The sequence below is a fragment of the Pagrus major genome, chromosome 21, assembly GCF_040436345.1.
Source record: "Pagrus major chromosome 21, Pma_NU_1.0".
Classification (NCBI taxonomy): Eukaryota; Metazoa; Chordata; class Actinopteri; order Spariformes; family Sparidae; genus Pagrus; species Pagrus major.
In genome coordinates this window covers 27,868,485-27,990,380 of record NC_133235.1, presented here as the reverse complement: position 1 = coordinate 27,990,380, position 121,896 = coordinate 27,868,485, and the positions used below count along the sequence as shown (strand labels likewise).

Sequence of the window (121,896 nt, the reverse complement as noted above, 5' to 3'; positions counted from 1 at the left end):
ACCTGCACGCAAAATTTGAAACCACAGTGTGCACTGCCTGTAGTTTTGACAGTCTAAAGTCAAACCTCATCAGCCGTTCAAACGCTGATACCCTCCTCTGAAATGATTAATGACACTCGACTGTTTTCGCATGGAAATGTTTCAAAGAGGGAGTTCTGATAGAGGAGCAAACCATGTTCTGGGAGTGACAACAGTTTATATAAGAGCCTGAAGGAGTCAGAGAGAGACGAGTAGACAAAATGAGCTGACAGAGGAAGGGATGAGGAGGTGAGAGGGCAGAGCGGTGAGGAGGAGGAGGAGGAGGAGGGCTGGTGTGGCTTCAGAGACACAGCTGGAAGTTCATTCGTTCGTCTGTCTGCTGATAGAAACATCACAGCTCGGTCCTCTCTGACTGAAGGCCTGCTATCAGCCCGCTGCAGCCTGTTACGGAAGAGAAGGAGAGGAATAAAACACCCAAAGCCAAAACAGAGAGAGAAAAAGTAAGTCGGGGGGGGTTGTGCAGCTTAAAGTTCATTATGCAGATTGCAGAGTTAAAATGCTTTCATTCTGCAAGCCTGATTTCTCTTGGCCAATGCTGAGCGCAGAGATGATCCATTACAGGTTAGCAACGAGCAGCGAGGCCAGAAGAACCAGATCAACAATGAATCTGTGTAGTTAACCATTTTTCTTTGTCTGCCGTTCTGCTGCCTTTGAATGGGAGCGAAAGTTACAAAAGGCAGCGTGTCGGGTTTATTACAGAACTTTTTTTTCTGCTGGATTTTAAAATGTAAATACCGTGCAGTGAAAATAAACATGCACATGAAGCTCAAGGTCAAACACACCCACACACCCACACATGAACAAACAATAAGCCCTTTATCTTCTCCAGCAGCAGAAACTGTAATCTGAATCACTAATTATAATCGGCGTTTGCTTAAGGCAAACAAAGCGGCGCTGTACTGTATATATATTATGCTAATATAACCTTAAGATAGTACATTTAATTTCTACAGCTGGCGTCTAAGAATTGTTCTGCTTATTAAAAAACAATGTGGATGTGCTGCGTGGGAGAGAAAATACATGAACTGTGAGAGAGGTCGGGGGAAACGGAGGGAAACTTTCTTGAACGGATTAATCAAATTACAGTAGAAAAATAGAAAATTACAGCAAAGAAATATTTCAGCCATTAATGATGATTTACAATTCTAATCAGTATTCTCCACCAGCATGTTTCTATGGATGATTTGCATACGGTTTAATTACGAGGGCAAAAGATATAAATGAGAAAAACATGTTCTTTATATTAATGCATGTATGCTAATTAGCCCATTACAGTCTGGTCCCGCTGACAGGACGCAGCGAGCGGGAACATAAATATTATTCTTTTGCATGTGGAGAAATTTTTAATGGAAATTAGCTTGTTTTTGTGAAGTGTTTATTAATGTTGTCGTCATTCCTACAGGAAACGCATCATTTCAGGATTCAGTCATAGCCATAGTTGATGTTTCTGCTAATATTCAATTTTACATCATTTCGGATCTTTTATATCACCTATGTTTTAGGAGTATATGCACAGGAAAGATTTTGTACTTTAAGCGAGCAGTTACTGTAATATGTGAAGAAATAACATAAAGTTCATGTCAAGAAAGAAACCATCATCACATCAGATGGCAACTCAGGACAATCTGGTATTTTAAAAAAAAGGCCAAATGTGAGCATGATTGAAATGAGCTTTCCATTTTCGGTCAACAACATAAAAAGACACTTCAAAAGGCTGTCAACTGATTTATAGGCAAAACGCGGTTTCCTCTGCGCTTGTGGGTCAGCACAAGTGTGAGCTGGGTGGTGCGCGTCGAGCCAAAAGGCTGCTGATTTGGCGACAACAGTTCAGGGAGATTTCCCGTCGTTTTTGTGGTGACCAACCATAACTGAGTGTTTTTTTTGTGCCCAAACCTAATCAGACCGTAAGCACAGCGTGGTGACGAGAGAGAAACAGAAAATTCAACCTACCAACGTAAAGTAGCAACACAAGTTTTAACCTGTGGTTTTGCAGAAATGTATTTTGGTGATTGGGTTGGCCGTGCAGTGGATGAGCAAGCCATTAAAAAAATGACGAGCTGTTATTTCCACCTTGTATCTTGTATGTTGTGTTTTGCTCGATCGATTAATAGATAGTGATGAACTGGCGACTTGTCCAGGGTGTACCCCACCGCTCGCCCAGTGTCAGCTGGGATGAGCTCCGAAAGTGAACAGTGGATTATTTTAATTTACCAACGCAGTGAAGTGACATCACGTACATGACATAATGTAACCTAGGTGTAAAAAAATGTACGTTGTATGATTTCTTAATTAGGGCTGAGATCTTTAGAGGCGCTTGTAAGTTGATTTTCTTACTTTCAGACGGATTCTGAACTGTTTTCCTGTTTCCAGTCTTTTTGCTAAGCGGACTGGCTGCTTGTGGTAGCTTCACATTTATCCTAAAGACATGAAAGTGGTATCAATATTCTCATCTAAGTCTCTGCAAGAAGGCAAGTAAGCATCCAAAAATGTTGAAATATTCCTTTCTGCCTTCCTGGATCAGTAGCTCGCTGCATCATCCCTTTTATTTTTTCAGATACAGACTATGAATCAGCACCGACAGCACACTCCACGAATCTAAATTAAATTCCCGACCCGAGAGAAGAATCTTTGTCATATTCACGTCCGTCTTCGTCGATCCTAATCAGAGCATTCTGCTGTGACGGCGACGCGTTCATAGGAAACAATGGACTGAATTGATTAGGATCACTTTAAGCTGCTCAGATTCATTTGCACTCGCAGCAGCGACACGACCCAATATTCAGGAGATTGGAAATTTCGTGATTAGAGTCTCCTGTGAAATATAATGTGGGTTTCTAAAGTCAAGACATGAAGCAGACACACAGTGCAGAGGTGTCGAGATTGGATTGAAAAAACAAACAGCGCATTTGAATACAGCATAGAAAAAGATTCATTTTCACACCGTCTGTGTCTTCTACAGATTGTTTACACCGAGCATCATTAACTCCATTATTACCCTCTTGAATCCTGAAAGCTGAAGCCCTCAAAAAAGCTTTTTAATAAGATTTTTTTGCCGAATATAGAATTAATTATACCAGCAACAACTGTTTGTTCTGAACAGTTAATTAAGACTGAGTGGGAGTGGATTCGGTCTCTACGGCTAGCGAGGTGACATATCAAACGATGGATTAAGATCCTTCTGTTTACACACAGACCGTGGATGAACAATTACCCATGAGCCTCTGGGGCCAGGCCGGGGCAATGCAGACAGAGTCGTGGGTGGTCAGTAACAAGCTGCGAGCCAGCGGCCTTCTGGGAAGAGGCGGCCATGACAGTCTGAAGGCTGTGTGAGAACAAACAATCAATGATTAATGGCTGCTGGTGGATTTACAGCAGCGAGGAATATAAAAGAAAATGATATTATAGGAGGTGTAGTATGAGAACAGAAAAATAACAGGTATTATGGGCTCTGAATGGAGCTGCAGAGTCATTTGTTGATCCATATGTTTTGGTATTGGGCTGCAGAGTAATGTGAAGATCTGAGAACAGAAATGACCCAACAAACGGCCGTACAGAGGAGATGTGAGGCTCCTGGGAAATCAACATAATGAAACCTCCTCACCTGAAAACACAGACCGCCGGGCCGCAGAGTGATTGCCTTTCATCCGGCCGTCTGGATCGGATGGAAAAATGCGCCGGAGACGATGTGGACAAACACTGAGGAGGATTTAAGAGGTCAGTAAAAGATCTACAGTGTGTGTTAGACTATAACTGCTCTGCTGCTTCAGGCCTGTCTGAGACTGATCCACTGCGTAGGAGACACTTCTGAATGCTTCTCATGAGAAGCTGTGCGACCAGACGTGCATCCAACAAACCGACCAGCTAATCCTCATCCTTTAAGTCAGGACAACTGATACACATTGTTAAAAAAATATGTCCCGCAGAGCAATATCTACACAATCTGCCATCTTCCATCTGTCTGACCAACTTTAACTCAGCTGCCTGTGGTGGTTGTCTTCTGTTCTGCGGCCACAGATGACGGTAATGAGCCCATTACGTACCAGGAGATTAAGAAAGCAGCATAACTGGAGAAAAGAAAAGACTTTTACACAAAAGCTGAGATTTATGAGCAAAAAGACAAACCACAAGAAAATAAAATAAAACACATCTTCATCAATTTGACAACACAGCTACAAATACAGACAACAGACGTGTTTCCAGAGGACATTAAAAATTGTTGAACACAGTTTAGATGTACTTGTTGTTGCCATGGTTTATGACTCATTGAGTTATTAAAGTCTCAGAAGGAGTGATGTAGAGATCCAAAAGTTGCTGATGGTACTCCACTGTTGTTCTTGTGGCGTCTGTTGACTCTTAGTGGTATCTTGCTGAGGTTTACGACTATGCTTTAGTGGCATATGCTGCTGCTGACCTTTGATATGCTGCTGAGAAACTTAGGAAACTTAACTCTTTCTGGTATCTGAGCTAAAAGGGCCAGCCATACTGCATATTAATGCTATATGGTGAGTAGTCAGGTCAATATGTATTTCTTATTTATCTGAAATAGAAACAAATAATGTTTTTACTTTAAGTAAATATTGATTGCAGAGTGTAATGACTGTAGATTCATTCCCTATAAGCCTCACTTTAACAACCCTATTCTGTCTGCCAGTTCGAGTAAAATGAAGATTTGATTCACTGCACAAAGGAAGCACGCCCGCCGTCATGTAACCAAAAAAAGAAGACGATTTGTTCTGCACAAAAGCTATCGATAGCTACCCCCAGGTAACAAGTGAAGCAATCAGAGAAAGTCTGGAAACTGATGCAAATAAAAAAAGAACCCCATTGATGAGATCAGTAACAAAACCTGACTATTTATTAACACAACCACGTGTTTTACTCTGCCTCCATCATATCATGGAAATCAGGGTTTCGAGGGATAATTGGGATTAAAACAAGTGTTTCTCGTTTTGGCTGTAGCTGTGTTGGCGGGCAGAAAATGAACCAGGAGCTGCGAGAAAGGCTGGAACGCTGCTGGCGTTTGTAATCTGGTTGTCCTGTTGGCGCCAACGATAACACCACTTGGAAACATGAGGGTGGGAAAAAAAACTGTTGTCTGTTTCCACCATATGCTGATCAAACAACAATAACATCACTATAAAATTGGCACATGGTACTAAACAATAATGGCACACTATCAGAATTGCCCGAGGAAAACAAAAAAAAGGCCATCAGCCACTTTTCAATCTTGCCGCTGCTGCACACAGAAATATTTGCTCAGACAAACATCGGTGTTACAGAGCAGGATGATGGGTTTGGGAGCAGACTTAAAACTTAATAAAAATGTTCCAGCAGAGGTTATATTCAAAAGCAAGGCGACACAAGAAATATGATAAAACAATGATGTGAGGCGAATCAGGACAGCCAGCAGCACATAAACTGACTGAGGAGGGTGCTGCCTCAAGGAGCAAATCAAGAGGAACATGGAAGTTTATTTGTGTCGGAGTTTAGTAGCGATTATGTCGGAGTTTAGTAGTGTCTATGTGTTAGTAGATCTTATACACAGGTACTGCAGTAGCTCCTCACACAGGATGAAAAGAGCCAACACACTCTGACTACTGCGAATGGGAATAAACAAGCAAATGATGTTGGAATGAACGTGGATCAGATCTCATTATGACTGCAGGTGTTTTCTTTCAGCCAAGCGTGAATTTATATCCTCTAATTAGCCGTTTGTGTGTGTATGTGTGTGTGATGTGATGTGATGTGATGTGGGGAGATTCCAGCTCTGCGTTAAATACACAACACTTTTCATCAGGCCAGAGAAAGTGGTTCGATGTCGGACGGCTGAATGCGATCATGAGATAATGTACATTCAGATCGATGCTTTCTGCTCCGCTGCGTTCACTGTTTTTTTTATGGATCAGAGGAGTCAGAAATGATGAAAAGGATGAAACATACTGCTGCAGTACGGGATGGGATGACTGCAGCTGCTCTGTACATGCGTGTGTGAACAACACATGGATTTATCTTTTGGTTTCTGAAAACAAATTTGATTTTAAGGTGGCAAGAAATCGATGAACTGGCATCATAACTGACGTGATATGACAGGAAACAAATGTCAACATGGCTGCTGTTTTTTATTTTCATTCATCGGTACGTGCTTTAGGACAACTACTCAACTCAACCCCAACTGCCAGAATGCAGAAAACTGCCTCAGGTATGTGGACATGCAGATATTTTGTAGGTTAGACACGTCGCATGCACCCCAGTCGAAGCATCCCACTGTCACTGCATTTCCAAAACAATACCATGATTTGTTTTAGTCTGGGTCCTGATTGACTGCCCTGACTTCTACAACACACCACAGAAGAAAAGTAACATTTTTAAACTTCAATCAGCCTCAGTAAAGCAACAAGTGTGTCTTTACAATGTCATATACTCAGTATTACAACTACTAGCCTACTAGCAAGCTAGGCTATGTCCATGAGCGCACACCATTAAATTAGCTAAATAAAAGCACCAAAGCTGCCCAAAACTAATTGGCAACGGCCTTGCTCATAGCCAATATAATCACCCAAACCCATGTAAACACTATACACCAGAGCTGGTGAATGCATGTGTCTAGGAGGGGAGATTGGTCATGTGTTGAGGCCAATGAGTTGGCAGGTTGAGGAATATCAGGATCTTGAATGAGAGCAGAGGTCAATAAAACATCAACAACGACTCGATGAAGCTCGTCTCAACCTCCGACAGCAGCATGATTGTTCGTTTCTCCTATGAATAGACAGCGCTGGCAACAGGTGATGCTGGCAGCACTGACTTCCTGTGAGTCTCAGATGTGTGCAGCATGTGGCCAGATTAGCACCGTCTTTCAAGAGGCCCTTCAGCAGCAGGTGTGGCCCCAAACAGCTGCTTTTGTTGCTTAATGGCCCGGGGCCGGCTTCGGTGCTCATGCAGATCTCCCCCGATGAATCAGAGGAAAGGAAACAGCTGAGTGATTTCTGAAAGTCACCGTGCTGCGTCATCTTTCAAGACAAACCCCTCAACCACAGAAACCCACCTGGTATGTTTCTGATGAGGATTTTCTGCTTGTTTGTTTTGTGAAACCTGAGGGGATCTCTGCAGATGTTCCCAATTCTTCTCTACTTTCTAAACCCAATATTCCTGCATTTCTGTTCTTGCACTCATTTTTCTCCTCATATGAAACCGAGCTGTGGAAAACCCTGAGGAGGGTTGAGCTGTGCCAGCTCTTATCAAAACCCCCGAAAACTGGAGCAGAAAACAAGTCAAACCGCAGCAGGCCTGTAGAACAAGGAGACGCAGCGAGGGTTGATGTAACAAGCTGCTTTATTGTGTGGGTGTGTGTTCAGCTGAACCGTGACTGAACATGAAAAGCCCACAGCAAAACCAGGTTGTTGTTTTTCTTCCCAGGTGAGTCTCAGGAGATCCGCCGCACCTTTCAAACAAAACAATCCCGAACAGATGAACGTGGTCGGGAGCAAAGAGCGGCACAAACACGAGTCAAATTAATTTTCAGGCAAAACAAGACAGAATTATGAATTAGTAAGCGATGAAAAACAAGGCAGCATCGAGGAGAACAGTGTTCCTCACACAGTCATTACATGCTAATGAGATTTACAATCCTTATTTATAGTAACAAGGAGAATTAAAGCTCTTACACTTTAAAGGGGCACTCCACCAATTTTTACACGTATAGTTTAGGCTACTTGCTGCAACGAGTACTACTCAGTTAGTGAGAACAGCTGTATCATGTCTTCTGTGCTTCTGGATGAACAGAAATGTGCATTATCAACGGAGAGCGTGGGGTTTGAAAGACGGGATTATTTAAGGAGCAATATGTAAGATATGGCCACAAATGTAGTTTATAACGGATAAAAAGGATGAACTCACGTTAACGACAGATTGTGAAGAAACAACAGTGTTGACGTCATGTCAAAGATGTCTATCTAGGCCTACTGTGTTGTGGAGATGTCTACTGAAGTTAGCATGCTAACCATCTAGTCCCCAGCCTGTCCTCTCACTAAACAGAAAAATACAACTGTACACGTTCTGAATTTAAGTTTCTCTCTTTTAGATCAACACTTGTGATTGGCCCGTCACGAAACAGGATGGAAGATATCCGTCTGAATCTCTTAGGCACCAGGCTCGTCTGAAACATGAGCTTGCAGATCCGCCTGGTTCCCAGGCTAGAATAATGAGGCTCCATTGACCTATTGGCTTTATTTTTCTTTTTCCACATCTGTCAATATGAGCTGTACTCTTCTCAGGATGTACACTCTGTTGTTTACTGTGTCTCAGCAGCGTCAAGCAGAAGACAAATCCTTGCACATTTGTTGTACATGATGATCAAAGTGATTGTGATTGTGGTTCATCATCCAGCTCAGGAGAACAGGAGGCCATTCATCACTCGGCCACTCTGAGGTGTCAGTAGTGAAAAGATCCCAGAGAAAAGTGCCTTTCCCCGATTCACGGAGATTTGTCTCTGTCTCATGCAGTTCAGAGTCTTGTACACTAATAATCCATCACTGTGCTCTGACCTTGGGGCATAAACAGCACCACTGATCTGTTACAGGGATACGTAGTGAGTAATGGCACCGAGCTGTGGATGACCTTTAACACGCGGTCCGACTGGCTCGCTGCCCGCCGTCGATACGGACGAGCTGAAATATGGATCCAGTTGGGATCTGAATATGGATGCGATCACCGCTCTAATTACATTATAAAACCCCCACGAGATGGAGCGGGGACTCAAGTAGACTCACTAAGAGAGGGTTAATGTGGTGGATCGTGGTGCATTCTGCTGGATGCGGTGAACATAATTATGATGATAATCTGATTACATGTGAAAACAGTGTGGGTGGTGCTGTAGATGGTGACGCGTGGATACGAGACGGATGCCTTCATGTTTCCTCCCTGTGTGCTTTAATCGTTCTGACTGTAACTCTCACATGATTAATACGGATCAAATTACAAATCTGAAAATAAAACAGTGTAGGTGGTGATAATTACCAAGCAGGTACAAAAGTGATCCGACGTTAATAGTCTTATTTTTTAGTTTGAGGAATATGTCACTATAATTACATTCATTTACACGCCTTACTGTGAGTTCCTGCTTAACAGGTGTATCCTTCATGCACATCTGACACTGCTGATGTACCCATGCTTTATGATATAATAGTTGCATACTTTTCTGTTATTTCAAATTAAATCAGTTATTCTTTTAAATTAATCTCAGTGTGTTTCTGACTTTTTCCTGGCCCCTAGACATAAAATAACCAAAGACAATGTAAAGTTTGGATATCAGTGGGTGGAAAGTGTTACTAAATGTTCCGTACAAAGAAAATACTCCCATGGCCGGAGCGAACAACGAAACAAATCATTAATAACCCTTTCACAATAGAAAAAAACACTCACACCCTCTTACATGTGGCATTTTTCCTTTAATTTGAATGGGGGCCATTCGCATTCACTCCCAGTGTCAAATGACTCAGCTCCAGCTTTGATCGGCTGATGGAAATAATCAGGCAGACAGTCTAATTTTCGCCCCTTGTCAGGCACGATGCTACGACGCGGGCTGAAGTTAAGGCCTCTGGATTTTCAATATTTTTCAGTCCGTCTCTGTCAAGCGGCACACAAGTCAGCTCTGAGTTTGAAAGAGAGACGGAAGTTAAAGATATTTAAAAAGTCACCACAGTTATATGGTCGGTGACGGTTGTGTGATTGTCATCTGCCTGATCGGTGCTGCGCATGTGCAGCTCTCAACAAAGATGAGAAAGAAGCGAGATGTCTCACTCCTTAGCAACTTCCACTAGCAGCTCTGGACAAAACAATGTCTCTAATTCAGAATGTTATTGATGATCTGCTGCTTTCTGCTGTTTCTTGTTTTAAGGAGGGTCATCCCAAAAAAACTGAAACAAAAACTCAACTCCTTACAGTGGAAAGAGTTTAAAATGCGTTTAAAAAAACCCTGCATATACGCGCTAATTTAGGTGAAAAGTGGTGTAATTATTCAAGTTGTTGCCCAATGGGCTTGTTAATGTTGGTAAATAACCTATTAATTCTATATAATAAAACCTTAATAAGCATCTTGTTATCAGAGGTTTGCTGGAGGAGGATCGACACCAGCTGAAGGGATTTGTCACAAAGTGGCGACTCCATAGGAATGGTCTTAGCTATGATTAATTACTGATCTATGAAGCATTTATACATGTTTATTACTGTTTATAAAGCATTGTAACCTTTTGTTGGCATATTTATTGCTTGATTTTATAAATGTCGGTTTTGTTGTCTGGATGTCACTGTAATCCAAATGTTAAAATGATAGGTGTGGTCGAAATGTTGATATGATATGTATGAAATGTTCAAATTTAACACATCTGTGGTTCACAGAAACTTACAATGCCAACTTTTTATGGCGATGGGGCTGTGTGAAAGATGCTTGACATTAAAGTGAATATAATCTTTTAAAAATTGGCCTCCGGTTTTGGCTCCAACCAGCAGCGAGGGTCTAAAATATTCTAATTTCACCATTTTAATAAAGCAGCCCATAATGTTGGCGTTACTGCAGACAGCGCGCTCAGCCTTTTCTTTGGAGCTTTACACTGAATGATACCAAAGGGACGAGAAGGGAAAAAGATTAACAGCAGTGATTTCAGCTTTCTCTGGACGGAGTATTCAATCACAGCTGTTTGCTTCTTCGCTCTTAACCTTCAGTTTGTCACTTGGTATGTGGAGAAGATTCCTCACTAATATCCACAAACTGACTCCTGAATTTCAATGAGGCAGTCAGGGTTAAGGCAAAGGTCTCATAGTGGGGGATTGGATGCATCTTATTGCTGCGGCCAAACTGTGATTTAGGCTGTTTTCTGGTGTTATTTTCTACTTATTGATTAAACAATTTACCGTCTGGCCTGGTGCAGCATTTACCACGCTTTTTACTTTCCTACAAGTCAAGTCAATTTCGTTTGAACTGCCTTTAATCAAGGCTGCGAGTCTCACAGGGCTTCACAACGCCTACATTATGAAACAATAAATGAAAAGAAAGGAGAGCGATGCTTTCTCAAACCAAAATCTGCCCGGTGGGGAAATTAAAGTGCAGCTGTCAGCTCTATCTCAGCTGGCTGCTCCCTGTGTGAGCAAACAAATAAATACAGAAAAGCTATGTTAGGTTAAATAGATCTGTTTGAGAAAATAAATTATTCATGTTCCTTTTAGAAGGCATTTAACTGGCTTTAGATCATTTCTCCATTCTGGTCGCTGGGTGAATACATTGCCCTTTTTAAAGCATCTGCATGCCTGGGAACACACTAATGATTCCTGCAACGCTTGACCATGATCTACTTCACTCCGCCGAGGGTTTGACGTATAAATCCCATAAAAAATAAAGTGGTTACCTCAGAGATTTGTGGCCACAGTTAGAGAGTTTAGTTCCTGTGCAGCTCAGCTTAATAAATCTGTTTTCTGAGTGTCTTATCAGGCAGCTAAAACACACAACAGATGTCACAGTAATACCGTCTATCGACACCCTGCCAGGCGAGTGTCAAAGCGTCTTTGTTCTCTGCCCGTCACCTGGATTAAAGGTAAATTGAAACCAAATTGATCAATATGTGCGGCTGCTGCTGCTGCTGCTGCTGCTTTGAGTGTCATTTCATATTGACTTCCAAACCCTTTTTAATCTTGTGAAATTAGTGTGCAAAAAAAAAAGAAAAAAGAAAAGAAAAGTTGACGAAGTCGAACAGAGACAGACTGACAATGACTGCAGAACACAGCCGCAAATTGAAAATGGAAAAAGACGAAAAAGAAAAACAGAGACAGTCATTTGAGGGAGAATGAGATGGAGCCCCCCCGCTGAGCAGAAAATAGCTTTACCATCTCTGTGTGTGAGATAACAACAAATAGGCGGCTTCTGTAAATGTCAGCCTGTAGCTGAGTGTAATGGGAGGTGTGCCACGGGGCAAATGAGAGACTTTAGCTGCAGAAAGCCTCATGATATCGACTGTAATGGCACAGCTTAGGTGATCCCTGGAGGAAAATGGAGGCTCCTTACCGGGATGATTATATATGATTGAAAACACGGGCAATTTCCATAACCATCTTAAAAACTTGAAACCGAGTTGGGCACGTTGCATATCGCCTCGACGGAGTCCAAGTCATTTAGGGCGATCATGAGAAAATTGGCATCTGGAGGCATCTCTTCTAAATTACATTACATTATAACAGAGCTGAGGGAGCTGATGCTTTAAATGAACTGAGGCTGCAAACAAGAAATTGGTGTTTCTTGCAGCAGAGCAGCAATTTCTCAAGGCTGGAAGGTTTGCTTCATATAGTTTCGAAGTCTATTTATAATGCTGAACAATTTGCCTTCCTAAAAAAAGGCGTGTTCATGTTATTTTTCAAAATTTCCTTCCATATTTTCAGATGTTAATGCTAATGTTTGACAGAAAACCTGACAACCAAAAACATAACACAGACGTCGAATGAACGCCCAAATGTGCAAAACAAACCTACCGACAGCCCAAGTTTTAAGGTTGAGTTTGACAAATGCATCCTGGCACTCAGTAGAATGAATTCCCTGCCAAGGTCACTGGACTGAATCATAGATACGAGCCACTTGATTTCTTCCCTGAAGAATTATTCCCTGAGAATTTAACAAAAATGTCAATAAAAGGCCCTGTCTTGCAAAAAAACCCCTCCTGGATCCGTCCTTTATGCGGATCCACGACAAAGGTTAATGGCGTCTATTCTGGACTTAGACTCATCCTCCATTCAAGTTTTATGGAAATAAGTTTTTGTGTAAACCTGAAGACAAACCAACCAACCAACAAACAGACATGGGTGAAAACATAACCTCCTCAGCGAGGGGTGAAAGTTAGCTATGAAAGTTTTTGTGGCACGATCACAATCCACACCAGACAAGCAGGTTAAAGGGAAATTCTCAAGGCAATTGCCAGTAACAAGCTCAAAGGCTGGCAACAGAATGTCAGTCCAGACAAACGAATCCAAGAGGTGCATGACAGGTGAGCAGGTCAGGAACAAAAAAAACAGGAAGTGATCGGGTTCAGGTTGAGGTTTGGGGTACAGATGGCTCCAGAAGTCATAAGGCAACACTTGCTAGTTGGATAAATTCCTTCTTGGGATTCATCAGGCTATTAGTTAAACATATCAGAAAGATAAAATCACGGCAGCCCTGTCCTTGAACATCAACAGTCAAGAGGACACCGCTGGTCACACATCTGTCGAACATTTTTCAGGTTAACTTAGTGTGACTCTTTCAAAACTCCAACCGCTTCAGACAGGATAGTTTGCTGGGTATTTCCTAGCTGATAAATCATTGTTTACACATATCCAGTCTCTGACAGCACCAGATGTGTTTCTTTGAGAAGTTATTGTGCGGTCAATCATGACCAGCTGAAGCTGTTGTTGCCTGTCAGAAATGTCTGAATGAGCGGTGTTGAAGACGGTTGTTTGACAGAATTTTTGCTTCATGCAAATCTTGAATTTCTGCAGTCTCTGACCGACTGATTGTTCTGACAGGAAAACAGATCGAAGAGGGTGGACGGCAGATTAAGGAAAAAAAGACAGACAGAGGAAGGTAGAGGCCAATGAAAAGCAAAAGACTGAGAGCTTCTCTGAGTCTGCAAAGAATATTTATCAGATTGCTCTGTAGTCTCACAGCTTCGGTTTAAGAGCACCTTGACTCTCCCAACCTTTCCTTCTTAATAGGAGATAACAGTGGTCTAATCTCTAATGGAAAAAATAGCAGTCCCTGGAGAAACAGAGCTAATCTGTGACGAGAAATAACAGCAGTGGAGGACAACTTTTTAAACATGGCTGCCTGCAGACGACGTGTACTTTTAAAGGATTATCCTCGCACTCGTCATCTTCTCCCCCCCCGAAACATTTCCAGATTCTCCTCCCTGTCTGCCTCCACACAGAGGAGTCAGTGCTCATCCCGATACATATCAGTTATCACGGCCGAGCCACCTTACAGCCTCGCTATCCAATAATAAATTGATTTCCAAAAACATTTTTCAGTTTCCTCTCTGCATGCTCTTATCAGGCAGGTGGAGAGCTGTGAGGAAGAGGAAGAGGGTGCAAGCCTTCCACTATTAATTAAGATCTTTTGTCTCCAAAAAACGCTGCCAGCTTTAAGACCCTCTGATAAGCAGGTAAAGACTTTAAATCTGATACAGCGTGAAGACTTTGGGAGTCGATTCTCTGTTGATTAAATCTTCGGTTTCATGCAGAGGAGGCTCTATAAATAGTTTCTGAACACGCCTCATGTTTACTGATATTTAGGATAGAAACATTTATACAATCCTTTCTTTTGTATCAGCTGCACCTGTATTTGCCTCAAATAATCTGCTGCTATTGTGGTGGAGCTTGTTGTTGCATAAATGACCCATTTTTACATTTCCCTGACGAGCAAAAACAACATATTTTCAGCAGCAAAGCAGGATGTGTGACGTTATACCGTTGCAAAAGTCATTATGGCCCATTCACACAGAAATGGGTTCCTCAGCTCCTGAATTGATTTATTTCAGTGGAAGTTGTAGCTTTAGGGCAGCGCTCTGATGTGCCAGGTGGTTTTGTTGCAGGGAACGAGGTGGAAAAGTGAAAACAGGGTCAGACAGAGAAATGCAAAGGTTCGCCATGGGAGTATTGTAACAGGGAAGGGACAGGGAGACTTTCCACACATTGTCCACCACATTTCATTTCAGAAAAAGTTCTGGTGTACAACAACCTGACTGCAGCGGTACCTGCACAGCGATTTCGTTGTGAATCTTCGTCCTCACCTCCTCTCTTTCCCTGTTTTTCCTGTAATACCCTAAAAAAGAAAAAAAAAATTCTATTAAAATATGTGCAGTCACATCACAGCACTCCCTAATCTCAATAAACAGATATCTGCATATGAATGCAGCGGTTAGAGGGACAGGTTTTTGTATTTGAAGCATTCTGGTTTCTGTTTAACGTCCATCGGTCGTCAGACTGGTACTGACCAATCACGTTTAAGCGGGCGTTGGTTGTATGCACGTAAACAGTCCGTGTAGAGAGCAAGAGCACGTACTGTGTGACTGTAAACTGGTTACTTTTGAAACAATGTGGTTGTAGAGGTCGTCTCTCAACTCCAACTACTTTCTTGCATCTCAAATCTCGGTGCACAGGATGGGAAGTCTTGGCCTGGATATCGTTATCTTGATATCCACTGACTATACCAGAAGCCCCGAGACACTGGCCGTTGCCCCCAGTGGCTAAATCGCCGTCAAATGACAAACCAATGGGCTCTGAGACTGCGACGCTCCTCTGCTCTGCTGGAAAGCTTTGAGTCACATCACTCCCTCCAGATACATTGAGAGGGACCTCTTTGTTTCACTGGGCCATAGTTGAGCTTTTGCAGAGACACACTGCAGATGCACAACTGTGACCGAGACAGCCGAGAAGTGACGAGGCATACAGGAAATCCTGTGTTTTAACTCTCATTCAGGTCATTTCATCTAAACCACTAGAGCAGGTTTCATAACCTCAGCAGGTGATTACTGACTCTACCTAAAGGAGTGGCAATCTACTCACAGACCAACGTCTGGATGTTCAACATGCTTCATAGCATCACGCCGGAAAAAAGGGGAGAAAATCTGTGTGTCTACCTCAGGTGTGACGTTTACATCACATCCAATACATCTGCATGAGTCACCTGAGGTGAATGGATGCTGATGTTGGTGGGTGTAAGCAGGTTTTTTTGTACAGTGTGAAAACTGTAGAAACTGATATTTTACTGGTTAAAAATAACTGACTGGTCCTTTGAGATCTCGTCAGGGATAAAGCTTTCAAGAATGTTAATTGATTGTAATGAGCTGTTCAGTCGAGGCATCTGTGTCAAATGTCTGATCTTCTAAATTAACATGCCCACACACGAAAAGCAATGAAGTGCGTTCATTAGATCTCCAGCTGATGAATGAAAGAGGAGAGGAGAGGAGAGGAGCGATAGTGGACTGACTCGGCTCTCTCCTTCATGCCGTAGGTGGGCTGATAATTAGCAGGACAAACTCATTACTCATCTGTTTGAATTCAAACTCTGCAGCGAGACATATCTCCACAGCAACTCAGATTATAAACCGTAGGTGGGCTGGATAATTACCAGCAGCCTGCTGCGAGAGAGGAGATCTTTTCCCTCCAACAGAGCGGTATGACAAAACATGGAGGGCTTCAAGTCGAAGCGGGGAGAATCTCCACTGTTACTCTGCTGCTGTGTAATGAGACGAGATCCTCTAATGTCTTCATGTCTCCCCTGACAACAGCCGGTAGGAGGTTTTCATGAGCTAAAGTCAGTTTTAGGGAGTTTTGTGACCTTTGACACCGTGCCAGTGATGAGCAGCAGCGTGACGCCCACGCAGGAAACAGAAGCAGCGAGTATTATCTGTCAGATGTTCCATGAACCACATCGATTATCTGACACTGGAGGACTGCGTGTCGTTTAGCATCACTTCTTTTCCCAACAAGTGAGCCTACTGTACTACAGAGCCTCCATTCAAATGTGTAAACATAAAAAATACCATCTTTAATTCAACAGAGCTTTAAATATGACATCTGTGTCAGAAGATATATTTATATATACATTTTTAATCTACTGCAAAGTTCCTTAATACCTTGTTTCTTGAACCAGGCTCAACTTTTGCTTAAACACAATGTGAAGTTGTCCAGCAAAATGTGTGCTGGCCAATCAAATACATGCAATGAACACTCCTGACCCCAGCATGAGCCCAGTATTTCTACTGTTTACCTCACGAGTGTCAAAAAACATTGGCTGCTATGATAATTTCCAAAGTACAATCCACTGTGCAGCGTTTTGGTGTCTGTAACTGCGTTGTTTTAATGCAGGGCTGTTTTCAGTCTGAATCTCTGCAAAACGAAAGAAATTGAAAGAAACACCATTGATGAGTTGAGTTCATTGATAAGCCCCGCCCACTTCCAAACAACCAATCAGACGAGAAGAAAGTCCCTGACGCGAGGCTAATACATGATACAGCATCTTAGTACCAGACACATTAAAAAGTAAGCCGGAGAAAAAGTTTTCAACTAACTCACATAGTTAATGTCCATCAGCTGGCCGCCTGTTTCTAATAAAATCTGCAGCGATGATTGCCGACTAGAAATAAGAAGCCTGCTTCTGTCAGTAAAAACCAATCAGAGCAATTTTCTGCTTGCTTTGTTGTTGAATTTCATCCAAAACTGAGACAAAATTGAATCGATTTAAGCTGCAGAACACAAAATGACTTATCTCGACAGCTTCATTTGTACCTTCCAGTTAGTGGCACATAAAGCATCATTATAAGCTTAGTTTGTTTGTTTATTCTATTTAAAGAGGAGACAATCCACATTAATTAACATGAGTGCCAAAGTCTATAGTGGAGCCAAAGTGCATCTTGGGAGTCATAGTCGACTTTAGGGTTGCAGCTCTGCCATTTAAATATTGCACTCGGCCATATTGTGGTTTTTGATAGTATTTTGATTGTTTTTGGTTCACAGGCTTAAAAATGTTTCACTTTTTAAAATGACCAACCAGAAAACACAGTGGTCGCTATTTATGATCCAGTAGTGGTACCAGTTGTGTCTGAAAACAGCTCGTCCCACTTGCCACCTCAGTGGGCAGCGGCGTTTCCAGCCTTTTCTTTCGAATGTTTTCCTCATCAAGCGGCCCTGTCAGCTCTTCTACCCACAGGTACACAACAGGTGATTATTCCGCCCACCTCCACCTGCGGAGAAACACCAGAGTGTGATTTGATTCGAGCCTCAGCACAGAGACTTTAAAGAAAAAGAGCTGGCAGACAGTGAATTATATTAAGCCTTTCGATGTATTCAATGTTACACAGACGAGAATCATTTCCAACAGTAATATCGCCGCCACAGGACGAATACACACAGGTCTGCTTGTTTTTGTCTGTTCACGGAGGACTATATTAAACAAAACAACCGTGTCAAGAATCAATTTACGTTGTTCGCTCAGTGCCACTGAGAGCTGTAACCCTGAAGACATCACAGTATAAAATATAAAGTCAAATTTAAAAGGGAAATGTAAGCTATTGCATCACCATAATGCAATCACATTACAGTCTGTATGAGGAGGCTTAAAACTCTTCTCGGTCTCAGTGATTGTATTTGTTCGGCTAATCTCATTCCTCCTTCCAACACTCGTGGAAAAAGCGGATCTTAATCTTAATCCTTTAAAATATGATTCAGCGCATTAATATCGAGATGATTACAGAGCCGGCGGTTAATGCTGGGCACTTAAAAAACTGCCTCAGTGTGTTCATTAATTTTTAGCTTCATTCGAAGAGTTGACTGATCTTCCCTTACCGAAGTGATTAAAGTATCAGAGCTCTCTGAATGTATGAAATACCTTCATTTCTATGGATTTAACACTTGTTCATGAACGACACCTGTTGAACGTACGGTGGTGAGTAAGCAGGTGTCACTCAGCAGGAGTTTGATCACTGTATCACCAAATATCAGCAGGCACATGCATTTATAGGTTGTTTTACGGCGGTGTGACGATGGTTGATGGGATGAAGCTGTGCAGATTCACCCACAGCTGAGATACTACAGCACCACTTCCATGCGGATAAATAATTTAAACTTTAGCAGGTCTCTTCGGGGTCAGCTCGATCTATAAGTCACATTAAGAGACAACAATGAAGCCTGTAGCGTTGCAGAGTGAAGCATGGACCCTGCTGAATCCAGATACCTTCATCATCATCCATCCTTTCTCTCCGTCACGACAGTAGATTGATTCTCTTCCTCTTGGCATGTTGACAATTTTAGTGACTTAAACCCTTCAATTATTCACCTCTATTCCTTCTCAGCCGTGTAAACAGCAGCTTTAAAAACGGTAATTACAGCTGCGTGCGGCTGTATCACTGGCTGTTTCGGATGACGGAGGGGCTGAGAGCGGTTGTAGCAGGACGGAGCTGCATGTTGATGAGAGCAGTTGTAGCAGGCAGAGGACTTCTTGAGGTCTCTTCTTGTCTTGTGATGACTCTTGTCTCTTGTGTTGTTGCTCAGACATCACAGATGAGCTCTAAGCGCTCTACCTCGTGAGGCAGCTTGAAGCTTGAGATCACGTGATCATGTACCAATAGAAATATGTAACCTTTTAAAAACTTGGAGGAGGGAATACAAAGTGGTCCTCGCTGACCTTTTTAACACTCATATACAGTTTAAAGGAGCCATTTAAAGTACAGTACTGCATTACCATCTAAAAACCAAGAATGACAGCACAGACTTTTCAAACAGAGGCAGCTCTGCAGCTTCGACCGCGATGTGAATCATAAAAAAACCCAAAGAAATACAAAGAAGTGAGCTACATTAAATCTCCTGAGCTGCCTGAATGCCATCGCAGATGTAATGTGTTGATTCAGCACATCAAAGGGTTTTTTCAAAGGTTACCCTGGAATGATATATTCAAGTTTTTCTGGTGGAAGAAGTGGAGCCGCGTCTCAGTGGTATTTATCATCCTAATCAAACACATTAACTGTACCGTACGCTGCGCTGCCTACAGATGAGACTCAATCTTTCATCGCGTCATTTAAATTCCAGTTGGCAGCAGATTAGTTGATCCTTATGGTGTTGAAGTTTCCTTTGATATCAGCGATGACGCTGAAGATGTCAGTTATCAGCTCGTCTCTGATGGCAACCAATACGGGCCGATTTAAATGAATCGCGCGGGGGATCGTGATCTGAGGCGGTTGAATCATCTCGTGGCGTCTGAGTGTTTAAACAGGCAGAGAGGCTAAGTGGCTCTTCACAGAGAGTCACTTTGATATCCCCTCTCTGCTCCTGGATGCTTCGCAGCTTTACACATTTCCCTCATCTCTGAGTTTTGAATGTTAACAGCCGTCAGAAACGTCAGCGCTGACAGATGTGTATCCTCCCACGACGAGGTTTGTAGGAGCGAATGAAAGATGCAAATGTATGTAAATTGTCCTGGTTGTTGAGGGGGGGACGTCTTTAATGTGTGTCAGCTTAATTGACTAAAGAAATCAAAGAGCTCAGTGGTTTTCAATCCGTCTTCAACAAATGTGGGTTGTGTAGACACATGTCGGCTTTCTGTCCTTCTGACACGTAAATGTAAGAACAAATCGGTTCACAGGCGCAACTTGAGTGTTCTGCTAACATTTATTCATCTGATGATTCATCTGTAAAGAAGAAAAAACCTCCAGCTACAATGAAAAACATGATCCTTTTTTATTTTTCATCAAACAGGATTTTGTAGACAACCAAACAACCAGAATATGTTTAAAATGTGGATATTTTTATGGTATGTCGCTCACACTCAGATCTGTTATTCACCAAAACCACGGTTACATTGAACAAACTATAAACCGAAGCACTGTGAGAGAGAAACTGCACTGTTAGAAACAAATCAGTCTTTGATGGATAAGGCAGCTAATATTCTGTTTTCTCTTCCTGTCAACAAATCCCACGAAAAGATCAAATTCAACAACTTGTTCACATCAGTTTTTTTTTTTTTTTTGAAGATGCAACTATTAAATACAAGCTTCATTTCCAAAGTCCAAAAACGGAGTAAACACTGCAGTTTTTATTTAACCTCCTTTGTTTGAGTTTAAACTTGATGAGGAACGATTTAAAGGCAGTTCTGAGTCAGAAGGAGGCACAAAAATAACACAAAAAAACAATAAATAATACAATACAGTGTGTGAACATATGGTGCTATTAGCAGCCAAGCCAACAAGCTTGCTAAGTGACAGTTACTGTAGTCAAGCAGTTACCGAGCTCATTACCCTGGACAGTGTTTTTCTACCTTTCATAAAAAATGTGTTGAAAGTGATGTTCAATCCGAAGAACAAAAAATACCAGGGATGAGTAAACGGTCCTGTACATAGAAAACAGATAAAAGGTTTTGGGAGATAGTGTGAGTGACTCGTGGCTAGTGGCAGCTAGCCAGGTTGGCTAGTGTTACAGCAGTTTACCAACTAGCCATGTGAGTAGTCCCAGTGACACCAGAATCAAATATTTTGTGAAGATATGTGGATTGATTGATGTGACCAGGCCTTTATCTTTAATTGTGGGATTAACCAAAATGTTAAAATAAGGAAGTTCAAATGTAAAACTGTTGATATTCTTGTTCTGTTGCTGGAAAACGGTTTGGAAAACATTAAAGTTGTCGCTCGAAGTGACACTATACTGGCGCTGAAGGTCAAGCATCTATCTATTGCACTGAATCTTCAGTGGACACGGTGTGAAAAATTCAAATGTTAAACATTTATGTAGTGTCCTCCTGCGGTGCTCAAGGTAGCCTTGTTGAATTCCTCTCAGCAGTCAAGTCCTGCAGTGCACTCAGCTCTGCTGCAGGATGGAGGACGGTCACTACGTCTTCTTCACCACAGAATGAACTCTCTGGATTCAAGGATGTGGCAGAGGGAAACAAAGTGTGGCCTCAGCTGTTTGTGAGGTGGGGAACGAAGGAAACGAAGGGATAAATAATGCACTTTCAAGTTTTAGCAACTTTTGTCATTAAAATCCCATCTGTGCTTTGGGGTCTTGCAGAGAGACGGCGGTGTGTGTGTTTGATAAACAGCTGCTGTCGATCCTCTTTCTGCTTCTCATCCTCCCTCCGTCAGCAGCGCTCTTTACACATGAGCTAAATTAACACATGGGGGAGGATTCGTTTCATTTTCAAGTGTTAATATCAGGCTGCTTTCGTTACATCCGCGTCTGCTTTACACTGCCTCTCGGATTATCTTCCCGTCTCGTTCTGATCATCTCTCTGCTTTTCATCGAGCTACAATCCACCTGTCAGACCGAAGCAGATTAGCATTTCAAAAAACACATTAACTGTCTCTGCGTGCAGTGGGCGAGGTGACAGACAGCCACAGTGTTATATAGTGTGTGCTGCTGTCAGTGTTAAAAGCTTTACTGTTCAGAGACATTTAGAGAGCTGGGAGAGGACGCTCCCAGCAGGCGGCATTCAGCGGGGAGGAGAAAACTTTTAGAACAACCTGTACAAGCCTTCATTGAAAAACTTGCAAAGTACAGAACTAAACTAGACACGTTCAATGCTCACGGATATACTTTTACTCCCTCCTGTTGTGCTTTGACGTCACGATGGAAAGAAGTGAAGAAAGAAAAGAAAAACATAAGAGGAAGAAAATAAAGCAGAAAAATGAATCCTTCCTGTATGAAAAGTCTCCAAGTCTCTTGACCAGCTTGCAGGGTACCATCTCTCAAACAGCACCAGTGTGATCATGGCGATGTGCGTGATTGGAGTGAGGCTGTGTTGACTTTGAAGACGCCACTTGTTAACACCAGAGTTCTGTGGTGGCACAAAGATGCTGGAAGGAAATCACTCATGAAAATTCATGATGCCGACTGGAGTTAGAAATCATCAAACAACGTACTGGTGTCTGGAGGATGTGTTCAGGCTGCAAGGGCTCTGACAAGTGCACAAGCTCACGCAGGTTTCCCCTGCAGGAGGCTCTGAGGCTCTACAGCGTCTTAAGAGTTCATACTTCTACTCCAAAGCACACTGCAAAGCCCCGACGCCAGAATAAAATGTTGGCATTGCAAGTGTTTATAAACCACGGATACCTTAATTTCATTTGCATCATGTCAATACGTCTATCATATCCTGTTGGGTGAGGGTTGGTGATGGCGTGACAGCGAGGTGAGACGGTTGCCAAGTAACAGACCGCGCTTCAAGACAAAGTTTCAACGTTTGTAAGGGTGAAACTAATAAATATTGTTAATGAGAGACCACGAGATGGCGAGAGACCACTGTTTGAGATGGCAAGAGACCGCTGTTCGAGATGGTGTGAGACCACTGTTCGAGATGGCGAAAGACCACTGTTTGAGATGGCCAGAGACCACTGTTCGAGATGGCAAGAGACCACTTTTGAGATGGCCAGAGACCACTGTTTGAGATGGCGAGAGACCACTGTTTGAGATGGTGTGAGACCACTGTTTGAGAGACCACTGTTCAAGATGGCGAAAGACCACTGTTTGAGATGGCGAGAGACCGCTGTTTGAGATGGCGTGAGACCGCTGTTTGAGATGGTGTGAGACCACTGTTTGAGAGACCACTGTTCAAGATGGCGAAAGACCACTGTTTGAGATGGCGTGAGACCGCTGTTTGAGATGGCGTGAGACCGCTGTTCAAGATGATGTGAGACCACTGTTCCAGATGGCAAGAGACCACTGTTCGAGATGGCCAGAGACCACTGTTCAAGATGATGTGAGACCATTGTTCTAGATGGCCAGAGACCACTGTTCGAGATGGCCAGAGACCACTGTTCTAGATGGCGAGAGACCACTGTTCTAGATGGCTTTCAACATTTGTAGGATTGAAACTACTGGATATTTTTAATGAGAGACCATTATTCTAGATGGTCTTTCAGCATTTCTAAGTACAATGTTTTTAACGAGAGACAGCTCTTCTGGATGGTGTTTCAACATCTGTAAGTGTGAAATCAATTGATATTCTTATAAAGAGACCAGTTTGTGGTAGCAAGAGACCACTGTTCTCAATGGCATTTCAACATTTGTAAGCTTAAACCCCCAGATATTGTTAATGAAAAGACCAATGTTCAGCATGGCATTTTTATTATTTTTAGGTGCAAAACTGAAACGAGACGTGTCAGGTTTGTGGCAACAGAACCAGGTAAGTGAACAACTGATGTTTTCCTAACCCTAACCAGAACATGAGCACAGCGTTGTCACAACATAAAATTGAAAATTGAACCTGTGTTAAGTTTCAACACATCTGTGGTTTGCAGAAATGTACATTGCCAACATTTATTCTGGCGACTGGGTTGCACTGCACATAACAAAAAGGCATTACAAATGAACACACCACCAACACAAACTCCTACAGAAGTACTCTTCCTGAGGGCCTAATTACAGGTCAAATATTTCCACTTCCACTGAAGCAAACATCCATTCATTATCCTCACAGAAAAGTGCATCAGACTGTAGTCACGATTCCAATCTCCCTGAATCACTGAAATGAAGTGTGTTTGAATACGTTAAATTAACCCACAAAAGCAAAAATTAGTTTCCCTCAAGAGCATTTGCAACCTTTCAATACAGCAGAGCAACATTAATTCGAGATTGCTGCAGACATTACTTCCACATTTACATTTTTGAATATGTACAGTTTCTGAAACAATATCAACATCTCGTAAGTCCAGCACTGTTGCCTGGTTGCATCAGTATATACACTATATACAGTAAAAGACAAAACTGTGTGAATTGTTCTGTTTTTGCTTTCCATATTCTGTAGAGCCACAGCCTCCAGCGAAGTCTCTGAGTGGCTCTGAGTGCAGTGTAAAGTCCTGAGGCCTGACAGGACGCCCCCCTGTCTGCACCCTCCGCTCCAAAAACCCACCAGTTCATCAGGACGTAGGATCTCCGGTTAAATGAAATACTCCTTTGGGTTTTCACTGGAGGCGTTCTGGGGGTCGGCCTGGTTGTTGAAAGGAAAATCCGGACTGTCGTCCTGATCGACTCCCTTCACTTCCTGGTTTCGGTACGTCTCTTTTCTCCGGTAGAGGAATCTGGCAGTTATCGCCAGGCCAGTCACGATCACAAAGATCACCACTGCTATGAGACCTGCAGAGTGGAGGACATTTACGGAAATATATTTGATTTCTTATCGTGAGTTTGATGAGAAGATTGATACTGGAGGCAGTGGGAAGGGCTATCCAAGATGCATTAAGAAGCCTAGGAAGCAGACTTTCCCATCTCTTAATCAAAATGCAGTTTGTATAAGGTGGCTAGCTTTCCAGCTAACAAGACACTACATGTAAACAAGATCATTTTGGAGATTTGGAAAGGTGTATTTCTACTGCTGAGCTAGCCTTCCCCCTGCTTGAAGTCTTTGTGCTAAGCTAGGCTTAACATGTTCTGCACCAATGTATCTACTAAATGCAGAGATATATACCACTGTAAAATATATTTACAGCCTTTCTTTAAGATGGTAATAAGTTGATACCACTGGATAGAATAGATTAATTGCACCTTTTTCACTTTGCATGGTTTAGCTATCACTAATCACACACTCATAACAGAGAACTGCTTTCCAAGTTCACATCATATATTTTAGATTTTTTAACGTGAAAATGTTAAAAAGTGTTTTAACTTACCATAGTCTAGAAAAAACATTTCTTTGTTGACATTAGTACCGTATGGCAAGTAATAAGACCTGATACTCATATCAATATTTGCTTCCCATTTACTTCCATTCTATATTTGAGCCAAGGGAAAATAATAATACAATAATTTGCTTCCAGTGGCAAACCAAATTTCCTTTTTCGCTTTGCTTGGAGTTTTATCTTTTGGTGAACGCAGCCACAACCAGTAGCAAACAAGTGTGTGGTTGACCTCACTTGGCTGTTATTGGCTGCAGTTTTCTTAGTAAGCCAAGACAGAGGAGACTTTGATTGCTGTGTGTCTAACAAGCTGGTATTGTATGGTATTGCGCATGAAAACTACAAAATGAAATGAAGTAAACCGTATGGCTGTTAGGAAGGTGGGAAAACAATCCTACAAAATAAGACCTTTGAACGTAGTTAGTAATGTAAAGTTTTACCAACTTACTGAAGTGGACGTTCAAACCTGTCCGACATCCAGCTGAGCAGAGTCCATATTGTAACTCAGCTGTGACAGTTTTATATTTGTTCATCTCTCTGAGTCCTGAACAGTCTCGCTGCATGCTGGCTGACACGCTGAGTAAATCTATCACGGTGGACTTTAGTCAGAGAGCTTTGTGAAACTACTGTGAAGTCGAAACATGATTTCTGTCCATCTCTGCCTCCTCTGGGTATTCGAGCTCTTTCACTCTGCAGGCTGGTTGTTCTACTAATCTAACTTCAACAGACAGCGAGAAGAGATTCGCACATTTGGACTCAGCTGGACTCTTCTGTTCGGCACATTTCATTATCCGGAGAAAAAGTTTTGACTAATTGGAATTCCGAAATCCAGCTGAAATCAATTTCATACTATATTACTTTTAGTTTGTATTTGAAGAGAAGTTTCTACATCAGTGGAGGTTTATGAGTTCAGAGACTTAATGGACACAGAAAGACTTTTGACTCTCTCTTTTTTTTTTGCTCGTGGCAATCAATCGTCATTTTTAATCAATGTGTCTGGAGCAGAGGAGTAAAAATTTCGCAAAAACTTTGAACTTTTGATGGAACACCTTCGCTGGATTTCCGCCGAATATCTTTTTCATCAATAAAATATTGAGCGTGATCTCTGACTCCGAATCCAACATAATGATAAAAAAAAAAGGTGGAACAGCTTCCAGTGCAGTGAAAGATGGTGAAACAGTTCAGTACCTCCAATCAGAGCCGAGTCAGTCCTGATGGCATTGACTAAAGGCTGACCTGAACCCACTGAGCCAGACTGGTCTACAACAGAGAAAAGAGAAAAAGCCAGGAGTGAAAGTTAGGAGGATGAAAAACGAAAAACCCCAAAGGGCACCGAGAATGAGAAGATGAGATGTCGAGAAGAGTAACGGAAAAGAAGAAATGATGTGGAGAAAAAAAAGGTCAGAATAGAAAGGAGAGAGAGAGACAAGGAGAGAAATTCAGAAACAACATCAGAGTATCATCATTCACAGCAGACGGGAAATACAGCAGCAGCTCTCCAAAGGACTCTATTAAAGCTGCATGAAGCTGAATTAAAACAAGACAGGAGGAAAAGAAATGCTGCTGGAAACGCCTCTCTGTGGTCCAAATTAATTATCTCATCAAGCACACTGTCATGAGTCCCCTCAACAAGGTGTGAACACTTAATGAGCCTCTTGTACAGTTTGAAACAGCAGCTGCAGATGGGACAGACACATGCAGAAACAAAGGAAATGTACAGATTTCTATGCATGCATCAACGTTTAATTCTTGTATTTATTTTGTCAGTCAGTATGAAGATGAATATAACAAGACAGCGAGGTTTGACTTTACTTGGCTGTAGCAGAGAACAGCAGAATGACTGCAGTTGACTTTAAATATCACTTTTTTAAAAAAGAAACATTGATTGCTCTGTTGCGATCAAGCCTTTAAAAATAATGTGTGTGATAATTCTGTTCTGTTACTTCTCCTTAATTCAATCTAGCCTAATCCAATATAAAATAAAACATATTAAAATCCGCTAGATCTGGATTTGGAGTTGGATTAGATACCAGCCACGCAGATTTTTCTCATCAAGAGCCATCCAACACCCTATCTCATCATTTTAAAATGAGAAAAAGGTTCCTGGATCCATTCCTTTGTCTAGATCCGCACCAAAAGTCAGTGAGGTCTATTCTGAGCCGAGATCCATCTACATCCAAGTTTTGTAAATATCCGTTCAGTAGTTTTTGTGTAATTCCTACTGGCAAACCAACCAACAAACGCACACGGGCCCAAACACAACCTCCCTGCTGGAGGTAATAAGCAGCTGTTTGTTTCCCATACCAATTTAAAAGGTGATAATATGTCAATGTTGTGTTCACAGCTTGTTTCTGCTGCCCCCAAGTGGCCAAAAAAAAACTTTATTTGTGGTGATTTTGATGATCATGAACATCCACCATGTAAGAATGACAAGAAACTGTAAAAAAAAAACCAAAGTTGAGGTAATAAGAACCTCTTGTAGCTGATATAGTTGTGAAAGTTACCTAATAAATGTCTAATTAGCTCAATTCACGGTGTGTGCTGCCTCGGGGCAGTTGCCTGCTTTACCTGGTTGGTAATCCGGCCTTGTTTATGACCATGAAGGTAAAAAAAAAAACATCTGACTAGCGCAGACGGCAGTTCAATAAACTGGCAACCAACACAAACATCAGCAAAAATTAAAAATGAATATATAAGAAAGGTCAGCAGGGAGAGAGTCTGCTCGTTGAACCAGTCAGCGTGGAAGAAACCCAGAAAAACAGTAAATCCTAAAATAATATTTTTTTCACCACTTTCCCCAGTGCACTCAAACCTCACCTGCCCACAGCCAAAAGATCAATTCAAAATTTCTTTCAAGCTGTCAACTCAATACAAACGTATAAACTCAACACCTCCTCTCACACTGTAACCTTTAAACCATCAGTACATTAACTCTCACAAGACTTCAACTGTTTGTCAAGTAAAACTTTAAACCCACACGCTGACTTCTCCCTCTCCTACCTGACAGGTGGTGTGTGTTCTCCGCTGCGTAGGGATTGGCTGAGGCCGAGGAGCCGCAGCTGGACTGAAGTAAAGGTCCGGTGATGATGACGGGGCTGGTGTCCGGGTGGAGCAGAGCAGCTTTCAGAGGGCTGATGGAGTTAAAGCTGACCACCGACAGACAGCCGGTGAAACCCAGAGACGCCAATCTGGCCAAGTCTGGATCCAAATCATCAGAGTCTGGAGGAAGAAGAAGAAGAAGAAGAAGAAGAAGAAGAAGAAGAAGAAGAAGAAGAAGAAGAAGAAGAAGAAGAAGAAGAAGAAGAAGGAGGAGGAGGAGGCTTTGAGTAATGCAGCAGGAATAACATGAAGAATGCAGCGCTGCTTTTGTCGTGCAATGTTTTAAAATGGGTCTGATTATAAAAACCAGAGAGTTTTCCCACAATGCAATCCTGCTCTTCAGACTTCTTTCCTCTCCCTTATCAGCTGTACAGCTGGATCAATCAAGATAAAAGATAAGTTCAAGAAAAAATTCAGATGGAAAGTCGGATGAAGTTTTCTGGAGCTTCACGGCAAAAAACAGCATTGCAGCATTCTCCTGAACAACTGAGGTAAGTAAGGACTTAAAATGCAATAAAACAGCTGTTCTGGCGTAATCGAAGTCTCTGGAAGCCCAGAGATCCAAAATCAATATGAAAAAGATGTTATTTACACCCTTCTCAAAGCCGAAATCTTCCCTTTTGCTGCTCAATCTAAATATGTTGGCGCGCACCAACATACAGTATTTAGAAATGAACGCAGAGTCCTGACAGAAGGCCACATCTGTATCTAACCTTGACCATAAATGAGCCTTAACGAATGAACTAACTGGAAGCTTTAAGTGTTACAGAAAGAAACCTTTATGTCCCTGCACTAGTGACTGAACTTTTAACCTTTCTTTAAGAGGCTGTTCTCTCTCACCCAATAAACATCACGACTCACACTGACAGCTTCATTGACTCCGCTTCACATTCCCCTGTTATCACAGTGGGACAATAGCGGCTGCACATTGACTCTAATGATCATCGCGCACGCTCAATGCAGCAGACAGACTGTCAATGACTCAGCTTCCCGTCCGCATCCATCACTCCTCGAGACAGATGCGCACTCTCACCTCTATCTGTTCACTTTATTGACTCGAGTCCCATCAGCTCATCCTTCACCTCCACTCGTTCACGGCCGTGTAAACAGCAGCTGCGAGCGCTGACATCACCGCTGTAAACAGCTGCATCAATAACCGAGAGGTGACTGTGGTTTTTACCACAACACATCTGCATGTTGATGAGAGCGGCAGGAAACATTACAGCCGCCTGTAAGCTCCTCTCAGCCGAAACACTCGTTACTCCATCACCTCCCCCTCCTCCTCCGTCTCTCTGTATTCCTTCCGGGTCCATTAGTTAGGCTGATGGATGACAGGGTTGGCAGGAAAACGACAGAAAATCCACTTTCCTGCTGCTTTTCTGATCCTGATCTGACTCTCTGCCTCCTCTGGTTTGACAGAGGGGAGGACCGGTCACATCCTGACATGACGGGGTTAAAACACACTGAGCCCAGTTACACCACACTGCAGCTTTACAGCCACAAAGGCAAAGAGATGGTAAGAGGAGTTGTCTTAGTTACTCTCTGAGATATGTGGTATGCATGGTTTGCTATGACTTTAACAGATGTTGGGTGTTTTAGGCAGAAACCAGTGTCCGACACGGTGAAAAGAAGCTGCCAATGACAACTTTGTTGTCAGTATAGAAGATTTTTTCATAATGTAATGGCCCAAACTGTGAGTGACTATATTTTCCAGCATGAACAGGGTAGAAATCTCAGGAAATGAAGAAATGAAAAATAAATCTTCTGAAATCTTATAAAACATACACAAATTATTCAGTTTTTGTTCATGCATTATATTACAGTCTTTTTCATAAGCGTTAGTGAACGGGTTACAAGGCCCTTATAAGTCCTTATAAGACGCTTATAGAGGGAAACAAGTCTCGTTCAAGGATCTTACAAGAGGTGAGTTGTTGCAGGAAGACGACAGTGAAAATTGCACGACAAAGAACTATTTCCAAAATCATGTCTGAATAATTAACTGATTTTGACAATCTAGATGAGGCAAAGACTGAAACTGAGACTTCTCCTTGAACGATACGTGTTTAATCAAAGCTCTCTCTCAGTAGAAATCCTCTCTGTAATCTTGTCAGACAACAACCTCAGCCTGTCAGTGGCAAAAACAAGCACTTTGAGTGGATGTAACTTTGACTGGCGGGGCTGCTCCAGAGATTACGTTGCTGTGAGTGTTACGACTTCGAAGTCCACTGTTACAGACACACACACTTTTCTTTCACTACACTTGGTTATTAGTGTGTTCTGGTGAAGAGTCAAGTTGAATTAAACAAAGCAAAATACAAAAACACTCACAGACATCATACGCAGAACAATTGTAGATATATTTTGTATTTGTGCAGAATCCTTCATTTTATTCTGATCATTATCTGGCGACACCCGATGCATGCCTCTAATGAAAGCTGAACCAGACAGCAGACTCAAGTTTCACTTTTAATAATCAGTTTGTTTCCTTTTAAACTGACAGAGCGGTTTCTACGTCTGTCTTATCAGAGAGCTGTGACTGCGGCCTGAAGCCTCTCAGCCCCTCGTGTTATTAACAGCTTACATCTCAAGGAGAACATGAATAAGTCATGACGGAGCCAATTACTGTCTCATCCCGAAATCTGTTACAGGTCCTTCTCCAGGAGCTCAGTCAGGATGTGGTTTCAGCCCTCCCAGAGGTGACGCTTCTTCTTACAGGATTAAAAACTGTGCAGGTGCGTCAGAGTAAAGCTCAGTTCTGGTTTAACTTTACCCTGCGCTGACTTACTGAAGCTAAACACATCTTTACTGACTGAGGCTTCTGGAAGCTGTCTAACATGTTTCTTGGCTTTTATCTCTCCTTGTTATGATGGAAAGTGAAAGGTGCAACACGCAATATTTACAACATCTGATCAATTATGCATCACGCTCTGCAAGATTTGTTTTGACAGCTTACTGGAACCAGAACAGCTGGAAGTTCAGGAAGCAAACAAGCTGATTTTGAGCTGATTTTCTGGATTTATTTCAATTAAAACTTGAGAATAATATTATTTTATAGGGTTTTTATAATCCTCACTTTCATTAAACATTTAACGAGGCAGACGCACTAAATAGTGGACTGCCATAAAAACTTTTGTCACAAGTAGATAATTAACTCTCACGTCTCATGTAAGTCCCAAGTCATTTTTTCTTGGGCAAGTCAAGTCAAATGTTGTCTCAAGTCAGGTCCAGTCCTCTCCCGAAGATTTGTTAGTCTTACCTGCAGTTTTCTATCTTTAGAAAGAGAAAAGACGAGGTATCAGTACCTGTCTTATAATGATATTATTGGCCAATTCATGTATTATAACTAATAATCAGTGAAATTTTATTGAGATTATTGACTTCTTAATTTCTAAAAATGTACTTGTTAACTTAATAAAATTACTTGCTGGTATGAGTGTAAGTCCCATTAGCAGTAACGCACTGTAGCTACCATGTTAGTTGGCTAACTTTACAATCAAGAAGCTTTACTCATCAAAACAATGATACTCTGAATTTGATCCAGATATTTCATCTTGTCTTTGTCTCATCCAGTTTGGATTAGAGACAGAAGTTGAATGATATTTCCATAATATTTGCAGCTACATTAATATCTCTAACTGTTCCTACGCTGTGTGACAGATGAGTCCAAACATCTGAGAGCTGTTATTCAAATGAACGCTCTCTAGATAAAAAGGCCTCGTCTCTGAGCTCGCTGCCTCCTCACTTACCGTGCACTTTGCCCAACACCAGCGACTTGATGGCGTTGAATTCTCCATCAGATGTCAGATTGAACTCTTCTCTGGCGTTTTGGTCGATCTGGAGGAGAAGAATTATTACTAAGTTACTTTCAAAATTGTGTTTTCCATCGTGAAAATGAAGCATTGTACTTTGGAGAACCCTTCCAGTGGATATCTTCAATGCAAAGATGAAATCTTGAAGAAAAAAAACTCATGGAGAGTCCAAGACGGTAAGGTTTCTACCTGTGAGGAGCGCAAATGTGCTCCAGAAACTTTAGGATTTATCTTTTAGGTGCCAGAACACACAGTTTTATGTAACTCTGTTGTAAATAGTTGTGGAGATATCTTTCTCCAGACTGAACTGAACCTCGTGCCTTTGTGTTAAACTGATAAGATGCGATGCACCTTATATTTCAACGCAGCCTCGCTACACAGTGAATCAGGAGGCTGCACCTGTTCGAGATGAGGTCACCTTGTATTTCAGAGTGTTGATAATTATACAGACATTCAGGCTGCTGGCTCCTGGTTAGATGAAGTTCACCTCATATATCATCTGTGGCTGTTGTTAACAAGATAAGACATTCAGTAGATCCAGATACGATTAAGATGCTTCATATTTCATCTGGCGCTGCTTTAATGTGGAGTTTGTCCCTGCCGGCCTGCCGTAGCTGCATCCAGGACAGCTGCTGCTGGTGGCTGAATTTAGAGTAAAGTGCTGACTGAGGCTTTATTTTATAGAGGAATATCACAATACTATACGCAGAGGGAGTAGATGGGACTGCCTGTGTATGTCATCGTGTTTGCCCTTGGGATAAGTGCCTTCTTTGGCAAACATGGAAAAAGGATCATATCTGCAACACTTGCACAATACTCTTCGTGTGAACTTGTGTGTGTGAGTCAAAAGAAAGCGGACATGAAGCCCAAAAACATGGCAACACTATAAGTCCGCCTACTTAGCCTCAATAAGTGCTTTAAAGACTTTAATAAACAGTTTATAACACAATATAATGTACTTGTAAGCAAGCATAACAGTTTTAACTTTAGTTAAGTTGTTATAATACAAAAGATGTGTTCATGGCAGATTTTTTAATTGCTTTCAAAAAATGTAGATTAATAAATACATAAAAATGTTCTCAACCCTGCACCTGTATAAGTAATTCAGAGCGGTTACAGTTACTGTGTGCGAGTCGCAGGCTGTTCTGCAGCTGGTGTAAACAGATGTGTTGATTAAACTGAGGCGTCCTGGTTCAGTCCTACAGGAACAAGGTAAGTGTAGCGCTCCCCTCGGTAGTCATGGTGATGAGGGCAGGGCTTTTGGGTTCTTTATCAACTATTTTTTAACCCTGATTAGCTCAGTTTTAATGTTAGTTTTGAATCTCCCTTTTTTGTTTTAAAGTACACACGAACTGTTTTTAACTTACTTATAAATTCACCTTTAACCTCTGTTTTTAATAAAGATTTTAAACCCCTCAGGTCTCTGTGTATTAAAGGTAAGTAAATGAAATACACCACACAAGGTTTTAAGAAAATAAGTTCTCAATTATTTACTTATGCAATGATTAAGGCAATATAACAATAAAATAAAAATATAAATGTTCTTTCTGTCTTTAAACCTTCACAATAAATTCCCCTTTTTAAGGTAAAAACTCTGAATTGTCCCTTTTTTTCACAAGAAACACAACAAAGGAATTATACCTCTTTTGCAAGAAATGTAATAACTGAAATAACCCTTTTTCTTCTTTTCAGGTAAACACAGTAAATAAAAATATCCTTTGTTTTGTTATAGTAAAACACTGTAGCACAAATATTCACAGATATCAATAAACTTTTTAACCCAAAATGATCAATGCAAAACCTTCAATTCACTCAAATTCACTGAAATGTAATATGTGGGCCCACACACCTGATAACTAAAGCCGGCACTTATTACTTTATTTCAAATAAACCTGGGTACCCCTTTAGTGCATCGGTGCAGGCCTGGATGTAGCTTGGGATCGTGGAAACCTTACACACACGGGCTGGTGGTTGGAGAAGAGGTGAGTTGAGGAGAAGATCCGTCCGGAGGAAACGAAGACCCGTCACTGCCGATGTCGCGGTGTTCGCTCGTCGTCTGCAGCTCCACGCTCTTTTCCCCACAGTCACTGCTTAAGAGGTAGCTTGCTGCTAACTAGCACAGTCACTGTGAGCTAACTAGCCGCTGCATTAGCTTCTAGCTTCACGTCGTCCTCACGGTTTGAGTAATCCACTCACACACACAGAAAAGTCACCACTGAGTCCTCTGGAGAGTCCGTGTTGAACGCCTCCACGACTTGGTCACTAAACGTCTGTACAACAGTCTCTTTTCGTTACTGTTCTTCCTACATGCTCCGCGTCTTCTTCCCGCTCGCTCCGCCGCTCTCTCTCGGTCTTTTTTCTCCCTCTTTACCTGTCCGTACTGAAACCACCTCAGAGGTTACGTTCCGGCCCATCTCAATTAACCCCATAAATGCTGGTACATATTACGTTTACAGATACATTATACTTCAAATAAAACAATAAACACATAATATATACTTTTAACTGCTTTAACACTTTTATAGCATTTTAATGAATTTCAACCTTTTTAATCACACTATTTATATGCTTGGAAGAAATTATATTACTTAATATTTTTAACCGGGTTACACCCTCCCCCTTCTAAATGTCTTTGATGTCCTCATCAAACCATAATGAACTTTTTTATTTATGTTAACCGTTAACTAGTGGAAAGGGTGCATGACCTTGTTTGAATTAACTCTTGCCAATCTTAATGACAACTCCTCTATGTACAATAGTGAGAGGCTGATCTTTAGCTCTACCAGGCTCATCATAAGTTAACCTAATGACTGGTTTCACTTTTCTTTTTGGACGGTTTTCAGGTTTGCTACTCACTTTTGTCTTAGTGACTGTCTCTGGGTGCTTATCGTGGCAAGGGTTATCAGACTCTGGATCACTTTCTTCTTCAGAATCTTGATCTCCCTCCTCTTCTCTCACACTGTCGTTTTCCTCCTCCACACTTTCTTCCTCTGACAAGCTGTCCTCAGCAGGATTTCCATCTGACTGTTGAGAAGAATCAGCATCATCTTGGATGAGGTTTGACTGTCCAGCAGTTTCTCTTTCTTTTTCCAGGATTTCTTTCAGGTAAGTACTGTAGGGTTTTTCAGGTCCATAATACTCCACATCTGAAGAGGAATCCATGCTCTCTTCCATCTCTTGAAGAACTTCCTGTATTCCAGGTAAGACTTTCTTCGATTTCTTTTGTGTCTCAGCTCTTGTTCTTGCTTTTGTTTTGGCTGGTGACTTGTTCTCAGCATCCACTGTCGGCATTCTTACCAACTGTCCAATTGGAAGGAGATGATCACGATGGAGAGTTTTGACTCCTCCTCCTCCATCTTCCGGTTTCACTTTGTACACTGGAAGGTTGGGCATCTTTCCTAGAACCACGTAAGGGATAGAATTCCAACGACTCTCCAGTTTATGTTTTCCTTTCAGTCCCAAGTTCCTCAGTAACACTCTGTCACCGATATCCAGGGTTTGAAATCCAACTCTTTTGTCATAGGATCTTTTGTTCCTCTGATGTGTCTTGTAGGCTGTGTCGGAAGCAAGCTTGTAGGCCCTGTGCAAGTCGTCTTTCAGCTTGGCTACATAGCGAGAATGGCAACCATCAGCTTCGCCATCAGGAGAGGTTCCAAAGCACAAGTCTATGGGAAGTCTTGCACTGAAGTTTCTCCCACGGACACGCACTCGTCCAAAAGACTTGATAGTTTCCAGTGTTGCTTCAACTGCACTGATCTCTACTTCTTCTGGGACGATGGTCATGAGGGCATGTGTCTCATCCAAACCCTCACCACGGCACCAGCGTTTTAACTCTGACACTAGTTCTGTTCTTTCCATGTTAATGCTGTTTGTAAGTTAGGTTAGCACTTTAATTAGTTACTTTGCCTTTAACGCTTTAACTTCTTTTTTTTTTTTTTTTACTTTTTTAACTGAGAAATCCAAAACAATCCCAGCGGTGCCTCCATTTTATGTAGCGCTCCCCTCGGTAGTCATGGTGATGAGGGCAGGGCTTTTGGGTTCTTTATCAACTATTTTTTAACCCTGATTAGCTCAGTTTTAATGTTAGTTTTGAATCTCCCTTTTTTGTTTTAAAGTACACACGAACTGTTTTTAACTTACTTATAAATTCACCTTTAACCTCTGTTTTTAATAAAGATTTTAAACCCCTCAGGTCTCTGTGTATTAAAGGTAAGTAAATGAAATACACCACACAAGGTTTTAAGAAAATAAGTTCTCAATTATTTACTTATGCAATGATTAAGGCAATATAACAATAAAATAAAAATATAAATGTTCTTTCTGTCTTTAAACCTTCACAATAAATTCCCCTTTTTAAGGTAAAAACTCTGAATTGTCCCTTTTTTTCACAAGAAACACAACAAAGGAATTATACCTCTTTTGCAAGAAATGTAATAACTGAAATAACCCTTTTTCTTCTTTTCAGGTAAACACAGTAAATAAAAATATCCTTTGTTTTGTTATAGTAAAACACTGTAGCACAAATATTCACAGATATCAATAAACTTTTTAACCCAAAATGATCAATGCAAAACCTTCAATTCACTCAAATTCACTGAAATGTAATATGTGGGCCCACACACCTGATAACTAAAGCCGGCACTTATTACTTTATTTCAAATAAACCTGGGTACCCCTTTAGTGCATCGGTGCAGGCCTGGATGTAGCTTGGGATCGTGGAAACCTTACACACACGGGCTGGTGGTTGGAGAAGAGGTGAGTTGAGGAGAAGATCCGTCCGGAGGAAACGAAGACCCGTCACTGCCGATGTCGCGGTGTTCGCTCGTCGTCTGCAGCTCCACGCTCTTTTCCCCACAGTCACTGCTTAAGAGGTAGCTTGCTGCTAACTAGCACAGTCACTGTGAGCTAACTAGCCGCTGCATTAGCTTCTAGCTTCACGTCGTCCTCACGGTTTGAGTAATCCACTCACACACACAGAAAAGTCACCACTGAGTCCTCTGGAGAGTCCGTGTTGAACGCCTCCACGACTTGGTCACTAAACGTCTGTACAACAGTCTCTTTTCGTTACTGTTCTTCCTACATGCTCCGCGTCTTCTTCCCGCTCGCTCCGCCGCTCTCTCTCGGTCTTTTTTCTCCCTCTTTACCTGTCCGTACTGAAACCACCTCAGAGGTTACGTTCCGGCCCATCTCAATTAACCCCATAAATGCTGGTACATATTACGTTTACAGATACATTATACTTCAAATAAAACAATAAACACATAATATATACTTTTAACTGCTTTAACACTTTTATAGCATTTTAATGAATTTCAACCTTTTTAATCACACTATTTATATGCTTGGAAGAAATTATATTACTTAATATTTTTAACCGGGTTACATAAGTTAGATCCGTTTTCACGCCAACAGAACACATTTCTTATCTAAAAAAAGGCAAACAAGCTGAAAAATCTCTACAGTCCAGCCTAGAGGGGCTATGTAAAGAATGTAAGGTGCATTGTAGTGCATCAAGTAATGTTTGTGAAGTGATTAATTGACTCGCAACGTGAAACAGATGCTTGCAGTGCTAAAACTTCTGAGGATAAATATGCAACTCTGCAATCAACACCCGGAGTCACACTGGATTCTGATCCGGAGCTGTTTGGTGGTCGGAGGAGAGCTCACCGTAATCGTTTTTCTAACTTTTGGGAAGCCGATTTATATCTCAACCCATTTGCAGCACCGTCGATACTACGATTCACAACAGGTAAATAAAGCAGAGCCTCCATTTTTAATCCAGCGGACGTAAACAAGCATCCGCCTCATCTGCAGACTGTTTACATCCATCTTTAAATGAAGAACCTAGTCACAGTAATGTAATGTGTCAATAAGATAACACAATAAACTTTTATCCAGTGTTACTTATAAACTTACATCTACTTACTTACATCTCACCAGGCTGTAGCCTAATTTATATGTATTTGTTCAGCTTTAATCAGAAGGAGACAAAACACAGGGGCCAGCAACTGAAGATGAAACATAAAGTTGAATATTTAAAACATATATGGATCAAAGACATAAAGATATGATTATATTCTGGCTGTTTGGGACGAATAAACACAAAAGATCCTGTGGTCAAACCTGCATGAGTTAACTAAAGGCAAAAATGAGCCTTCTGTTGCTGTTTTTCTGCATTGGTGGAGACCAAACCAAAGCAAAAAGGAGAGTAAATACTGGATTACAGTTGTAACCAAAGAGATTCCCATGTTGCTCCGTGTCTGGTGGATGTGGATGTATTGGAAACTAAGGTTTTAGTTATACGTGATGAGGTGATGAGGTGGTTTTACCTGCACGGACACAGAGTCCGACAGTCTCCTGATGGCGACGGTGTGCAGCTGTCCGTTGGCCAGGCTCCTCACTCTGCTTCTCAACACTTCAGCGTCTCTGCCGCCGTCCAGCTTGTATCTCACCTCCAGCATGTCTGCACATAAAAACACACATCAAAGACTCAGGGTTACATCTCAGATCTCACAAAAAAGGAAAACTTGTCAGAGCTTCAGAGAGAGATTTACGTTTGAAACATCATTATCTCAAGGTTTTTTCTTTTTCCTGGAAATGGCCTCGTCATGTCGTGTTATCTTCACTGACGGCGTAAACACACTTAATCCTTCAAAGATAAATCTGAACACTTTTGAGAAGTGGTTGTTCTTTTAATTAAGACTTCTATATTAAGAGGATAAAAGATAATTCCCTACCAACAACAGAACTAATCTTATTAAATGTAATTAATTCTAGTATTCAGAACATTAAGAGCAGATTCAACAAAAAAAGGGCCAAGAGACAGTTTGTTCTTTACAATATATTAGTTATATTAGTGCAAATAAACATGATATATTAAATATCAAAGCCTTACAACTACAACTGACTGCCTGTCTTCTCTCAGAGGAAATGTGAAGGAATAATAAGTTATTGTAGGAGGACCTCCGGCCGCCTCCTGCTGCTCCGATAACAAATGTATTCGTTAAAAGACGCCTTAAGTAGAGAGGTTTTGTTTGGCTGAGGAGGCGTGACTGCAGTCGAGGGTAAAAAAGAAATGAGCCATCTGAGGGAAAATAAGAGAAAGCTCTCAGGGATTTAATTGGACACTTCAGCATAAGTGCATTTACCTGACGACTCCACGGTCAGCATGAAAACCTTAATGCCCTGCTGTCCATCAGCTTTCTCTGACTCATTAACAGCAGGAAATCCATTTACACCTAATCTAGCTGCAAAGTGCCGATTTTACTCAACTCCTGCATGCTGAAAATGTTATTTTATATTCACAGTGCCTCCTACTACTCTTAAAAGCCAAATATTCACAACATAATTATTTCATACAAAAGTTGATAAAACACATCAGCAAGTTTTCTTCTGTTTTATTCAGCAGCACACCGACCTGCCGCCCATTAGCAGCCCACCGAACTTTACTTCCCCATCAGGTCTCAGTGATAAGACCAGCGAAGACTATTTTTTTTCCAGCCTGAGACAAAACATAATAGCCGGCCAGGCTGGACGGATTAAAAGGCAACAGAGGCTGACGGGGTGAAACCAGAGAGAGGAAAGATCTGACAGATCCTGATAGATCTGGTAAAGCTGCAGAGCACAGCGGAGGAGGAGGAGGAGGAGGAGGAGGAGAGAGGAGGAAGGAGAGGAGGAGAGGTCGATATCAGGAGAAGATGACAGGGATGACTGAGAGGATGAGAGCAGGACGGGAGGAGAGGCACGATGAGAGGCCGGGAGGAGGAAAAAGTAATTGAAAAAGGATGAAGGGAGGCGAAAAGAAAACTCTATTGAATTGACTTGTAATCTGAACAAAAAATGAGAAAAAGAGGAAATGATGCAAAGCCAAAGGGGAGTAATTAGAGATGAGAACAAGAAAATACGAGATTTGAGGAACATTGTATTAAAAGTGAAGAAAGAAGCAAGAAACTTTCAAGTTTGAATAATCCAAGTAAATGAAACCCACAAAGAAGAACAAAAAAAGAGGAAGAGGGAGAATTAAATCAAAATAAGATACTCCACCTCGAGCTTGAGCTACAGCCGAACAAAAACAACCTCCTTCAAAATAAAAGCCTCCTCACCGTGCTTGTTGATGAGCAGGGCCAGGTGCTCTCTGTAGTAGGAGCTGACGTAGAACAGCACAGCCGGACTCTGGTTGGTCCTGAAGCTGAGGGAGACGTTCTCTCCTCTCAGCGTCGTGTCCGAGTAGATGGAGGACGGCAGAGCGCTGCTGTTCCTGCTCAGCTCGTACGGCTCCTTGAAGGTGTAGCTGACGGAGGTCCCCGACTTGAAGCTGGCCGACACCTCTGGAGGAACGGGGAGAGTTAAAAGAATACATGTCTGATTTGTTGCCGATGTATACAAGGAAGGCGGGGATTGCTGACTGCAAAACGGGCAGGAAGTCACCTAAAACAAACATCACTTTAAATATTTTTTCTGCTTTCCACAAGGTGCTGAACTCTACTGTACTAATGATTTATTTCTTGGTGATGGTATAATACATATATTTAGACCATCTATAACAGAGTTTCCAAACTTTAATTAACTTCCAGGGGAGGCTTTCGTGTGTGTGTGATGAGCTGGCAAGAGAACACAAAGCTCTTCTCAAAATATCTGCAGAAGGTTGAAACTAATTACAGAAACTGGTCTCTACATCTACAGTATTTGATCCTCGCTTTCATTTTCCGACAGCTCGAGCGTCATTGTGACTCACAAAAACATTAAAAACAAACTCTTGCCGCGCAGCACGACGGGGCAGATGAGTAAGTTCAGTAGATGTCACTATTACTGTAGGTGTGAGGAGGATTAAGAGGACTCGCTTACACTAGTTAACTCATGAAAAGCATGAAGGTCGATGTGATGATGCATTATTACTCAGTAAACAGAGAAGAATGGACTAAAATAGACTCCAGCTCATCAAACGGACACTATTTGCAATAACCTTTGACGTCATACGAGTGCAGGAAAAGCGGTACAAAGTTCTCCGAGCTAATATAGATCCTGGAACAGCAGATAAACACCCACACCATCATTACTCACATTCTCATCTGTACTGTATTTGTATTACAATGTGAGCTTGAGGGAATTCATCCCATTATAACTGCCTGCATGACCTGAAAGAGTCATCAGAAGTCATCCTGACTGAGACAGAAGTTCAAGACTCTGCTCAGGAAAAAAGTTATTTTCTTCTAAAGGAACTAGAAGCTGACACAAGACATCAAAACAGCTTTAACCTTGGCTGCTCAGATGTATGTGCAAACTAATGCCGAGCAGACGGAGGGGATGGAGACATCAAGCTACGCTGTGCAGCGGCTTAGAAAGTGATGGACAGGCTTCTGTCAGGGTGATCAAGGCAGGTGGCACAACTGAAGGCAACCTAGAGGCAAACAATTTGAATATCAAATACAGTACTTTAACATCTTTAGGCATTAAAAAGTCACTTTCACTGAACAAAGTTTTTACTTTAGCCTTCTTGAACCACTTCTGCACCAGAATCACCTTCTTTGCCGTCTATATTTAACATAATATTTCTACATATCTGCATATTTCTGGCAAAATTAGGCTCAGTACACGTAACTTCTCAATCAATCTTCTCAAGACGATGTTGATCATCAAGTCAGTGCATGATGCAGCCGCTCACTCAGAATCCAGACTAGGGCTGTCAGTTTTTCACTACACAATTATCGTTATCGTTGGTGTCTTTTCTGGCAAAGGGATGACCCTCAAAATACAAGTGGAAGGTGGAGAGAGACTCTGTAACCATAACTGTACAGAAAGCGCACAAAAATAACATTTAATCTCAATTACTCGTGTAAAGGCAATTGATTGAAAGAGTTTATTACTGAGGAAACCTTCACATTTTTAGCCTCTCTACATTTTTGGCATTAAGGCACATTTACCGTTTGGTTCTGTCCCGCTGCTTTAGGCAAAACAAGCGCCGATAAACCGACGTAACATGCTTGTGTAACAGAGTTTGTACAGTATGTTATTCTACTTGCCACAATTGCCATATTTTGATATTGATGTATCTGTGTGGCTCTGTTGGCTCAAGGATGCCCTCTCTTAGAGATAGTACACAAATGTCACTGGCAGGATGGAAATTTTGCCATTTAATGAGAGACATGTCAGAGGTGAGTTGTTGAGTGCAGCAGTATGTACAGTCTTGTATGAACATATGTACACTGTTGTTTATGGAAACGTTAATGAGAAGAGTGGGGTTAGTCACGAACTTCACCAGCTGCGAGAAAACTCTGCTTATGTGTGTTTTTATACGTGTGTTACCTGTATTGCAGAAGACTCCAGTGTATGCCGACAGGCCGCAGTCACAGTGGAAGCCGTTGACTCTCTCCACACAGCGGCCCCGGTTCTGGCAGAACGAGCCGTAGCTGCTGCAGTGACCCGGGCAGCCGGGTCTGACGCCGGGCGTGATCCTCGCCCTCTCCTCCAGGTCCAGGGTGACGCCGTTCAGCTGCAGAGAGCGAATGCAGCCCCTGAAGCCCTTCTGCCTGGACGCTGTGCCTCCTGCAAATGTCAGAAATAAAAAAAAAAAAAGTCTGACACCAGCATTAAATTTACATTTGAGATATCAGTAGATGTAAGAGCCACCAGAACAAAGAGGTGACAAATATTCCTGTCTTCATAGAAGGATTGCCTGCAACACACCAGCGCACCCTGTCCTCCTTGTCCCAGCCTTTCACTTATTCCTTTGTGTGTCGACCAGTCTGTATGTTTTCTTTCGCTCCAGTTGTTCATTTCTCCTCCTCCTGTCATCTACAGTGAATCCACATGTCGCCTCTGCTCCCCCACGAGCTTCTGACTGTCAACGCTCTTCTAATAAAATGACACAACGATGAAACGGCAATGAGGCAACAAGCTGGAGGTGGAAAACTGAATCGGGGGCATAACTTTCATCAGCTGTCTGTCTAATGCCAGGCTGCTCACTGGCAGCGACGGGGAGGTATTCAGATCCATGAGTAAAAGTTTACTCCATTAGATTTAAAAAGTCCTGCACTGAAAAGTTTTTATTTAGGTAAAAGAGCCGTAACCTCTCCATCTACCCCCAGATCAACCATAGGTGGACCGCTGTCAGGGTGTCAGGGTGTCAGGGTGTCAGGGTCCATCCCAGACGCCATCATGTCTGAACCATTTTTATGGAGCATTTCTATTTTAATCGGCACAGTTTTCAAGGCCTTTAAAAGGTAATAGCCACTCAAGAAACTCACAGACCAATTACATCAACCACTCAAATCTGTGTATTGTGCATTGATAGATACAGACAAGAAACAAGAGGAGAGACAACAGTCGGATTCTGCAAACCACAGGTACGTCCGAGGTTGACATTTGTACCAGACGTGGCAGATCACGTTCACGATATGTGTTAAATAGCGGACTTTCACATCAGGAGATGGAGGGACAGGAGGTGGTGTCATTACAAGCTACAAGGTTTGAGTCTGTGGAGGACATTTCCAGCTGACTACACAAGAAGTCGGACCATCTCCAGACGTTTTTGTGGCGACCAAAACAGATATTTTAAGTTAACAATGATGTTTTCTGAACCTTAACCAAGTGGTTTTTATGCCTAAACCTAAACACAGTATAATCACAGTGTTTTGACAAGAGAAACAGAAACTTTGACCTAAACAAACAATGCAACATAAAGAAATGTTCATTATGAACTTATCTACCGTTTTGCAGAAACATACTTAGCTTACATTTACTGAAGTTGATGATGTTAAACATTAAATGTACTGTCGTTTGTATTATTTTTAATTGAGTATACTTAAGAAAGGATTAGCAAATGATCACATTCTGTCTTATTTCTGTTTTACAAAGCGTCTTAACTTTTTATGAAACAAGGTCGTTTGTTCAAAAGGACTTTTAAAAGTATTAAAAAGTAAATGTACTGTACTGAAAATCAAATAGCAAATCCTCACATTTCTGAAGCTGGAAACATGAAAAGTTTTCACATGAAGAATGACATAAAATAATTTTCTGACAATTGATTAATCAACTCACAGCTGTACCTGTTCACACTGTTGGGCAGTTTAACTTACAATAAAACATCGTACTTCAGGAGGTCGTCGTTTGTTTTGTGTGGTTAAATCTTAACTTGTAAAGTAACTAGTTACTTGAGCTGGACTGAAGCAATAAGAACAATATTTCTCTTTGAAATGTAGTCGAGTAGAAAGTGACATAAAAGACTCAAGTAGCTGTCTTTGCACAGCACAGTACTTAGTTACATTCCCCCACCGTTCACTGGGTGAGTATCTGATTGGTTGGCTGTCTGTCTGCCTGGACGCGCTGCATATATTCACTTTAATCTTCAATACTTTAACATTGCACATTCTCTCAGTCACACAAACATGAAAACCTCTCATTTCTACAAAGACCACAGACTGAAACTCTTTTTTTTGTGCTCTGAACACAAACTCGGCAGCTCGGAGTTTGAAGCTTACAACTTCCTATTGTTCAGCAGCAGCTGCAGCTTTTCAGACCAATAAATCACTGAGCTCCAGGCCTCTTCTCTCTCTGCTCTGATTTGACTTGAATGAATTATTTAACCAGCTGAGCAACAAAACAGCATATGCCTTCGACTTATCCACACGCACAACACAATGAAGAGTAATTTTTATGCTTATTAACTCTACTGAAGATTATGCCACACTTAGGTATTAACATTTAGGAAACTTGAAATGAGTATAACAAAGGCGTGTCAAACTGTCCACCTTGGAACGGGTTTTAAATAATCATTCACGGGGGCGACACACTGACTGCCCCCACATGCACACTTATTGTACGACCTTACTTGATTATCACCCTGCTTGCACACATTATGTTAATATCTTTTGTATGTTAATCAGTGTCATAATCGCAGCAAGTGTAACCCAGTTATTACACTTAGTTTTATGCATAATAATTAATTTACGTTATGAAACACCTTTTAAAAGTCAGAAATGGCAGCAATCAGACAGACTAGGAATGTAAAAGTGAACTAATTAACTGTTAAAAGGTGTAATTTGTAAGAAAGGGTCAGAATTTGAAGTTAGCTCCAAAACTTTTTGGGGGCTGTACTCTTTGCTGCAGCATCTAGCTGCAGTTAGCAAGTAGCTTAGTTAGCCGTGCAACCTCGGATGACGAAGGTAGTCACGATGGTCCGTCGTGCTCAGGCCGGCTGAGCTCAGCTGCCTCCCAGCGGACAAGGCTGAGCACCAGACTGGGACTAATCCTTGGCCTCTCTGAGACCCACAGATAACAGTTTGAAGACAGGGTAGATACAGTATGGAGGTGATTTATGATCAGGACTACGACTCTGGGGAGAGTCAGAATATCTTCTGACCAAACCAGAGGTGGCAAGGTAAGACTGTTTTGTTGAGTTTTATTTTGTTTATGTCAAGTTTCAATGTTTTATGGTTAATTAACGAGGCAATTAAGCTCATCTTAGTTCAGTAGAAGAGAGAAACTTGAAATCAGAAGCTGTACGGTTGTATTTTTTCTTTTTAATAAGAAAAGTTGATGTAAATAATCTTGTTTTTTGATGTTTGCGAGTTTATTTTGTTTACTTATTAGACTAAGAAGCAAACTTGCCTTGGGGCTAGCTGATTAGCATGCTTACGTCAGTAGACACGTCAACAGTGTTGTTTCCTCACACTCCGTCAATAATAGTAGATTATTCTTTGAATGTTTTAAACAAAAACTCTGGTATTATCTTACAAATCACCCCTTTAATGTGTTATGGAGTGGATACTTTGGCTTCAACTACACATAAGTACTGCACAGATGACAGTTTTAAGCTAGAATTGCTTGTAATTAAAGAAAAAGATATTAGATATCTAGATATTTCCTCCTTTTTCTTCGAGGAGATACAACCAAGAGAGTTTCATCACCAAGCCTTGGAAGTGCCGGTCAGCCAACATTGTCTTTGAAGACATTAAAAGAAGTTTTACTTACAGAAATCTTGACACTCAAAAGAACAAATCCTTTGCCACTTTGCTAAAAAAAGTTAACGTATCAGTATGTGTAAAACCAGCAGGGACCAAAGACGGATCCCTGAGGACCACCACCTCTGTTCAAAGCAACAAAACAGCTGCATAGAAAGATTGTTAGAGAACAAACCTTCCTCAGATAAAGGTTATCAGAGAGGTGAGGGTTTCAACCACACATCCTGCTGTTCTTCAGCTCCAACATGGATTGCTCTCTCTCTCTCTCTGCACATAAAATGCAAACGCTGCTTACAGGAAACACTTAAAAGAGCATAATGAGGAATTTGTGACCTGGAGATCAAAAGAAAACATCAAAGAATCCAAATGCAGATAAACTCCACCTCTAACCAGCGGAGCAAAGCTATCAGCGGGGCCCTTCAAGAGGATTTCAACCTCTTATCAAGCAGCGCAACCTCAACAAGAGACCTAAAGCACATGAGAACACATTAGAGAGGAAAACAATTATTAAAATGGAGATCAAAGTAATCATCAAAAGGTGATGTGTGTGCAAGCCTCGATAAAAACACAGAAAGAATTCAACTAAAGCTCGGGTGCTTTGTGAGATTCAGCCACGTATCCGACAGTACAGCCTCAGCTCAGGGAGGAAGATTAAAGTCTCCACATTAGATCAGGATATTGTGTGATAATACTAAGAGTTATGAGGCTCGGAGATGGAGATCAAACCAATCGTCAAAGACAGCGTTTGTACAGGACAGGCTGATACTGCACAAAGAAAAATAAATCAGTGCATCATCTGTAAAAAGAACGATACAATCACAGTTTACACATGATTTCTACGCTCCACCATGATATTAAAGATTTGTAAAGTTGAAATCAAACGATAACCCAACGAAAGGAATAAAACAACCTTTTTTGCGCCACATACCGTGACAATGTCGTGAACCAGTGGTAATAATTGAGCATGTTTTTCATATCCCATCAGAACACACACAGTAAGATAAGCTATACGGAGGCAATCCCGATTTGTTTTGCAGGTTTGTATACATGTTAAAATATATATGTTTTGGTCCAGGCATCATCTTATTATCCTCACAACATACAAATAATCCTTTACACAAGTTAGAAAATGATGAAGAATAATGCAGTTCAAGGAAATTACAATAATAGTAAGATGTGACAGCCTATCAAGTTAAATTACATACTTAACTTTCAGCTTTTGTCACTAAATCATACGGTTTCCTCGTGGTCTGATAGCAACAACCAAGCTGTTTTGGGCACCAACTAAGAAAAGTGAATGTGGAGAGAATCAAAAGCAACTGATCCCAGATCGAACAGCTGTAGTTAGTCCCCAGTGGACTGGCAAGATTTATCATCACGATTTTCTTTGTGTCATTTCCTTATTTCCTGTAGCTTTTCCAATTTCTTTGTGCACAGATATAATAACGCTCAACAATGACGAGAAGGGAAACTGCAGATTTTCCATCAAAAAAGGTAAAACATGTCTTGAGGGAGGACACACAAATCACCTCAGCAAATACTTGCACCTGACAAGGCTCTACATCTGAAGGAAACTTAAGAAGGCTAAAGTCCTGGTGAGCAATAGAAAGCATCCTGACTGGAAACACCACAAACTGGCGTGGTTCATGCACGGCCCGGGACAGGAAGGCTCTACAGCGGGTGATTAAATCTGCCCTGAAAATCACTGGCACCCATCTACAGAACATCAGTGACATCGGTGAAGTGAGAGGACACCCACCAACACCAGCCACAGTCTGTTCACCCTGCTGCCGTTAGGCAAAAGATACAGAAGTATCTGCTGCTGTACCACCAGAGCACAGTTGTTGTCTTCATTGGTAAGCAACCACCATTACAGATGATAATCTATTTGACATCAATCAGGAATAAAGTGCTACTGGAGGAAGTTATGTTTTAAAATGTTATTAACATGATGTCGCTGACTTTCATCCTCACTCTCTGACGTATCATCTCATATTTCCCTGAAAGTTACAGCTACAGGTGACAACATGAAACGCACTGTTACCTTAAATAAAATGACGAATTCCTCTGGGCTTGAACAATGACGATGATAATGAAAGTAAACAACTCAACAAAAAAACAAAAGTCATGTTGCATCTGGCACAAGATGCAGAAGTATCCGCTGCCGTAACACCAGACTATAGGACAGCTTCTTTCCTCAGGCTGAGACTCCTGAACTCATCCTCAATACTTATGTAGCACAAAGGGACTACAGCTCACATATTGTTGTTCAACCCTGTGTTGTCGAACCTTTAGCTTTTCACAAACCTCGAGAAAACACTGCCAGTGCCAGTGTTTCTGTTTGCAGGATTTGTGATTTGTGTGTTTTCAAATAAACTATACAAGGAAACTTTGTGTTGTGCCGCTGCAAAGAGGACTTGAAGAAAAAGAAAAGAACATCAACACAGATCACCGGCTCACCTCGATTCTTCAGCATCCTGCTTACATTTATACTACAGGATGATTTGACGTCACTGCTGCTGCATTTCGAGGGATATGTGAAGCACAGATCAAAGCAATCCTCAAAATCCTCGTACAGGAGGCTGCTTTCGTTTGCACACAGCGGCACAGTGGAATAAACTCTGTGTCGAGCACATCAGGACGCAGCACAAATGTACAACGGCTAAAATATCCAAGCAGAGCAAAAATAATTACTTATAAACCTTCACAAAGGAGGGGATTTCTGCATTCAACACTGGAGCTCTCTTAAAATTGCTGCATATGGATTTTTAGCACCTACAATACAAACAGCAATAAAGGAATTAGAGAAGGAACAATGCTGTAGATTATGAATCCATGCCAGGCAATAACACGGCTTATTAATCAAAACGATGGACTTCACTGCCTTATAAAGCAAGGCAGGATTACGGCTCGTAAACACAGTGTACATTGAAATACGGCTCATAAATTCATACAAAGCAACGCGGCCGCTTATAATTCAAACAATGGAAACAGTTTGCTTTACAAATAAAAGACTTATACGTAGAATGCACGCAGTAAGATGGTTTGTGACTTTAAATAAGCCAGTGCTGAGGCTTGTGAATCCAAATAACTCCATATAATACTGGACGTCCATGGTGGGGGGGTTGTTTGCTCATGAATAAACTACACAGTCACATATTGTGTATATTGAGTTACATGCATCCAGTTTTACACCTAGAAGATACTTCTAGTTAAATAATATATTCTGCGGTTCTTGAGGGAGTTTCCTCAAGTTTGAGAAGATAACCTGAGCGATATCACCCATCAGCTATTATATTTAAGAGAAAGCACAAAGGAGCTGAGTCGAAGACAAGAGTTTACAGTCATGCTCGCGGCTCTGTGAGATCCGTTCTCAGGCACAGTAGTCCCACTGAGCTAAATGCAAGGGAGGACAGTGAAAAGTGCAACAAACTGGTATTAAATGTACTTTATATACGCTGATTCGTACTGAAATACTGAAAATATCATCTGCTTTTTCAAGTGTGTGTGTGTGTGGTTGGATCAGATCAGATTGACAGCAGCTGACTGACTCTGATTAGGCTTTAAAAGTAAATGTCACGACCTTTTTCTAAATGAGACCCAGAAATCTCTCATGTGAAACAACCAGAACTGTTTTAGCATCACTTATCTCAATATACCGAGTCAGAGAGTTGGTGTACGTTCGGTTTATGTTGCCTTAAAATGCTGGTTAAATTAATCAGCTAGACCGCGATGATGTCGGGTCATTGCTCCTCTCAAAGCGAGAAGGCAGTCTGACGTTGTGCTAACCAAACCGATGTGGAAATAAATAACAGCACATTTCAATTACAGCACATAAACCCAGGGCGAAACTGTACAGATAACTCTGAAGCAAACATACACGGGTTGCGGTTGTTGGTGACCTCAGTGCGGATTATCAGCTAAACACACTCAGCCAATCAACATTCACCTCTGTTTTTTCCCTGCTGCTGCCGCTGCCTTCATCCAGTCTCATCACTGTTTGTCGGTTTGTTTTCCCTCCACAGTTTGTGTTTACTGATATGAAGTGACACACATAATATTTGCAGAATGATAAAACCAGATAATAAATGATGGATTTTTTTGCGAGGGGTCGCACACAGAATATGAATTGATGAAGATAAACATGGCTGCAGGACTGATGAAGTTCGTATCAGAGATGATTAATCACACGACGGCTTAACGAATCAATTACAGGTTGAGCTTCATTTACAGATTATTTAAAGACCCTCACTGCAAGAAACCACATCACACACTACATTATACACTACTGCTCCATGATGCATGCTTTATCTGTTAAATGTTAATAAAGTCTGCGGTAAGGATCACATCCGGCACTGCGTGCTTCTGATTTTTAAGCATTACTTTCCTGGCAGGTGTAGCTGTGGAGGGAGAGGTGCAGCGCTATAGACCTCATATTGATAAATGTGTCAAACTGGCATCATATTTACTACTTGGTGGCATTTAGTCGATAACAGCTAAGCGTGTGTTAAACAGCTGTGATTTTCTAAGCAGAAGAGTTGGGCATTCTATCTTTTCTGCGTGCTAAAGCGAAAGTAATAAACTGTATCTCGCCTATATCTATATCAAGAACATATATCAAGAAAACTAGCCATCCATCATCCGAACCCGCTTATCCAGGTGGGGCTGGAGCTGATCCCAGCTGACATTGGACGACAGTAGGGTACACCCTGGATGTATTATTTTTTCATTCCTGTCACTTCCAGAAGGTCATATTATAAATGTTTGTTGTATGTATGTTTTTTGCCTGAGGGCTGTAATCACTTTTGCGATATACAGTACACCTTGTTTTGTCATGTTGGCCTTTAGCCAGATGATCTAAATGTTGCCTTTTCTCAGGCTAATAAAGTTTTGGGAGCTTTAACCCAGTGTGCGGGGGCTGTCCTGCACCTGGCCCTACATGGAGGACGTCGATAGCTACCTTCCTCCTCTGGCAGTCAGAGCTCTGTGACAGCTGACACATGCTGCTAATTGTCGTTCAACTTGGCATGTCTTCATTATTATGCATAACACGTACAAAACAGCAGAGTTGCCGGTGCAACAGTCACAAATACAGAAGTGGTGAAGCCATATGCAGAACAATGGCAAACTGCAACAGGAAGAGGAACATCTGTCACAAGTAGACACTAACATTGATAGAAAAACGTTCAATAAAGTGGAGAAGTGGCGATCAGAGAAGATATTATACAAGAAGATATATACAGTGTCTCTGTGTGTGGGAGGGATGCTGAGAAAACACAGTGCTTCTGCTACTGAGGTAACTTTTCACAGTCCGTATCTCACCCTCACCTATGAACAGCTGGCTGTTGAGCTGCAGGTGGAAGTGTCCGTCAGCAGGAGCCTCCTGCGTGGCGACAGGAAGCTCATCCAGTCGAAGCGACGCCTCCTTGACGTTCCGCTCGGCTCGGACTCGGTGCCACCGGTTGTCGTTCAGTGGGACGCTCGACTCCACGCGAACCTCCAGCGGGCCGTTACCCACATCGAAGGAGAAAACCACCTGAGAGGAGGCTGATGGGAGGGAGAGGAAAAGGAGACAGGAAGTCAGAGGTAGATGTGTGATTTATGGAAAGGATGTCAAAAACAGAAGAAAACAAATACATAAAGAGAAAGGGATTATGGGAAATGGTGTTGGTAAAACACTGCTAATAAACTTAAATGTTAAATCAAAAATGTGACTGGACCGTCCTTATTTACACATGTGGGGTCAGCAACAGGACATACGGTGGAAAAACGCTCTTTTCCACAGCTGTATTTTTAGGAACAAGCATTTACTTCAGAACAGTAACTATAAAAGTCGAAGTTTCGGTTTCCCTTCGGCTCTCTGTTGTTGCCCCTTTCAAGCCGTCTGCTCGGTTCAAAAATTCTCTGTCACGCTCATTCTAACAAAAGGAGTCGATTTTGGAGTGCAGGTGCCTCATCCCTCATCCTTTATGTTTCGGAGGGGGAAGATGTATCACTCTGTGAGCACAGAACAAGATGAAACAATATCCCAGCATCAGACGGTAACTTCATTTAGAAAACTGTTCTCCGGCTCAGCCTCAGTGTTACAGAGCGATCTGAGGAGAGCAGAGGAGCTGTATATTCAGAGCTGGAACAACGGCAGTGACGATGATTTCCCCGAGGAGAGAGGCTGCCGGTGCAGCAGCGTTCCTGTATTAGCTTCTATGTTTACTATGCTGTTTCTATGAGAATGCAAAATGCAGCACAATACAGAAACTGCAAAGTAAATAAAACAAAGCTGACTGAGTTTCAAAAGGCCACTGATGCCTCTAATAACTAATCCAAGCCATCTACACAAGACTTTTTAAACACCAGACATCAGGTAAACACATATCTCACACCTAGCTGCATGTCCATCAGCAACACCCTGGTATAAAACCCAGAAATCTGTTCAACTTTGTGTAAAAGTCTGGACAGGAAGGTCAAGACGGCTGCAGAGCAACTTAAAATAAGCAATGTTTTCCCTTCAGGACGGTCTGATACAGATTATGTCTGTAACCTCTGGGTTCTACACAGATCCTGATTAAGACTTTGACTTCCAGGTTTCTTTTCGGCGCATCACTCTAATCCGGATTAAATCTTCACCCTCCGGCTTCTGCTTACAGCTCAATTCGATCCGGATGAAGTCTTTGATGCCCAGGTTCTCCAGGAACACACCAGAGGAGGCCGTGGTTTTAAACAGGAAGGAGATGTCCGCGCTCAGCTCCCCGTGGAAGGTGGGGAAGTGGAGGTACGACGTCTCCTTGTCGAAAAAAGCCGCGTTCCAGAAGCTCTCTGAGAATCACAATAAAAAACTCACTGTGAGGAAAATTTAAATGGGAATCACGTAGCAAACAAATGAGGCGACATGTTTAGCTAATGAGCTTACACAAGGGTATTATTTCTCGTTTGATTAATCATGCCAAAGGTTTATTTATCTATCTACTCGGGTAGATATAGACCGGCTGTAATTATGACTAATTGAAAGAAGGAAAAAAACGTGTGTTGCTTTGATTTACCTTGTAATGCATGTAATGAGAGTATCGGCGTGTGAAAACTTAAAAAGGAAATGTGCATTAGCAACAGTTCTGCTAATGATAATTAGCTTCTAGATGTTGAGGTATTTTACCCAGAAGATTGAATCACATAATTGGCAGGTGGATTGAAACCTTTAAACTACAAGTTACTGTTTTCACCTTGTTGCTTGATTAAAAAACACCAGCTGATTGAGTGAATGTGGTTTCAAACTGTTCAAACTAACAACTGTTTTTCTTTTGTTAGCTTGAAACCTTTCATTAAACAGGAAAAAAGGTGACAGTAATATGATTTCTGTCTCTCTCCATCATGTGTAACCAGGCAACCAGAGGTGGACTTACTGTCTCCATGGCAACTGAGTGGTCCCACCCTGTAGGCGGCCTCCGACCCGGGCCTCTGGATGTCACCCAGCACCAGAGACCGGATGGGGAGGCTGTCTTTATGGATGAGCAGGCCGGAGTCTTCAGTCCTGGAGGAAGAGGAAGAAGAAGAGGAAGAGACGGAAGGGGAGGAGGAGAAAGAAGAAGAAGAAGAAGATGAAGAAGAAGAGCGAGGGAAAAAGAAGAAGGAGAGCGAGGGAAGAAGAAGAAGGAGAGCGAGGGAAGAAGAAGAAGAGCGAGGGAAGAAGAAGGAGAGCGAGGGAAGAAGAAGAGTGAGGGAGGAAGAAGAAGAGCAAGGGAGGAAGAAGAAGAGCGAGGGAAGAAGAAGAAGAAGAAGAAGGAGAAGAAGAAGAAGAAGAAGAAGAAGGAGAAGAAGAAGAAGAAGAAGAGTGAGGGAAGAAGAAGAAGAAGAAGGAGAAGAAGAAGAAGAAGAAGAGTGAGGGAAGAAGAAGAAGAAGAAGAAGAAGGAGAAGAAGAAGAAGAAGAAGAGTGAGGGAAGAAGAAGAAGAAGAAGAAGAAGAAGAAGAAGAAGAAGAAGAGTGAGGGAAGAAGAAGAAGAAGAAGAAGAAGGAGAAGAAGAAGAAGAAGAAGAGTGAGGGAAGAAGAAGAGCGAGGGAAGAAGAAGAAGAGGAAGAAGAAAAGATAAATAGGTATGAGCATAAATAATCCCAACAAAAAGATGCAAATGTTTTTATATGAGTAACAAGTTGGACACACATGCTTATAATTATACCTGTTTTCTTGCATTAATAGCAGCACATTACTCATAAATAACAGCCGCGCTTTAATAAGCTGAAACAACCTGCGCAGCGTCTCAGACAGTTTTAATGGTGAGCCAGGATCATAGCATCCTGACACTCCAAACTCCATTTCTGCCAATTTTCTGTGACAGCCATTTTCTAAAAGAGTACTTCAGACAGACAGCTGAGCGAGCAGTTCTGTCCATTTACAGCCATGTTCAGCTTCATGCCCTTCTGGTAATATACACGTCAGTCTCTTTGTCAGATGAGATCTTTCCAGGACTGGAGGCGAGAGGCGTGTCTTAACAGCACGATGAGGGAGAAAGCGTCAGCAATGAAGAGTTTGGACTGAGAGATGGTCGAAAAAAACCCTTCAAATCATTTTTAATAATAATTTTTCAGTTAATTCGGGACATTAAATCAAACTTTAGTACTGATAATTATGCACACAATGAGGCTCGAAAACAGGAACCAGGTAACGGCACACACCGGGCCAAATAAAGACATGAATAAGTGCAAATCAGCACCATTCCTGTTTATACAAAGACAATAAGCATGTGTATATATTCATAAAGTTCAGTACCACTCTATGCGGTCGGCGTCGCAGTTGCAGTAGTGTTGTGGGTCCACACAGACTCCCTGCAGGCCGCAGGCGCACTGCTGGCTGCCTGGCTGAGCTCCGCCCCAGTAAGTCTGGACACGACCGGCGCCGGGACCACCGAGCCACCAGCTGAACGGAGAGCCCTCTGAAACACACACACACACACACACACGAGCACATGAACACACCCTTAAAAAACCTTCTGTTGTCACCTCCTTCTTCAGCTTTTAAACATCAACACTGACATCCTGAGACATCGGATCATTTCCTGCAGAAACAGTCACCTCAGCTGGACTATTAATGGAGGATTTCACGGCTCTCGGTGCGACTTCACCAGCAGATATTCTTATTAGAAAGTGAAGAAAAGTTAATCACAGCTTCCAAACAAAAAAAGCTTTCAAAGATTTTCTCCTGAAAAAGAAGCTTTGAGGACCAGCTCGCTCTGAAGTCATTTTATCGAGTGTGTGTCTCTTAACTTTCTGCTAATGAATGCAACCCTAATTGGTGCAAACTGGCTAGCTTAATTTAAAATCATATAAGGCTTTAAAAAAATAAAACTACAGCACACAAAAATCTATCTGAGAGGTGCATCGTATTATTACTGGTCAAAACTTTGTGAAAGCACAGAACTGCGCAGAACCGCAGCCTCTTGAACGTAATCGATCAAAAGACGCTTGCAGAATGCAGAAGCTACTCGATGCACTCTGTTTGGATGTACTATAAGCCGCTCTGTGTCCTAACATGAACTGGACGGTGATAAAACAGCAGAGTGCTGAATGGAAAGAGTCCTCATCCCTCAGCCTCCCAAGATGAATCCAGTGTCTGCAGCCAGCTCCTACCCCTAACACTGAATATATTGTTTTTGAATGGAGGGAGATGATAGTATACAGTGAAAAATGTATTTCTGAGCGCGTGTGTGTGGGTGGAGAGGAGTGAGAGGAGGCGATTGGAAAGGTCTCTGTTGAGTCAGCGCTTCTTCATTTTCTCCCAGAGAGCAGTAGAGAGCCTGTGATGGAACTTCTATTTATCAACCCATTCTCCCTTTTCTATCACTTTCACTGTTTTCATCCATCATGTTTTTTATCACCCGGCCCTCAGAAGAGTTACATCCCCACTCAGGTTTCGTCTTTGTAGTTCCACAGGGGGGGAGAAACTTTGAAGATGTGTCCTTTCAATCAGGAGCTGTGTGGATGTCTACTGGATATCTGCCAATCAGATCAATCCTTACGAATGACTTGATCTGGTTAATCCAAACTGAGGTCGATTTATTTTTTTTCTTCTCATCGTCTAATCAGTTATGTCCGCGCTGTTTGATGCTCAAATACAAAAAGCTGTCAACAAGATTGAGAATCAAAAGGCACAGCTGTGCTTCGAGCTAGTTGCTAACGTCAGCATGCTAACACGCTCACAATAACCATGTTTCTGTAAAAACATATTTCTATACACATTCTGAACTATCACAATAGAAAAGAGTGATGGAAACGGCAAGAATGAGTTATGCAGAAGTGTTTTTGTGCTTAGGGGAAGGAGAGCGAGGACGAGGATGGGGACAAGGAGAAGAAGAAGAAGAAAAGGAAAGGAAGAGGAAGAAGAAGAAGAAGAAGAAGAAGAAGAAGAAGAAGGAGGAGGAGGAGGAAGGAAGGAAGAAAAGGAAGAAGAAGAGGAAGAAGAAGAAGAAAAAGAAGAAGAAGGAGGAGGAGGAAGAAAGGAAGAAGAGGAAGAAGAAGAAGAAGAAAAAGAAGAAGGAGGAGGAGGAGGAGGAGGAAAGGAAGAAGAATAAGAAGAAAACTTAGGAGCAAAGTAGGAGAAAGTAGTAAGAAGTAGGAGAAACAAACAACAGATGACAAAGAAGAAGAGGGTGCTGATGAGGGATAGATGACGACTGATACGTTTTTCTTCTTCTCCGAGGTTTATTAGTAGTTTCCTGGCTGTGACCTCTTCTTCTACTGTACTCTGTTTATTACACACCATGTTTGACGAAGCCTACACCAACTTCTGACACAAGTTGGAGGAGCCGAGTTTATTCCCTCCAAAGCTGCTGATGCAAACCATCCTCTGGGCAACATGCATGTCTGTACAAACTTTCACAGCAATCCATTAAATATTCGTAGAGATATTTCAGTGTGGACCAAAGTTATGATCCCAGCAACCAACAAATCTGGAGCCAAACTTCTAGCATGGATAAAAACTGAATGATATCACATGTTGTCCCTGATGTGTCAGCGCCGTCTCTAAACACTGGATGATTTGTTGTTGTTGTGTAAACTGTTGTATACCAAGACAAACTCAACAGAACTTGGTGATCGAAGTGTTTCTCCGCCTCCGAGTCGATACAAGCAGAAGAAAACACAAGACTAAACAAAGAAAACACGGATCTCACTCGATACTCATCCCAAACGGAGGAGGTATTAAACTAATCCTGAACAATCAATTTGTCTCAGAGAAGAAAAACCCGAAACATCGATAAGTTTACAACAAAGAGCGTAATGATTTCTGTTCTCTCTGGTGGAGGGATGAGTACAGTCCCAGCTGAAAGAGCCGGCTTAACCAAACTTTCAATAACTTTTATTTAAACCCAACAAGTCATTTACTGTAAGTGCTTACAGTCCTTTCTTATTTAAATGTGCACTCACGGGGTATTGAGGGAGAAGGGATGAAATAAAGTGCTGGAGTGCTGTCCCACAGATAAGATTAAAAGATTAGAAGGATTAAGATTAGATAAAGTTACTACTTTTTAAGACTGCGTTTGGATTGAATTATTAAAAAGTATAAACACAAACACAAGATGAAGTAAAATCGTTGTCTGGGTCCAGCAGAGGACATGTTCAGGTTATTGAGAGATAAACTGTAAGAAACAGACTTAATAATTCTTAATATTCTGTATTTTTTCAGCGAGTCAAAATGAGTCAAGATTCAAATAAAAAAGAAGAATGTTAAATTAGAAACTTGTTAATTTCTTTTGGCTTTTTAAAGGGTTAGAAAGTCAATCTGAGAAATATGCTTAGTTGCTTTTCGACAAAGGATGATGAAGGTAGATGAGAAGATCGATACACTATGCTATCATCTGAACATCTCTTACAGAGCATCTTATTTAAACACTGGTGTGAAAAACATAAAACACTTCCATCGAAATACAAAAAAAAAATGTAATCTAAACATACTGTTAGTAGCCTGCTAGCTTAGCTTAGCACAAAGACTGGAAACAAGGGGAAACAGCTAGCCAGGCTCCACCCAAAAAGCGACAAAATCTGCCTATCAGCAAATCTAAAGCTCACTAATGAACACATTATCTTCACACTGTATCATGTAATGATTGTTGCTCTGCTCTGAACACTTGCCAGCAGAGATGTGTACACACATTAGGGTGGTATTAATCTTCTCATTTAACTCTGCCAGAAAGCAAATCAGCATATTTTCTACAACTATTCTTTTAAAGTTACTAGTTTGGATACCTGGCTGCTGGGCGGGTACAGCCTCTCCTCCCAGCTGCTCCAGGTGAGTCTGACAGCATAAAGAGCTGTGGCTGGGAATCCACAGAGTACAAAGAAAACATGTATCCAGCAAACCTTTACTGAACAGGCTCTCACCTGGAGTGTTGAGGAGGCGGGACTTCCTGCAGTGGTAGGACAGTTCCTGCTCACAGTGCTCTGATTGGCTGATGGCTGCCAGCAGCTGCTCCTCTTCAGTAGAGTAGTCGAAGTGGACCGAGTGCTGGTTTCCACCGGGAGACGGTCGGAGTCTGGTGAGCTCTGTGTTGTTGTGCTGGATCACCATCCATGTGTTCTCCTCTGGGCAGACATACATATTGATAAATTGGTGCTGATCACTGATTAATTTGCAATTATTCCTTCTTGGTTTTCAAAAATGTTGTATCATACACTTTCCTTTGCAACAACAGCCACTAACCAGTCATGCAAAGAGACGTAATCTACATCTACAGAGCCATCATATATCTAATTTTGCTGCAAATATTCATAATATTATTTTAGCTAATAAGCAGACGGGAATGTTGATGCCAACATACAATGGAAGTAAAATGTATTAATGTGGATGCAGAACTAGACTTGTAGGTCCAATCCGCGTTCTACCCTTATCTCTCTAAGTTAAATGGCAAGCTACAGCCGGCAGCAGGTTAGCTTAGCCTAGCTTAGCAGAGGAAGCAGAGAGAGACAAAAAACAAAAAAAACAATAAAAAGGTATAACAACACTTTTTGTGGAAGCTGCAATTTTGAACAATGAGAAGAGCCACGCTAGCTCTCTCCCCACTTTTCCAATCTTTATGCTATGCTAAGCTAATTACCTCATGGCTCTAGGTCCATATTTAGAGAACAGACATGAAAGTGGTATCCATGTTCTTGTCTAACTCATGACAACAAAGCTTCAACTTGGAAATGACGGATACAGAGACAAAAAAAAAAAATGTCATCACTATGAAGATTTAAACATGTATACCAATTATACGAAGCAGTGACACAGATGAAAGAGGAAGTGTTCCATCTTTAATTAGATTTGTGTGATTAAAGAAATAACAGAAGAAGAAGAAGAAGAAGAAGAAGAAGAAGAGCTGAAACACAAAGAGAGTCAGAGCGTGGCGAGAGGAGCATCACTGAATGTTAATCATGGAAAAACTGTTGAGTGATGATACGAGGATGAGAGAGTTTCTGTGTTTGTGTGTGTGTCACCTGTCATGTTGCAGTAGACCAGCTGCGGTCTGATTGGTCCGCTGCCGTCCACGTCGATGTAAAACTGTCCCGACGTGTTGCCGTTGTGTTTGTACGCCTCGCAGGACTGTTCGTACACAGCTGGGAGAGGAAAAATAATGAGATCAGCTCCGATATGAATCACGTCGACATCGTCTCATCAGGAGCAGTGAGGGGATGAAGATCACACACTGCCGAGGATTATGGGTGCTGCTTCATATGTATGCATCTCCACTGAATCAACGTCTCATAACCGGAGTGAAGACAATCATCTCAAGTTTTATTTCTGCCGCAGCGTCCCATAAAGTCAAGATTAATCCAGCTGGAGAGGACAGTTATGACTGATGGGAGTACAAAGACGCAATAAATAAAAACTTTAGACCTTTATCAGCCCTGCATCTCTCCCTCAAACCGAGCCCTTTAAGTCAAATCCATATCTAAAGGTTCCCACACCTGTTTATCTTTCTTCTTCTGCGCAGCCAAAGGCCTTTTATTCATCACAGTCCCTCAGCGTGGTTAGAAAAAAAGGTTTTCACAGAAACATCAGCAATAAAAATGAGACCAGAGGTGAACCGTGTGGGAAACTCTCCTCGCTCTGTCTCGAGGATTTGACTCGAGGGAATCGGCACAGAACCAGTAAATCTCACATATTAGCTCGTCTCACTGCTGCAGTTTCATTTATTTATCTGGCATTTGGCAGTTTAGTCACAGCCACAGTCTCATCAGCCTCCATCATATCTCACACATGCAAACATTTCATTGTACTGTAACCTCCTGCACTGGAGAGAGAGACTGTGCAGATATAAAATATAGCTCACGGGGGGGGTCTCTTTAAAGGCTGATTCCGGTTTATTTTTGTAGTTTTGGCTGTCATCTGTTTTCGTTATGTCAGTATGGCACCAACCAAATTAATTGCTGAGCTCTGGGAATAGATTCGCTAAACACAATCCAATAAAGCAAGAAACGCGAGAGGTCAGACCTAAAAAATGTATTTAAGGGTAAAATTCAAAGTGATAGCAAATGAAATGTTCAGAAAAAAATTCCCCATCGCACAGGAAAACAGTACTTGCACAACTACGGCAACTACATTAGGTCAAACTGTGATGGATGTTGACAGTTTTTGGGTAATAATCGCACACATTGCCTTAAGCCTTAGATTAAGTTGTTGTTATGCAAGAGGGGGAAAAAAACGACAGGTGACTTACAGCTGTGGCAGGTGGCTCCGCTGTAGCCGCTGTCAGAGCAGTTACAGTGGAAGACGGTCCAGGACTGACTGCAGCGGCCGCCATGTTCGCACCGACTGGGGGAACACCTGAGAGGGAGAGAGGGAAGGCATGATGTGAGTAAACTCTTATAAAGATTTCATTTAAGATTAGAGTTGATTGTTTGGCTTTTTTGGCAGATTAATTTTCTGCTAACAATTCTCCAGGATCTGCAGACTTCTACTGGAAATGAAAGAACACACTTCAGAGACGAGATTAACGACAGGACTGATAATATTGTGACTAAACAGGGCAGGTCCAACTAAATATCGCTGATGAGACTACGATTACAGGAGCCTTTCCCAAATGAAACAACGTGCCGAACAACATGCCGATAAAAAGAAAAAATCAGTCGTTAACCTGCTCTCTGAAGTGTTTTCGTTCATTTCCTGGAGTCGTTTCTTCATCTGAAGTCATACGAGGTGGATGTGTCGGGTTTTAGTGTGTTACTATCAGACAATCTTGCTCTATTGACGCCTTTAAATCTAAACTCTAAACTTACTTCTTTGACTTAACGTCCTGCCGACGAGAAACAATATGTTTTAAAATTGATTTGAATTCAGTACGGCTGACACCCCAGTCTGGCCCCCAAAGCACGATTCAATGACGTGACGACCCTTCCTTCTTTTTAAAGTTCCTTTCATTGTGGGTAATGTAGGAAAATGTGTGGAATAAAAAGACGACGCCTCTCCACCATGAGTCCAGAGATGTTACAGAAGGCTGTTAAACGTTAAATTGGGACGGCGCCCGCTTTAAAGGTAACCGAAAAGCTCTGAGCGTTTAAGCGTTTACTTGGCCTTTTGTGCCTGAGTACGGTTATAATGAAAGTATTAGTGAGCATTTAACGATGCTTTTAAACTCCCACGGCCTTTCAAAGCGAGAAAATTACTTTATTAAACTAAATGGCCCCGGTACGAAATGCAGCTTTTCCATTTCACGGAGGGAAAAACCTTTATGCCAGAGCTCTTCAAGGTTATTTATTTGATGACCAGTAAGCTGAAATAAACTGCTAAACAATGCTAAAAAGCAGTGTAGGAGGAAAAAGCAGAGAACGTCTCTCATTTTCATGTCAGTTTTGCATTTAGTTGTGGGAGGTTGTTGGTTTTGAAAAACTTCTGGAAAACGTGGTAACTTTTCTCTTTCCTCAGCGAGATCAAAAGAATAATTTCATTATTTCTTTCTTTCATTTTATATGAAAAGTTGAAAGTTTTCCGCCTAATAGAAAATATCTTTTCACTTCTCCTCGGCGGCAGATCTTCTCCGATTGAACCGAGCTGCTCTTCCAGTGTGCTGCCACAGTCTGTAAGAAGCTCTTTAAATGAATCCGGCTCCCTGAGGAGTTCACTGTGTGTTATTTAAAGATAAACATCATGCTGCTGCATCCATCGTCACATCAGTCATGTGTGGGAGGGAGTAAAAGGACGGAAGGAACCGAAGGAAGGAGGCTGCGAGTCATTTATTTGACGCTGGAAAATGAATCCGTGACATTAGAAAAAGACAAAGAAGCGTTCTTCTCTGTTGTTGAGTTTTTTCTTCTGCACACAGATGATTTAAGTGGATGTGGCAGAAGCTTAGAAAGCTACCAAGGTTATTCCATCTTATCGGCGATGCATGATCGAAATCTTTGAGACCTGTGCAAATAAAACCAAAACTATGGCGAGATCGCTGAGATGATATGTTAAACTGACACTTTGAAGGTATACTACGCAGGGTTTGACGGTCGCTGCTTCGAAAACAAAGCACTCAAAGTTGCCTCCTCCTTTTGTGGAGGTCGAGCGAGGTGGTGAGGGAGCGGCGTTAGTGAGGACAAAGCAGTGAATCAAAGAAATAAAACATTATGTTCTTATTGTTTCGCAGCGGTGACGTACTAAAGCACGAAAACAGCCCTGGGGGGAAGGAGCTGCATTATCAAATTTTGTGTGAATTCAGCCGAAGCTTACGTCTCTGCTGTGTGAGCAGAGCGGAGAAGAAAGACACAGGTTGCAATGTTATCGCCAGGGGGGCTGCACACCAATACCCAAAGGTTGACGGCCAGACACGTCCCAATCACAACATCATACTGAGAAAATAAGAGAATAAACGCACTTCTATGGCTCATGAATGATGATTGAGAGGAAAACCTTTTGTATGAGTCGATACATAGTTTTAAGGAACATCCTGTACAGTATAGCCTCACAATAACACAGCTCAGCTTGTCTCTGGTGAGACACATACAGACAGTGTGTGACCTCACTCTGCTGAGGACAACACAGAGAGAGAGAGGACGACAGGAGATGATGAGTAATAGTGTTTACATCCACACTGGTTGCTTTCCATCTGTTGCAAGACCGGCTGGCACCTCCAGGAGGTTTCACACACACACACACAATTTTGCGCCATTGGTTTTTGCGAAGTGTTTTCGTTCGTCTTTATATTCATAAATACATGTTACTGTGCACCGTCACATACGTTTACAAGTTTCTACTTATTTAAACGTGTGTGACAGTGTTTGCGTGTGTGTTTGCCCAAAACGCAAAGGCAGGAGTATTGAAGAGAAAACAGATTACTGTACAGAATGTGCAGCCTCGCTGTTATTTAGATAAAAGCCCTGACTCAGCAGCCTGTCAGCCTGCGTGCGACTGTGTGATTTTTTACCTCCATTTATCTCTATACTGCTTTAATCTAAGAGCAAGCTGGAGCCTTGCAGATAAAGCACTTAGCTTTCACTTTAAATTCACATTACCACACTGCTCGGGTCTTTTTATACACTCGGTGTTGGTGCGTGAGTGCGGCAGGGTCTCGGTGGCTGTAATCAGCATTGTCGTCGTTGTGACGTAAAGTCGAACATTGTCAGACAAATTATGTGAAATGACAGTTTGATGCATTAGTGGACGCACATAGCAAGTAACGATGAGTTGCTGAGCAATCGAACATTTCCCAGAATGCTTTAGGAGTCAATGATCAATTCAGTGTAGACGTCAAATCCCACTCGTGGTATTTACTTTTTTGAATTAACAGAGTACCAGGATGGCCGAGTGGTTAAGGCGTTGGACTTAAGATCCAATGGGTGAATACCCACGTGGGTTCGAACCCCACTCCTGGTATTGTATTGACTTGTTGCTCGGTCTATGGTCTTGACTAAGCTAAAGGCAGAGTTATTAAGTAATTCAACCCCAGAAAACATAGTAAATATCAGACTGATAACTGAGAGACTGTATTAAAATTGGACCAGTTCACCTCAGAAGCCGCCATCTTTGGTAAGTGGAGACATCAAGACGTTGGGCATGTGCAGAAGACAGACAGGTTTTATCATTTACATGGGACAGTTTTTATTTTGATCAGTTTATGAATTCCTCTGCTACCGATTTAAATTTTGTTTGATTTGGGCCTCGCAATGTGAGGCTCCATGGTAACGCAGCTGGTGTCTCTATTGGCTTTAGGAGCACATTCGCTCGATCAAACTTAAACAAAGTTTAAATCTGATCGAAGAAGTTGCCGGAGTCGGTTTGAGATCGCTGTGAAGCAGAAAACAGACACTTGAATTTGTTCATCATTCAGGCTTCAAAGGAAGGCAACACTATTATCTTGTTAGGTAGATAACAGTTGGATTGCAGTATGACTAAGTCAAACTTACTTTTCTTACAGATAGAATATTCATGGTGTAATTGTGATGTATGTAGATGACGACACCAACAAGCCAGTGTGTAGCATCTCACCAGGATGGCCGAGTGGTTAAGGCGTTGCACTCAAGATGCAATGGACACAAGTCCTCGTGGGTTCAAATCCCACTCCTGGTATTGACACTTAATTTGTTGGGCTGTAACACTAATTATATGAGAGGACAAATACAGTCAGAGCTCTTTAAACTAATAACTACTTCAATTCTACAGGAAAGAGTTGATGTTTATGACAAAAATGACCTTGTTGCTTTGTGCTGAGTCATTGTAGATGAAGTTTGAGCCTCTGATTAAGTTGCTGTTCTGGAGGTGATTTATCTTCTACTGTCCGGTGTTTTGCTTTCAGATTGTTTCTATTTATTCAGTTGGATGACACAGTTTTCTTCAAGCGCTCGGAGCAATTGGCTGAAAACAAACATTAACAAGTGTTGGTGTCCCTTGTGTTATCTGGGCCGCCATTTCCAACAACCCAGTGTGATTAATAGGCTTGATTTCTCCGCTTTCCTAGCCAACAATCCACTTGCTGAGGGTTTTTTCGTGTCATTTTTCAGAACAGGAGAGCTCTGAATGACCGTGAAGGTTGTTGTTACCCTCAATTCCCTGGTTGTTCACCTCTACAGGAAATGGATGGACTTCTGTTGTTTGCGATGTGAAATCAGGTTGGAACTGAAGTGAATGAGATCTGAGTGTTGATTCAGCTCCAGTCCTGCTGATGGGTCAAGTCTATTAAATGCAAGGCTGCTTTTTTGTTGTACTAATTGCATAAAGTCACACTGCTATCAAGTCTGCAAACAGACGCACTAATACAGGTGCAATACTCTGATATAAGGTAAGAAAAATGTATGGAAGCTGTGTCTTTAACTTTATTTTACTTAAAACTTTATTTCTCATGTAGCTCGGATTTAATCAACAGCGAGGTTACAGTGAGGTAAAGCACAGTGGGAGCCCTGATTCGTCTCTCGTTCTGTTCCAGCGAGTGAGTCGAATCTGTGCATGAACTGAATAATAATCTAATAAATGTAGAAACAGGAAGATATTTCATTAAATCCTCTGGAGCAGATTATCCTTCTGTCCTGGTGGGGACGGCTGCTGTGTGTAGCCATATTCATATACAGTCTTTAGGTTTGTATGTGAGTGTTTGTCTCCTACAGGACAGTTTATAATTGTTGCTTTGATTGCGCTGTGTTTTTTCTGTGACACTGAGACGGCAGGCAATCGCTTCTGCTCCACATGACTTACTCGCTTGATATGAGATGACTGTTAATGACTGCTACAGAGACGAAAATGGAAATAAAGACATACGACGATGATGAACTCTTGTTCTTCTTTTGTTCTGCACGTCTTTCTGCATCTGTCATACGTGGAGGTGAGAATTAGGGCATTTTCCTTCCTATAATCTTTAATAACAACATATTCAATTTGTATCTATGCTAGCAATATGGGTCTAGAAATAGCAATGAGGGTCTGTCAGTTGGTCAATTCACCACTTTGGTCCAACAGTCATGGTCTTCAGAGGATAAAGCCTACAGACAATGGTGACCACCCCTGGATTTCGCTTTAGCACCAACATGTGGTGATATTTATTGTTTTTAGTGGAATATCTCAACAACTACTAGATGGATTTACATGACCAGTGGTTTAAAATTCATATTACCTGCCGAATGAATTGAAATAACTAACTAACTAATAATGATCCTCTGACTTTTCATCAAGCACCACCATCAGGCCAACATTTTAAACTTTTTAATACTTTTAGAAAATACTGCTAAACATCAGAAAGTGTCACCTCTCTGTGAAGTGCCTTCAGTTAGCATCATGGCCGTTGCCATCTTGTTTTTTCGAGCCAAAAGTTACCATATTTGGATGAGAGTGGAGCTGCATTGCTGCCCCTTCTGACTGAAGTAAACTCTCTTATAATGAATTGTCAATAACCTCGCTCTGAAGCACATCTTCCTTTATCATCTATTTTACTCTAAATGGGACCATAATTTACAAAATGAGCATCACGCTGTGTTGGAGAAGACTTAAAACTAGAGATTGAGACCATAAACTCATAAGAAATCTGTTTACTGAAACCAGTGGAGTTGCCCCCTGCCGAGTGGTTAAGGTGTTGATGTTAGCATTTAGATCAACGCACTGCTGTGCCTGATTACACAATTACGCCTCATAAAGCTGCTAGCATGGCTTGAGATGCTCATATTTGACGGCAGCTGGTCATGCTGCGGCACGTGGTCGGTGTCTTAACCCACTACGCCATTAAGGGCATCTCACAACAGAAAATATAAGGCCTTTGGTTGTTGCCTAAATGATCTACTGTCACACAGCATAAGTGAGATGCAGCAGGCGTAAGAATAAAACTAGATTAATGGAGAATGGAAAGTAACACATCTGAAGATTGCCGCTTTAACAATAGTTGTCGCAATAAAAATGACTGATATTAATACGAAGCTCGATCAAAGCAGATGAATCATAATAAAAAGGCAAAAACCAAAGAGAGAATAACAATTATTATTACAGAGAGACGGAGAGAGAAAGCAGGCGGAAATGTAGATTTGTCAGATATCAGGGAGAATAAAACAAACGGGGCTGTCAGTGGTTATTTCACAGCTCAGGTCTCCTCTGAACAATAATTCTCCTTTCCTTATAGGAAACACAGAGCTCATGCTTTTCATTCTCTGTGCGTGTTTGTTTGTTACTTTCCTGGATGCAACACTCCACACCGCTTCACCTCACAAATAAATCACTCTGCCAAAAAATCAAAGAAAAGAAAAATTACATTTCACTTTCACAATAGTCGCGTCTCCTATCAAGTTGGATGACAAAACAATCGAGGCAGCTAAGGACAAGAAAACAAAACGGAAGGAAACTTCAGACTGACAGGACACGACTCCAGCTGTTGGTCTGCGGTTTGAACAAGTTTATTCTAACTGCTCTTCACTCTTAACTCTTTGCAGTCTGAGAATTTGTTTTTTCAAATCTTCGATGCTATCAGGTGGTCTGATATTTCTAACATAGACCCATGTCAACAACAGATCATGTATTTGTCTGACAGCACGAATTGGATCTGATTGTGGGTCTTTGTTACAATTGCATGACCAGGATGGCCGAGTGGTTAAGGCGTTGGACTTAAGATCCAATGGGCACATGCCCACGTGGGTTCGAACCCCACTCCTGGTAGATTTATGAAAGTGTTCACATCATTTCTAAGGGCTGTCTCGCAACTGGATTTGTTTCAGTTTCCTGAAGACGCTTCACCTCTCATCCAAGAGGCTTCTTCAGTTCTAAGTAAAGTGTTCTTACAGAGTCGTTAAGGTCACGTGTGAGCTCTGAGTTTCAGAGTCGTTAGGGCCACTTGTGGGTCGTTGACCCAACTGGCCTTTAAGTGGGTTGCTAACGCTAGGTGAGCCCAGGTGTGAATGGTTGTTAAGCTGTCTGGGGAGGGAACTCGGTACTACACTGTAGGTGATAAGTAATGTTGTAGGCCACCTCCTCTGTTCAAAGACAGCTGTTCCAGTGTGACATAGATGGACTCCTTTACTCCTCTTTTAAACCATCTGTCTTCTCTGGCCAAGGTGTTTACATTGTTGTTCGTATCACTTGCAATTATTGATCATGCATACAATACAGTGTTCTTGTAAGCTTTTGTAGCTTGAAACCCCACTATTAATCAACATACTGCTTATTCCATAGCCCGTAAATGGTTGGAACAGATTGCAATGGGGCATTTTAGCCTCACAATTTAGTGCCTATATGTGTCAACAGCTGTTGTGTTTCCAGGATTATAAAGGCATTGGTCCCAAAACCAATTGCACTGATATCCTACTCATGAAACGATAATATATGGTAGTGAACAGCCATTAATTACTAAGATTTCTGAACATCTGGAGTTTCTCCTATTCAAAAAATGTGTTTAAGATGAGGACATTGTGTAAAAGTGTGATGATTTTTCATCCAACCCCACTCCTGGTATAAAACATGGTAGTAGTGGATATTGACTAGTACTGGATCTGTACATCACCTCGAAACATCAAACACCAAATGTGTTGATACAGCTGTGATGGCCGAGAGGTTAAGGCGTTGGACTCGAAATCCAATGGGGTTTCCCCGCGCAGGTTCGAACCCTGCTCACAGCGAATAAAGTTTAAAAGCCTGCTAATGGAGACATTACTCTATCTCCAACAGATGTGACATGGTGATTTTAGAAACTGCCAAAGTCTTGGGCGGCTGTGGCTCAGGGGTAAAGCCAGCATCTTGTTATTGGAAGGTCGCTGGTTCGATTCCTCTGGTCTGCATGTTGAAGTGTCCTTGAATCCCAAAACTGCTCCTGATGTGCTGGTCGGCACCTTGCATGGCAGCCACCACCATCAGTGTGTGAATTACTGTAAGTTGTTTTGGACAAAAGCGTCTGCTAAATGACCTAATGTAAATGTACTACCAAGGCGCGGGAGTTGCCAAATCACACCCATCATCAGGAACAGTTTATCTCAGACTGTTGCAAAACGCCCCACTCTATCGTGAGAAAATATAATAAAATTAGAAAAGCTAATGTGCCAATCGCTAATGAGCCACAACCTCATAACCATAATCTCTGAAGGATCGATGCTCAAGGCTCAAAACACTGAAATCTCATGGCTGATCACGTAATGAATACAGTGCTTAGTATCTCAGTAGACGCAAAGAAGATAAAATGATGGACCAGAGGTAGAGTACGCAAGGTTTTGGTGGTACTGACCTGTCAATGATGCCACACATATCGATCTGCAGGTGGCTGTAATTTCCCAGCAGTCTTTGCTGCACCTTAATGAGGTCCACCGGCTGGTTCTCCACGCTCAGGAGACGCATGCAGCCCTGAAAGATGTCGAAGGGATTTTTACATTCCTGACCGTCTTCTTCAGCGGGACAACCTGGACAGGAAAGTAAAGAAAAGCACTTAAAGCCAATAGAAAAACAGCAAAGAGTGACATGACAGTGGTACACAATGATCTATAGGGGCTTAAACATACTGTGATTTACTAAAGAGTAATATCAAGTTAAATATTCTCTGCTACACAAAGAGCTGAGCTGTGATTTTGGTGCACTGTGTATAATGCAAATATAGGCCAAGCCTTGATCAAATGAATGTGGGTATTTTTTTCCTACAAGTCCGTTTAATGTGGAAAAGGAGATAGTGAGTGTGCTGCGCTCGTGCGTTAATGTGCGACTGTGAATGTGGAGGATGATAAAAAAAAACCTCAGGCAATAAAAGAACATGCCTGGACTGCAATATTGCTGAGCAAAGAGAGGACAAAAGAGATGAGATTTTAGAAAAAGAGGCGGCGAGGAAGGCAGAGGAGAATGAAACAGAGGGAGAACGGATAGAAGGACGAGAGGAAAGAAAACGGGAAGACAGAGAGGATAGAAAAAGGGAGAGAGGGCAGAGTGAAGGAAGGACAGAGACAGAAATGAGAGGAGAGGAGGAGGAACGATAAAGCAGACTTATAACTTTCATTATAAAACAGCCACAAGCTACATTTGGCTCAGTGCACACACAACTGTAGAGGTGAGTATTGACGACACTGTACTACACTGTATAATACACAAACATGTCAACAACTTTTCAAATATGAATGTACATCTTTCAGGGCAAGAGCTGATTTTTAGTTTAAAGTTGAAAGGTTTTGTGGCTTCTTTGTATAATAAGAGACAGATTTAGAGATCCGGATCGTTTTAACTAAATGTACTGTTGAAAAAGTAATAAAGAAAATTAAATAACACACACAATATAAATAAGTGGGTTGCATTTAAATGACAGTCTGAGATCAGCATTAAGAGTAAAAGGGAATTAATTCAAATCCAGACATCAAAATGCAAAAACTAGACACATTTCTTTCCAAACACACATGTTTTGAGCGGGCACTCCAACAATATGCCTAAAAAGTTGAACATTAAATTGTAAATTGAAATACAGCTGACCTACCACGGACCTCCTGCAAAAATATAGTTGAACTATATTATTACGTCTAACAAAACTAATTCTGAATGCTGATTTATGCTCTTCTCAGAGCTCTACTGTTTGAATATCTCATGAATATTCATTCAAAACATTATCGAGGCCCGGTCAGTGTAATGATGTTAAAAATTAGCATGCCCGCTTTTCAGTTTAATGTAACAGTTCACTGTGTTGTAAAGTGCCTTTGAATAGTTGGACTGGAAAAGCACTTTAGAAATGCAGGCCATTAACATTTAACAGCACAGTGATTGGCACCTTCTGCGGCTTTACAGCAGACTTTTTTCGAGATTATGTGTTTCGCTCTTACCACCAAAGAAGAGTTGACCCCCTGCGGTGAGCGAAAAGCTGGCATGAGCGACGCCTCCTTCTTCTTTGTCTACGGCGACGGTCAGACGACCTCGTCTGGAGTTCAGCTCCACAGAGTGCCACTGACCGTCACTTAGAGCAGAACCTAGGACAACATATTATTATTATTATATCATATGCATTTTCACAGAAGGTGCTGATCTCCAGGGTCAATTCTCTTGGCTGTCAGACTGACCTGCATTGAGCTCCAGCAGCGCCCTGCCAGCTTTATGGATCTGTAGCTGCAGCCTGGCCTCACTCAGGTACAGCCAGACCACGCCCCCTTCCTGAGGCAAGCCAAAGGTGAGCAGAAGCCCCGCCTTGTTCCACGTCCTGAACTGGAACCCCACGGACACGCCCCCCGAGGAGGACGCCAACGCCGACGCCCCCGGCAACTGCAGGAAGCTCTGGGGGCCGGGGAACGTCACGGCGACGGAAACTGGCTCAGCACAAGAGAAGGTCACATTGCCCTGAGACAGAAACATGCAGAGTGGAGAGAGAGGAGGAGGAGGGACGGGAAAAGTGATTACTAGAGAGATAAAACAACATGAAACATGAATATTAATCAGCTGCAGAGGGCGTGTCGATGTGACCTCTGTCACAATGATCTCATCAGCAAGTCTGCTTGACAATAAAAGCCATGAGTGCAAACTGAAAATGTCACAGCTTAGAGGTATGAAGGGAGGCGGGTATGTATGTGAACAGTACTATATAGACATTTCAGTCGCGGCCCATTGTTTTGAGTAGTGGTAATGACACCGGGTCTATTGCTAAGGCTGCAGCGGTAATATATTACAGCCCCCTGCTCCCTGCTGGGAATATCAGTCTGCTATCTTTATAATGCTCCGGAAACACAGATGACATCTAAAAGCCCTTTGTAGAGCTGTTAAAGTGATATATGGAAGTACATTGTGGAGGATGCAGCACCACTGCAAAGCATAAAGTAAAAAAGTGAGCAATAAAATCCCCCAAAAAGCCTTTCACTAACACACATGCACACCTGAAATCCCACGCAGACACACACACCTCTGAAGGCTCTGCTTCATTTTATGATCATGGCTCCAAGAAAGGTACAAAAGTCGTCTCTGTATTAACATGGACAATGACTTTGTTACTAGTAGAGCTAAAAAGCCTCTATTAGATCTTCAGCCATGCATGAGATTATCTGAACCATTTTCACTAACAACTTTTGCTTCTCTGCTCTCCGGTCTGTTACTGTAATGAGAAAGCATTTATCAGAAATCGTTCAGAGTCGCTCTCGATCCACTTATCGTCATAGTAGAAACATCTAAAAAGGTCCGCACGGTAAAAGACAAGCAGGCATTACTATAAGTGTAACCATACTCTACTCTCCTCTGTCCTCCCATCACTCACTGTCCTTGTTAAGAGCTCGTCGGCTTCATTAACCAGCTAGCGGCTCATTAGCAGCAGCAACAGCGCCAGATGATTTCCCAGCGGTGCTCTCAGGCTGTCAGCATGTATGAACACACCTGCATGTAGACATCCTTTGTTGTCTGTCATTTTGATTGGCAGTGTTGTAAGAACTCTGTCATAATCAATTATTACACGTCAATAAAATTATCTTTTTTTTTATAATGATAATAAGACCTAGCCTATTTTATAGCATTTAAAAAATAAATGATCACCATAACTTTCACAGCACAAACTTACAGATTATGTTTATTCCCTCGTCGTAGCTGCGTTAAGCACTTGTTCAGAAATAAGTTTGTGGAGGGCCGCATTAAGCCTGCAGATGTTACATTAGGTGGCGCAGCTCCAGCTATTGATGTTTTCTCTCTCAGATACAAAAGCTCAGCGGAGGAGCCGAACATCAAAGCTCTTTCCCCCAAATGATTTACGTAATCTGTCATCATCACACTGGAGGAACAACACGAAACTCTGTGTGGTGCCACAGAAGATAAGCAGGCTAGTGTTTCCCATGTGTGCACCCTTTTGAGCAAATTGTCCATCTTATATTTCATATTTCAACAAGCACGTAAACAGAGTCAACACAAAACAAGTTTTTACCACAAAGGAAAGTCGAAATAAGAGCATTTCAGGTGGATTCTGTGATGATGATGCTGCTGTGGAGGCAACTCAATCGTTAGAATAAATGTTCACTGAGTACGTTTCTGCAAAACCACGGATAATTTAAAACTGGACGTCAGGTTTAGGCATAAAAAATAGTCGTTTAGGGTTAGGGTACCTGTTTGACCACGATCACAGATGGCGTTTCTGTGGTTTGCAGAAACGTTAACTGCTACAGTAACATAATATCCTGGGCTGATGGAGGACGGATGAAATATAAAACTGAAGTAAGAAAAGAAATGTACATTAGAGTTAACTGCTCTGAGTAACTCTCCAGGGCTTCAGTCCATTATCTTAACCGGCTTTGGCTCCTGAAATGAGTTTTGTAACAGAACTGAAACTTACTGTCAAAGTCGGTTATGTTCAGCTACTTACCATCAAGCAACTGTCCACTGTAAAATGTACTCACCACTGCAGTAACTTGGCGGTCCTTGTTTTTAGCGAGCTCTATCAGGTTGAGGTCGTTGTACAGCAGGTTTTCCAGGCAACCATGAAAGCTCCTCTTTGGTTTCTGAGAGCCGAGGTCCTGGACTGCCCCCACACTCAGCTGCACGGGGACAAAAACACACACAAGATGGCAAAAAATGTAATATACTCGCTGGTTTGTTCACACAGACCTTCCTTTTTCTGTGTCGGAGCAGTGTGTGTTGTATCGCACCTGCTCGATCTCCCAGTGGCTGAACTCTGCAGGGATCTGAACCCTCTCGGCGTGTTTGTCCACAGTGAGGTTGAGGTGAGAGCTGCGCCGCTCCACTGCTAAATGGTGCCAGTGCTGATCGTCTAACAGGCTGCCGAGAGAGGCGAGGCGCCGGGGTTCGGAGGATGAACCTGGGGGAGGAAAAACAAGATGGGAGAGAGGATGAGGAATGAAGGAAGAGGAGCAAGAGCAAAGTGGGGTCAGGTGAAAAATAGAAGAAGGTTGAGGTGGAGAAGAGGGCGTGCAGGAAGATATGAGGAAGGAGGAAAACAAGGATGAGGAAGGAGGAGGTTCAGATAAAAGTGAGGTTACAAGAGGTAAGAGGAAGGGAACAAGGAGTAAAGAAGAACAGGGAGGATGTCAGTGGATGAAAAAAAAGCAAGAGGATGGAGGGATGACGGAGGGGGAGTCGGGAGAGGATACAGCAGACAGAGACAAATAGACCATAATTGAAGACTTATCACATTGCGAGAAATGGAAATTACAGACAGTTCTTCCGTCAACACATAACCGCTGTTTAATTTGCAAAGTCTGAGCTCCACATTAAATAAGAAGAAAGACAACACTATAAATGAAACGAGACGGGACAAAATGAAACGTTATTGGTTTTCTTTTGGTGCTTTTTGAGTTTTATCAAGACTCACTCTGGTTCTTTACCGTGTAGATCTGCTTCTTTTAAGCCGAGGAAGTCTATCTCCTTCTCTATCTTTAGTTATCTGACCTGACAGACTGTTGTTAGTTTGTTTGTTGTGTTCTCATTATCTGACCCGGAAGTCTGCCTCTTTCAGACGATCTGACCCGGTGTCGAGCCCACTGACAGCTACAACACGCCGGCCTCCATATTGTTGTCTAAACATTTCATTTTTCTGGGTCTCCCACAGAGAGAGTCAGACAGAGGTCAGACTCTCTCGGCTCATTCGGGACTACAGTAAATCTGCATAGTCGCACAGAGAACTGAAGCAAAACTGAAGCAGAGGAAACAAAGCGACACATCATTAATGATAGATGAGCGCCGGCCGGTCTAAATAAGTGGATCCATCCCCATGAAGTGCTGGGAGAGAAACTTTGTTATTTCTGCTGAGAGAAGGAGCCGCAGAAAGAGCTGAATACAGTCGGCCATTAAAAATGTATCGAGATATTCTTTCGGGAGAGACAAGTCCAACTTCAGAGAGAGAGAGAGAGACACAGACAGTTTGGAAGATGATGGATAAATGTATTTTTTGGATATTTCAGTCCATTTTGTGAGATCATACATTTGATTGAAGCTTGGATGAGAAAAACAACTTCATTCAGAGAGAGAGAGAAAGAGAGAGCCAGGATGTGGAGCTCGTGACAGAGAGGAAGTCGGTCCTGTCAGCACAGTTATTAGGATGAGTTATTTGATTACTGTCTGGACGAGTTGAAGAGAGACAGGGAAATCAATATGACGAGAAGGATAGCGAGACTTAAAAACAAATACAATGTTTTTTAATGGCATTGATTAATGGAACGATTAGTGTGCAGCAGGAGGCAGAGAAGAGAGGACGACCTAATAATAGAGCATTTCATTGGATGGATGATTTGATTACTGATCAGAAAATCACTTCACTGACATTAATACATCGTAAAGAACCGTCTCCATCCTTCTCTTGGTCCATCTGTCTCTATTTGCTCTATAGTTGTTTCTCTTCTCGGGAGTGAAATCATCGCCAGACATGACGACCACTAGCTACATGGCTAACTGAGCTAACTAGCAAATGGCAGCTGTAGTTAGCAGCAGTTACTCTGGTGGTATACAAGGTCACAAGGTCACAGTTATTTATCACTTAACAACACCAGGGTTGCAAAATGAAGAATTTAGTTTAGTCTTTTATGTATTCATGACATATATGATGTATATACTAATTTTTCTGCTCTAAAGCACAAAAGTAACAGTAACTTGGTCAAATACTGACAGTTTTAGCTTACAAAACTTTTATTCTTACTTCACATTTCACATTAATATTACTCATATTTGTCTAATTGGCTTTTTCAGCAGCTCAAATCTGATTTCGATTGAAATGTCACTATCGTGACTTTTACAGAGCAGTGTAATTATTCACATTTTGAATTGTATAACCACTCTGTTATATATTTATGCTGAATCTCTGCTCTAATTAGCTGTCATTGTTCCCTTTATTATTAAAATATTAATATTTTCAGACACAAGTGACAGCTGCACCACAGATTTGATAATGTGGTTGAAATTCTTTTGTGACTAAATGGGCCAATTAAAGTTACAGATGACTTAACTCTCCTCTCACAATGTCAGAGGATATCTCATAAGGACTAATCAGGAAACTATGGGAAGTATTATGGTAATGACATGACTTGCTGCCTCTCGAAAATCCCCTTGACTTGAAAACAACTAATTAAACTAAGTGTTATAGACATAAAATGAAGCATGACTCCGCAGCTGCATGGTTTATTTCTCACCTTGACAAATTAAAATGTGACACTAAGTGAGTGGTGGCATGTTCGCTCACACAAAGCGCAACGTTTGTCACATAATCAGAAGCTCTGTTATGAGCCACAACTTGCGGCAGGGAGTGAGAAGTTCGACTGAGGCCTTTTTGCTGCCTCAGAAGTTTTCTGATCTGCTTCTTCCCCCGCAGTTTCTAAGATAGCATCATCCACTTTTCTATTGTTTGAATGTAAAGAGTCGATTCTGCATCGTAAGCTAAACTGTTGAAACAAGACGACAGCATGATGACAGTCCCATTCGCCGAAGCAACGGCATCTTCTCCAGTGTCAAACAGATAAGAAGTGATCATGTTCAATCACTACGTACCTCAGAAAACTAACTGAACGCACAGGGAGTGTAAGAAGATACCGATCTGGACAATGTAAACTACACACAAGAGTGAATCCCCCTGTACAGCATCTACCTGCTCATTGCCCCACTATAAAGACCAAAATGTGGCAGGGAAGTCGGAAGTGAGTTTCGCGTTATGGCTGACGACATGTTGTTTTTTTTAGAGCCGGACGTGACTATGTTTGGAGGAGAGGGTGGAGCAGGGGAGGATATCCTGATAGTGACTTGTCAATCACAAGGTAGCCACACCCTAAAACATGCCCTGCTTTACTGTCTATTTTACTTTAAATGGGACCATAATTTACAAAATGAACATCATGTTGCATCAAACATGACTTGACACTAGCGACTGGGACCATAAACTCATTAGGAAACTGTTTCTTGAAGTGATAAATCAAGTGAGGACTTAGGGTCGTTTTCTCATAAGTTTACATACAATCAGAGTTCTTTTTGAAACCAGTGGAGTCGCCCCCTGCAGGCTCTTAGAAATAATGCAGGTACCGCATTGGCTGCAGTAAGGACCCAGGTTTGTCCACCAATGCAGAATAAGTGGTAAATAAATAACATTACAAACGCGGACATCGCTGTGATCTATCTTTTTCATAGAGGTATCACAGACACAGGCATCCATTGAACCCCTTTCTAATCAATATGCAATTACCTCAGCATTTAAGCGTACACTTCCACATATGCCCATTGGGAGACATCAGGAGGAGTAACGATTAGTTTCATGTGCGGTCACGATGTATATACAGTCACATCGCTGTACATAGCTCCAACTACATGTAGACTACCACAGTCAAACTCCTCCCCTCCTCTGAGGTTACAGAGATGCGATGTCCTTAATCAATCTCGGAATAGCTGAAGCACCACCGGCATCCAGATGTGTGCTACTGTGAGGTAACCAGTGTTTCACATGTGGAATGAAAGTAATAAGCAATCGTAGCATTTAAGCTTCCCGTGCTGATAGTTGGCCAAGTTATAGTATTATAAACACATATTACTATCCGAGAAGAAGTGCCTAGTTCTTCTACTTATCAGAACTAAACTCTGAAATGAAGCATGTCACTTTAAAAGTTATGGTGTGCCGATGACAAAATGAAAAACACTGACTAAGAGTCGCAGCAAGGTGCAACATGCAACAAAAATGTTCCCCATGTAAGTGTATGTTTCATTGGGAGCAGGAGTAATAACTGTAGTGCAATTTACTTACACATGGCAAAACAAACTGAACCGAACAGAATTTGTGCATCGACTCAACACAAATGTATCAACCATCATGTTTCTGACTCGTGTTTTGTTTCCTCTGTTATCCAGGACAGAGCTGCTGTGTCTGTGCAGAGCCGTTACTCATAAAGCGAACAGCATCTGCTCCAGGTGGGGTCAGACCTGTGTTCGTGTTAACAGAGCAGAGCTGGCCATGCATGAGCTCAGGGTCGACGCACACAGCAGATGACCGAATTCACACAATCTGCATCCAATAAAACCAACGCAGAAAAAGAGAGAGAGCGAGGGAGAGATACAATAGAAAGTACGAGACTGAAAGTTGAAGGACACTGAACTGAAAAAGGCTGAAATAGCCAGTTTTGAAAGAATATTAAAAAGTTGTGTTGGCACGTGCAGCAGGCAGACATACATAACAATGAAGGAGGAGTAATACAGAAAATGTGGTTGCCGAGGAATATAAATAGGACGTATGTGTGTCAGGGACAGAGATAGAAAAAGAAAAGATGAAGAGAGTGCAGCTACAAATGGCCTCTTCTGATGTAGAAAACGTATAGCAACGGGAGATCTGTGGAGACAAACCGAGACAAACAGCAGTAATTACAACAGAAAGGGATGAAAACTGAAAGTCATGTGATGAAACAAAGAGTAGAAAGAGACAGAGTGATAAGAAGAAACACAGAGGAAGAAGAGAACAACAAGACAGCCTCGTTTCTGTCATTTTAACGGACGGCTTTAATTTCCTCTCGCTACGCTGCAGCCTTTCTTTACTGTGACACCGTCTTTAAGTCAGACCTGCCGCTCTGTACGATGACACGCATCGTGTTAAAGGGAACAATCTTCAGTTGAATCACAGGTGATTCATGTGTTATGTGTTACAGTGAATCTGTCTCTTCAAGGTGGCGCAGTCTGTGAGACTTTTCAAGGTGATCCAGAGATTCCTCAGATGTCTCGCTCTCTTGTAAAGGTGATTGTTTTAGCTCACCCAGAAATGAAAATGTGGTGATTATAAACTCACCTCCATGCCAGTGAAAAGTGGGGTGAAGTAGATGGGGACTTAAAAACATAAAAACAACAACAACAAAAACACATAAAATGGCTCCATACAGCTCATCCAGATCCAAAATTGATTTGAAAGATGTTATTTACACCATTTCTTAAGCTGCTAAGCTAAAAGTGTTGCCGCACACCCCAGCTGAAGTGGGTGCACAGGCTCGATCGCACATCGAGGGTGTAAATAACATGTTTTCAAATCATCTTTGGACATTCAGAGACTGAGACTAGCCAGATGAGCTGTATGGAGCCATTTTATGTGTTTTTGTCAGTTGTTTTTTTACATTTTAAAACAAATCTCCATCTAATTCAGATTCAGAAACATCACCCGACTTTCCATCGGCATGGGGATGAGTAGATAATGACGGCCAACATTTATGTTTGGGTGAACCTATTCTTTATGTGTCAAATGGATGGACGGACGGACGGACGGACGGACGGACGGACGGACGGACGGACGGATGGAGAAAGTATTTCAGCAGCCAGATGGGGTTCCTGATGAGAGGTGAGCCATATGGTGATGATTCAGCATGGCAGCCTGACAACCTCTGGTTTAACCCTGTTTACACACACACACACACACACACACACACACACACACACACACACACACACACACACACACACACCTCTCTGTGTGCAGACTGTATCCATGCATCAAGTCTTGCAGAGTCCGGTCCCTAACACATGCTACAGTAAATGTGAACCATCCATCACGGCCGTAACGAGACAGAGACGCAGCAGCAGAGCGGGAGACATCATTTGAACCAATCAGGCGGCAGCGTGCGTGTCGTCTTTCTCGCCCGACCAAAACCAATCTGAAGTTATTTCTGCGTGGATTACATCGTCCTCCACTACAGATGTTCTGCACCATTACGTCCACAGAGTACTTCACAATGAACAAAGTGCCTCGGTGCTGATCAGATAGTTTCAGCTGAAGGTTGTTTTTTTATTCCATCAGACTGAAGTCGTGTAAATATTTCTGTAAGTGAGCTGGTATGATCAGCTGATATTGGCTTATCAAGTGTTTTTTATGTTTGATTTAAAGTAAGTAAAGAAGCTCTCATGGCAACCATGAAGAGAACAGACTGGTTACCAAATGAATGTTTTGCAGCCCATCTATCTTAATTTCCTGGATTAATTAGACATCAGTTTTATCTTATGTTTATCCATGTTGATTATCTTATTGCTTGGTAACTGGTTGTTTTCATAAGATACAACTGCTCTCTTATTATCGCGTGTTAATTTTTGTTTAATTACATTTGTTAATAATAAAAAATAATAAAATCAGGAATTCTAAATTAATTTAATAACAAATAAAGGTGGGAAAAAGTTGGGAGAGAGGGTTTATGTACAGTTCACCTTTCTTCTGCAAATAAGTATGTATGAGACAGTATGTACTGTATCAGGGGATATGAGTGCGTACAGTATGTGGTGTGTTGTACCTTGTCTGAGCAGCAGCTGTAGCTTTCCTCTCTCTAACTCCAGACTGAGGCTGAGTCCTGCCTCTCCCTCTGCGTGCAGCAGCGTCCCAGAATTCCTCTGGGTTTTAAACTTCAGCGAGACGACGTCTCTGGGCGTCCGCCTCGGCCCGGGACTCAACCTGTACACCAGGCTGCTGCTGCTGCTGCCGTCCAGACTCACGACATCAGAGGCTGAGAGACGACACAGAGACAGAGGAGTCAAAACTTTATGAAACATCCATTTATAATGATGCCAAGCAGAGAACTTTTTGCTGTGTAATCCTGTGTCAAAGAGAGAGTCTGCTGCGTGAGTGTGTTTCTAAAGTATGACCGAGGTGTGAACGTTCAAGGTCTTGAAATAATGTCCCCACAAAATCACCCACAGCTGGACAGACAGTCTGCCCGTTGCTGTGATACTGAGGTCGGAGCAGAGGGCGACGACTGAATCTGTATTCTGTTTGTGACTTTTCATTCAAAGATTTCCCCGTCGCGTCTCGCCTTCTTACTGGGGATCTGAACCGAGGCGAGGTGAGGTGCGCTGAGTTCGAGGTGTGTAGGCTCGACTGAATGGACTACAAATACCAAATTGTTCAAAAAGAGCAGCAGCTGAGTTCAGCATCAATTTCCTTCGCCGCCATACAACTAATTTCTCTGACTGAACGTTTTTTAATGAACTTGGCAAGCCTTTGACTCCCTAACGCCAACCCTCACTCGCTATCACACAGCCACTCCACCCGCAGTAATGCTCTTATTGGATTTTACAGTATATTTTCCTGCTGATTACAGAGAGAGAGACAGCACTGAGTCAGTGTGTGAAGCTGAAAACATGACTTTAAGTCTACTCCGTACACTATTACGCAATTCTGATTAAGTCCTAAATTACATTTCGTCCCACAACATCATGTTTTATCTGATTGTAATGATCCCTTCAGGCAATGCGCGATAGGTTGGTGCTTGTTTATGGCTCATAACTCGGACTTATGTTGTTCTGTTCTGCCCTGCAGTGTCTCTCATGTCAGGGTGACATCATGTGCATGGCAGGCACATACTCATTGACATTTCTACAATACATGTCATATCACATTCACATTATGCGTCTATGAACCGACTTTATATCGGTAGGTGGAGAGGATGCTGGGGGAGCTGGAGAAGGCCACGTTTCAACATTTGTAAGCGTGACACCGCTGGATATTTTTAAGAGGACCTTGAGACAATTTCCAGCCGTGTTTGTGGAGAAAAAAACAGGTACGATATTTTCCTAACCCTAACCAAGTGACTTTGCGCCTGAACCTAACCAGACCAAAAGCGCAGCATTGTCACATGGTAGTATTGAAAATTGACCCTAAAGGAACATAAAGTTGCAACATAAAACAATTTAAAGGTTCAACTGTCGTATATTCTGTGGCGATGCTGATGAAGATGTTTGAAGAAAAGCTCCGCCGACACTGTCTTAGTTGTATAACAAATTTATTACAATAAGTTCAGTATCCTAAACAAGTAACACATTACTTGGAGAGTCTCCAGCCGAATAATGAAACTCTCCCGAAGACATGCAGACAGCTCCTTATATACCGAGCTTGTTTTGGTCAAAGACTTAATTACCACACATGATCCACATCAAAGAGGGACAGATAAGAAGAGAAGCCTCTTCACCTCTGACCCAGGACCTCCATGACTCTGCTAAACTTTAACATTTTATACCTGTTACCTTGACCACATATTGTTCAAAACAAAAGGAAGGGACTGATAAGAAGAGAGGCAAGAAGAGAGGCACCCCTTTACCTCTGTCCCATCCTGTGACAGCAAATAAGTTGAGCAAGCCATCAGCAGGTCCAACCTGTTTACAATGTCATCAACCTCTTACCCCTGACCAAATCATCTCCAGGTCAGGAAGGCCCCAACAGCAACTAACATTCCAATATGTTTTCCAAATAGTCATATTAATATGCTGCATCTAACAGCAGACACCTCACAACATATCTATTGTTTTCAGAAATGTACATTTCCAACATTTATTCTGGCGACTGCATTTCCTTTACTTTGTGTTCAGTCCTGCAACTGACAAATTAAACTCTCACTGTCTTTGTAGCATTGTGATTAACAGACTTTAAATTCAAACCTACACCAGCTCCTTCAGGGCAGCGGAAAGAAGCTGTAGACACATAACGACATATTAACACCTTAAAATGTTGATATGGTGAACCTCTTAGCAAACAGCTGCCCATTTACAGATCCAGCAGAGACTGAGTAAACATCAGAATTTATTTTTAGTGTTGTGTTTTTGGCCACCTGATGAATCTACGTCCAACAATCACTCTCCACCAGCTCCGGTTAACCAACAAGTTGCTAACTGTGTCTGTTTAGTGCTGAGCAGGTAGTGTGCAGTGAGTTTATCTGTAATGATGCTTATGAGACTGAAACAAAACAGCAAAGCAGTGAGCTGAAAGACACTGGAACGCTCTCTAGCGCTGAGCAGACATGAAGCCATTTGTCATCGTTAATACTGTACCTTTGTGTTTCTCTTACAAAACTGCTGCATTATCACAGGAAACATTTTTCTTCCAGACACAACAATAAGACTTCTGGCTCAACTCCTTCAGAATAAAAGCTTTATTTTCTTTATTTTCATGAGTAAAAGTGGACAAAGTATTCATTGGAAATACTCTCCATGTCCTCATCATTATAACATTTACTCTGTGGCTCTGTCAGAATAAAATACAGGCTTGTTCTCTTTTGGTCTTATTTGATTGAAATCTCTTTTTTACTAATAACTACCAAGACAAATTAAGAAATGTTCTGTTGTTTGGCCTCATTGACAGACTAATACCCACAATGCATTTTTCACACTGTGCTTAACTGTTTGCTACTAACAGCTATATTTCAACTCCTTTCAGTATACATTTGTTTTCTGGAGGAGGAGTCTGCGCTGCATGCTACATTAGTTTAGCATCAGGAGTCTCCTCCGCCATCCGTCACACCGGCTGACAAACATTTTACACAAATGTGTCCTTAAATAACGTCAAGAGTATTTTCACACCACAACAGGCTATTTATGAAAAACCATCTTTCAGACGTTTCTCATAATCCGTCTTCTTCCAGAGGGGACAGCAGGGACACAAAATGGTTTTATGTCATAAATCATCTTTTCCACTTGATGAATTAAAATAATGAAACAGCGCTGGGAGGTTTAAGTGTTACGTTTCCTCTGAACCTCTAGATGCAGCGAGTATTTCAAGTTTTCCAGCATTCAGGTGAGAAACAAAGTAATATGCTTCATTATCGTCCCAAAGTATTAAGGTATAGGCTGATAACTTATAAAATCAAAAAATAAACGAAAGTCTACCAACTCGTATGTGTGCTGTATCATGACAGTAGCAGAAATAAATGACCTGGAGACGTAAAATGTATTTAAATCAAAATGCAAAACACTAACAGGCCCTAAAAGTTGTCTAACTATCAACCAAATTGCAGCTCTGCATCTCGACAAACTGCACGGGCAGACGAAGAAGCACTCAGTCTAAGCAATCAAACTTGGCGAGCCCAGAAGCCCAGAGGCTGTTTGTTCTGTATTCTCTGGTTTACGGGCTGAAGTTCAGAACGTACAGGACATGTTGACTCCAGACAAAAACACACATATCAAGGCGAGGCAGTGCGTACCAGTGTAAGCCCGGTGCATATTGAACTTTTGTTCATTTTTTTGGTCAACACAAAGAACGAGAGAACAGTCCGAACTCCCGTACAAGATGTGGGAACATCCTGTGTACTAGACACAAAGAGCGACTCGTTAAAATGTGCCGTGTGTGTGCTTCGTCATGAGAGGACATATGAACTGATAAAGTTTCAACTCAAGGGATCACATTTTTACATTTCATTGTACATGGACTGAAATATCTCACCAGCTGTCGGATGGATGGATTGCAGTGAAATGCAAACGTTCATGTCTTCCTCATGCTGAAGTTTAGTAGCTTTGGTGAACTCTTTACTCTTCCACAGTCCACGGTCGTTTGGCCTTCTCATTCTGAGGTCCAGTTAGCAATAACAAATGCACACCATCCAGTTTAGACCCGATAGAGCCTATATTGGCCTATCACAGATATATTGGTATCGGTGTATACGTTGTCCAGTGTGCATCTATATGAAACCTTATTTTTTTAGACATCATAATGCAGAAAAATATACTTGGGATAATTTACCCGATATATTGAAATGATACACGAAACTGTACAATTGGTCGGTCTCTTATCCAGTCACACTTTCAAAATAAAGGCACCAAAACTACTTTGTGAGGTTAAGGAAAGAATCATAGTTGTCTTGAAATAACTAGTTGTTTAAAACAATCACCACTGACTCACCCGTGAACCAACCGAACCAACCCTTACCTCCTCCTGAAACAGACTTTCTGCTTCTTCACGCTACGTTCATCTACTAAAGTAATTATCGCCCCCTGCTGGTACTGCACTTACTTACTTACAAGTACGTTTCGCGAAATGTTAGCATGCTAACACGTGAAACTAAGATGGGGAAGACTCTCTTAACCTGGACATGTTAGCAATATCATAGTGAGGAATCTAGGTGCTGTATCGTAGGCAGCTGGACGTGTTTCAGTTTCTTGAAGACGTTTCACCTCTCATCCAAGAGGCTTCTTCAGTTCTAACTGGAGAGGAGTTGCAGGGTTTTAAACTCTGTGTGGGAGTGTCCTTACAGATTCGTTAAGGAGAAGTGTGAGCTCTGAGTTTCAGAGTCGTTAGGGCCACTTGTGGGTCGTTGACCCAACCGGCCTTCATGCGGGTTGCTAGGGCTAGGTGAGCCCAGGTGTGAATGGTTGTTAAGCTGTCTCATAGTGAGGAACTTTTTTCTCTTATGATTTTAAGGAGGCTGAAAGTCTCTGAGTGAGATACTTCTCTGAGCTGAAAGAAGGAGGATCGCTGGAGTTTAAATATAATGGAAGTTTACAGAGGAAGTCTGTTCATTTGTTTTGGTAACGTTGGTAAAATAAGTGTATGTCGCCCCTTTGATATATAAAAATAAGAATTCAAAACAAAAGCTTTTATTTTCAAAGCTCCCAGTCTGATGGTCTATAGCTGCTCAGATAAAAGGAGGAAACAGAAATAATTCAGGCACAAACAGCTGGGGATAGATCCACAGAAAAACAGGCCGTCCATATGGAAATCATGTTTGCACATTAATATTTACTGTTTCATAAACGTATCTGAGCTTGTATGTAAATGCGTGGAGTTGCTTTTGATATTCATGAGCGTGTTGTGTTTTTGTGGGGGACAATATAGTGAACAAATAGCCGCGAGGGCAGAAATCAGTGCAGAGACGCCGCAGGGAATAAATGCTGAGAGGACAAAATATTACAAAAACACCTGCTTCTTCAACGGAGTCATGGAGAGGATGAGGACGATGAAGAGGAGTCATATTCAGTGCAGATAAAACGTACGTAAAATCAGCCCAAATGCTGAGAGAATGAAACGACGGCATGTTTTTTAAGGCAGAAATCAATCATAATGAATTTATCTGTTTATATATTTATTCGTTTTGCCATGATTGAATCATTACTGATAACAAAAACTGCAGAGCGACTCGGGAAACAAACAGAAAATATGTTTTAATGTGAAAAGAAAACACAGCGGGATGTTTTGTTTACTTCATTGTGTTGATGCCAGAGCTGATACTGCCAATATGTTGTGCGATCTGAGAAATTAAAGAGGAACAAAGAAAAACAATATTTGTGTGCGATAGCAACAAAGGTGAGAGCGTTAATCAGTTGTGAAAAATGAAAAAAAAAAAACTTCCAAGAGAAGACTGCCAGGGAGTGTTAGTCTGTTCTTTGTATCTGTGGGTAATCACAAAAAAAATGAACCGGTGTGATATTGTTGTGTATCTTCTTTTGAACCAAATTAAAATGTGCCATTGTTTGGCGAGGTGTTAATTCTCTCTGTAGTTGTAGCTATTAGTCACGCTCTTGCATTTTAAATCCAAATTTCCCTGGAGGACAGTAAACAAAACTCAGCAGGTTGTTGTGATTAAAAAACACAGCGCCACCAACTATCCAGAGACTTTTCAGCTGGACGATAACTCAGTGTGCGGTCGAGTCCAGTAAAGATGATGAGACTCACTGTAAGGACATCCGTAGGTCTCCAGCCGGAGCCCGATCCTCCCGCTGGGGTTCCAGTCCAGAGGAATGAGGCGGAGGAAGCGAGCGACGGCCGGCTGCTGTAGTTTGTACTGAACCACGCTGTCTGCATTACTGTTACCTGGGAAAGACTGAAGACACACAAACACAATGAGGACGTTAGACTCACGTATAAACAGTTCAGCACTAATAATAATAATTAAATATTAAACAGAGGCTTTGCTTGCAGTTCATTAAACAAACTAAAATAGGTAACACTTACTTGTAAAGCAACTGTAAGGGTTTATAAAGCACGTCATTGTTCGTTATCAGTGAAATAACGATTAACTAAAGTTTTATTAACTATAAATTTCCAGTAATTAATGATGGTTACCCGGAAGTATGATGACACACTGAAATGTCCTTAGTCAAATGGAAAAATTAGCAAATACAATGTCTCATCTTTCTTCAGTGAACTCTAATCTCATGCATCTCAAAGTGCTGCATGAAAGCTAACAGAAATATAAAGCTAAAGAAACATAAGAGGTACTAGGTAAGGTAACTTTAGTGTCAACCAAGACCGAAACACATGCAAAGCAATACGAAATTGTGCAGATGTGCAAAATAAAAATACAGATAAATCCTGGACCACACCATTTACACCTGGCATTACTCTGCTATCTGTATCCGGATATGTTGTCTGGATAATAAACTCATTATCCTCACTGAGCTCTGATCCCTGTCAGTAATCTGAAGTGGTAGCAAATCAGCACCAGACTCCCTTTAAAAATCACAGAGTTTTGTGAATTCCTGAGTCGGGGTAAACTTTAGAAACATTGCAAAATGCTATCTATGATGAATTCTTAATCAACTGTGTCATCTTGTACATTCGGCAAATGTAACACATTCATTTATGCTTTTCTTTGCGTAAAAAAAAAAAAGGTGTCTGGTGCGTAGGCTGCTCTGTGTGTAGATAAATTATACGCCTTGTTAACAGAAGATCAGCTGTGCACAAGTGATTTCTTACTGTATATCAGTCATTTCACACCCGTGCTGCTTTCATTTTTCACCCACTTCTGTTGAATAATGCATCTTTTGGAACTTTCATGGCGCGCAATGGACGCATGATAGAGGCGCGTCTCTTTCATCCCTCTTGTTTGCAGCAAATTGATTTGTTTGTCGCATAAATGTGCATCAGAACAAACATTAACGATTGTTGTGCCAATTTTCTGTCCAGTAAATCTATGTGTGTGAGTACATGTCGAAGATGGATGGATGGATGGATGGATGGATGGATAGATGGATAGATGGATAGATGGATAGATAGATAGATAGATAGATAGATAGATAGATAGATAGATAGATAGATAGATACTATACTAATGGCAGGCACTCTACTGAAACTCTGCAGAATTTGGACTCTGAGCAGAAAACTGATGGTCTGTCTCCGTCCTGACTCCGGGCTGAAGGCCCGACGGATCACTCGTTTCATCACTCCCATCTGGCCATCTATCCTAATTACATCTCTCCCTTGAAATTGACATGCAGGTTAACTGGCTCTCCCGCCGCTGAATGAAAGCTTAGACTCACAATTAACTTATTAATTCCTCTGTAATCATGACAGAGAGACGAGTGTCCACCTCGGATTTGACCGAAGACATTCACTGTTGGTCATTTTTATGTAAATTCGTTCACATCCATCAAATCTAAAAATTAGAGGTTCAAATTAAACTCGATGGAGCGTAAGCTTATAAAGGCGCAAAGCAACAATCTGTAACTTTTTTTTAACATTAAAATAACGACTTCAGAATCATGTTGATGAATGGTGTTTCTGTCTGAGCCAGTCCGCCCCCCTATCACTTGTTTCTGAACTATGTGAGTGTAGGATCACAGCGTTACATACATGTTTACTTCAACACATAACACTGTCATGACGTGATGAGTTTTATTTGTAGTTAGCACCTACATTATGTCCGACAAATTGTCACAGACCTATGATTTGTATACCTTGTGTCCGTGTACCAGCATGTGTAGGCTGGATAGTAAATAGTTCTTCATCTATTTTGTACCCTGTGATCTAATTGTAGGTGTAGCTGCCATTTTTTTGCCTGCTTTTAGTTCACATGGATGTTAAATCAACTTATTGGCAGCTTGCAAAATTCATTCTGCAGACCACAGCGGTCTCTAACAGCAGGTCAAAGTCAAACACTTTGTGTGCCCGACCAGCATCCCTGACCTCCTCTCTGAGGACTTTTGTGGTCTCATAACAATATAACGCCACTTCCAACCTTTTCTTCTGACAAACAACAGTCATAATCCAGACGGCTGTAAGAGGCCCTTGATCTAAACAGGTCATTTTTAGTGCAATATCGTTCCAGAAAAGAAATATGTTGAGTGTTTTGTCTCCAGCTAACCAGCTCGGCCTTCGACTCAACAAATGACGCTGAGGAAAAGCGCAGAATATCACCGATCGACACGTCATGTCAATTCTTCAACAGCAAGCCTTTTGATGAGCAGAGACATTGTGAGAGCGATTAACTGCGAATGTGAAGGACAGCGTCGGAGAAAAAGGAATAAAGAGACGACGAAGAAAAGAAAGTGGGATATCCAAAAGAGAGTATCAAAGGGAAGTGACGGAGGAGGGGAAATGAAAGGGACAGAAAATCACAGGGTGAGAGTGAGAGCCAGATAAGCTGCAGAAAATGAGAAGAGGAAATTTGAGAAGAACAGGGGAAAGCAAAGAAGAGCAGCACTCGTGTCCCCATCTCCAGCCCTCCAGGCAGGAGGAAACAAACCGATAGAGAGGAGCGAGACAATAAAGAAAAGATGGATTGCTATATTTTCAAGCACCCAGGGGCTCCTGGGAAAAGAGCAACAGAGAGCGAAGAGGAGGAGGGAAAGAGAAAACAGCATATTCCTTCTGCTGGTCTTCAGGCCTTGGAGCTACAAAGCAGAAGCCAGGCAGACGTTGATCCACAAACTCTGCTCTCAACTTTCTCCTCTGACAGACTCTGTGAGCTCGGCGACTTACAACTGGAGCTGAGAAGCGCTTTGAAATGTGACTGGGATCGTGCCGTTTATGCGGAGCGTCACGTCAACCTGTTTTTAGGCTGTAAGACGCGGCTCTCCTCAGAATATCCTCGGTGTTGAGATTAGCTGGATTAACTGCCTCTGCTGTACTCTCAGTGAAAAGCTCCTCTCTGCACCGCTGTAACAAATGTGGTTTTTACTGGATACATGTCAGAAAATAGCAGGAACATATTGCACATTCTCCATATTTGTCGCACTGTTTGATTTGGTATAAGGCTCACCAGGAGCACGCCGGTAAAAAGACTCTCCATGCTGACAGGATTCATCGCTGTGTGTTTGCTTCCTCCTACACAAACAAGTTCAAAACTGCTTAGTATTCCTGTGGCTGTACGCTGAACCATGTACCATCACCACAGCGGGACAAATACAAGACCAACATGACACCAGCGCGACGGGAAAACACAGAAGGAGGCGGGAGGGCGATGCCTCGCTGCCTCCGCTGTCCATCTGACTGATTTCTTCATTAATCAGCCCTGCAGAGACGAGCTGAGCTTTTTTTTTTCTCCACTCTATGGTTATGTTGTGCCACAGTTCTGCCTTTTTTTTACTCAGGATCAGTGGTGCTAAAATGAGCTATATGTGGAAACAATCACAGTAAACATTGTACTCAGGTGGAAGTGACGGCACTGGTGTAACATCTAAATGTATTGGCTGTTGGATTAACTGGATGTGATCGTTCCTGTGCAACTAATTGTTGACTTTAAAGTGAGGAGTATATTGAGGTTGGGGAAAGAAATAAAAAACATCTTAGAGATAAACAGACGGAGCTTAAGCTACATGTTCACAGAGAAAACAGGCTGTTCTGTAGGCTGAATCTTACTGGTTGCATGTTGCTTTAAGCCTGTGAAACACCTGTTCTCCAGGTCAAATTCAGAATAAGCTTATTCAAAAATCAAAAAATGAAATCAAAAATGAATGCTAGAGCAGACTATAAAGTCAAAAAGAGAGACAGGGAGAGGCAGAAGTGACACAGAATAAAAGACAAAAACCAAAACACAAGCGTTCCACCTGACTGCCTCTCTGTTCCTGATCCGCTGCGCAGGTCTGCAGAGTCAGCAGAGCTTCAGCACGGCTTCATGCATTATAAATGAGGAAGATAAAGTCATGATGACTGGAGTTTATCTGGGCGGGATAGCCACAAAGCACCGCTCAACACTATATCACTTCATATGAATCACACAAAACAAAATATGATGTTTGATTGATCGCTGAGGAGTCAAAACAAGACCACAGAACAGAAGTCCCTCATGCGGTGAGATGCAGTCCTGATGGAGCTGCATGGACTCACCCCTATACTGTCCTCCTGTCTGTACTGCTTCCAGTTGTGTCCCGTGTCGCTGAACATCAGCAGGTACGACGTCAGCCAGTCGGAGCTGCCGTAGCGACCCTGAGTAGCGACGGCGGTGATCTTGGTCCGCTCACCCAGGCTGACCTCCAGCCACTGATACCTGTCTGAGGTGAGGGGAGACCAGCCTCCAGCTCCTGCAGGCAGAGACGAAGAGAAAAGCAGCATACATTAAGTGATTTATTACATCGTGTGTGGGACGAGATGAAATAAGATTTGGTAGATGCTGGAAAATAAATTGCATTGCTTGACCTTTAATTCTGAACTGAAATCACACTTTTCTGTTGAAGAAAAATTGATTGAACCACAGCAGACATCTTTAATTCCATTTTCGAAGCTATAATGGGATATAAATCATACTTTGTGAACCCTCCTGACGAATTTAAATCACACACATTTGCTGCGTGACCCGCGGTGGCATCAGGAATTTGTTCTTTTCAGATTGATCTGAGAAACGCATGCATATATGCATGAAAATATGAAATACAATCAGCGTTTGATATTTCACCTGTCAAAGCAGCTAACAGAGCTCCAGAAAGGTCAAATCATCTGTGCCCAAATATTTTAAAATAGCAAAAAAAAAAAAAAATCAAGATTACATATTAATGAAAAGTAGTCTGAACGTTCTTGCAATGTTGAGAAATAATTTACAAACATTCCTGGATCTGTTCGAAGTCTGCACCCAGACCTCAACTTAAATTAAACTAAATTAATTTGGAGTTTCTTTCAATATTCAGACAGACAATTAAGGACTGAAACAACTGAAGTAGATGGAGACTTAAAAAAACAACCCCCTAAAAAATATCATAAAATGTCTCCATACAGCGTGGCCGGTGTAATCCAAGTCTCCGTAAGTCCCAAGATCCCAAATTTGAAAAGACTTTATTCAACGTGCAGTCAAGCACGCGCACCCACTTCAGATGTGGTGCGCTAACACTTTTAGCTTAGCCGCGACCGCTACTAAGATTTCAACGTGAAAAAAGGTGTTAGTATTATCTTTGCAAATCAATTTGGGGATCTCAGAGCTTCCTGAACCTTGGATTACACCGGGCGAGCTGTATGGAGTCATGTTAGGGGTTTTTATTGTTGTTTTATGCTTTAAAGTTATAGTCCGGGTCTTATGATGTGGGGTTGTATGAGGTACTTATTCCTAGTCAGTGTCTTACCTGCAGTAGATGACTGTCAGCTCTCCGCCCTGTGTGGAGAAGCAGCTAGTAGCGCTGGCAGGAAGCAGAGCATTGTACTGCTGTAAACCCTACCAGCAGCAAGACGTATTTTGGCCACCTACAATAAGTTCAACCTAAAATATATATATCTGTTAGTGTACGCTACATTTTTGGTACGTTACCTTCAAGCAGCCTTCTTCATTTGGCACTACATTCTGCTTGTGCGTAGGAATAAGGACGTTGTTTGGTTGAGGGAATGTAGTGCCAAAAGAAAAGGCTGTTTGACGGCAATGTAAAGCGCCATTTTAGGTGCCTAAAATACGTCTTGCTGCTGGTACGGTTTACACAAGTACAATGCTCTGCTTCCTGCCGGTTATCTACTGCAGGTAATAGACGGACTAGGGACCCAAACTATCGCTTTAAAATAAGTCCCCATCTACTTCAGTTGTTTAGGAGAATGCTGCTCTTTTGCTGTGATGCTCCAGAAATGTTTTGTTCGTATTACTGAGAAACTTTGACTGACTGACACCTACATGGGGGTAAGTAGGTATTTACTGAACTTTTCATTTTTGGGTGAACTTACCCTTTAAAGACATAGCATAAATACTGTATACTGACAGCTGGCAAATTAAAGGGACAACCTGAATGCAAAAATTAGTTGAGAGTCATTACACACAGAGAAAACCCTTCTAACTCAAGTCTCCGGTCAGTGTGTTGACCTGAAAAAATAAAAATAGAAGCACACATCATTTCCCACACGCAGAATAGTCTATTAGAGGATTATGGTGCCGAGCATTGATTGGTTTTACACTGCTTCATGTGTGTGTCCTTCGTGTAATGTGATCGATTGCAGTGAGATGAATTATTAAAAACATGTGCACTATTTCAGAGGTTTTTAACCTTTCTGCTTTCAGCTGCAACATATTTCGTTTAACATTGCATTAGGGCCACTTATCGACATACACATATACTATATCATGCATAATTGAGTAGCATTTAGTCTTTTTGCTGGTTGGATTGCATCATTAAAGTGTTGTAAAGTGTGTGTGTGTGTAGGAAAACACATCGACCGGCCAAAAACAACGACTCAAAGCTCAAACACCAGATGGACGCGCTCTAAAAGAGGCTGCTGACCAGCTTCCTACTGAGTGTGCACACACACAAACACATGCACACGCACACACACACATATACAGAGTGTGGGTCAGAAAGCCAAATAGTCAGACCAAACAGATGGAAGACCAGATTAAGGGAAAAGTTAAGATAAAGTTAAAGGTGCAGTGTGTAGTTTTGGGGCAGACATTTTAATCAGAAGAGAAAGATCTTCATGTACTGAAACAAAATAAATAAACAAACTCTTCGTTTTTAATGACTGAATAAACAAACTGAGCTTAAAGGGCAACACAGCTTCATACTGTTTTACTTTGTTTATATGCGGCGGACCCTGCCACCTTTCTAGCTTCAAACAACTGTTCTGGTGATCTTATTTTCCTCTGAGAACAGCTTGTTTATTCAGTTATGGGAAAAAAAATGAATATTTCTGAGTTTGTATTATTACCTCATTAATACTGTAAATATTAAAGTTCTGAGTTTCACAATTTCTTCCACAAAACTACATATCGCCCCTTTAAAGTAAGACATAGAAGCAAAACGCAAAATACAAATAAAAACAACACAGAAAAAAATAATGAAAGCAAGGAAAGACAACATCACATAGCAGCAATTAAATACCAATAACAATTATTAAATCAGTTAGAATTAAAACAATAGAAAATGAAAAAGACAAATAAAAAGATAATGAGATAATTACGCTAATTACACAATTTATCCAACATGCAACTCTGAGCAACCAAACAGGGAATAGCAAACCAGCAGACTATTGAGAATAATTCTTAATTATTGTCAGCATCAGCTCAAATGTTCATTTAAACCAACACCTGAAAAGGTATCTTGAAAACTACTGTACAGATTTACATTACATAAGGCTAAAGGGATTCCTGTTCCCCAGAGGAGGAAGGTTTCATTGACTTATGCCCTGAATTCACAGAAAGGTGTCATTTAATGTGTGTTCTGTCTGATCCACTTCAGACAAACAGAGAATGAGCCAAAACAGCAGAGTCTCTACTGGCGCATACTTTTCTGAACAGTTTCATAAAATCTCCTCTTTGTGATAACTGCAAGGTCTGTCTGCAACCCTCACTTATGTCTCGCCCTAACACTAGTTATATTATAGCACACAGTCCCACACTGAGTGTCATGTAAGTCCAAAAGGGCAACAGTCAGAACTTCTACAGCTTTTGTTCCCAGTCAAGAAATGTCCCTGAACAACGTGTGGTGGTGGCGGGCGGAGAAGAAAAGCTCGGCAGAGAAAATGAATCAGTGTCAGTCTGCTGGCTGGTGGAGCCTGATCTTTAAAGAGCTAAAGGCCAAAGCTAATAAGCACTTGACTAGCAGACGTGTCCAGTGACAGAAGAACAGAAAAGAGCAGACACCCTGACCTTTACTCATGAGGATTACACTGCAGAGGGAAAGAGAAGGGGATCAGAGGGAAAGCACTCAGACACTGAGAGGCATTACGAAGATTCACTGTGTCCATCCTGTCAGTGTAACTGAAACTAATATAATGGAGGTGAACTGATGGCTCACGGTCTGAACATTTTCCGTCACGCCTGTCGCTTTAAATCAAAGAGATCTGCCTGGCTTCTCTCCCCCTTGTGTCTGTCACAGCACCACATCTATCCAAACATTGAGAAAGTAAAGAATAATGGAGGTTAGGAGTGACGTCGCCGCTCTGATGGCCAAACTGAGGCTGAAAATAATGAAGCCTTGATCGGATCAGGGAACAGTGACACAGTCCAGGTAAAACACTGGATCAACAGGGACACATGCCACCTGACATACAGCGTTTCTTTTGTTCGGCTTTGTTTTTTTCTTGTCACAACACTGTATTATGATCTGGTTAGGTTTAGGCACACATATCACTTGGTTAGGGTTAGGAAAACATCACGTTTTGTCTTAAAATACCTGTTTTGGTTGCCACAAACGCACCTGCAGATGGTCCAACTTCCAATGAAATGGTGTCACCACAAATGTGGCTGAAGTCCCCACTTTCCGTCAAAATATACATTTTTTGTCATCACAAACAGCTGAAAATTGTCTGCAGAAATCTCTTCTTATACTGGTTGAATGACCCACACCTGTTTTTATTGGATTTTAGTGGAATTTCTATTTTTCATGAATATTTTAAAGAAAAATCTGCATTTTTCATGAGCTTCCAGGTCATTTGACCCATTGACTCTAATTCAAAGCAGAAATGTCTTCCTATACTGGTTGAATGAGACACAGCAGTTTTTATTGGTTAAAATACACTGCTAACATCCTGTAAAAAATGTGATGAACCAACTCAGTTACTTGATCAGCCTCAGCTTATTAAAATGACATAAAAGCTCTTTCACTGCACCACACAGTCCCTGCCTCTGACTGAGTTTCCAGTTTACCCGCTCACGAAAATGCATTTTCAAAGTTATCCATTTAGGGTGACAGACAGCTACAGAGAGACAGACAGTTAAAGAGAGAGACACTGTTAGAGGTACAGTGAGGCAGAAAGGAAATGAAGAGGCAGACAGGACGTAGGACAAAGAGAGACAGGCAACTAAAAGGCGCAGGCAGACTCATATGAGTGCCAGGTCCAGAATGAGCGCTGGTCATTTGCATGAGAATACAAAGTCTGGAGGGTAATTTCAGCAGCCTGATAACATGTCAGTCTGACAGAGAGTCCAACAGGAAGCTAATGGGCTCGACAGCAGGCTGGAAAACACTGCAGGTGCTCTCTGCAGGTGTATCAGGAGAGATTTACATTTTTCTAAATGCCACTCTGCAAAAAGGGCACGTCAAAAAAGTCAAAACATCTTATTTCAGGATGATTAAATCTTATTTACACTCTTATTAGGCAGAGAACAACATATTGGACCAATTTTAAAACTGTTTAACATGCATCTTTTAATGAGTTGGTTAAAGGCACAATCATCACTGTAAAGTATGTGAGATCATTCTGTAAATATAATAAAGAGTTGTTTGGCTTAGAGAGAAACAAGCTGTAAACACAACACTGACATACTGACACCTTGATACGACAGCCACGATAGAGGCAGCGGTGTACGGAGCAACTCTACTATCCGCTCTCTTTATCTCAAACAACACCTGGTGAAAATAGGCGTCTCTTTGGCAGCTAAATTCTCCACCATGTTCACCAACCAGTCACTTACTCTGTCTGCTGTGTGATGCCGGGGTCGTGAGGTGGATTTAACAAAGCTTTTAGGAGAAAACAGCAGCTCCGAAGGCTGTAAAACCAAAACAAGCTTCATAGAGCTGAGAGTGATAATTGTCATGGTGAGACTTTTCAACACAGCAGGAGATGGACTTCCTGTCAAAAATATCAGTTTTGTGTCGCCATAAACGTGGATGGAAATGTCTCACTTTCCTATCGGAAATATCTGTTATTATTCACAACAAACATTTCCAGTGGTGTAATGGTTACAAGTGTTGGAAAAAAGACTTGTCACTCCAGTCTCATCTCCTGTACCACCGTCCCCTCCATCTCCTGACATGAGAGTCAGGTAATAAACATGTGTAATAACCAACACGGTCAAGATGTCTTTGAAAAATGGGTGATGGATTGTTTTGGAAGTACTTTTTCATGAGATTAGGGTTCAGGAGTGTGAATTTTGGGGATCTTTTGTATTTATTTTGGCTGAGGTCATGTTACCAGAACACTGTGGTGGAATTAACAGTGGAGCTTTCTGAGAACACAGTTTGGAGATCAATACCTGATTAGCTGGCCATTGTTACCCAGTCAGTCCACATTTACAGGTTCCAGTCAAAGTTTCAGTCTACCTTCAGATATCACTCCTTTAGGAAAATGAATACAGTGGCACAGTAATTCTTTTCAAGTCCTTTCCGGCATAATTGCAGCGGTGTCACTGATAACCGTCAGCATCGCCCACTGAAGACGGAAGATGTTTAAACAAGAAGACTAGCTATTAACATTTGGCAGGGAGGCAGAGCTGGCTAAATTAGTTTGCACAAATGGAAATGTGACTGGAGACAGAGTGAAACTAATGATTACTACAGAACGGAGACTGTACAAAGGAAAAGAAGATGGACAGGGACAATTTAGATGAAGGAAGAGAGGCGGTGGAGAAAGGAAGGAAAATTGGACACTGAGAGAAGAAAATGGTGGAAGGGAAGAAATAAATAAAAGGCAAAAAGTGAGAAGGGGGGAAATCAAAATGAAGACTATCATCCTCCAGTGCAGGACCAAAGGTAAAAGGCCATTCATCTCCAATCAATACACCATCAGGGCTTTCTGTCCACTTCAGATGTCAGACTGAGAGCTATCCGGCCTCCGCTGTGATCCCCACATCAGGCCAAAGTCTGAAGCACAATGTCAGGTCCTCTAGTGTCACTGTGGAGAGAAACCGCTGCTGGGTTTCTATGTAAAAATAGAAAAGAGGTTGTTGTTTCCCTTTGGCAGAACTGCAATGTTAAAAAACACAACAAATGTCCAATGCTCTGTATGTCCGAGGACTTGTTGGGGACACAGAGACGGTTCTAGTGATGGAAATGTCCATCTTTCAGTTGGTCTGTTGGTCGTTTCTACTACTTTGGTCCAGACTTTATTATCTTAACAACTATAAGTTTTATTGCCATCAAATTTTTGGAAACATTCATGGTCCCCAGAGGATGAAGCTTTGTGAATCTGGTGATTTCTTGACTTTTCCGCCAATGTGGATGTGCCTTAAACCTGCTTTTATTCTTATGAACCTCCTCATTTGATTTATTACCTCAGTGAACAGTTTCCTAATGAGTTCATGGTCGCCATTGTTTTTGCAAGTTTTATGTAAATTAAAAATGTGTTATATTTTGTAAATTATGGTCCCATTTAGAGTAAAATAGACGATAAAGCAGGGTGTGCTTCAGAGAGTGGCTACCTTGTGATTGAAAAGTCCCTACCACAGCTTGTCTTCGGGTTCTCAGTCAGATCCAATCAGGATATCCTCCTCAGCTCCACCATAACGTCCAAATATTGCCATTTCTAGCTCCAAAAAACCAAGATGGTGCGGGTATGGTGGGTTTACACTTGGCGTAGACTCATGTTAAACAAATATCACAGACTGGAAACCACTCTAATGGTTGAAACAAGCCAAAAATTCACTTCATAACTGATTTAATGCAGCTTGCTAGTTATTCGAGACGATCCAACTTTCACACATTTCCACTGTGAGGCTGCAAGTCCTGATTGGAATACATAACATTCAAGCAAATCAACTTCTTGTGTCATGAAACGTGGTGGTATGATGTATCTGCACACCCCTGTCCATACGTAACATATTCACTTAAGCATAAACAGGTGTGTAATGTTATAGGTTCAAGCTGCGAGACTGACTGTCTGATTAAATCCCTTGTAATGATGCTGTGTAGGTGGTATTCCAGGACTCTGATAATCTCTGTTCACTTAGAGGGTAAATGAAATGAGAGCAAAGCTGCTCCTCAGAGAACAACTGGAGGAGGCAGAGTGTTAGCCGCCGCCGCAGCAGGAGATGAAAACGAGATGGAGACGTTCATTTATTCATTGATTTCCACAGCGAGCAGCTGGAGTCGCTCTCCGGGATCTTTCACCATGAGTAAACTGCTGAAGAGAAAACGTGACCCACACAGATGTCCTTATCCACATGCGGGACTCTTCCACTGGCACTTTAGGTCACGCCAAGTCAAACCGTGCCACGCTGATTTGCGCTCCCATTACCAGTTCAACCACTTGTAGTCGTGCCGAGCCCTGCACGAGATGGGACCGAAGCACTCCGGCCCCGTCTCGCGACAGCAGCTCCACCTTCTACCACTCAGACAATCATGTGTTGCAAGACTTTACTCATGTCTGCACCAGAGACCAGAGTGAAATACATTTTTTAAAGTGTCTTTGTGCTCAGCTCACAGTACATTTGCAGCTTCTAACTGAGTCTTTGTGGTGTGAAGTTTAGTTTCTCTCCGTCTCCCTCTTTGTACTTTCCAGTTATCGGCTTTATTTTTTGTGTTTCATCATGTTCGCTTTTTAGCTGTTTCGGGAGTCGTGTTGAGGCAACATTATGTAACTTTTTTTATCTTAAAATAACAGCATCCAAATCATTTTCATGGTACAGTGTCTTGTAATAGGGTGAATGATGTCTCTGTCTCAGCCACTCTGCAGAAGTCTTTCAGGGTGTAAGTATCTAACAGCTTTCATGATGTGAAGAACTTCTTAAAAAAAATCCTTTATGAAAATGGCCAAAGGTCAGAGTTTTCATTAAAGATATCTTTTCAGATCTGACATCTCTGGCTCGCCTGTCTCTTGTAACAGTTAATAAAAGACCAGGAAATGTCAGGATCATTACAGGAGACTTGCTTTGGATCAGTAAAGGGTAATTATGAACATTAGCTCTTACGGTCTCTACCACATGACCTCAAGTTTCAGTGCGACCCCTGCTCCCGTCCTCCTCCTGGCAGCTTGTAATGTTGGCAGTGGGAGGTGAATCCGACTCTTTTAAGTAAACGCTAACCTTTAAATACCATTCAATGTGCAGGATAGTTGCTGGAGAGGCTTGTCAATCCATTGTTACCAAAAAAGTCAGATCAGCAAGCAAAGACAGCATTTTGCACGACAAAGACTGCTCAACCATCAAGCAAACGGAGGACAGGGCAGCGTTCTGCAGGATCTGCTTCCTTAACTTTCCCAGGTGGTGGAAAATCATTCGGATCCAGATTAAACCCATCTTACCCTCCCAGCTGACTCTAAGCTTTGATGTCGGGATAAAGCGGTGAAGCGCGTTCCCCCGCAGAAAGCTCCACAACAAACCGTGATCTTCGTTTTTGTCAAAGCCTCACATCAGCATCCAGCTCAGGACTCCCTGCTGGGTCAAACAAACACCATTCACATGTATCCTTCTGGCATAAACCTTCAATACAAACAGCAACCGCAGAGAGTAAAAGATGAGAGGAAGAAGCTAATGCTTGTTATCTCAGTGGAATGGCTACAAGTCTGTGTGAATCCATTAAAAACTTTCCTGTTAGTTACATGTGGTGTTCTGTGTCCACTGAGCTAAACTGCATCAGAGCAGTTTGTCAGTAACAGAGAAGAGATGTGGCACCGTTGCTTCCTCTCTATTGTCTCTGTTAGACTCTGATAAAACATCACATTTCACAGGACAAAGGCAGAAGCTCATGACCCATCTTTGAAAAACAATTACAGGCAGAACAAACACTATTCTAGCCCCTAAAACCCTGAAGACAACAACAATAAAAACATCATTTCAGCCTTATTAGGTATTCGTGTTTCCACTCTGGTCAGCTTGGTTAAATAACTTTAATCAAGTCAAACTCTTCCTCACCTTCTCTCCTGTTGAGTTTGGCGAAGCCTGGAGCGTGACTGCTGGACAGCTGGGAGGAGCTCCGGAAGGACGACGGCGGCAGATTGGACACCAGCGCGCTGTCGCACACCTCTGTTAACCAATCACAAAGCAGAAAAAAGCACACTTAGTTATGTCTTCAACAGAAAAATTCTAAGCTGTTGTTGAACCACCGGGGTTGGTTCTGGACTCTTTTGACAGGTTATGGAGCTGAATTTTTTTTCCCCAAGCTGTCAGATGCTCTGTGAGGGTTTCTGGCATCAGTCTATAGGAGTAACAACACACTAAATTATTTATTTTTCTTGCAAAAATAAGCCTGCAGATGACCTGTAACTGTCCATATCAGCTGGAAAACACAGTGGTTCCACATCATATAGTCTGACACACAAATCATTCTTCACAATGTGTTATGCTAATGCAACTTCAAGCTGCTCGCCTGGAGCAGAGATGAGAAAGGCTGCAGAGGTCTCTCCTCCACACCCCCGCATCTTTCTTAATTTTCAATCCTGTAGTCTTCAGACTGCTTTCACTTGAGGCAATTTAGTCAGACTCCACGCAGCTCCCTCTGGAGCCAACGAGGGCTTTAAACCACTTTGTTCAACTAAGCAGCAGTCGTACACCTAAAGACGCGTAAACGGACTTTGATATGTTGAGTGAGTGGAGTTACGGACAGGTAATGCTTTAAATTGAAATGCTGATCTTTGTCTGTAAAGCTGATTTTCATCAGTTCAGTTGTACCAACGGCTATTTTTCATCCCACACTCACAGAAACACAACAAAGACATTTACACCATTTAGCTCGACCGTTAGCTTCCCAAAGAGTCATTACAGTGTTTTTAATTGAAACAAGGATTCATAATCAAAGGTTGACCTTCAAACAAGCTACTTCAAGCAACAACATTTCTACTCTCACAAGTGAAATCACATACTTTCTTTTGGGGCGAACCTTCTGACAAAATATAGGCTTTTGTATCCAGAGAAAACAGCAGTGTGCGTTCATCTCTCAGAGCGAAAGAGACAAAAGTAAGACACTCAGAACAATGGAGATGGTCGAACAGACGTACCAAAAAAACACTTATCCTGAGTGATGCGGCACTTAGAGGTGCAGAAAGGCAGAATACCAGAAGTAACGGAGCAAGAGTGTCGCATTTTTTAGCCTCGATAAACACCATTGAGCAGCTGAAGAGGAGTGGAGCTTTATCACAGAGCTGCAGGTTTAAGTAGAAACAGGCCTTTGACATTACGCCCCGGTCTCTCAGTGAACACAGAGTAGTTCACAACAGCAGGTTGATACTTTTAGCATGAGTATAAATAGTGTTGTGGTTCAAAATCATGAAAGTACTATGAAACAGAGATCAGTAACTACACTGAGGACATCAGGAGATCAATTATTCTCCATCGTTTAGCCGGAGTGGAAAGCTGTTGAATTGAAAGAAGTTTATTCAGTCAGGATTTGATTGTTTCATGAGAGCAAAGGCTGCAATTTTCTACAACCTGTTGATGCGGTGGACATTAACACACAAGTGTCAGACCTGCCTCTCAGGGATTCAGACTCCACTCTAATGTTCGCCAGGTGGAAACAGGTCTTTCAGCTGTAATGGCACCATATGAGATGAATGAACGATGTAATAATGTCCACTTGGATGAACGAGTGGCGTAATTGTGCCAAGATGGATAAATGAAAGCTGTAATCATGTCGTGTTGTGGAGATGAATGGCGTCCTGACTGGCTCATTACAGGCTGGGTGGTGATGGAGACGAATCAGCGTTGTCACAGGGAACCCTTACATGGTTCACACTTAAACGGCTTATGGATGACAGGCTGCAATAAAAACGTCATATATTATACATAATGCAGTAATTAATGTTACCTAAGCTTGTTTTAATTGACTTCGCTCCTTTAGAATCACTTTTCTATGGTTTTGAAGCCTCGCCTTAGGATTTTTGGAGCCAGAGGGGACAATATTTGGACGAGAGCGTAGAGCTGGGGAGGATATCTTGATTGGATCTGCCTGACAACCCTAGGCTCACGAGGCAGCCACAACCTAAAGCATACCCCTGCTTTATCATCTATTTTACCCGAAATAGGACCATAATTTAAAAAAATAACATCACGCTGTATTGAAGAAGACTTGAAACTAGTGATCGAGAACATAAACTTACCAGGGAACTGTTCACTGAGGTAATAAATCAAGTGAGAAGTAGGGTCGTTTTCTCATAAGCTTACATACAATGAGTATTCCTTTTGGAAACCAGTGGAGTCGCCCCCTTCTGGACATTAGAGAGAATGCAGATTTAAGGGCACTTTTGCACAACCCAATCGCCAGAACTTCCAACAACAACCAGTCACAACGCTGTGTTTATGATCTGGTTGGGTTTAGGCACAAAAACACGCCTAGTTATGGTTAGGAAAACATCATGGTTTGGCTTAAAATACCTTTTTTGGTCACCACGAAAGAGGTTTGAAATGTCTGCAGGCCTCTTTAAAAAAACACCCAGTTTTAAAGCCACAAAAATGGCTGGAAATTTCCCCAGGTCACCTTAAAAAAACACCACTAACACAGCTGGAAATGTCCCCAGGTGTCCTTAAAAATATCCAGTGGTGTGCTTGTACACCACCAGCATCCCCTCCACCTGCCTGATGTGATAGGTGGCGAATAAGCATATAATGTGAACGTGATATGCCGCCTTTGGTACAAATGTCAACCTTGGACGTATCTGTGGTTTGCAGACACTTTAACTGCTGAAGTTATTTCCTGGCGACCGGTGCTGCTCTTTTATTGGCTCCCATTTTTAAGATCCAGACGCTCGGTCCAGATCTTACACAGCCAGTGGTTAAAAACTGTAGAACAGGGGACAAATAATACACAACATATAACAAAAGACACACAGTAGAGATGAATGTTTGTTTTATGGTCTGCAGTCTGCACAGTGTAGCTGTGATTCACTCACACACACTCACAGATTTGTGACCATCAGCTCAGTAAGTATTCATAGCTTTCCTCTGCGGCTCCACACTGTAAGCTACAGCCAAACTAACGCTGCCTCCATCTGAGGCCTCTCTGTTAATGGATGTTGTTCTCCACCTCTGAGACAAGAGCCAATTACTATGATTCACGCCGCGGTCCGATCCCGGCCCACAACTCTGACAACGAGGCTTTAGCTTTGATTACTCTGTCAACATCAGTGTGCTTCATCTGAACAGCACAAGGTCTTCATCTGCCTGATGATTTCACCTTTTAAGACAACCTCATAAGTTAATAATATGTTAGTTGTTGTTTCTTCCCCTTTGTTTAAAAGTCTCAGAGTGTGTATGAAGAGTTTTACAGTCAGTGAATATTTAATCCAGCAGCTCGACAACATCAGAACGCCTCCAGCTCGGCCTCAGTGACACTGTGGCTCTGATACTGACTGAGTCTGAAGTCAGTCTGTTCAAGCATCTTGATGTACAGTCACATTACACTTCAGAGACAATCTTAAATAATTCTTTTGTTAGTAACCGAGTGGTTTTCAGCCTCATACATATTTAACACCGCTGCTTTAAATGCGGTCCAGCTACTCAACAATCATCTGAAGGCCTCCAGCTCTGTGGTCCTCTGAAGCTCCTCCTGATAGTCTTTATCCCCGCAGGCCTTGGCCTGACAGACACTTGTTGCCGTGGGTGGTCGGGGAGCCCTCAGCGTGAAAAGCAGGTGAATTACAGTCGTCTGAAGAGGTGGAATGAGAGGGACGGCTCTCCAAAAGCGAGTGCTGTAATCCCCGAGGAGATAATGTGCGGTGGGAGCACATCCTCGCTGAGGTAACACTCAACAGAGAGAGAGAGCAGAGGAGTTTAAAAACACCGGGCCAGTTTTCCTCAGCAGAGCGTTGGCATTTAAGAGTGGACGTCCCTGACAGTGTGACCAGTGGAGCACAAACACAGACAGCTCAGAGGAAAATGGAGCTAAATGTTGAATACCTGCTGGACTCTGCAGCCGCTGAACCTCGACACTGACCCCGGCTGTGTAGAACAGAGAGCTTTTCCTGAATATTAAACTGCTGCACCTTCCTCCTCTGCACGAAAACAAACGCACCTTCTTTCAGCCTGAACATCTTACGGTGGGCACATTTAGAAAATAACAGTTTCCTCTGACATTTATAGTTTGTCGACAGCAGAATAAACCATGATTCTGAAACACTTTGCAGTAATAGACAAAACTTTTCGCTTCAAGACAAGAGCACTTCAAACCCAGGGGCAACACTTATGAGAAGAATATGTCGTTCTGGGAAGACGAGGAGTGACTCTGCTCTCTGATCTCCACTGAGTTGCAGAATAAGAGCATTTACTGATCTAATACTGGCCCACAAAAAAAGAGTTTCTGTCCTCGGGTGAAACAATAAAAGTCAAACACAAATCAGTGAGTCAGCAAGGGGCAGGAAGCTATTATGCTGACATTTGAGTGATGGGAAATGGCTTTTCATTTTAATCAAATATCCTCCTGGACACACATCATTCACCCTCTGGCCGGTTCATCCATACATACATCGTCAAGTTTGTCATCTTGCTGAAATGACAAATGGCCACTTTGACGGCAGTAAAAATGATTTTTAAACGATTCTGTGGGTTTGAGGCCTTCAGACACTGACATTGCAGACGATAATCACAGACAGAGAGGTTGTCATTCAACCTGCATTGTCCACTTCTTTACTTTTTTGCTGAATAGTAAAGTACCCAAAGAGTACAGAGCCGGAAAACCTTGAATACCGATGAGCTCCATCCATCACCTCAACAAACGGCAGTGAACAGAAGGTCCTGCACTCCAGAGCTCTATAAGCCCCACAAACCCAGAGTTCAGTGTCTCTCAGTGCGAGCCGAGTCGACTTATTTAGCCATTCAGAGCGTGTAGCAGTAAGCAGGATAATGAGGCTCCGTGCGACGGTTGTTTTTGCTCCAGAGCACTAACAATCATCCTCGAGCAGAAAACGTCAATGTTCATTTTACTAATCCGCCAAACTTCTACCTCCAGTTTGACCCGAAGGGGTTCAAGCCTGCTCCTCTCTGCAAACAATACACACACAAACAGAAAATACAACACAGTGAGATACTTTGCATTATTTTTTTCCCTTTAACTTTTGTCAGCACAGTTGGTTTTCTCACTGTCACAGCGCTCAGAGCGAAACCTGAGAAGTTGTATTCTCATGAATCATGAGCTCATGATTAGTGGAGGGGAGGGTGGAGACGTCATAAAACCAACTAGGATGCCAAACAGCCAACAGCAGCTCAAGTCACAATGATGGATATTTTTAAGGACAACTGGGGACATTTCCAGCTGATTTTTAATTGGAAGTCGGACAATCTCCATGATGTTTTCCTGACCAAGTGGTTTTTGTGCCTAAAACCAAGCAGAGAATAAGCATTGTGACAAGAGAGAAATTGAAAATTCAATCTAAACAAACATAAAGTTGTAATATAAAGAAATGTACCAGCTACCAGCACCTGACTTATTTTCCAGTAATACAGTTATAGAGGCCACAGACTAATGATGACCTCCTGCCAAGAGGGCCGTCAGATCAGAAAACTCGTCTATAAGTTGTTACAAAATCCTCGAATAAACAACGTATTTTGTTGTTTAATATTGAGGACTTGTTGGATGAGTAATGCTACTCTATGTAACTGTAAAAAAAAAAATTGCTTGTCGCTTGCACATCCCAATTTAAAGATAAAAACTTACAGAGTGCAGCTTTTGCACACCTTAAGGTCGACAGGTGTGTAGGAGAAGACCGAAGGCAGACAAAATCAGGAACAAGACTCCTGCACACTGTCCACTTCACTTGCAATTAAGTTTATTGACAACAACGTTTCAGTACTTAGACCTTCATCAGGTTATCTCCTAGATAATTGCAAGTGAAGTGGACAGTGTGCAGGAGTCTTTTTCCTGAAAGATAAAAACTTAAAATTATGATAATGTGACATTTATTGGGGTCTGTACCAAGAAACATGTTTTCCTACATTAGGAGAACAAGATTTGTCGACCAGAGAACATCTGCAGTGCTGCAGTACTTAATTAAAATTCGATATAATTCATTATATATTATCTTTATCAAAAAATTGCAGCCTCTGCGATTTGGGCATTGCACTTGGCCATATTGTGATGACAGGCCTATTTCAGACTACACTGAAAAGCAACCCATTCAGTTGTTTATTGCAAGAGAGCGTGTTTCAGAGCATGATGATCTAAATGCTACTTTACATGTTCCTCCACTCTTACACTACAGCACAATGTAAAAACCACATAATTACCCATCTCGAAAAGAAGTGAAAAGGATGAGCACAAGTGTCAGAGTACACTGTATACATACAAATTGTTAACGTGGAAATATACGCTGTATTTTATTGTTTGATTCCCCCCGCTGCTTTGATGAACTACTTCCCTGCATGACTTCCTCGAAACAGACACCTCTGGCTGGAAACTGCCAGACTGTCTGACAGCTACCAACCTTCTCACCGCTAACAAAAAACAATGTTTGTTCCTCGTCTCCAGTTCTTCATCCAGCTGTCAAACACACTCGTAACACACGCATAATGTTGATTCTGTCTCGCCTTCAGCCTTCATCCAGCTAGATAATAAGCTCTTTATGTACATACAGCGCAATATGTATGTGCGAGAAATACGGCCCACACAGACGGCGTCCCGATGCATACAGCACTCATTACATCATCCACAGCTGCCTTTGAAAGGATCGAACAATCCTCCTCACCGAGGCTCGTCACACTGAGCAGCCATGTGGGCGGCTGTGTGGGAGACAGACATCAACTAAATGAAGTGATCAAAACAGCGACGGGCCACATCACCGCAGCGTTTTAAATCTCTTCATCTTTAAACCGCCAGGTTCAATTCACACAAAGGCAGACAGAGAGTCGAAACAAGCTGCCGAGAAAACAAACCGTTCACCACGATTCAGCCGCTGAAGCACAAAACATCCACTGTGAATAATAATGCCAGAATTATGCAGATTTAGAGGGAAAGCTGCAGGCTACATCACTCGTACTAATGGCTCCAGGAGGAGATATGTATAATATAATATCTACTAATTCACCAGCTGCACTAAGTAAATAATTTGAATATGTTTGCTTGTAAATGTCTCTTAATAGAGAGAGAGCAGAAGACCAGCCGAGTCTCCATGGGGGGAAAAAAAAAATGTAATTTTGCTCTGTCATTCAAATAAAACACACAGCAGCAGGGTATTCGCATCGTCCAAGCACCTCGGTAAATCTAATTTATTTCAAAAATGAAATAGTGAATTGGACACTGGGGATTCATAAAAATTGAAAACTCTGCATTGCACCAGGAGAAGAGCTTATAGTAAAAACTAGTTTCATGTAAATGAGTGCAGGAGCAGTATACTGTACTTTTTGTCTTGTCTGTTACTTTTCTCAGTAGATAACGCAGTATTGTAACATGTTTTAATGGTAGTAATCTTGTAACGTAATGAGTTACTTTTAAAAGTAATGTTTACCCAACGCTGGATATAAGAATACAAAGAAGTTTTTCTTTTGGCATTTATGCTACAGTTGCAAGAAAATGTGAGGAGCCCAATGCAGACACAGTGGTAGGGCGGTAACAAACTATCGTGAGAGCTGACTCCCAAAGGCCAAAATCCTAAATATAAGTCACAAATGGCAGGCAAGGAGGCTGGCGAGAAAAACAGGAGTAAACCAATAAAAAAAAAGCAAAAAAAATAAATTAAGACACATGTAAGCAGGCAGCAAATGCAGGTAAATCATGATGGGAAGACGGGTCAGAGAGATGCAGGAGACAGGACGAAAACAGACGAACTGACAAACAGAGAGGGAAAGAAACAAGTGAAACGAATAAGGCATCAAAAAAAGGCAGGAAAAACACAAAGGCAGGAAGTGGAACATGACAGATGAGGAAAGAACTTGCAAAATAAAACAGGAAATAAGTCAACCAAAAACCCAAACCGTGACAATATATTGACAATAATTATATAGGGTGCTGCAGTATGAGCCACCAGTTAACCCTCCTCTAACCCAATGAAAGAGCAGAGACTGAGCATCTTTACCCAGTCTTTTATCTACACTGTCTCTGCTTAAGTTAAACTGCTGTGGCTGGCCCCACTTGTCTCAACACAGAGCATTAACCAACACATCAACACGAGGCGATACTGCACTTCTCTGCCTCATTTATTTAAAGGCTTAGCAGATACATCACCAATCTATAAACCACAGTTGCGGGCCAGCGGGGAGCAGTTGGTGGGCAGGAAGAAGAAGAGATCTATCAGGGGAAATATAGTTAAGGTGAGGGGAAACATGTTTCCTGCAACCTGAGATCTTTACACCTTCACTCTAACAACTGGTCCATGGAGAGCGGGAAAGATCGCTGCACTCACACTGCAATAACACATGTTTTATATCAGCTCCAAACGAGAGAAATTGGATGTCGTGACCGAAGGCATCTGTGGAGATCTCTCCCTGTGTGTGTGTGTGTGTGTGTGTGCGTCGGCCTCTTTACACCCTCACTAAACCACAACAGGAGCCGCAGTCACAGCATCCACTTAGTTTTTACTTTACAGCCGTCCTCCCTCAGGAGACATTAGAAGATAAGTGCTCTTTAAAAAAAACTTCTCTGCAGTTAATGTGATGTTCTCCATCTTCTGCTGCCTCTCAGACACTCACAGCTCCTGAGGCTGGAAACACACAGGACACACTTAAGATTTTCTTTAAGTCAGAGAAGAGTTTTCTGTCCTCTCCAGAAGTTGCGGGGACGAGCACCGATGCAGAACTTTTAGATTGAACGGCTAAACCTTTCATGTGACTTCAGTGTAATTGGGGTCGGCCGGGGCAAAAAAAAACACACTGACAGACACCAATTAGGGCACCGGTCAGAAAATAGTGGATATGGTGGTGAGTATCGGCTGTCAGAGCGTGTTGGTCACATCCTTCTGAACAGATTGATGTGAAGAAAGAGACATTTAAGTTCAAAAAGACTAAAGTTGCCTGTTTTACAGTGTGAAAACCTTGATTCGACCAGACTGAAGACTTTTTCAGAACAGATCTGTTACAACACAAACACGTAAACTGACAAATTACACTCTTCACTCAGACTGATATTACACACATTTGTTCTCTGCCTGCCTTTAATTTAATCTTCTGCTGAAGCTTGAGGTCAATTTTTCATCTCTGAGTAGATAATGCACTTCACAGAAATTTGATTTGTTGTTGTTTTGGTTCTCTGGGTTGGAATTTATCACTGTTGATGTGGTGTGAGCGGTCAGGACCTGAAAGCTCCTGCAGCTGCTCTCTGCTCCCTGAACACCAGCATCGGACCAATCTGAGAGTCAAGTTCAGATAGGACCTGGGTCGGAAATAACAAACGCTGAGTCCAGTACACTGAGATTGTGGGATCGTTTGGGGAAAGTAGTGTTCATGCCAAGTCGTGTACGAGATATGCTAGGTGTTAAAGTGATTAAGTCATGCAAACGTTGCCACTAGGTGAAGACATCTAGAAGTCAGTATTTAACAATACAATATTTAACCATCCACCGAACTGTTTGTGTGATGTGAGGCAGGTTTGATAAGATGACTGACCTCGGAGTTTCCATATTTTGAAAAGCAACATTTTGCTGCTCTGGCTGGTTGTAGGTCTATCGAACAGTGTGGGGGTCCCTCCAGGACTCGCGAAACTCGATCCAACTGTCAAACTAGTCAAATATGAATCAAGATTTTTTTGCTGCGTCAGCTGTTTACCACCTCATATGTTTTTCAGACACACATTTAAGCGGACCGCTCCGCTGGAATTTGAGAAAGTTTGTGAAAAGGCTGCCGTTTTTTCCTGCTTGCGATCGGATCAAGAACTACCCCACCAGGGGCTACGTTGCACGTTTCGCTGCTCTGATTGGTTGCAGGACTATTAAATTGCGTCCAGAGGCATTTTTGGTCTCTTACTGTTGATATCGCCCCTTGTCTGATGAAACCTTTATGTTCATACCCTCGGCAATCAAGCATGAGATCAGGTATAACTGGGCATGATGAGGAAAGAAGGTAAATAAGATCCAGGTTCCTCTAAACTGAAGCTTACTCCATCATAATTGTTTAAAGTCGCACTGACACTGACTCAAACACAGAGAGATTCAACTAATCTTGTAAATCTGTTCCTTAAACCTTGCTTTCGGCATTAATATTTATTTCAGTGCAGTCTTGCAGGAAGCCGGTGCTCTTGGGGTTCGGCAAAACTGAGGGGCTGAACACTCCGACTCCCTTAAAAGCCGGCAGGGGTGAAATTGTGGAGGCAGTTGAGAATGTCACAGCAGGAAAACAGACAGAGGAAACTATTAGCCACACAAACCTTCTCATTCCTCCTCTCACAGTAATCCTTCTCCAACCCTCCCTCTTCCTCCCTGTTTTCGCTCCACTCTTATCTTCATCCTCCTTCCGCTTTCCTTGTTTACTTCCTCTCTTGTTCGAGTCCGTCTCTGTCTACATTTCTCACTTTCCTTCATACCTGTCCTCCTTCCTGTCCTCCTCCTCCTCCTCCTCCTCTGCTGCCTCCTGCTTCGTCTTATGAAGTCACATCTCTGAGATGTGTGGCGGTGCGTCCAGAAAGCAGATGGTGGCCCGTACACACACACACATACAGCAAAGTCAGTGAGGGATGAAATGGGAAAGGCAGTAGAAAATGTCACTGCAGTTGTGAGAAACACAGAGGGAATACCACAACCAGACAGCCTGCAGACTCTGACCCCTAAAGTTTATCCTCTCATACTTCATACTGCTCTTTCTCCTCTCCCACACTGTCCTCCCTCCACCTCCCTCCGCCGTCCTCGCCTTTGTTGCTTAACTCCACTTAAGCTCTGTCTCGTCGTATTGAAATTCAGCCTCGCCGTTCGGTCTTTAATGGCCACTGACTCAGCTCTGTCCTCCTCTCTAATGCAAACCGACCGGCCCTGCTTCTTCTCATCAGCAGTTGCCACAGAGCAGCAGCAGTCTGCAGAGCTGTGGTCACCGGGTTCATAATAATACACAACAGAGAGAGCGTTAAACTGTGATCCTGCTCGGTCTCAGTGTGCAGAGCCGACGCCTGAGAGCCTGAACTGTTGGCGTATGAACTGATGTAGATACGCTGATTTTCGGAGCACAGTGTGAAGCAGATATTGACCAGGCGAGCAAATTTACCACCCGCTCTGATGCTTGGCTGTAGTTTTAGTGGAGACTTTTGATAAAATAAAAAAAAGCCTTATAAATTAGGAAGGCAGTGTTTGACATTCACACCCACTTCAAGAAGCGACTGGCCGGGCGTGTGGAGGTGAAGAAGAGGCAAAGGTTTCAATGTCCTGATCCACTTTGTTTTTCGTTTCCTTCCTGTCAAGGTGCACACAGGTGTAGAGGATGCTGCAGGGAAGTGGCAGGGTCCAGTTTCTAACAAATTAATGATGTTGAATCATATCGGTGCATGGACTCGTAGTATTGGAGGCATTTTTGATACTGGTATCGGTATCGGAATCGGAAAACAACCCTGACAGCTATTTCTGTCACTTTTTGTTTGTAACACTATGAATATCTTTCCAGGAGAGGATGGCTGAACATGTGCAGCACATTTAAACAACATTGTACCCAGTGTAGCCCTTCAGAAGAGGAACATACACTACTGCTTTCCAACGCAGTCAGACAACACGCCATATAAACAAGTTTGTTAGCATCACCACGTCCCTATAACTTCACCTTCCATGACAATCCTCTCAAACACTAATGGCGACGTTGTTATTACATTTATTGATATCACATCAAGACACACAGAGGATGAGTTATAATGATTTCTCACTCACACTGTGTGCCACCATTGGGCCAAAAGACTATATTGCATGAACAGTATTGATGCAGCCCTCTTAAAGATATATCTATAACATCCTTTAAATCACTAAATAAAGATTATGATTACCTTATCATAAATTTGTTGTCATGTTCATACTCAGTCCATGAGTCCATATTCAAGATAACCACAGGTTTAATCTTAATGGTAATGATTACACCATCACAGCTTTTCTCCAGCGCCACCCTCAGGCCAAAGTTTCAACATTGCACACAAGCTGTCTGACTGATTATTTGATTTGATATATAATATACTAACCTTTTTGTGCTCTCTGTTAATGTGCAGTTTGTATTGTGTGTCATTCTTTGAAGAAATGTGTCATCTTTTGCACCAACTGAAGCGAAGACTTTCCCTCCGTCTAGCCAGAGAAAAATCCCTGCTGTAATAGAGACTGAAGGAGCATGGTGACCTTGGTAACTAATGCAGTTACAGTTGGTAAGTTTAATGTCCCCAGTAAAATATCCAATTACGAGAGTCATAACTAATGTATCCGCTGGTGCAAATAGAGTTGTAAGAGTAAAAATCCATTTGTTGCTTGAGTCTACTGCCCCGGCGTGACTGAGTATCATGACCTCAGCCGATGAAAGCTGGTATTTGAAGTGACAACGTGTCATCTCCAATGTCTACAACGCCACGTGATAAATGGCTTCATCTTTTTGGGAGAGGCAGACTTCTTCTGGGGGACGGCCTTGAACAAACACAGCAGGTCCTGATATCAAATGGATGGACAGCGGTCCTCTGTCAGCTTCTCAATTACGACCTGTTCACGGGTTAATAAATCCCGATTCACGACTGGTGACTCCGTGTTCGCTCTGTAACCTTGACTTCATCAGATCCCATTCATGGCTCCTCTTTGCCTGCACACATTTCCATAAATGACACTAAAGAAGAAATATGAAGGCGATTCATCCTAAGCCACTTCCCTTTTTTCCTCAGCCTGGCTCTCACTGACGCTGCCCTCTCATGAATCATAAAGGACCGGGAGGGTTTACTGGGAATTTTGCCACATTGACACCAAATTGCAATAGCTTTGCTCTTCTCAGTGCAAACAACCAGTTCACTGAAACGCAATAGCTTCCCATGAATCAAGGATTTACCACAACCTGAAATGAGCTCCAGTTTTCAGTATTCTTATACCAGATTAATCCTGGAAAACATCTGGGATGCTTCAAGAGCTCAGAGATTTAATCAAACACTCCTAATATTCCCCCGGAGCCTCCGCAGCTTAAATAACCAACTCTTTCTTAAGGCACCGAATAGCCTTCATTGGGTGAGTAATAACACCCCTGAATTTACCATTCAGCCTCCAGCATCTCAATAATTTAATGTTAACTCATATTAAATCCCCCCACAGCCTGCAGCAGCTGAATAATCAAACTGTTTCCTTCGACACTGAGCATGTGAATAAACCAAACCATGCAGATCACACGGCCTCATTAGCTGAGACACTGGTCACCAGGTTCAAGGCGAAGAAAATATGATTACCTGTCCATCATGTCAGCCCTCATCAAGTTTAATCACAGGACGACGGGGCAGAACCCGTCTGAATATGAATGAATTTCACCTCCTCGACAGTCTCCATCACCTGACTCCAACCCACTAACAGTTTTTTTTTTTATTTGACTTCCAGGGAAGACTGTTCCTCTCTGCAGGCAGAAAGTAAAACTGTCTACAAAGTCTAAATTTCATTAGTTGTAAGTTTAAACTTGAGGCTAGAATGAGATTGTGGTGACTCAGAGGAAACAGTGAGTCACCATCATTCAAACGCCCAGGGACGAGGGCAGAAATGCAAATCAGCATACATGCAAACACACAGCGGGAGTGTAGTGGTATTATCTGTCATTAGGCTAGGATTAAAACCATTTACTGTTCTTGAGATTATCTATCATTAGGGTATGATTATAGCACACACTCCAGTGGCTCTAAATCAGCTCAGAGGGGAGATAGAAACAACAGCCAAGACCGATGAGGCTGAGACAGTGGGGAAGAAACTACTCTTGAAGATGGCAAGCGAGAAAATAAAACCTAATTTGGCTTTTTTCTGACTGATTTTGAAATTTGTATTTCCTAGAAATTCGACTAAATGCCTGTATTAAACAGAATAGGAAACCAAGAATCATAACTTTATCCCGTTCCGACATGAATAACATGATAAAATAATGAAGTTACTGATTGCTGAGGTCCTCCAGCAAATCAAAAAACAACATCCCGTCCAGTCTGGACCCTCAACAGTTTGCATTCAGAACCAACAGATCCAGAGAGCGTGTCATATCCACTGCCCTCCACTCAGTCCTCACACAGAGCTAACATGGGGAGTTTTACTGATCCAAGAGTCATCACACTTTTACACATCGAGACGTCTCCAGTCATGTTTGTGGCAACAAAACCAGGTATTTTAAACCCCAAACCACGACCTTTTCCTAACCTTAGACTGTGTTTCAACATTTGACATTTCTATTGAGACATCAGGACATTTCCAGCCATGTCTTCAGCTACAGAAATGAAGTCTCCAGCCGTGTTTGTGGTGACAAAACCTGGTATTTTACAATTATACAGTATCTCTATTAAATAGGGATTGAAAAGCAGCCCCGCTCACAGCGGTGATGTAGGCCTGCTGCTCATACGCTGAATTATTATGAGTAAAGAAACACAAATATCAAACCTCTCTGGACGTATTTCAGCCCCTTCCATTCACTCTGACAACCAGCTTTAACTAGACCTTGCCCCCGGCACAGTGTGAGCACTGAAACCAATGAAATGTGGAGAGAAAAAGTCGGCGTGGATGATTATAAACTGAATGATGTGCTTTAGGTGGGCTCTTTGGGGAGTAAACGACTGAAGGACAGCTTATTGGTTTTCATGAAGCTGTGGTTTTCTTTGTTTGGTTTTGGTTATGGCTTTTAAATGGCGGATACTCCTCGGGGGCCAAAAGGTTTCACATCGAGACGATAAGGTCTTTGGTTTTTTTAATTCGGCTCTGTGCAGCTCTGTCCTCTAAATATAAACCTTTAACTGTAACATTTGTTGCTTTAAATGCTGTAAATGTTCTGTCTATCATCTAAAGACTCTTTTTATCTGATCATCCTTCACCTGCGACGTCCTTGTCTCTCTGCCGAGTATTGATTCCTGCTCAATTTAGTTGAATTTCAAGGTATCAGACGTGTTATTTCCCCTCTTACACTTATCTCAGGCAAGTGGGGTACAAACACAGTCTCAATCTATAATCCTCTATGAGTTCGACACCACTTCGGGTATATTTTCTGAACTATATATTAGATTTTGCGTGTCTGTTTATTTGTTTTTCCCAGCTGCAGTGACCCATTTTCCCCCATTAAAGTTTTATTCTCTCACCTCATCCTCGCTTTCTTTCTCACAGGGCGCACACAACACTCCTGATCGATCCGCCCTGAATCCTCCTCTGTCAATAACAACTAAAGCTTCTACGTACATCTGTTTGATTTAATTACCCCGAGGGCACTAACAAACTTCACACGGGCAATAGTGACATCATTATTTAATTCTCGAGTTAAATTTGATAGCGTCATATAAAGGCTATTGAACAATGTGGCATCACGGTGAAGATCGATGAACTGAGTGAACTGTTGACTGAGTGTTTTAGTCTGTTTTTCCCTCGGTGCAGTTTGGTGCGTGCAGGACTGAAGAGGGAACAGAAATGTGCTTCAGGCTGCATTAAACAATAACTAGGAGTCAATAGAGTCACGATGTTGACTCTAAATTAAAAAATCAATCAAAATGAGCTTTCATTTTCAGTCATCAAAATCAAAACAAAAACGTGAAGACGACACTGTTAGCTTGTTAGCCTGCAGCTGCACCTCCAGAATCTGATCCTGTGTGCACGAGGACTGGAGGTAACTCTGACAGCATCCCAGATGTTTGGTTAACTTCCTTTTTTTTTTACAGATACTCCATTGATCGTCTCCAGAGGTTGTCACCATGTCACTTTATATCATCACTTGTCACTTTAACTTGCCATTTACTGCACAGAACGTCTCAAATTGTCCAGTAAAGACACATTACTCGTCATATAACAACTGTAGTTACCTCCTATTTTGCTTTATTTATCTTATTTGTTTGGGAAGATGTTTATTTGGGACTAATTTGAGAAACCGAGCTTTGTAACAAACTGAATTTTTATTGTTTTTTGTTTGTGGTTCAATCTCTAAAGGGTAGTATTTGTTTTATAACTCGGGAATCTTTATTTTTTGGTGAATATTATTCAAACTTGCCAAACGATACCCTGCAAAAACATACAGGGATAAAGTCAAGTAGTTGTTTTAAAACAACCCATGTTTTTTAAAGAGAAATTTGAAAATGTAAATGACAGTTACCAGGGCATAAAAACAATGATTTGTTTGTCTGTTTTGTTTATTTTATTTAAAGAAGGGACGATGCACATTAATAAACATGAGTACCAAAGTCTATCATGTAAATGTGCCAGACAGGCGCATGAAGACATAACACATGAGGACCATTTATTACAGAGCATATAAGCACAAACAAAGCAGATCAGCGCTGAGTCCGTTCATCTTTACACGTCTAATCGTGACACCCTGTTTATATTCGATATTATTGTGATATTTGCTGTTATATACGATATTTTTCATAATATCGAGCATGGAACAGCTGTTACGGCATCTTTGGTCTCTGATTTTGAAAAGAAAATGCACACAGAGCTGTGGTGGCAGCGGAGGCAGCACACATTAATATTTGAGTAGGTGGGAATGAGACTGGGCCGGTGGAGGTTACTACAGGTTAACTGGCCTGATGTATCGCAGTGCACGGAGCGCTTTTAACACATAGTCGCTACATGTTGTCTTTGCTGTAACCACATCATTTTGTGGCATCAGCACCACCTCTACACAACACAACCCAAAGGTTAAATTTCTACTTTATAGAATTCATCCAAAACCACTAAAACATTGGTAAATGCATTGCAGCTGTTGTTTATAGATGTTCTTTCTACCTGCTTGACTGTATAGGAGGTTTATGAAAAATGACTCTGTTAAGTTATTGTCAGGTTCCAATGTATCACTGCACAATTACACAGCAAGAGTTTATCTCCAGAGATGCCATTTTAAGACCAATGTTCAGCATTCATACATAAAATAAGTCATTATAAAAGATGTGGGAGACCAATTTTGCACCCAAAGGAGCGTTTGATCTTGAGAGGCATTATGGAAAATGAAGTGTGTGACTTTAGACGAGGAGATTGTACTCCTTGAACTCACTGACGGATGAGATGTAACAGCAAGAATTAATTCTGAGATCTTTTTCATCTTTATTAAGCAGGAAATTAAATTATAAATAGGCTTATTTGATCATTTACAGGCTGAGCGTGATGAAGCAGTGACAGCAGACAGCAGGTCAGACGCTTCTCTTTTCATTACAGGTAACTGCGTCTTTCTATTAACGTGCTCGTGAAAGCTTCATGTTTGCCTGTTGTGTCTTGAACACAGAGGTCAGATCTAATTAACTTAAACCTGCGATGCATATAAATAGTCAACCTGCACAAGGAAACACTTTACAGTTGGAGAGCACTGTAGCGTTTTTTGTTCACATGACAACAGTTTTGCTAAAAGCAGAAAAGTTGTTCCTTTGCACTTTAAAAATGTTCCGTGTTCTTATGACAACCTCGTGAAAAGATCCTCGTGCACACGGATGCACAAAAATGATCGAAAATCGGTGTAGTATGCGTGCCAGGCCAGTAGGCGGCAGCGTGATTTTGCAATGAGACACAACAGGCCCCCAAAGCACCACTCTTGTGTGAATGAACGATCAAAATGCGACAAAAGTCTACCATTAAATTTACCAGGATTAAATTAGATCTTTATTCCATGGATTATTTTTCCTTGGAGCCTATGTTACCCACAATACAATCCTATCATTGACAGGTAGATTGAAGATTTGGCTAGTAGTGGCTAATTTCATTTTCAAACTTGTCATCTTCAGCCCCAACGGACGTTGAATTAAGTGACATCACTGGAGGCAGTTTATCAGATTTCATGCAGCTACCTCTCCTACAAAAGGTATCACACATTTTTCTCACACATGCAGTAGCATACAGCAATATAATTTCCATTGAGGAGCATGAAAGGAACATTTGACGTGCACTTTATATAACACAGCTAAGCAGCAAAAGTCCTCCAGGCTGACATGTTTGGAGCAAAACCAAGTGTGCGTCCTCAGAATCAGCTGAAGTCCAAAGGGGGTAAAAGCGATCAAATCAAAGAGTCGGACGGATTTCTGAAGGCATCAGAGGGAAAACCACCAGCAAACATACAACCAGGCTAATTAAATCCAGTAATTACTACTAGACATACATTCAAAGTAGCGCAGGGCTCAGAGGAGCCGCAAAGTAAATCAGAACAAAACAAGTCAAGAGACAACAAAACTTTCTGAGGGCACAATTAAAGGCTCAGCAGCAAAAACCAATAAACAGTAAAGAAAGAAGAAACCAGCGTCGACCAGCGTCTGTCTGCTCCGTGTGAGGAGGAATCAAAGAAACCTCTAGTGGGGTTATTACTGTGACTCTGGGAAGTTCAACCGAACACTGTCTAGTTTTTAAAATGATTCTGAGTCAATGCCACACATTCAGTCTTATAAAACAAACTCTGTGACTGCTGAGGTACTTCAATCCTTTGGAGGCACAAGGCCTTTTCTAAATGCGCTTGGAGAGGAGAAACAGAAGGGGAACTGTTTTTAATGACATGTAATGACATATTTACTCATATATTTATTGAGTCATTTATTCATTTCTTTATCTATTTGATATTTGAGCAGTTTCAGTCCTTCATAGTAGACAGCATACCTTTGAAAAGTCCTTTAATGCATTTAAAGGTAGGGTTGGTAAGTCAGCCGAGAAGCATTTCTTTTAGAAAATGTCAACGGCAATCGATAAATCAAATGCTCCGACAAAGAAGGAAAAAGTTCAGTACCAGCGCATCACTTGTACTTTTTGGGAGCAGTTTAAGTTTCAGTCTTGCTCCAGGAATAATGGCACGAGGACCAACGGCCAACCTGTCGCATCACCTGACCTACAGCTGCCCGGCTACCTTATTCTTAAAGATTTAAGATTTAAGCCTCTTACTATAACGGCATCACATCTTTGAGGAATCGTTCTTTGTTTTCTAGAGGCGTAAAGAACGTCTCACTGTTTTCCTTTCACATTCAAACGAGCAAAAATTAGTAAAAAACGTCAAATCACTGTTTCCGGCTGCTCAAAGACACATTTGCCATTTAGATTTTAGTCATTTGGCTGCTGGTCTCTCAGCTGCTAAACACACAGCGACTCTTTCATGTTGTAATATTAGAAGGCGATTAAACGCACAGTGGGTTTACGGCCCTGCGGGGCAGCTGTTTCACGCACCGACTTCCATGAATCTCATCACTACTGACTCATTGGCTGCTCCGGCTAACAAGTCATCGGAGCGCCATCTGTGGCTGTTAAAATATGTATATCTACTTTGTTGTCATTTAGTACCACCTCCATAATGAACAGCGAGCCGTCTGCAGGGAGGCGAAGGAGGAAGTGAAGCCGAGTCTGAAAACCTGCGGCTGGCATCCGTCCAACTCTGCAGCCTTAAAACTTATTATGCTGCTGTGGTTTATGGTCCGTGCATGATGAGTGTGCTGCTGGGTCAGGCCGGGCGAGACAAACACAGAGATAGACAGAGGGGAAAGTGAGAGAGGCAGAAAGAGAGAGAGGCAAAGAAAGACAACCTGGAAAAAAAATTGGCAAAGAAGAAGAAGAAGAAGAAGAAGAAGAAATGATGAGCGACAGCAGAAAGCATTGATTGCATCTGGAACTGCACCGAAAGAAAACACCACGATAATTTGAAATTTAAATTCTGTAATTAGTCATTTTAAAGATTTTCTAAGCTGGTTAACATGTAAATTGTAAAAAAAATTGCTTTGAATTGGTGTGACGGAGCCGGAGGCAATGAAACTTCTGCATCAGGCTGGACTGTGGTGTAGACTTTTAGTGTCTAAAGCTTAAATTATGCTGCTGCGATGATGCACATAAAAGTCTCTGCAGAGCTACGCTAAGAAGGATGTTTTGGGACACCGCAGGTCTCAGAGGGACAACAGCATCCATCATTTCAGCAAGCGCTTAAAGACAACTTGTTGTTTATGTTTATGCTGTAGTGACGAAGCCCTCCAGCAGCCGCGGTAATTATATCGGGAGCAAAGGAGGAGGTCAGGTGATGTTGCAGGGAGACGATGTCTGCGTAGGGAGGAGGCCGGGAAGGATGGGTCAAGTAAATATTATACTTTAACATGGGAGACAGTTTGTTTCAAAGCCAATCACAGAAATATGTTCAAACTTTACGTTCTTTATATTGCAGCTTCCTTTATGTCTCTTTAGGTTCAATTTTATGTTGTGACAACGCTGCGTTTATGATCTGGTTAGGTTTAGGCACAAAAACCACTTGGTTAGGGTTAGGAAAAGATCTTTGGTCTTTTGGTTTAAAATACCTGGTTTTGTCGCCACAAACACAGCAGGAAAATGTCCCGACCTCGTGTTGCTGTCACGCTACGAAACGTTGAAACGCAGCCCAGAATTGCGGCCACTGGCTTGGCAGCCTTCCCACCGAGCTTTCAAATTCCTGTTTCCAACCGACAGTCAGCGACCATAACAAAGTAGTTTCAACCCGAACCATAATCTTTCCTTAAACCTTACCATGTAATTTTATGCACCTAAACCTACCTGAACCTTAACCATAGCGCTATCGCAGCAGGAAAATTGTCTTTGGTCTCAATTTTCTCTCAGTTTTACATCAGGATCGGGATCAAAAAAACCTTGCAGATGTTTTTTCTGCGTCACCCTGAGGGGAGCAGCTCAGACTCAGGATACAGGGGATGTATTTTAGTGATTGACGGGGCTTTTCTGTGTTCAACTGTGCTGTAAAGATCATCTAATGGTTTCTGCTGGAGGACTTCCATCTTCCCTGCTGTCTCAGCAATCACTGCTTGTTTCTTTTAACTAAAGTCAAGTGCCCACACCAGGCAGAGATATTAAAGACACGGATGCTCTCTATCAGGCTGGCAAACATCAGCCTCCAGGATAATAATGTCAGCAGTTTACATTCAAGGTTGACATTTGTACCAAACGTGGCATATCATGTTCATGTTATATACCTGATAGCAACCTTTCACATGAGGAGGTGGAGGGGCTGGTGGTGACGTTATTACAAGCAAACAAGGCTGCCAAATGGCCGACTGGAGATCGAGTCCCACCACTGGATATTTTTAAGGACACCTGGAGACATTTCCATCCTGAATCCCCCGTGACTGGACAGACAAATGACACCTTAATTATCCTTGTTCGTCAATGAAGTCAGGTGACCTCATGTAGCTCCACCCACATTCAAACTGGGCAGAGGTGTGATCAAAACACCTCTTTAAAATAGCATTTCTCAAAGAAAAGGTATCGATGAAGTATTATTTTGGTACCAGTCTCAGGCAAAGCCAAAAATAACCTCCTTGCAATGAAAATCTATGAAATGACAGAAGAAAGCAGCGGGAGCGAAACAGACGGAGGGAGGAAAGATTAAGGGATGTGGGCATGAAACAGGGAGGGAAGAAAAACAGGAGGAGAAACTAGAAAAGGTAAAAAAAGAGAAGGAAGAGCGAGCGACACATCAGCAGCAGAGGGTACAGATGCAGCAGGAGGGCAGAGATCCAGGTGGGAGAGAGGCGA

The 121,896-nt window shown here is 41.9% G+C and overlaps 1 protein-coding gene and 4 non-coding genes across 8 annotated transcripts; 4 read left to right on the top strand and 1 right to left on the bottom strand.

Moving 5' to 3' along the window:
* Nucleotides 1-23,655: 23,655 nt before the first annotated feature.
* On the bottom strand, nt 23,656-90,740 carry LOC141017258 (contactin-associated protein-like 4). Of its 4 annotated transcripts, none has more exons than XM_073491912.1 (23): nt 90,649-90,740; nt 86,275-86,422; nt 80,135-80,344; nt 76,749-76,754; nt 73,541-73,710; nt 73,292-73,429; nt 70,991-71,264; nt 70,757-70,900; nt 69,193-69,364; nt 60,748-60,854; nt 59,525-59,644; nt 58,430-58,630; nt 54,825-54,987; nt 53,463-53,590; nt 52,711-52,881; nt 51,397-51,615; nt 42,413-42,652; nt 40,213-40,437; nt 38,440-38,573; nt 32,048-32,135; nt 28,203-28,421; nt 26,391-26,462; nt 23,656-24,663 (listed from the first exon to the last, which is right to left on the bottom strand). In XM_073491912.1, the coding sequence occupies exons 1-23, from the start codon at nt 90,703-90,705 to the stop codon at nt 24,467-24,469; spliced, it is 3,603 nt and encodes a 1,200-aa protein (XP_073348013.1). In that variant the 5' UTR covers nt 90,706-90,740; the 3' UTR covers nt 23,656-24,466. The 4 variants fall into 4 exon arrangements, with proteins under 4 accessions (XP_073348013.1, XP_073348012.1, XP_073348015.1 ...); XM_073491911.1 differs by lacking the exon at nt 76,749-76,754 and adding an exon at nt 76,161-76,166; XM_073491914.1 differs by lacking the exon at nt 76,749-76,754 and adding an exon at nt 74,409-74,414.
* trnal-uaa (transfer RNA leucine (anticodon UAA)) lies at nt 63,805-63,887 on the top strand. The gene has a single exon. It is a non-coding gene; the product is annotated as a tRNA-Leu (tRNA).
* On the top strand, nt 64,498-64,580 carry trnal-caa (transfer RNA leucine (anticodon CAA)). Its single transcript has one exon. It is a non-coding gene; the product is annotated as a tRNA-Leu (tRNA).
* trnal-uaa (transfer RNA leucine (anticodon UAA)) lies at nt 67,555-67,637 on the top strand. The gene has a single exon. It is a non-coding gene; the product is annotated as a tRNA-Leu (tRNA).
* On the top strand, nt 68,512-68,593 carry trnas-cga (transfer RNA serine (anticodon CGA)). Its single transcript has one exon. It is a non-coding gene; the product is annotated as a tRNA-Ser (tRNA).
* Nucleotides 90,741-121,896: the final 31,156 nt, after the last annotated feature.

Bases quoted from the DNA above. Each gene is read 5' to 3' on its own strand.
- LOC141017258 (XM_073491912.1), bottom strand. From the start codon at position 90,705: ATGTTCAGCGACACGGGACACAACTGGAAGCAGTACAGACAGGAGGAC. The intron at 53,591-54,824 runs GTACTGAACTTT...CTCTTCCTCCAG, and splicing joins GACGCCGACCGCATAGAGTG to GACTGAAGACTCCGGCCTGC. The intron at 28,422-32,047 runs GTAAGTGAGGAG...TTCTTCCTCCAG, and splicing joins GGTGTTGGGCAAAGTGCACG to ACTCTGATGATTTGGATCCA.